This window comes from Condylostylus longicornis, unplaced genomic scaffold, assembly GCF_029603195.1.
Source record: "Condylostylus longicornis isolate FDR11 unplaced genomic scaffold, ASM2960319v2 ptg000013l, whole genome shotgun sequence".
Taxonomy (NCBI): Eukaryota; Metazoa; Arthropoda; class Insecta; order Diptera; family Dolichopodidae; genus Condylostylus; species Condylostylus longicornis.
Window position 1 is genome coordinate 7,210,952 of NW_026577982.1, and position 118,809 is coordinate 7,329,760.

Sequence of the window (118,809 nt, forward strand, 5' to 3'; positions counted from 1 at the left end):
TTTTGGAAAATATGCAAATGTACAGGAAAATGTACATTTAAATATGAAAAAAATTTCTACAATCAATAATATTTGGTTTTAGGGATAAAAATATAGATTATTAAAATAATAGCGATAAAATAGGAAACACTGAAATTGTTTTGTAATTACACAACAGAATACATTTTTCAGAGGCGCTATTGAGTATTAAGTTTTTTAATTTTTAAACAGTGCCACTCAAAAACCATAATTTTATTGTGTAATTACAATAATTGTCTTCTATAAACTATTATACACAATACTAAAAGTAAATGTAAAGTAAATAGTTGAGCTTTTTACTATAGGCTTGGGAGTTACACAATAAAATTTTTATTAAACTTATTTAGGTATTATAAAAGAAGAGCTATTTTAAGTATACACATTCATATTGCTATTTAATTACAAGAGACTTTCATTATGTATTTCAAAAATATAGGTAAACTAGTATTTTGAAGAAAAAAAAAGAATAGTATGTGACATTTAAATTAGTTTATATTATAGAAATAATAAAAACAAAAAAAAAAATTAAATAATTTATTTATTAAAACCATGATGGACTCACCATTTCCGTTCGTGTGACGTGAAAAGTTTATGCAACGAACTTTGAACAAATAAAACGAAGTTCATTACAAATAATTTTGACGCATTTTATATAATAATATTAATATTGTTATAATATTAAATTTATATATTTATTCAAAACAAGATATTAAAGATTATTCAAAATAAAAATCCATATTATGTCAGTGTTATTTTGCTGATATCAATGTGCAAATTGAATTATAAAAATTATTTCATACAAAAATTTATAAATTTAAATTTTCTTAATATTTTCTTCTATTTTAAATTTTTTCACTTAAATTTTTCAATTGATAAGCTGCAAAATTAAATGAAGATGTTTGAAATTAATATTAAATAAAGCTTGTGTAAGATTAATAGTATAACAGTTTAGGTTATTCTAATTATAAGTATTAAATGAAAGAAGTAGTTACGCACATTTCAGTTTTCAATTTTTTTTTCTTATGGAATCCCATAATTTTGCCTCAAATTTTCAACATACTTAAAATTATAGAAAATAGCATTCGTTTTAAAAACAACTCCCGATTATCTCTATATTATACAATATTTTTGCACTCATTCAAATTTGAGAAAAAATTTGCAATAGAGCCTAGTTGTGCATTATATTAATTTTATAAGATTACCCTAAAATTGTCTTTGTTTTTCATTAAATAAATATGTATTTGTATTCTCACCTTGCATTCTTAATAATTATTCTTAATTATTAATAATCGTAATCTCAAATTATGATTATTTTTATTATTTTCAATAATATATAAAATCACAATTCATCTCAGAATATTTTTTCATTTGTTTCACTCTTTTTTTTGTATTATAAATTACGTAATGGTGCGTAAAAAAATATTGTGTTGTGCCTACTGCCTATTATCAAATTATAAAAGAGAGAGCATTGTTTGAGCATAAAACGTGATAAAAAATTCTCTTTTTATCTTTTTGTTTTCTTTTATTAAAAATTTAATTAATATTCAGTAGAACTGTAGAAGTAAATCATTATTTAGAGACAATTGAATTTTTATTATTAATTAAAGATGATTTTGGTGAATTGGATTAAATTAATTACAACATTTAGCCTAATTATTAATTAATTAATTCATATTTAGTTAAAAGGTTATTAGGTTAATTTTTTTTTATATTAATATCAATTTCGTATAAGAATTTATTAATTAATTTATTTTGTGGTAATTATTTAAGAATATTCAATTGTTCTATTATTCATTTATTTGTGAGTAAACTGGGGTATTTAAAATTTAAAAAAAAAATTTTTAAAACTATTTAAATAGTTTAATATTTTTATATTTTCCTTTTTGATATTAAATTTTGAAAAGATTTATTAATTTAAAAATATAAAAAAAACGTCTTTCTTTTCAGACTATCGCAATATGTCGCCGTTTAAATGTAAGGAATGTAGGAGATTATCAAATAAATTTATAAGATGTTTAGGAATGTTTGCATTTTTCACTAAAATATTTCATCGATAATATTTTCATCAACATCAAATTATATAAAATTTCTGTACATATTTTGAAATGAAAAAAAATCCAAAAAGGGGACCCAATAATTGAGCGAGCTATGAGAAAAAAAAATATTTGCAGGAAAGAATTGTTTTAGCGTTAATTTTTCCAAAACTGAGACTGAAATTTCTTTGTTTTTTAGGTACAATCAAATTTTTTTTCAATAAAAGTTGGAAGATTAATCTATTTTAAATTGGTATATCAACAGAACTTACACTTAATATTTACATTTAAAATGAAATCTAAAAATTCGCCTGAATTACTGTACACTCTGTATTATTATAAGAATTTATTTTTTATTATGGTACTTTAGAGACTTCAACAGTGAATAACAATATGATTTTAAAATATTACTTTAAGAATACAAAAGCTAGCCAAAAATATATTTTTTAGTGGTTTGTTTTTTTTTTTTTTTTTGATATTTTATTCATGTAGCATATTTATAATTTATGTGAAATAAACATATCCTTGCAAATATAAAAAAAGAAACGAATTGTTTTGCTATATAAATGTATTATAAAAATGTTATAATTCAATTTTCATTGCTATGAATTTTTCAATATGTCGACTGTGATAAAATTACAATATAGAATACTATTATATGGTATTATGAATAAATAGATATATTTATAAGTGTTATTCAATAACCTTAATCAACTTTGCTATGTTTAAAGTATTTAAGATTTATAAATTTTAAGATTTTACTAAAATAAGTAAATTTACTAAATATATAATAATATTGCTATTGTTGCAAAGAATTGATTATGAAGCCGATTTATTGATCGGAACTTAGTATGTTGTTTAATCCAGTTGTTCAATTAAGAATTTCAAATGTGTAGTTTTGTAGACAACTAAAATACCGCTTACACGGCATTTACATTATGTAAATTACTAATTTTTACAAAGTTCTGTACATTAATGGCATTTAATTTCATGAGTAAAATTTTTTTTTTATGAAACCAACATGCGCTAAATATACTTGAGTTAGTAGGTGAATGAATTTTTCACTTCTTTCTAGTTTAAAAGCGGAAGTTTTGTTCCCAAGGGTGTAAATGAAAAATTTTATGTTTTTAATAAAAAAAAACAAATAATCTAATATTCATTGATTTTTATATAAAAATAGGAAAACAAAAAATTACTTTTTTTTTGAATTTTTAACACCTAAAATTCTATAATATTTGCCATATCAAATTGAATAATCAAATACGAGTAGTTTTGCCCTATATTATTTAAATTGAATAACAAAATATTTAAATTTAGTATTATAAACCAAAGCCTATATATATAAATTAAATTTACAAATATTTAAAGTTTATTGTTTGCACAATATTAATGAATTAAATAAAATAGTATGAATTAAAATATTTACAAGAACAGTATATAGATTTTCTCATTTTATATAATAAATTATTAGTTAAAAATATTAAATTTAGAAGTAAATTATAAAAATATTTAAAGTTATTAGAATGAATTTGAAAATTTTGAATTGATTTTATTAGAAATTGTAATCTATAGGAAAGTTATATTATATTTGATATTAGATTATTAGACTGATTTGCAAAAACTTAAAAAATGTAAAAGAAAATTGTTTCATGTCATGAGGTTCACATAAATAGGGAATATAAATTAATAAAATTGTATTAAATTTCAGTAGATGATTTAAAATATTTTAATTATCCAAAATATTCAATTAAAACAATATACAATAAGGATTTTTAATTGTTTTTTTTAAGAATTAAATTATTTTATATACGTCATAGTAAATAAATTTTCATATTATTTTTACATAAAGTTACTTACTTAAAAATTGAATGAAATAAATGAAATAAAAAAAAATGATTTTTTATAATAAAAAATAAACCAATCCCATATTGAACTACTGTAAGTGGAAAATAAATATTAAAGCAAAAAAAAATAATTTTATTTTTGTTTATGCAAAATTTTGTTTTGAATAAAGTATAAATTATTAAGAGAATATGGATTAGAAAGCATATACATATGTACATAAATAATGTGATTTAAATCGTATGTAGATTGTTACATAAAAATCATTGTATAACAAAATAGAACATTATAGTGTTATAATTGCAATTCAGTTTTATATAGTGGAAAACATTCGTAAATCACGTGTATAAAAGTAGATGGAAGAGTATTTTTAATTTTAGAAAATGTTTTATTTAATTTTATCTAACTACTATATAGAACCATATTTAAACTAATGTGAATTTGCAATAGAATTTTGAAGTCTATAATTAGTATATTTTTTATGAAACACTTTGATAACCTATAAATGTATTTGTTTAATTATGAAAAACAAGGAGGAAATCCTTTAAAAGTTTAAACATAATTCATTTGATAAAAAAAAAGTATCTATTAGACTTTTTTTTAAAAACATTAAAAATATTGTTCATGTACACCCGATATCGAATAATCAAGAAATTCAATAACGTCTAGCGATAATTAAAAATTCAAATAATGAAAAAAAATGTATTACTCGCCGAATATTTAAACAACGGCACCTTTTCTAAATACTCTCGTCACCCGTAGGTTCAGAAACGTAACGTAAAAATATCAGGTTATTTATTACATAAACTAAAATTAATAATATAACAATATTTTCATAACCGAAAACAGAAAAATTCAAAAAAAAAAAAAACAGCTGTTTTATAATTTTGTTTGAAGACATTGAAAAATTATTTATATAATTAATGTAAATAAATATTTATAATTTTTTTCGATTTAAATTTTTTCCGTTATTATAATGGATTATATAATATGTAATAGTTCTTGACTTCAAAATTGCAGTAATACGGCATTAAAAGGCAATCCACCTCATGAATTCTAACTACTGAGTAGTGAGGTAACACAGTTTTGCTGTAATTTTGATAATTTGACATCGTCATAAATTAATTAAATTGATGATTAAATTTTATGTATTGCAATTATATAACGTTATAAAAGTTAAATTATGTTATAATAATAGTTTTTTTGTTTAAAAGTGAATTATAAAAAATTTATTCGAAAAATTTAAATCATAAATTTTTTAAATTCTTTAATAAAATATTTTATAAATGAACATGCCTTATCAATAAATTTTTTTTTAGCACCTATTTCGTGACATTACATAAAATTTACGTGAGAAGTGAATTTCATTTTATAGTGTTATATAGAAAAACATACATTCATATATTATTTTTTTTTTTCGTATTAAAGATGTCACATTAGGTCAATTATATTGTATTCTACTTCTGCTTTAATTTTTTATTGCAAATATAAAATTCTAATATAATTATTATAGTAGATACTTAACCAAGTGTTAGTATGCTTATTTACGGAAGCTAAAAGTTAAAAATTAAATTAATCAAACATTATCAAAAATTATTTATAATTAAGCTATTTGTTAAACGTGACGGTATTCTTATTACATATTTTAAATGTTTACCTAAATTTTAAATTTATGTAAAAAGTCATTTTTGTAAAATAAATTATAATTAAGTTCTCTGTATTTTTAAATTTCTGTATAAATTAAAATGAAACAAAAGACGCACTTTTGCTATAATAAACTATAAGAAAAACTTACTTTATATTTAAAATTCGTTTACGTGCAATTCTAGAACCTAGATTACGTACCGCAATTGCATTAATATTAATAAGATTTAAAAAAAACTTAAATTTTTGTTTTTATTTGGAGTTTAGTTTTTAATGTAATAAGTTGGATTAATGAGTATATATATTTGAAAACAATGTTTATGTCGAGTTTCGGATTTCGGTTTCATTTAGTAGAGCAAATTAGAATTTTTCAAATTAGAATTTATAGACGTATTCATTATTACAAATTTGATTAATTACATATATGTTAGTTATGAAATTATTTTAATTAAATTTCTTTGGGAATAACTTACTTAACTGTTCACATTTTGTTATTAATTTGCTATTATTTAAAATTATTATAATAAATAAATTCATTGAAATATTTAGGCGAAATTAAAGTCTTTTATTATTTTCATATTTTCCTTTTTTTTTTATATACTTAAAATCTAGAATTTTTATAAATTTTTAAATTTTATTGTAAATTTTATTTATATATAATGTATTTGAATTTTTAATGAAATAAATAAATATTGGCTGTAACAATATGATAAATTAAATGTGTATATTTTGTGTTTAATTATAATTTTTGTTTATTTTTGCTTTTCTTATTTCTTTAATTATTAAATATTTTAAAACTACATTAAAATAAATAATATTAAAAATATTTTATTTAAGAATTTATCGAAAATAAGACTTATAAATGTAAAAAAATTAAAATAACAATGTAATTGGAGAATTTCGACTTCGATTTTAACATTAATTTAAAACTGTTTTATATAAATTATAAGTTTATTATAATTTCAATTATGTAATGAAAATTTTTACACAAGTTTTGAACACAAAAGCATTTTAATTTTTATTAATTAAATTCTAATGATACTTTTTTTTTTATATAATTAAATATTAAATTTATTAATGAAGGCATTTTTTTTGTTGTGTTTTGATTGCAAAAACAAAAAAAAAAACAAAACTTCTTTTGCTATAATTTTAAATTTAGGTGCAATTATAAATTTTTTTGAATAATTTTTATATATAAAAAAATTTAAAAGAAATTTTATGATTTAAGTGTTGAATTTATTTTATATTTTATGTTTAATTCAACATTATCTTTAATCTAATAATTAAATATTTAAAATTGTACGAAATGTTTAAAATTCGAAATTGGCAACAACGTTGTAATGTAGACTCAATTTGAAGACATTTTGATAACTCATTTAATATTGTAGTTAAGTAAATTAGTAAATAAGTTAGGTTAATAATAATCTACATTATTTGAAAGAAAAGCATTTAAGAAAATTATAAGAACGGTCATGTAAAAGTTATTCTTGAATCAAATTTTTAATGCTAGCATATTTCAATTCATGATAGTTTTATAATAGCAATCAAACGCATCTCCATGTATTAGTTGAAAACAATTTGATTCTTAAATTCCGAAATATGTTTTAGCGAATTTTAGAAATAGTTTTAGCAAATCTTACTTTGTACACTTTTTTGAAAAATTAATTTTTAATTATTGCAGTATAATTACAATATTGAATTAATTATATGAAATTATCATTAATTGCCGGCCTAAGTAATCATTTGCAAAAATTGCTAAAAGTTTGCAATTGTTATTTTAAATGAATTGTGATTGTTTTTTTGGATTAACAAAATTTAGAAATCTTTTTAATTGTAATATATAACAAAAATTTAGTTTAATTAAAATAATATTTCTAATATTATTAATATTTATATTTTAGTTTAATATTATAATATTAGAAATATTATTTTAATTAAACTAAAATATTTAAATGTAAGTTATTTTAAAAAACTCTTCAATCATAAATTAAAATTTTTAATTAAATTTTTTTTTTAATTCTTAAACTAAATATTAAATTATCAATTATAATTATTTAAGAAATTATTAATAATAATTAATTAATTAAATATACAAATGCATAACCATAAATATATTATAAACTATTACAAACTTAACAAATTTTCTTAATTTTAAAAAAAAATAGAACTAAATTTTAATATTTATGTATAAATTGAAAAAAATTTCTAAACTGAAGACTCGTAAATTACAATTTGAACGACTTTTGGTGGTTTTTGTTGTTGAGCTTCTTTAACCTCCTGTAAAATGGCATTAGTAATGGCTTGTAAAGCTGCAATTTCATGTTCTTTATTTTTTGAATTTTTATCTGATGATGACATATTCCATTTCGGCATTGAAACCTATTTTTAAATTTGAAAAAAGAAATGTAAATTTGCATGTTTTTTTAATTTTCATAAAATTATTTGTATTGTATTTGTCATAAGTTTCGAAATTAATTTAAATTTGAGAGTTTTGAAACGAAGGTGCGTTTGCGTATTTTTAATAGATACTTTATGAAATAAATGGCCATTTGATGTATAAAAAATAAATAAATTAATTTAATTTGTAAAATAGGTACATAACCATAAGTACATAAAACAAAGCGTGTAAATTATTTTGGCATGAACGCAAGAAAAATCCAATATTAAAATAAGCATATTCGAAGTTGAGGGTTATATTAAATGTCAAGTATTTTATTGTTTGTTTTCAATTTTAATAGTTATATTTAACTATGTATTTTTATAAAATTATGCGTTTACTAAATTATTACTAATATTATTACATGAATCAATGTGATCATCATAACATTACGTATTTATGCGAATTTCTTGATTTAATTATTAATTTGATAGAATTTACAATATTTGAATATTTTTGTTCATAAAGTAAATTGCATTTAGAGTTTGAAATTCGAAAAACTTGGTATTTCGACTTAAAATACTTATTATTTAAAAAAAATATTAGCAAGTTGTCATCATTAACAAGTTTTTATTAATCTTAAGGTGACTTATAAAGTACATTTTAATCATAGTCATAGTAAATTAACTCTCGTGAATTGAATATGAATAAATATTATAATGCATAGCAATATCCCAGACGATTTTAAAAATCTTAAATTTTTTAAATTATATTGATTCAATTTTTAATAAGAGAACGTTAAAGAAACAAAATGTTGACCGAATTTCTTCTGTTAATTACCTACTTATGAATTGTAACAACTAAAATGTATGGAATAGAACTGCAATAAAGAAGAAACTGGACATACAAAATACATAAAATGAGTATATACATATATTTATTTCTTATTCAAATGTTATTTATGTTTTAGTCTAATAATTGTTTTGTGAATTTAAGTACCTAATATTTTTGGGTTCAGGTAATGAACTCTTATATGTATGAATTTTAATAAATATATGTAACTCATAAATAGAATAAGTTTTAGATCGCCATATAATGCTTTGACAAAAATAAAGTTGTATTACTAGTTAATCAAGTAATGCGAGTATGTAATGTATGTATGTAAATTATTTAAAAAAAAAAATCTGGGAAAAACTGGTATTAAAATTTTAAGCAATAATCAATTCTTGTTAAATTTAAAAAAAAATTATTGAAATAAATACTATATAAAGTGAAATACCAATGTACTTGTAATATTTCTGATATTGAAATAAAATTAGTCGCATTAATATTAAAAATGCAAAATAAAAATTAAGGCACACTAATTAGAAACTTAACTTTATAATAATTTACATGCACGAATATTCTTCGTTTGATGACGTAAGTTAAGGTTCTTCTACCTTCGAGGCATTAAGAAGTCGAAAATATTTATTTTATTAATGGTAAAATGCACGTAAATCTAATAGGAAATTTTTGACTACTCCGGTTAATTTTATTATATATTTTAAAAAATCAAGCCCGCAGGTAACAAAGTATACGTACATTTTATAATTGAAATATTCTGTTACGTATTTCAAATCAAATGCATTGAATAATGGAATTTTGCAAATAATTCATAAATAAAATAATTTTTTTTTAGTTGTTTGTTTGCTTCGAAATCACACTAGTAAACAAGTAAATAAAAAAATGAAATTAATAAACAAGTTTTATTTTTCGGAACTAAAATATTTTAAGGGCTTTGATAAGCAATAGGTCAGTTTAACAAATAAAAAATGACGTTTAGTAAATAATACTAAAATAGATTTTGTTGCACTGTTGCAAAAAATTGGTATTTTGCAAAATTTTAATAATTATATGCACAAAAAAAAACAACTTTAGTGGAAAATTACACGGTTTAAACTACTTTGTAGGAAACATAAACCCTAATTAAATAAATCGGATATAAATAGTTTTGGTACAAATATTTTTAAGGAAAATTGTTAATTTGTTTTTTGTTATTTCAGCTAATTAGTTACCGTTAGAACTTTTTGTAATGCTGTGTAATCTAATCCGGTTCCAGCTGTTTCACCTAATCTTCTTAATGTTTCTGCCATTGGTCCCGAAAGAGCCTAAAAAACAAAAAATTTATATTATTGTTAGTTTATATATCAAAAATTTTTAAAAAATTTCTTAAAATCTAACCTGTAATTTCTGCCAACTTTGTGCATATTGTCTTCTAACTAATTCTATGATAGTGGTTGTTAATGCCAATCCTATTAATATGTATAATGTGCATAAAAGCATATAATTTGGTTTTTCTAAAATAAAAGAAAATATATAAAAATTAATTTAGAATTAAAATAAATTTTAAATTTTCTTTTTTCAGAAATAAAATTACTGGGAACAAGATCACCAAATCCTATTGTTGTCATTGTAATAAAACAAAAATAATAGCCATCAAAAAATGACCAATCATCTTCCCAAAGAAGAAGTAGACCAGCACCAATTGCCAAATAAAATCCAAGGAAGCATACAGCTGATAGAACTATAAACCATGTTTTACCAGCAATATTTGTTAAAGTTGCAGACTCTAAAATTATACAATCAAATGCAATTGAAAATATTAATTAAAATTGTATTTCCATTTAAATATAAATTATAAATCAAATATTATTTGAAAATTTACTTGGAAAACGTTTTATAATTGTTGAAACGGCAGTAGCAAATAATCGTCCAAAATCAGCAATAACAGTTAATGTTAATGGTATTCCAATTAATGCAAAACACATACAAAAAACTCGACCGTATGTTGTTACAGGTACGATATTACCATAACCTAAAATATTAAAATAATTATTTCAATATGATTTTAATTAAAATTATTTTTATTATAAACTATACCTATTGTAGTTAAAACAGTGGAAGAGAAGAACACAGCCTGCATAATGCTCCACTTTTCGAATTTATGTGGAAAATCTTTATCAGCAGCTATTAAAATACCACCTTCAGCAGCTTCTTGAACAGCCTATATAATGTATGAATTAAAAATATTTTATTTTGACATCGTAACAATGTTATAGTTTAAATATTAAATATTTTTTTTTATACCTTTTCATATTTTCCTAATTCAAAAGAAACTAAATAATCTAAATTACTCATATCAGTATTATTTAAGATTGCCCATACAAAGGCTTGTCGATGTGTTTTAACTTCTTCTTTTAAACGTTGTAGCCTTTGAATTTCAGCTGGTCTTTCTAATTCTCTAAATATCTGCAAAGAAAATAAAATAGAAGAACATTTTTAGACATTATGGTCGTTTAAGAATTTATGGAAAAAACTAGTATGTAATTACAATCATGTTAAATATGAGACCTGTTTAATCAATTTATTGAAATAAAATTTATAAAAGTTCTGCCAGATTATACTGTAGGAACCTTTTCTTAAAATGCATTTAACTTGTTAAAAAAATATATTTTAAATATTTTTGAATTTAAGTTGTATTTTCAATCAAATTTTGTGATCTTGTAAATTGAAGTTCCCCAAATTGATTTCATATGTGCATATATTCGATTAACGTATAAAAATTTTTATATGTATACAATTAAAATATATATTTAATTTATTAATTGAATAATAAATTTTAATAAAATGTACATATTCGAAATATATTTGTAGATTCTGCTACAATTACAGTATAAAATTTTTAAATTCAAAACTAGCAAAACAAGAAAAGAATACAACGAAAGTATTTTAAATTTTTATAAATTTTTCGTTAAATCAACTTCTCCTAAATTTATGCAATTTATTTGTGTTAACAGTTCGTATTGCAGCACTGTTGCAGTCGTTTGCTCTCTTATTTTACTTGTTTTTCTTAAATTTTTTTGAAAATAAAATTGAAAAACTTCTGTTTCTTTTGAATTTCTCCAGTAAATTTGAAAACAAATCTTATTTGTTTTACATATTTTTTCAATATTTATAAACTTTTCTTGTAACATAAATCACTTACTACATATTTCAGGATTGTTTTCGTTATACGAGTATAAAATTTTGAATAAACTTTGATAAACGAATCCATAAATTATTTTTAAAACTTTGAATATCATTTTCATATAATTGCTTTAGTAAGTTTTTGTATGGGATATGAATTTCCTATTGCTTTACAAATATTTTTACATGTCAGGTAACTTGATAAAAATTTTAAAATTATACAAAAAGTTTTTTGAAATATGAACTTTAAAATAAACTTAAAAATCTTAAATAAATGGATTAATTTTTTTTCAATATTTCAATAACAATTTTCGTTCTAAAGAATATGTAAAGTTCACATAGCTAGTTGTGTGTTTTTTTATTTTATCAAAAAAAAAAAAGAGATTTGCAACATAATATGGAAATGAGAATAACATAATGAAGAAAATAATTTGAAGCTAATAAAGTAGAACTGAAATTTTTAAAAATTCTGCAATATAAACGAGGTTTAACACATATTGTGCAAATAAATGAGCTCCGTCTTAGTTGTTTTTGTAGCCACTTTCCTACTTATTTGCTGCAAAGTATAGAAAGTATTCATTATTGTTGCAATAAAATTATTTATTGTCCACAAAAGCATATCTGTACAAATTATATTCAATATTTTTATAAATTTACCATTGCATTTATACATAAATATAAATTTCCGTTTAATTTCCGATTTCAAGTCGATTTAGCGGCAATATTTCTACCATGCTAACTCGACAAATTTAAAACTAATTGAGTTAAACTGATATTTAATCAAATTCTTGCAAATATATATTTAATAATTAGAAAATCTGAACCCTAATTTAATTTAATAGTAAATTGATTAACTTTCGAACTATTTCAAACGTTACTTCTCAATATCGGGAAAGAAGTAGTCTTTAAACTTTGCATAAATCAATATAATAAACAACACGTTCATTATTTCCTTGAAATATAGCCGAAATCGCTTAAATCATTATAATGGTAATTGCTATACAATATCAAAAATAATTCACTACAGAAAATATTAAAGCAACAATTCCAAGTTTATTTTAAGATAGATTTGTACATATTTTAATGGCACCATCACCATTATAAAAAAGAGTTGACATGACCAACTATATCCATTACCTACAAAACCCATATAATCTTTACGACTATAAATTTTTGCTGAGATATCATTATAAATTCATGAAGAACTTATTTAAATTACTTGAAATTAAGGAGTAATTTATTCATTTAATTTTCTAATTATGTAAGGATATATAGTTTTTACTCGAATAAATAATCCATTTAGATAACAATTAAAGTAATTTCAAAAAATTAACTTGCTTTTTAAGAGAAAAATAATATGTAATATTACAAATATTTGCAATTCATGCACAAAATGCATTGAAACTGTTAAAATAATTATGTGATTAAATTTGATATTATTTCAAGTCGTTTGAAAATTTTTATTTAATTTTAAAAAAGTTTTAAACACATAATATAATAAAAATATATAATATGAATAATATTTTATACTTGCATTTAAATGCAAATTATATGTAAATTAGTTTTTATATTTTAAAACATTTCCAGATTTTATTCGACTTTAATTTAAAAGTAATCTTGACAATCTACAATTTTCATTCAGTATTATAAACCTGACTATATTGACCTTTAATTCTATTATTTCTATTCTATTATTTTAGAATATTTTTAAATTAAAAATAACTGAATTTGATATTCATGATAAAATAATATAAGATGACATGGTTACTATTTTACACTATTGCGGGAAATTATTTTTTATGTTAATTTGCCAATGTTCACAGTTTTGTACAACTACACAAAATGGTTATTTTTGTATTATGAAAATGAAGAATTTTCAATATAGAAAGTTGTAGAAATGTTATGCTGCAAATCTCAAAAAAAAATTTAAGTAGTGCTTTAGAAATTTTACTAGTATTTTTAGACTTAATGATTTTATATTAGAAATCAATTTATTTGTATATGTCTCCTACTATAGAGAGGGACTACTTTGCACTTTGAACGGGGTTAACAGTGGAATACGATAATGTGAATGTGTTTCTTTCATCATATACTAAAGAAAGTTCCGCTCGGAGCTATTGTAATTTCATGCTATCGCCAAATGAATATCAAAATGTAAACTGCACAAGTTGGATAAAATTTCATTTCGGTGACGAGTTTGTTATGTATAGTAAATTTTTTTCACAACTGGATTGGCTGCAATCATTACACTGAGTCAATCTGCCAATTTCTCGGTATTGAGGTATTTTTCATTATTTCTGTTAATTGAGAACTGGCATCCAATTTCTTGAAGAATTTCTTCGGGTATAATATTGAAATTGTGATAATATAAGTGAAGAATACGAAAGCTCCAATTTCGACCATATAGCGTTAATACGGTCGAGCTGTTAAATTTTATTATACTGCATTCTTCAGTTAAATTTTCTTGGGCAGTATGTTGATGTTAGAGTATCTTCTTTAAATCCAATAAAGAATAAAATTATACATACGATTTTCATTACATTCTGTATAGTTATTTACAGTTATATTATTTCATTTCTACCAATAAATCAATTCTTAAATGATGATTTTGTACATGTACTTACATACATATATGTATGAAAGTATATTGCTTGAAAATTTTTCTATATAAATCTATAAAAATCATAGAACATTTTATAATTTTATTGCAGTTGAATTTTTTCAATTCTTTGATAAAGTTGGTGGTTGGTGACTTTCGTAAAAGGTGAAAATTTCCATAAATTTTTTTTTTTGTGTGACAAAATAAAAGTGAACATCATGAAAAATTACTTTTATGTTATCATTTTGGTAATTCTATCGTTATTCTTTTTTATTGAATTGGTTCAATCTGTATTCATTTATTCAGGTGAATATTTTTTTTTTCCTTTTTGATTTTATCCACAATTTTTCATCTCCTCTTTGGCTATGTAGTTTAATTTTGTGGAAATTTCTGCAATTTAAAAATTGTTTATATTCTTACAAACTTGTTAAAATAAAGTTATATACATATATATTGTAACCATTTCATTTTTTTATATTTTAGATTGTGCAAATTGCTGTGGTATACCTGGAACTAATTTCACAAATTGTCGAATCACTGATATAAATAAGAATACTTTAGAAGTTAGTTGTACATGCTGGTAATAATTACGATGATAATTTGAATTCAAAATGAATATTCTACATATACGTTATACTCTTGGAGCTATTTATATTGGAATATTGAAGATTAAATTGTGGAAATAATTATAGAAACATTAAGAAAAAAAATTATTTATAGAATTAAAATAAAATTTTGTATTAAATCTTTATATAAATGATCTGATATTACGTGAATTATCTCAAAATTGTATAGAATTTAGGGTAGTTTAAATGAAAACTATAATTTATTTGGAATTTTTGAAAAAAATTGAAAGATTTAGATTTGATTTGAAATTGGTATTTAAATTATACGAAAAATCATTTTGTTAAATTTTAATAATTACCTTTTTTATTGGATTTTTGAAATTGATCTTCTTGCCTAAATTTAATTTTTAATTATATTCTATTTACAAAGTGAGTAAAGCCTAAGACATTAAGAAGAAAGAAAATGTTTTTATTTTGAATGTATTGAATAAAAGTAAAAAAAAATATTGAATAGTAAGCACAATGGTAAATAGAACTATTGAAAAAACTGAAATATTAAATATAATTAAAAAAATTTAAATATTAGGCGGTAAAATTGGATTAAACTACTTCTAATCTAGGACGTTGTTTTTAATTTTTTACATTGTGATGGCCTTCTTTAAAAATTCAAATGCATTCATTTATCATTACTCAGACTTTATTAATATTATCAGACTTAAAATTGCCTATGATTACATAACAATACATTGGTTAAGTAATCCTCAAAGAGGAACATTGAATTATTTTTAATTTTTCATGTATGTTCCACAGTATGTATGTATGTTAAAGTGTATTCTTTCTCAATTTAAATTTAATTTTTTGCTTCCATCCATAATAATTGAATTAATTGAAAAGAAAAAAGTGTTGACAATTCAACGAAACGATTCATTTCATCTTCTGAATTCTCTTCATAATTACCACAGATTAAGTGGCAATGTTTACGTTTTGCTGTATATTAAAATTATGTTGTCAAATTTTCTGTCAGTACTTAATTTAAATTAAAATTTATGAAATGTCACCACTTGAAAATTGTTATTTTTAATTGTGTTTCTTAAATATTTTTTCTTACAATATTCAATAATAAAAATTCATTTATATAAAATGCTTATCTTTTAAGACTACCACCTAACAAGTGTTTTTAATTTTCCAATTTTCCACAACTTTACATCAATAATATTGAAAAAAGAAAAATGTTAATCTATCGTTGTACTTAATTGAAATTTATTAAAAAATTCACTTTGAAATTCACTTTGAATTTTGTTTTTTTTTTTGTTTTTCGAGTGCTTGTATAATAATAATTTTTAATTTTCAAAATATTTACAAAATAAAATTTAATTTATTGAAACTCTTTGAAGAATTTTTGAGTTAAGTGATTTTCCATTTCAAATAAATTGACTTATCTATAAATTTAGATTTTTTAATTAAATCGATTGAATAAAAGTAGGGGATAATTGAAGAAGTATATTGCCATATAATATACAAAATGCATACTTATAGTGATAAAGTTTCTTGTACGATATTATTTTATTTTTTAATAAATATGTACATTTTTGATACTTACATTTAATTGCAATTATATTCAAATTTAGTATACATAAATATATTCATATTTTAGTATACATAAACATAATCTTAATTAATTATATTTTTTGTATTTTAGAGTTGTAAACTTATACAATAATTGAAAGTGAAGTGATAATAAAACTTGGCACTGTAGTAAAATGTAAAAGGCTCTGGAACAATATATTTGGAAATTTCTGATAATTTTTTTAAAAAATTGAAATTTATAATCATATGAAAGATATTTTGAAATCAAGTCACTGAGTTTGTCAGATTTCTGTAAACAATCAGACTTATTTTATAACAATTAGTACTGTTATTAATTTTCTTTTAACAAATTAGATTTAGATGAACTTTCAACATGAATGAATTTTGCAGAAAATTTATCTTACATAATAATTGCTTCAAATGGTTGGAATTAATCATAATGTTCTCATTGCAGTCTTGAACAAATTTGTATTGAAGCCAAACTAAAAATTTATTAAGTTCAGGAAATGTAAAGCATTTTATATACATAATATTTTAAATTAGTGTAAATTCTGAATTAATTTTTTTTTTTGTAAAAAGTTCAACAATTTAAGATTTTAAACTAAACAATTTTGTATTTCAATTTACACGTTTTTTTATATAAGATCCTTCTTTCATCTCGTTTTGAATTTATATAGAAACTATGGTGTGAAATGAATTATAAATGTTACGACACTTAAACTGATATAGACGCATTAATTAAAACGGAATTAATATTTTAAATCTATTTTTAATGCAGTATGAGAATTTTAAATTTATTTGAATATGTTAAATAATTTTCCCGCACTTAAATTTATAAAATTAATCCTACAATATACATAATTATATTATAAATCACATGAATTTATTTTGTTAAATAACTTTTAAGCTCTTATGATCTATCGTTTCCAAATGTTGATTTTGCAATCAATTATGTTAATTTTTATCCTTATTATATCCTACAATGTATTCTTGACCTCTATAAGAATATGAAAAAAAAAACAACTTAATATCCTTGAACCTATACACAATATTTATTATCATAGTATAGAATATGAAATGTAAGGATAAATTTTTTTGATTTAGTTGTATTATAACTTTATTTTACATTAGACATGCATACATACAACAATTAGATATATAAATATATTTGTTATAATATATGAATACGCAAACATTTTGTAGTTTGACGTCAAAATATTCAAATCCTATTATTGAGTACATTTTTAAAAGGATATGTAAAGATTTGCTTTTTTTTTTATTGTAAATTATCTTGTAAAATTAAGACTTATTGACTTTTATTATTGTAATACACAATATTCAAACACTTGTAATTTTGTTATTTTTCCAAATATTTGTTTATATACCTATATTTATAACTTTATATTATGTAAATGTGTGTTTTTTATAAACTTATTTGAAAAATGTATGATTCATGAATGGCAATAAAAATCAACTTATAGGATATTGTTTGAGGATAGTTTTAAGTATATTTAAGTATGTGTAGAAGAAATGAAATTGGAAACTTGTTTTTTTATTAAAAATCATGAAAGGATTTTAAAATGAGAAGTTAACAATGAAATTGATTATTCTTATTAGTTTGGTAAATATTTTAAAGAAGTATTTCGAATGATAAAAGGAAGTGGGGGCAGGAAGCTCAATATTAAATCTGTTTAAATTATAATGCTACGTCTGAATGTTTACTGCCTATAATAGAATAAATCCAATATTCGTATAATTATGAAAGTCTACAAGGCTGATTTAAATCAGTCAATTTTTGTTTAATAATGACATTAGTTTTTTACCAGTTTAATGTATATTTGTACTAACTAGCAGTGTATAACTAATTAATCGCATCAATAACAATGTTTGGAAAAGATTTTCGAATAAAGACAAAGCATTTTTCTTTATAAGTTTTTGGGGTTTGAAAACAAATTTTTAAATATACTTGATTTAATTTTAAATTTAGGTATAAAACCCTAAAATATGAAGTAAAGTTTTAAAGTAGTGTTATGAATAATTTGTGATTCAAAAATTTTTTTGATATTATCCAATACCCTGTAGAATTATTACAGATTTTCATAAATGCTATACTGTAAAACAATAATTGCGAAACGCAATAATGCAGAAACACAATGTAATGAATATTCAATATATTTTTAATGATTATGTAGAATCAAAACCGTTCATATAATTTAACTTTGCTACTTTAACTAATTTTGTTATATTGCGAAAAACTGGCTATATTTATGAACAAAGTAGCTTAACAAAATTCGTTCATTAGCACAAATATAGCCCAGTTTTCGTTACATTTCATGATACGAGTATATATAACGTTTATGAAAAAGCCTAATATTTAAATATTAAAATAATTTCTAGACGCAATAATATGAGTTTGAAAAATAAGATCAAAAATATCAAAATAATCATTAAACTAGATATTTGATATAAAAAATTTAAAAATAAAATTCAAAACATTTTATAAGAAAATGTGTGCAAAATTAAAAATTTGGAAAATATCAAAAAAAAAAATTTAAAGATTATAAATAAAATGATGTAATTATGATTCTAATATAAATTTTGTTTAAAATTTCATTTTTAAAATACGGAAACGAAAAATTTTTATAAATAATTGCTGATCCTGAACATTGACCTTTAAAATATATATATATATGTCGGTATATACATATGTATTATGTATACGCTGAAACTTTAATGCTTAATGTGTAAAAAAAATAGCCAATAAAATTATTATTAATCTTCCATTTATGCTTTTATTAACGTCATTAATTGTTCAACACATAAAACAACTCTGGATAACCAATAAATTTTATTTTAATTTTACGTAAAAAGCAATAATTTTAATTTTAGAAAATATGAATAGATTTTAAAGCAAGTCAATAATGTGGAAATCAAATTTTTTAAGATCATTTTAAGATTGAAGAGAATATATTATAAGCTAAAATGAACAATTATTAAAAATTTCAATAATGCTTTAAAATTCAACAAATACAAGAATATTTCATGGGGATTATTAAAAATTTAGTGCATTCCAAAATTGTACGTTACATAACCTTTGTAGAATTGTACCGCATTCATAAAATCAGTACTGCAAATAAGTCTAAAACTCAATTTGCAATTTGATTTTCAACTTCCGATTAGTATGCCTCACATTTTTTTTTTTAAATAAAAATTTTAATATTTTATTCAAAAATGTAGGTACTATAAACTTTTACATCAGACAGTCAATTAATTTTTATTCAATAAAATTTTAATTTCAATTTTTAATTTTATATTTTCCTTCCCGAAAATTAGATTTTAAAAAAGAGTAGAAAATGTGTGGTTTCTATTATTTGAAATATGATGAAGTTTTTATTGATTTTTATTGTCCATATTTTCTAATTTTTCATTATAAAAATGTGTTTTAATTTTTTTTCTGCTCTGGTAAGATTTTCAATTTAAAAGCTTTTTTAATTAAAAACTGTGGTGATTGTATTTCTTTTGAATTATGTTTTTTTTCTAATTTTTTATTTGAAACTAAATAGATTCATAATAAGATTTTCATATTAAAATTTTCAATACGTAATTTCTTTAATAATTATTCTTAAAAATTCATTTTTATTGAACTATAAATTGATTTTGAGGGTCTGTACTATGTTTAAATTTTTAATTTGATTTTTCGTCACTTTTATTAGGGAACACATTTTATTTGTTTTCCTTGAAAATTGGGAAATTGAAGAGGAAATTTTTTGTTTTTTTTTTTTATAATTGAAAAATTAGGGAAAGGAATATTTTTATTGAGTAAAGAGTTTACATATAAAATATTTATTTTTGAATAATTTCAGGGTAAAATGAATGGAAGAGATACTCCGGAAAAACAAAAAATTTATTTATTTATTTTCTAAATTTTCTTCATTAAATTTAATAATTATTAGGTAAAAATGTTTGGTTTTTCAACATAATTTAAAATAGAATCTCTTAATGCAACAATTTTCAACTAATTTGCTTTAAATACTGAAAATTATAATGCAATTGGTATGTGTAAATTGTCCATATTTTGGAACAATCCCATCATATATTGACAAAAATTAATTTGTAAAACTGTTTTAGAACACAAGATTAGAAATTCTTCCTGGTCTGGCAACTAAAGGTGTTAATTTCAAATTACTTTGTTGTTTCTTCCATGTTAATTTCATCTTCAATGTTAATTTCGTTTTAATAATTCAGATAATTTTCTATACATTTATAGTTTTATTTTTTTAGTGAAAGGAAGAGCAATTCAAATTAGTGAGCTAGATTTTTGTAACTTGTTCTTAGAATATATTTCAAACATCAGAAATAAATTTAAGTTAAGAGTTGCTTTCAAAAATCAATACGAATGAAATATAAAATATTTTATTTAAAAATCAATTAAATTTTAAATCTAAATCATTATTTTAATATTACAATTAATAACAAAAAATTGTTGTTTTCCATATTATTCTTGTTAAGTTATAAACAAAAACCCAATAGTAAAATTTATCACAATTGTACATTTTTTATTAAAAATTTTTATTGAGAAAAAAAAAATTAACAATAAGCAGAATAATTTATTCGCTTTTATCTATGATCAAAACATTTAACAAAAAATTAATATGTACGTCAAGTTAAAGTGTCATTAAATTTAACATGACACGCTAAATATAAAATTTCGTGTCAATTATATTAAAAAGAGAAATATAATGAGTACTCACTAGTCACTACTTTAATTGACTACTGAAAACTGAGGAGTTCATTTTAAAAGAATATTTTTTAGTTGAAAAAATAAAAAATAAAATGTTAATTTAATGTGAGGCAATTAATTTAAAAAAAACAAAAACGCTCTTTAATGAATAACAGGTGATAATAGAGAGTCTAGCACTTATTAAGAATATTGTGAATTATATTTAAAATATAAGTCACAATATTAAAAATGATTTTTTTTTTCACTAAATGGTTTTAAATTTAAGGAGGTCTTTATGTAACTACATAATCAAGATGTAATTAAATGGATAGAGTTTTATTTAAATTTTTAGTTTTGAAAAATTTAATCATATTATTTTTAAATTCGATAAATCTTAGGGGAATTTATTTGATTTTTTTGTTTTTTGATAAAATGAAAATATTAAATGTAAAAACATTGTATAAATCTAGGGAAATCACATTTTTTTTATAATTAAAATATATGTAATAAAATCAGTATTGCCAAAGGGAAGAAATTTTTTGAGGTTCGGACAAGAGTAACATTATAACAAAGAGTATTTTGTAATTGTAGATTCATCTCGTTTTATATGGCTCATTTTATTTGTAACGTGTATAAGTGTTAATTCTAGAAATGTATTTTCGAAAATGTTTGAAATTTTGCAAATTCTTACTATAGGAAATTATTTTCTCTTCAATGAAATATAAAAATTAAGCGATCAGTTCTCTTCAAATTAAAGCGAAATTTTGATCAAACATTTTGTAAATAAACAAATTTTATGATTATAATTTTAATTAAAATTTTTTGGCCAAAAAATTTTGGATAACCGCACTTTCGAAATTTTGTTTACAATATTTTCTTATTTTGTTTGATGGCATGTATGTTCATCGTTGCATTTTTCGGTTACCTTGTGTCTAGTTCATTTTAAAATTTATATTATTTAATTTTTTTGTATTCTTTTGGAAAATTTATTTTGTTTTGTTTAAATAATTTTTATTTGTTTTCCAAAAATAAAAATGGTTTTTTTTTTTAACATTTTCGAAAATTTCATATTTCAATTGTTCCACTTTTTGCTTCACTGCGTCAATTTAAGACGTTTAAAATGAGATGATGACGACTAACATAATTATTTTTGTTTCTTTTTTTTTCTCGATGACGTGATCGTTATGGTGTATGCCGTAGTGCGTGTTGCTACACCTTTGTTTATTTATTTTAAATTTATAAATTTATTTTTATATCTTATTTCTGATATTATTGTTGTTATATTTTTAAAATTTTTATTTTTTCATTTTATTGTTATTTTGAAGGTAATAAAAAATCCTTTTGGAAGATTTAATAGAATTTTTAAAATTGTTTCTTTAAGACACAAGAAAAAAATACAAGATAAGAAAAAAGAAAAGAATTAACAAGACACGTGGGTGGAAAATGTTAAAATTTTATATAAAAAAATTTACACATTTTGATTTAATATTAAAACAAAAAATTTTATTTTTAAAATGTTTAAAAATTTTTTTGATTATGTGCATATGATAATGAAGGCTTTCAGATAATCAAAAATTTTTTTTTACGTACGGGTTATAAGAATGTATATCGTGGGTGACCATAATCAGCAGATTTAAAATTTAGCATAAAACTAGATAATTTTAAGTAAATTTTTATTTAATTCGATTAAGCATGCTTATTCATAGATACACAGGTCTATGTAAATGAATAATCGTAATACCATTGTGAATATTGTCGTATAAATTAAAGAATTCGAAATTTTGACATTTTACTATTTGAATCTCTTTAACGTTCGTTATAGCGTTACGTTAGTAACGTAAACGTCCTTTAGTCAATTTAAATTCTCAAAAATTATCATATTTTTTTCTCTCCTTTAGTATTGTACATACTATAACAATATTGTTTTGTTGTAATTGAGAAAAACTTGGGCACTGTCAAGAGAAAATTTTTTTTTTATTAAATAAGAAATTAAAAAAAGGCATTCATTATATTACATAATAAGTAGTAAAATAGCGAATTTCATATTTGGCTAAAATTATATTTTAATCACCAGGTTCTTATTACAGACACACTCAATATTTTCATATACATTATTATAATGAAATGGTCACTTAATCAACGGCACATTAAAAATTTATAAATCTTCAATTCTAATGATTATGATTAAATGAAATGAAATTTTTTAGTATTAAAATGAAAAATTTACTTCATAAAAACTGGAATAATTGTAAGTATTTTGTTACGACGAGTAGAATTTCCACATTTGTCTACAAAAGCTTCTTATGATGGTCTTATTATATGTGTAAGTTAAGGATACACGAAAAAAAACTCATATCATGTGAATTTTTTAATAAATCAAAATCACATTAAAGTAGAATTAGATTTATGATTTAAAATTATTATTAAAAAAATTTTAAAAGAAAATAAAAAACTTTAAAAAATTTTCCTTTTTTAAATTGGATTAAAAATTATAAACTTTGTCATATGTATGTGTTTTTAGTTAAAAAGAAAAGTCATTAAAGTCATAATAAAAAAATTTCAAAGAAATAAAAATTAAAGAAAAATGACTGAGAAAAAAAAAATAAATTTTATTAATTATTAAAATTTCTTTAGACTGACGCTAAATAAGCCTGATAATAAATTTCAGTTTATGCCCCAAAAATTAATTGAACAAACAATTTTGTTCAAACATCTTTCCATACATATTTAAATTTAGTTGAGTTCGCGTAGCTTAAGCTAGATTCAGTAACACTAGGGGACGACTAATAATGTTATGTTACTCAAATTAAATATTAAAATCTTAATTAATCATTTTCTCATAAAATCTTACGTAATAATTTATTTATGCCCCTTCAATTATTTGTTTTAAAAACTATATCCTACAGTTTCCTGGCATAACCTTATCTAACAACTAAATGTTATTTTTATTTTTCATGTTTTTTAAATTTGTTTTCATATACCATAAATTTAGTTTTTTTATCATGTTACAATATTTTTAATAGCCTTATTATTATAAAAAAAAAACAAATTTTTCTTGATTTATATTCCAGAAGAAAATTATTATATAATAATGATCAATGACAGTATTCAATTTACAATGAAAAAATAGAAGGGAATCTTATATGCCGAATACATGTATAAAAAATATAAATATTCTTAGTAATAACAAATTAGAAATTTTTATGATCAACTAAAAAGAACGGTGTGTTATGATGACATTGGATTTTAAGAAATTTTCTTAAATATCTTGTTGCAAATCAATTAGAACTTTATTTCGAATTTGCAAACAACGCTGAATTAATGTGAGTAAATCAAACGTAAAAAAAAAAATTCATAAAAACAAAACTATTTACTCTACTTGTGACAGTTTTACTTGGACAGTGGAAACAAATTTCAGTTATGAGAAAGAAAATTTGTAAATAATTAAACGAATCAGAAAATAATTTTTCTTAATAATAGGCATCTATGTTGTCTAGATTCTACTGTGTATTAAATTTGCCAACTATAATAGCCACATATATATGTACAATCAAATTAATACTAAAAAACATTTTGCTCACAAACTGTCATAAACTGCCAAAAGAATCTCATAGAAATATCATTAACCATTCACAATAGTTTGATATTTGATTACAAAATATTGTTACGATCCCATTAAAATTTCATAAGTATGGCAATAAAATTTGAATATAAATTTGGAAACAATTGAATTTTTATTAAGAAATTTTTATTGTTTTATCATAAAAGCAATATTAAATTTAATCGAAATTTGATAAAGCATTTTTGAATATTTCATTTCAAGAGAAAATTTCAATCAATTAAATTTTTAATTACACCTGATAAAAAAATCATTTTTATGAGTTTCTCTCAATTGAAAATATCTTAAGAAACATAAAATAAATTCAAATTTATTAAATCGTATAAAAAAACATATAACATAAAATATTAGTATTTATTTTTAAATGATTTATTTTTGATTTTATTGTACAAGAAAAATTGCTTTTTAGTTTTGGTAAATAAATACTTTATGACGTACATATAATAGTTCTAAGAGTGGAAACTAATGTCAGAAATCTTAAAAATATTTGATTTTTAAATTTATAATTTTTTGCTCTAGATAAATTGATTGATCCGAAATTAATTATTGTTTTGTTAAATTTGACGATGTTCATATTTTATAACTAAATGTCTAATTCTAATCATACATTTCTAATTTAAACGGTATGACATAACCAATCAAACAAACGGTATGAGATAGAACATATACATAAATATACGAAAACAAATAAATATTATGTTAAAATAGTAGATAACGTATGTATGTAAATACAAAAATTTCAGGTAAATTATTTTTTATAATTATATTTTATATTTTAAAACCTAATTTCAAAAATGTCATAATAGCCTAAATATCATATCAACATATTACACTCATACTGTAAGTCCGCATGTGTACGTATGTAAAATTAAACATTTAAAACAATATTTTAAAAATATTCCAACAAAAAAATAATATATTATATTTAATATTGTTTTTAAATCTGATTTTAAAGAATAATATTTTACACTTGATTACCAATTTATTGCTATGCTATAATAATATAATTTTCATTATATATCATTTTTATTTTCGAATAAAATAATTAATGATGGCGCTAAAATCATTATTAAACTTTTTGAAAAAACACACTTTTCCCCATACAATTTCTTTGCTATTTGCCTACTTCAATTTTAAATTTCATAAAAGATCAAAGTTTATTTCTGTCATAATTATTTTTTTTTTTTTCATATTTTGAAAGCTATTAAGACAAAAGCTATTTTTCTTTAAATCAAAAGAAAAATGGCTATATTATTGAAAAATTATGATTTTTAATATTCTCACATAAAATTATTAAATATAGTTTATATTATATATTATGTATGTATGTATGTATGTATTATTGTATAAATATTTATTTAAATGTACATATGTATAATTTAAATTTTGTTTTTGATGTGACCGTATTTGAACTACTGAATCAATTTTCAGTTAGAAATGTCAACAATGTAATGACAGAATATTAATAAGTTAATATTTACAGGCGTAAACACTTAAATATTTTTGGTTGTTTTTTTAAAAGAAAAATGATGGCGTTTAAAAAAAAGTTTCATTTTTTTTTTTTAAGAAATTTGAAAAGATTTACTGACATGTTGAAAGATTTTTTTAAGAAAAAGATTTTTTTTTTTAGTTTTTAATATTTTCGTTTTGGTGATTTTTTCTTTGGAATGTGGTGAAATTTAAATTTATTCTTATGACCTTCAAATAATTTAGAAATTTTTAATTTTTTATTATTGTTAAAGTTTTCATTTTAGAGACCAATGAAATGACATTTTAATTTATAATAATGTTGAGACTCTGGTTGACATTTAGACAAATTTCTTTTTTTAAAAATAATTTTTAATTTAATTTGTAATAAAATTTTTGGTTTTTCTTTTCGACAAAAATATCCACCAGACATTTATAATTTATATACTTAAAAAAAATATAATAAAGCATTAAATAAGTTATTAAAATTTTTTATTCTATCTATAGGATATTTGAATTAATTTGTAGTATGTATATGTATGTATATAGTTAAAATTCGAAATTCATATATAAAATTAATTTAATGCAATGTGATTTCACTGAAATCTTAACAGATTTAACCGGAAAACTTAAACTTAATTTTTTAACCCTACAATCAAATTAATAGCTTTCGGAATCCATATTACATCATATATCTTGAAATTCCTTGAAAAATTTGTTTATATGGAACAAGAAATTCAAATAATTAGGTATTGTTAGTACAAAATGTCTCTTATTATATTTTGCCATAAAAAATTGACAAAAATACAAGACTCTTCCGCAGCAACGGTATAAGAGATTTAACACTTTTATATTAAAACTTATTTTGAAATTAATTTCGAAATTTCCCCGCATTTACAAATTTCTTTTATAAATATTTTCATTTCGATAAAAATATTTCATTTAATTTAATTGTGTAATAACAATTCACAAAAATAAAGAAAATTAATATTAAAAAATTTTCGTAAGAAACTTTATTATGTATAAGATATTTTTTACCTCAAGGTTATTATTGTGGGTCTGGTCATTAGACGATGTTGCAAATGTTGACATTAATTTATTGTACAATAAAATAGTATATATACTTTAATATTTAATTATATTAATGATATAAAGAAAGTATTTTTAAGTAATGTCGTTGACGTATCAATGACGTTAAGGCGTAAGTTGAGTAATGAGGGCAAGGAAAACACTGTACAAATAAAATAATATATATTGTTTTCTTTAATATTCAAGATTTATAAACTCTATAAATATATCTGAAATTTTTAAAAGATTTTAGTTTATTAAGTATTTATGTATTTAGTTACTATATTGTAAGATGATCAATTTCACACATAACATTTTTCTGTCATTAATAACAATATTGAAATTTCACTTATTATTTCTTGCACGCATTTATACAGTTCTTGAGAAACAATTCAAATACCTAGTCAAATTGATTTTAATTCGTAAGCAATTTTTTTAAAATAACTTGCGTCCAACGAAAATTGATTATTTTTTGAAAATGCAAAAATTGTAGGAGATAAAATATCGTTTTTTTTTTCAAAATATCCTTTCGAACAGAGAATAAAGTATTTATTCCCTTCTTATCTACGTTGTCAAAATAAAAATGAAATCTCTATACGGATTTTCAAGAGATGACACAAAAATTTACCAATAATTTTAAAATCAAAACGATTCATTAAAAATTTATTGCTTGTTAAATTTCTGCTAATCAAAACCAAAAATCTCATTGTTTCCAGGCTATAATTTTGTTATAAAATGAAATTGGTAAATTTTTTTCTGTATTTTTCAAAATGATAATATTGCGAGCTCTTTTATACTGTACAGGAATAAAATTTTTCGCATTTATGTATGTAAACATCCTTGCTCTTAAATTATAACACTATGAGTATTTAAAACGAAACCCCAATAATTAAAAAATTGTACTATTTAACGAACCGGAAAAAAAATCAAAAATTTTAAATATCAGAAAACCGCCAAATTTTAATAGCATAATCGTGCTGTAGTATTACAAAAGCTTATCGTATTATGTCGCATGTCAATACTTGCACATGTTATAAGAAAAAATATTATTGTTTCGTGCCGTTTAAAATGTTTATATACATACAATTATTTATACTCGTAACTATATCAGCGAAAATATTCACCATAATATCCATACTCTTTTTGGCAGGAGTGAACAAAAGCAAGATTTTTTGTTTCTAAGGCTAAACAGGGATGTACCCGAATATTTCTAATTTTGAAAGAGGAACACAATCATGCCTGTATCATGTTTTGATAACCTTAATACAAAATTATTTTATTAAAAATATAGACTGCTGTGAAGCCTGCTCTGTGTTTTATTTTTGTTATCCGTTTGCATACCAATTCTAGTTTGAAATTTTTCAAAATATGATATGAAACAATTAAGTTGTGGCCATTGAAATTTTTGGTGGATATTAGAATAACGATTCTGTATCAAACAGTTTATTTACGGAAAGATTGAAAGTTTCAATACAAATCACATAATTTTACTACAATTAAAAATTATGTGTGTAATACATAAAGAATTAATAATTTGGACTATTACAGTTACTAAATTTTATATGAAGTGAAAATTTGGAAAATGAACTTTATTTTTTTCTTTTCTATCAATATCCACTCCTTCTACTCATTTAGAATCATAACTCTACTCAAAAAATGAAGCTCAAATATTTAGTAGCTCTAGGAAGTTTTAAACAAAAACTTACTCTGCTTTTTAAAACCCTCATATTTTAATTCGTTATATAAATAGAAATTTCCTTTTAAAATTTTTCTAATTTACACTTCCCTTAGTACTTTTTAACGCAATTTCGCTACATGATTTTCCATTAAAATTTTCATTAATTTAGTTATTAAAAGAAAATTATATTTACACATGTACATGCATAGTATCCATATAGGTACACCATGTAACGTATAATAATGTCGTGCTTAATGTAAAATTATAGGATTAAAGGGATTATTATTAAAATGTCAAAATCAAACCTTAAGTGGTATTTAAAAAAATACAGAAAAAAAAAACAAAAAATAAAAGTAAAAAACAAATAACATAATAAAAAAAAGTGTATTAAAAACTTAAGGGAAAATAAAATTCTGCGTGTCTAGGTCGTAAGGAAATAAAAATTAAAATAATTCGGAAGCTATTCGAAATTCTTGTTGTTTTTCTCTTATAACGTCTTTCCTCTCAGCCATTCCCAGTAAGAAATCAATTAAATAATAAAAAAAAACAAAAGATAATAAAAAAATGGGAGACAGGAAAATAAGAAAGCAAATTGCTATTTGACATGATATACTGGTGGAAATTTCACATAAAAGTTAATTTTCTTATTTGCTTTGGAAAAATCTAGTAGAACCTACCATTTTGCAACACAAGGTCGGATGTGAAAATTTGTATAATTTAAAGGAGCAAAAATAAAATGCTTTAAAATTTGAATTTATTTTCATTTTTTTATTTTTTCCATAATTTCATTTAAACTTGTAAAATTAAGGCTTTTTAGTCGTATAGCATGAATTAATAAAATTTTTATATTTGATTTTTTATAAAGAAAATTCAAAAAAGTTGTTAAATTTTAAGCGCATTAAGAATAAAATTTATTTTATGTTAAATTTACTTATTTATAAATTTCTAGTAAAATTTGGTTTAACTTCGCAAATGATAAATTTTACAATACATAGATTGTATGGTAGAAAAAAGGATGTATCGTAGAAAAAACGTTGTATCGTAGATTGTAAAAGTAGAATTTGGCGTTAAAGAATTTTAATAAATTTCAATTATATATGCTATAAACTTAAATGACTTATAAATTTTTTAAATATGTATATAAATATTTTGTTAAATAATACTAAGAGCGACACCCTTGTGTTGAATCCGTGCGGAACTCCATTGAATACCACAAACTATCCTTTGAGAAAACTCTCCTTCGCAAACTTGAATACGCTTTGCGCTTTGGTAAAAAGCAATGGAACCGATAAGAGCTAAGAAGTGAGATAGAAAGGTTAAAACTTTGAAAAGCCGTTCGGGACATTGACAGTCGTAGGAGATTCTTAAAAATTATAACCAAGAGTGATTTGAACCATAAAAAACTGTGAGAACCATTTAAGATTTTTAATAAGGCGAGGCATTTGGCATTTTTATGATGCGAGAGGAAAGAACGATGGATTTTCTTAAAAAAAGAGAAATACTTCAATCGTTATCATTATTATTCATTTTAAATGGGTACTTTTAAAGTCAAAAATTATTATTTTCGATTTTTTGTAACCTAAACCTGATTAATTTTAAAATAATCTCGTAAAAGTTTTAGTTAAACTTGTTTATTAAATAAACTTTCATTTGACATAGAAAAAATTATTTAAATTTTAAAATTATGTTACGTATAATAAGGGTACAAAATGAAATTTAAAAAAGAATATGTGCAGTTGTGTTAGATTTTCATACTTTCGTTTAATGATCGTTTACAAACTTGTAGAAGTTTATATTGAGTTTATTCAAATTGAAATTTTCTTAATTTATAAAAATGTGTTTTTTCTTTTAATAATAAAATAAAATTTTATCAAGATTATTAATAATAAATATTGTTAATAAAAATAAAAAGTTTTTAAATTAAATTTTAAGATAATCGTGTTTTTTGCTTCTGTGTCTTTTTTCTATTTTGTGTCAAAATTTAAAATTAGAGTTTATAAATTTTTATTATTGATAACCATCATACGAAAAAAGGAAAATTTAAAATCTAATATTTATGTATGTTCATTCTTCTTTACGATTAGAGTTTAATCAAACAGCGATAGCTTAATAAAAGTCAGTAGTATAATAGAATAGATTTGTAATGGCAATTAGGAACAGATCAGCACGGTATAACAGTGGAAATTTAAATAAAAATGAATTTTACAGTAGGTTTGTTAATTGCTTACATCGCATATTTTTACAATAACAAATTGTTTTCAAATGGTTGGTTTAATCTTCATTATACTGTGCAATTCCTTCTCAATTTCAAGTTTTACTGCATAGTTTGGATTAACATTAACTCTTATGTATGAACCTTAGTAATGGTTAAAAACTGGTCGAGATGGTTTTCTGCATATTCTACGTATTCTCTAGCAGAGTATTATACAGCTTTCACTTATAATTTAAATAATTTTTATATTATTATATAAAATAATTTATATTATTATATTTATATTTTTATATACAACATTCTTTGTTTTTATAGTACAGGCTTTTATAAAAAAATAACGTGGATACTTTATCTGTGTATCCCTGCATAGGGTTAAAGAACGACTGACTATAAGTTTGTTTTCCTTTATTTGAAAATGTTGCTGCTGCCAAAAAATCTTTTAAAAATAGGAAAACAAAAACCGGATATCAGTGTAGAAGACACACAGCATTTCAATTTTAAATAGACATTAAGGACATTCAAAAATGGAACTTTTTTTCTTTAGTCACAAACAGAGAAATAAGTACTTTTGATTGGATTTGGAATTTTAAATGACAACATGATTTCTTAATAGTGATTATCCTTTTACTCTGACATTTTAAATACAAATAATTTCCGATGGAAAACTCCTTTTTTTCAATTTCGAATTTTATTTTTTTAAATTCTTTTGTAAACTATTATCAGAATTAGAGTAAATAAGTTTTTTTTTTGTTTTCTTGATTGAAATAAGCTGACAGAATTTCTAAATTTTTTAAATATTTATTTTATCCTTTTTCTAAGGATATTATTGATTTTTGTCTTCCGATTTTTAAAGATTTGAAATTTAAGATGGAAAAAAATCTTTTTCAAGGTCAAGTATTTAAGTATTTTAAGTAACTTAAATAGCACTTAGAAATATCTAAATTTATAAATTTGTATTTGTATGAATAAATATCAGAGACGGCTGAAGGGGTATTTATAGTTTATAATCAAATATTTTGAAAAAAAGGAACTCATTTAGGAAGGCCCTTTTCCTAATACTGGCATGTTTTCAAGTACTTGTCTGTAAAATACAATTTTGCACAGGTGTCGAAAAAAGAAGGAATTGTGAAGAATTTTAATTCCAAAAAAATCGTAAAAACTTAGACAGATTAAGTAACTTCTAGATAACGATAACCAGGAACAATTAAAGAAAATATTTTCAATAGACAAAGAAGGGAAACTAAATAAGTGCTTTTTAAAAATTTTTTTTATTGAGTGTACAGCGACAGTAGGATTCTACGTTTTCTTCCTCTGTTAAGGTCTATTCATGTAAAATACCAGAATTTTCTAACGGCTTAACAATAAAAAGTAAGAAGTGCCTTGACCAGAGATCATACTTGAATAAGAGTGTAAGTATAATTCCTTTTTAGATCGGTGTCGTATCACCAAGATTCTCCGATTTATTTTATACCATCGTGTAAGCATGCATAATTTAAATTTAAGAAATGCATTTTTGGTAAACTGCACTACGATAATATTGATAATTCCTATTAAATTTAATATCAATATTTTTCCGAAGTTTTTTTTTTTAGGTCGAATTAAAAATTTCAAAAGAAAAAGAGGAAGTTTTTAACGTGCTTTTAATTTAAAAAACAAAAACAGATGTTTGAATCAGAAAAGTTTTATTGAATTTGGTGTAACTGAAAGTTTTCCTCAAACACTACTCTTTTTTTTTTACACATTTTCAGTAGTTTAATATTAAATGATGCACAAAAAGGTCTTACTAATTTCAATATCATAAGAATTTATTTCAATATCATGAGAAAATCCCAAGAGTTTCAATATTTGTATATAAAAGAACTATGAAATTTTCGAAAGAAGAACTACACATAATAACAAAATCTAATTTCATCATGTGTTCATGCATGTTCAAAATATGGTGAGGGTAAAAATTTAATAAAAATTGACTTAAATTGTAGGTCATTCATGATATTAATTACATACATATTGTATACATGTTGTATTATACAACAAATTTTTATTATTAACATGCCATGTTCTACATATTGTGTACATCAGAATGAAATCTAAATTTAAGAAATTTAATATTATAATTATTTTGTGTACAACATGATTCCTAGAGAAGACTGCACGTTAATTAAGTTGACATGCTTGGGTAGCAATTTTAGAAGTATATTTAGGTTTTACTTTATATAAATGAGAATATACCATGAAAATTGATGACAACGAAGATTATAATATTGGAAGTTAAATTAATTTTTTCCAACAGTGTTTAACTTCTTATTATGTCTTAAAATTTTTAATATGTTTAATTACAAATCCAATTCTTTAGTTTGATTTTATGTTCATAAAATATAATGCCAATAATCTCCTTAATTAAAATACAATTTAAAATCAATATTGGAACGCAATGCTGTACAATAATTTGATACCATCTGCAGGAGTGTATAAATAACCTTTGTGTGCATACTTGTTTTAGTGAACAAATTAAGGATATTGAATCTTTTTCTTTTTTTGTTAAAGATGTACAACGTCATTCTAATTAAATTAATGCATTATTTATATGAAACAGATGAAAATTACGAAAGAAAAAGTATAGGGGAATATTAAAGTATACAGGAATTTGTGACTCACCCATATATAGAAAATAAAGAAAAGAATAATCTTGATAAGTTCAATTGGATTTTAGAAATTAAAATTTTAATTCTATTTTGCAGTATGCATGCATTTTTATCCAAATATAACACGACCGGGATAGGTAAAAGAAAAAAAATAGTGTAAACAAAATCTCATGTCCTGTTCTAATCCATTTTTCGTGGAAAAGCCCTATAATTTAACAAATCTTAGAATTTTACCCTATTTTTCAAAATAAATTAAAAATATTCAACATTTTTTTGTTCCATTTTTTAAAGTAAAGGGTAAATGGTGGTGGTAAATCCTCTATAGTATGTTCTTTTTATTAATTAAAAACTAATCTGATCTATAAATTGGATTGGCTATATTTTTTAATTATCACAACTCTTTAATTAGGCTGCATACATTTTTCCCCTATTTTATTGAAAAGGAAACTACTGTCTACCACGGAAATTACAAATTGATAACTAATTATCATTAACATTTAATAAAGTAATTCTGAATTTTCTATAGTAAAAAATAAATTAAAGTTGAAAACAGATTAGAATCAATTTCTTATGAAAACAAAATGGTTGATAATGTAGGCTTTAAATCGTTTTTCTATTGAGTTCAATTTCTTTGTGGAAAAATTTGCTATTGCCGTTTTTAATTTATTTTTTTTTCTTTAGCAATAAATTGATTTTTATCGGGAAAGTTTATTACTTTAAAAAAAAAAGCAATGTATAGCTGTTTTTAGTGTTATTGGTAGATAAGTTTTTTTTCCATAAAAAATAAAACTTTCGCGGTCTATTTTTGATTTTTCGTTAGAAGATTAAATGTAATGCTTGTATGAAAATGCGTTAGTTTGAAAAATGTTTGAAGGGGGGAAAAACTTTTAATATATTAATTTATTAAACCAGAAACTCTCTAACTTTTGTTAAAGAAAACTGTTTTCAAACATTCAACATTATGATTTTATATAAGTTAGATTTTCAAAACACTCTTTTCGAAACATTCTTTTCAAACATTCTTTTATCTGAGGATTGATTCAGAATAATACAGATACTAAATTTTAAAACATTGGATTGTCCATACAGATATTATGAACCTCTATCGTCGAAAGCTGTTCGAAATTATTATTTTCATTAGTGCCATCAATCAGAAACGTGAAATTTACCGTAATAATTATAAAGAGAAATAGAATCTCTTTCATCCTTGTAATTATAGCTACGTTGGTAGAATCAAATGCTTAAGCCGTTTATAAATGCTTAATTAGATTAATTCTCTTCCCGCAATATAACTTAATTTCCAATAAACCACGAAGATTTCCACAATTTTGTTTTCACAAAATGCTTCCAGATCTAAAGTGTATCTAAAATATGCTTCCAGATCAACTATCAAAATATTGAAGTAAATACAAGTATTACAATTATGATTAAGCAAACTTCAAAAATTTGCTGGTTGAAAGAACAAATTAATTTTAGGTACAACATACATAATAATGTGATATAAAGATATGTACATTATACCGTTATTTTTCGAAATAAGGTTTTGTATGCTGAAAAAACTTTTAATAAATTCATTTATTAAACCAGAAATTCCTTACCAAAAGAAACTGTTTTACTTGGTCCAAAAGAATTGAGTTTCCATTTCGTTTTCCGTTCAATTATAGTTTATATTTTGCTTTGTGATAAAAATTCTTCTTTCTTATACAAATATTCGTTTTGACCCACATAATATTGCCATTTTGTCTATTATTAAAAAAGAAAATAGTCCAAATAAGAGAACAAAACAAGAATATTATTAAGATATCTAGGATTTATATGCATGTAGTTGATGTGACCTCCTCTTTCTAACACATCGGAAGAAACTTGATAATATCGAAAGAATTTTTTTATATCTTAATTGAAGTTTGCCTAATTTTTTTTGCCACCATATTCCGTTATGTATTTGCAAATAAAAGGTGCTGGAAAGAAGAAAAGAATTCTCTTGCTGATATTGAAATTTTTTGAAAAAAATCTGTTATATTTTATGGAAATCACCAGTAGGCATGAGATATATAAAGAAAAGTTAGAAAACTGTGATAAAATCAGGATATCGGATATCCTACTTTTGTTTTGTGTTGTCTCTTACAATATAAAGACTATTTTTATATCCTTTTGTAAAAATCCGTTAATAATGTGTTGTGTAGCCTTTTGTTATCATTAATATTAGTTTTTTTTGTCTTGGAATATTTTAATAAAATTTAGATGAAATTTCATATCTTATTCTTCTTCTTTTTTCTTGTTTTTCTTACTAATCGAATTCCAAAAGTTTTGCTGATGATAATTTTAAGCGTCTTTTTGATTTCGTACGAATGTTACGCTATTAAATTTTATTGGTTTCCGTGTTTGGACAATTTCTTTTCTTTATGTAGTTTTGTTATTAACATTTCATATTGACAATGAATTTAATGTGTTAACGTGATGATCAACTTTCTTTGATAGTAGAATTTGCTACATTTTTTACTTACTATGAAATCAATATAAAATTTTTTAGGAAAATTTCGGTCTCTTAAAGAATTTTAAAAACGAAATTGTCAAATAATCTTAAATATTGAATTGCTATAATGCTGGCTGAAGCTAGGTCCACCAATTTTTTTAGTCCCATTTAAGGCTGCATATAACCATCTGAATATATCAACTTCACCAGCCTTATGTATATAAAGAAGCATTTCCGCATATGTATTTACCCCGGTAGGGGTTTTATATTTTTATATAAAAAATATAATACAATAACAGCATAAAACAAACAAAATTCTCCCAACAATTGTCTTGTCATTTTTAAGTGTTAAACTTGATACTCGTATTACATAAAATCAACCGTGGTGTTAAATAATTCTTAAATTAGAAGCTCTGATTCAAAGTTTGGACTCAAACCAGATTTATACAAATTGCTAACGCAACATTCAAAATTATTTTTGAATTGAATTATTTGAACTTTTTGAATTAAAGGATTATTGCTAACGCAATATTCAAAATTCTATTCATATTTGATATCATATACATAGTAAATTCATAATAATGTAGTTATTTTACTGCAAATAAATTTATAACCAAAAATTATATTTGATGACATTTAATAACAATGATATGACGATAAAATCTGAAATTTATTTTTGTTGACATTTTCGTCTATCATGGTAAATTAAATATTCAGTTTAGATTTATAATATATATGTATGTAAGCATAAAATCTCAAAATTTATGATTATTCCCCTATTTAAAATAATCATAAGAAACCTATTTTGATTATATTTGATTACAAATTTCCTTACACGTTGCATGTTCTATATATAAAAACAAAATAATGTCCTTTCTTTTTTAAAAAAATAATTCAAATGGATGAGATCTAAAAAGTCATAGAATTACTAATTTAATATTCTTTTCAAATATTATTATATCATTTGTATTAAGTGTGAGCAGTTTCATTTCCATCGGGTCTACTTTATTTGTTTGTTTTTAGAAATTTTATGAAATTTTATAGTTAACATTATTATGTGAAGCACTTATTACTTTAATATTTATTATTTATATCATACAATGCTGTAGAATAATTGATGGGGAGCAGTATATGATTTCTGATTCAAATGAATTGAAACTCACCACTAACTAATTGATGAATATGCTTTTTGACAGATGCTTGATTGATTTTGTATATAGAATGACATTATCAAGATAAAGGTTTCAAGTTTCCTGAAAAATATTGATTATTCTTTGATGGAATTGTAATAGATTATTTTACTATAAAGAAGAATCATAATAGAACGCAATTAATCGAGTTAGTTGTCAGAAACTTCAATTTTAACAATTTTCAGATTTTCCTTGTACTGTTCCAAATTATATCGCTTTTTTGCAGTGAAATGTTTATTCTTTCAAGAAAAGACGTTTTTTCATGGCAAGATACTTATAATTTCTTTATCTGGCAACTGTTATTTGGAAATATATTGTAAAAGCAACTTATTTTTTGTAAAATTTTCATAAAATTTCCTGTTTCCTTTTACAAAACTCATTAATTCTTAAAATGAATTCAATGTTCTTGTGACCTTATTATTTCACAGTCATATCTTAACAAAATTTTAATTGGCTTCATTTTTTGAGGAAAAAGCTAAAGGAATTCCAAAATTGAATGATTGAGAAGTTTGAAAGAAATTTTCCAAATTTTGAAAATCTGAATCATTTCACATGTAATTTTATATACAGATAATGGTCCGAATATAATATGTTCTCTATTTGTTCATTTTACATTTAGTTTTTATATTCAATTTTAATTGGAATTCATTTTTTTTTTAAATTTAAATTAGTGAGGATAAACAAAAATGAAAATTTTGTAAATAATTTATTTTTTAAATTTCAAATAAAATGTCAACAATATTGAGATTTTAAAATTTAATTTGGAAAAAAATATACCTTAACTTTTTTTGTTTTATTTTTTCTCAAGAATTTATAAAGACGAGAAATAAATAAAATTGTGAAAAAGGAAGAAGATTTTCCTTTAAATTTATTTAAAATTTCACTTTACGTCAAAATAGAATCTTTTAAATTAAAGATAAATTCCATTAAAAATCAAAATAAAAAAAATGTTTTCACTCTTATTCTGCGAATTAATTTTTATCAGCCATAGCTAAAAATTATGCTGATGGGATCTTTGGAGCATTTAATAGGCTCACAAATTAAAAATTTTTATGACAGCTTTTCATTATGTTTAATTTTTTTTCCATTTTTTTCATTATATAAATAACAACACTTTTATATGAAGATTTTAAAAATAAATATTAGTAAATAAATTCTTATAGCAAATGAATACAGTAGAGAAATAGTGTTTTTGATAAAACAGCTTTATACGAACTGCGGGCACACGTGTAAACAGGCCCAATAATTTACATCAAACATAGTATGTAGAATTTCTTGTTCACTTGGCGTACTACGGCAATATTGATTGCAATTAAATTACAGTTAAATATTTCGGCATTTAATTTTAATCAAATGTTTAAATATTTTTGAAAGAAGAAACTATAAAGATATGAAATGAATAGGAGAAAATAAATCGATATTAAAAAAAGTTTTAGATCAGAAAAATTTTAAAAGATTGTAATAGCTTACAAATTAAAAATTATTCAATTCAAAGAAGGCTTTTGCTAAATTTTTTTAATAAAATGGAAATGGAACAAAATGTTTTTTATATAATTTATATAATATATAACTTGAGGAGCGTAAAAACGAAAGATTTGTTGAAGCTAAAATAATTAACTAATATTGGACGTATACCGATAATACAAATAAAGTTTTCATCAACAATTACTTGAATTTACAAAAGAACTTGTGATGTAAAACAATATTTTTCAGAACAACAATTGTATGTAAGTATGAGTTTTTTCATTTAATACGCTCAATAAAAAGCGCATTTTAAGAAAATTTTCACTTAAGATGTGAACGATAATTTCCATAAATACAAACTATTTCTTATTTTATATTTATGCGAAGCAAAGAGGCAGGGGACAAACAGATTTTAAAAATAAAAATTAAATTTATATGGAGCATAATTCAGATGAACGATGCAATTTGATGCGATTCGAAAAAAAAAAGTATTAATTTTGTAGTTGGGCGGAAAATTTATTTTTACATAAAGAAAAAAAAAAATATTTTTGCTTTTTTTTGATATCTGGCCAATTTTTTAATTCTTTGATTTTTAAGAGTTTTGCGGATAATGGATCTTTTTTCATTTTTTAAAATATGCCCCCATGTGATTTTTGTTTTCTAGAGAAAATCCAAAAAGATGACGTATGAAACATTCCTTCTTTGCTGCGAACATTTTAATTGAATTGTGGCTATATTGTGATGCATGAATAAAGAATTTTTAAATGGCTTTAATTAGACTAAGGATTAATTTGATTTTTTTATGCGGAATTAAAGAATGCAAATAATTAAAATATTTCAAATTTTGTGTTTTTAGCTAAATAATGATTTCTTTTTTTGACGAAGTTAGATTAAAAATTAACTTAATATCTTATTTTGCAGATAATTTCAATCTTTGCATGCTATTGACTTTTATATAAATTATACACGTTGAATTTCAACAAATTTGCTTAAATATTTCAATCCTTTACAGCAAACTGAATTTTTCAGCAAATTAAATGTTCATATTATAAAAAATTTGAATTTAAAACAAAATATAGTGAAAAATGTTATTTCAACTTTATTAAATACATACTATAGAAACAAAAATAATTAGAAATTAAATAATTATAATGTATTTTGTTTTCTTACTGCTGACTGTTGAGAACAAGAAAATATTGTGTACATTATTAAATTAACATTATTTTTTTTACATATAAGCATAAACTTCATACATAATCCATTCATATATGTAATGAAATATCCTTGAAGATAAACAAAAATATAAAACATTTTCTATTATTATTCTAGATTATTTTTTTATATGCTTTTTACACATAAATATTGACAAACATATTGGGTATTTATCTACATACTTATATAATATTACACTTATTATTAATTTAGTTATTAAATATGATATATAGGTAGAATTTAGTTCAATATTCATATTATATTATAAAATAAAACAAATAATATGAAAAATCTTATACGCGATCTTTTGTAATTTTAGAATTTTAAATATATTTGTTTAATGTGTATGAATAATAATATGGGGCTATGGATAACTGTGTATACTCAAATGATAAATATATTATTATACTCGTATACATTTGTGTCTACATCCTAAAAATTGACGCCTTGTAGTCGTTGGAGGCTGGAAAATTTATTTTTTCGAATCATAATAAATATTGCTTTATATATGTATGTACATATATGTCATAAAGATAAACAAATAAATATACAATATTTTTTTAATCAAAGTTATTAAGGTTAAAGTATTTTAAACAGAATCAAAATTCTATATATTGAAATAGTTAAAGCTAATACTATAAAAATTAATTAAGCTAACAACTTTGATACGCTCAATTTATTTAATTTCAAGGTGTTATATGATGAACTTATATAAACGATGACTTCATATAAAAGATGACTTCAATTTTTAAAGCTAAAACCATGACATTAAAATAGCAACCAATAATGAGATAATGTTCATATATGCAATAAAATTCATATATGAAATAAGGTTTACTGCAATTTTAAAATCGAGTTTTATCATTTAGGACGTTTGGTTAGTGAAACACACTAAGAAATATATGTATTTAGAATAGGCCAAAAGGTTTTTTTTAATATTACCCTTTTAATAAAATCGCTATATCATAATGTAATTCACATATGTGTATTCAAATGTATTCATTTAAATTAAATCCAGTACTACGTACTACGTACTACATCCAATACTACGTGCGTACATAATATTATTTTGGCATAAATAAGAAAAAGGTTCCATTTATCTTCTTCCTTTTGATTGTTTTTTTTTCGGAAATTATAAGTTTTCATTCTATTTTGGTTATTTTTTTCGTATTGTTGCTTCGAGCTGAAAATATGGAGTTGTTAGTTAATAAAAAATTATTTTAGAATGCAATTTGGAGAAAAATTTAAAAAGAAATTTTATCTTTAAGAAAATTTTTCATTTTATGAAAATTATTTCCATTTTCCATTTTTATTTTAAAGGAAAATATTATTTTATATTGATATTTTGGATTTGTTTTTTACTAATAAAATTTGATTAAAAATTTTCAAAAAAATTTTATGGTCGAAAAATTTTTTGATCGCAGGATTTTTTTGAACAATTTTTTACAACCGAAATACTATAAATACGAACACAAATTTTTTTACATTAATTGAAGAAAATATTTTGAAAGAAGCGGACGTGCGGTAAATATTTTCTTTTTTTGCTTAAAAAAAATTTAAAAAATATTTTTACGATTTATTAACGAATAAATCGTGAAAATAAACATTTTTATTAAAAAAATTTGTAAATTCAAGGGATTTAATCCGCGCTTTTTAGAATTCCTTGAATTTATTAATTTTTGGGCTAAAATTTTTTCTCTTTTTCTTAATTTTCTTTGTTTTTTTAAAAAAACATTGAAAATTAGTGTGTGAAATTGTGCAAAAAAAAGAAATATAAAAATAAAAAAAAAATCTACATTTTTTATTGTTATATTTCTTTTTTTTTTCGAAATAAAATTTTCTGATTTCTGTACGACGTCCAACACAATTTTTTTTTTCTTAATGTAATGACATTTCTTTACTTACTGCGATTTTAATTTTGAACTTACTAAAACTTTATTTTTTTGACTAAACTAAAATAAATTTTTCTTCTTTTTTTTTTTTTGACAGACAAAAATGGACACATTCTTGGTAAGTGTTTTGATTTTATTTATCTTTACATTTTTCTATTATCTTTATAAAATTTTACGTCAATGCGCGTTTGAGTATCGTACTGGTGAATATTGTGTTTTTTTATATTTTTTTTATAAAGTTGTGTGTCGTTTTGTGTTTTTATGTTGTGAAAATGTGCTTAGTTTATATAGACGTGCGCGTATATTCGATCCGTTAGCTGAGATTGAAAATGGAGATCCAGAGAAGGAATATGTAACAATGGATGACGACTCTCAAGCAACCCGATTGAATATAAGGAACATAATTTTGGAAGAATACGAGCCAATTGTTCCCTGTATCGTACTCTATAAGAACACGTCATTCTATTCGGTCTCCAGCGAGGATTCGAATAGGACTTTTATCTGTACGCCTCGCAGCGATAGTTCGGTATTTTTAACGGCCTGTAGCGACACTGGAAGTAGTGATAGTTCTTCATACTACACGGCATGTGGCAGTGAGTCAAGTCTTTTGGCAACCACATTTCAAAGGTCGACAGCATATTTGGAGAGGTCGAGAAGCTACTCTAGCTTCTTTTCAATACCAAAAACCACGGCGGACATTTACGAATGGGGAAAGGAGTTTTTTGAAACGGATCGCGCATTTAGCTGGCCAAAACTAAGGGCCTGTAAATCGAGCACGTTCAGCGGATAAACGGATGTTTTTTTTAATATTTTGTATTCGCTTTGTAAATTACTGCTTTAGTTTTTGTTGCTTTGCTTATTTTATTTATATTTAAAAAAAATTAAAAAAAAAATATAAAAAAAAATTAAAAAAATTATAAAAAAAATTATTTATAGTAATAATAATAATAATAAAACAATATTTTGTGGCCTACCTCGCGGACGGTTTGGGGAGGGGTGGTTGGCCGTGGGAACTTATTATTATTATTATTACTGTTTTTTTAGTTATTGCTTTAATTATTGTTCCTTTGCTTTAAAAAAAAATAAAAAAAAAATAAATAAAAAAAATAAATAAAAAAAAAATTATTAATAGTAGTAATAATAATAATAATAAAACAATATTTTGTTGCCTCCCTCGCGTGCGGTTTGGGGAGGGGTGGTTGGCCGTGGGAACTTATTATTATTATTATCACTGTTTTTTTTAAGTTATTGCTTTAGTTATTGTTCCTTTGCTTTAAAAAAAAATTAAAAAAAAAAATTAATAAAAAAAATAAAAAAAAAAAAAATAAATAAAAAAAATAAATAAAAAAAAAATTATTAATAGTAGTAATAATAATAATAATAAAACAATATTTTGTGGCCTCCCTCGCTTGCGGTTTGGGGAGGGGTGGTTGGCCGTGGGAACTTATTATTATTATTATTACTGTTTTTTTAGTTATTGCTTTAATTATTGTTCCTTTGCTTTAAAAAAAAATTAAAAAAAAAAATTAATAAAAAAAATAAAAAAAAAAAAATAAATAAAAAAAATAAATAAAAAAAAAATTATTAATAGTAGTAATAATAATAATAAAACAATATTTTGTGGCCTCCCTCGCGTGCGGTTTGGGGAGGGGTGGTTGGCCGTGGGAACTTATTATTATTATTATTACTGTTTTTTTAGTTATTGCTTTAATTATTGTTCCTTTGCTTTAAAAAAAAATAAAAAAAAAATAAATAAAAAAAATAAATAAAAAAAAAATTATTAATAGTAGTAATAATAATAATAATAAAACAATATTTTGTTGCCTCCCTCGCGTGCGGTTTGGGGAGGGGTGGTTGGCCGTGGGAACTTATTATTATTATTATCACTGTTTTTTTTAAGTTATTGCTTTAGTTATTGTTCCTTTGCTTTAAAAAAAAATTAAAAAAAAAAATTAATAAAAAAAATAAAAAAAAAAAAAATAAATAAAAAAAATAAATAAAAAAAAAATTATTAATAGTAGTAATAATAATAATAATAAAACAATATTTTGTGGCCTCCCTCGCTTGCGGTTTGGGGAGGGGTGGTTGGCCGTGGGAACTTATTATTATTATTATTACTGTTTTTTTAGTTATTGCTTTAATTATTGTTCCTTTGCTTTAAAAAAAAATTAAAAAAAAAAATTAATAAAAAAAATAAAAAAAAAAAAATAAATAAAAAAAATAAATAAAAAAAAAATTATTAATAGTAGTAATAATAATAATAATAATAAAACAATATTTTGTGGCCTCCCTCGCGTGCGGTTTGGGGAGGGGTGGTTGGCCGTGGGAACTTATTATTATTATTATTACTGTTTTTTTAGTTATTGCTTTAATTATTGTTCCTTTGCTTTAAAAAAAAATAAAAAAAAAAATAAATAAAAAAAATAAATAAAAAAAAAATTATTAATAGTAGTAATAATAATAATAATAAAACAATATTTTGTTGCCTCCCTCGCGTGCGGTTTGGGGAGGGGTGGTTGGCCGTGGGAACTTATTATTATTATTATTATCACTGTTTTTTTTAAGTTATTGCTTTAGTTATTGTTCCTTTGCTTTAAAAAAAAATTAAAAAAAAAAATTAATAAAAAAAATAAAAAAAAAAAAATAAATAAAAAAAATAAATAAAAAAAAAATTATTAATAGTAGTAATAATAATAATAATAAAACAATATTTTGTGGCCTCCCTCGCGTGCGGTTTGGGGAGGGGTGGTTGGCCGTGGGAACTTATTATTATTATTATTACTGTTTTTTTAGTTATTGCTTTAATTATTGTTCCTTTGCTTTAAAAAAAAATTAAAAAAAAAAATTAATAAAAAAAATAAAAAAAAAAAAATAAATAAAAAAAATAAATAAAAAAAAAATTATTAATAGTAGTAATAATAATAATAATAAAACAATATTTTGTGGCCTCCCTCGCGTGCGGTTTGGGGAGGGGTATTTGGCCGTGGGAACTTATTATTATTATTATTACTGTTTTTTTTAGTTATTGCTTTAATTATTGTTCCTTTGCTTTAAAAAAAAATTAAAAAAAAAAATTAATAAAAAAAATAAAAAAAAAAAAATAAATAAAAAAAATAAATAAAAAAAAAATTATTAATAGTAGTAATAATAATAATAATAAAACAATATTTTGTGGCCTCCCTCGCGTGCGGTTTGGGGAGGGGTGGTTGGCCGTGGGAACTTATTATTATTATTATTACTGTTTTTTTAGTTATTGCTTTAATTATTGTTCCTTTGCTTTAAAAAAAAATAAAAAAAAAAATAAATAAAAAAAATAAATAAAAAAAAAATTATTAATAGTAGTAATAATAATAATAATAATAAAACAATATTTTGTGGCCTCCCTCGCGTGCGGTTTGGGGAGGGGTGGTTGGCCGTGGGAACTTATTATTATTATTATTACTGTTTTTTTAGTTATTGCTTTAATTATTGTTCCTTTGCTTTAAAAAAAAATAAAAAAAAAAATAAATAAAAAAAATAAATAAAAAAAAAATTATTAATAGTAGTAATAATAATAATAATAAAACAATATTTTGTGGCCTCCCTCGCGTGCGGTTTGGGGAGGGGTGGTTGGCCGTGGGAACTTATTATTATTATTATTACTGTTTTTTTAGTTATTGCTTTAATTATTGTTCCTTTGCTTTAAAAAAAAATTAAAAAAAAAAATTAATAAAAAAAATAAAAAAAAAAAAATAAATAAAAAAAATAAATAAAAAAAAAATTATTAATAGTAGTAATAATAATAATAATAAAACAATATTTTGTGGCCTCCCTCGCGTGCGGTTTGGGGAGGGGTGGTTGGCCGTGGGAACTTATTATTATTATTATTACTGTTTTTTTAGTTATTGCTTTAATTATTGTTCCTTTGCTTTAAAAAAAAATTAAAAAAAAAAATTAATAAAAAAAATAAAAAAAAAAAAATAAATAAAAAAAATAAATAAAAAAAAAAATTATTAATAGTAGTAATAATAATAATAATAAAACAATATTTTGTGGCCTCCCTCGCGAGCGGTTTGGGGAGGGGTGGTTGGCCGTGGGAACTTATTATTATTATTATCACTGTTTTTTTTAAGTTATCGCTTTAGTTATTGTTAATTTGCTTTAAAAAAGATAAAAAAAAATAAAAAAAAAAAAAATAAAAAATTATTAATAGTAATATTAATATTAATAATAATGAAAAAGTATTTAAGGGAAATTTTTATTATTATTACTGCTTTTTTGAATTACTTTTATTTGTGTTGCTTTTGTTATAAAAAAAGTATAAAAGTATAATAATGCTTTTATTGCAATCATAAAATGAAGATAATGAACTACTGGGGTATGTATACAATATAACTATTATGTACCTCAGCGTTTGGAAATTGAACTTTGCTCTGACCGGCTATCATTCTTTATATACTTATAATAGGTCCTTTCATAAGCACTATATATCGCGGTATAAGTAATAGTGAAAACTGCGTTCACAAATTGTGGTTTGTTTACAAATATTGGTTAATTATCATCAATGTAGTTAAATTGTTATATCTATCACGTTATGTTTTGGCAGTATTGTATTTATGAAAATCTGAAGTGAAACTTTTTAAAATGCTAATTATAATTAAATTATCAGCCGGTTATCGGATTAAATTTCGGGCGGCAGATCTAAAGTATAGGCGAAATGAGGGTCCAAAATAACTGGTCCTATAACAACTAGTGGAAACAGCAGTAGAAAAGAAGTTTTATTAGTTAAATTGTGTTAGCATCATGGATAATCAGTACACTGCAACATAAGTCTATTGACCTCAGGTATCTATTGAAAATAAATACAGGATTTCTAAAAGAGTTGTAATTTGATGTATTAAACAAAAATCGGGACGAGAATTCGCTAAAAAAGGAAATGTCTAAAAAAATTCAGTTAGGAAAGTATGTAAAAAATAGAGAACAAATAGAGAAAAGGTGTAGATGAATAATCGCAGATTAGAATTTTCGGTAATTAATACAAATATCAACATTAGATCAAAAGTTTTAAGAAATATATTTCAAGTGGATTTCAAAGACAAGAACCTTTTTTTCAGACCAGGTGTTACGTGTATCTAGGCAAGATGGAAAATTTGAACAACCTTAGAGTTCAGTAACATCTCGAGTCAGAGAATTCTTTTTCAGAATGAAATGTAAGAGTATCAAAAGTTTTCCACTAAAATTTTAAATTAATTTGTCACTATTAAATTAATTCATTGTAAATACACTCCAGCCCCATCTATCGACTTCTCTCAGAGGAGTATTTTGGCACAAATACAAAAAATATTCAAGAGATATATTTTTTCTTTAATTTTAAACAGTCCTTTTGGGAGTCTTTAAATATATTGCTTTGGTATATAACATGCTAATCAGCTATTTTATTTATGGTCTAGTACATATAATGATAATAATTTTATATACATACGGACATACTTATATTAATTTTGTTAATTTATAAGGTTTTTATTTTGAAATTTTCCATGAGTTACAAAAAAAATAAAAATTAAAAAGAATATTGTACTCAAAATATTAAAGAATCTACAGAAAAAAAGAAAACATCCTTTTTTTCCGAAACATTTAAATTATTATAAAAGCATATTCACCGATAGATATATACGAGTATGAAAATAGATTCAACTCGAAAGAATTTACCAAACATCAAGGATATCTTTTGCATATTCTGTTTTGTATGTATAGGGGAATTATCATTTTAAAAGCGGATGTGAAAAAAATATTTTTTCAAATTGAACTCTTTGAACTCAGCTCCCTAGATCTTTTTTTTATAGACTTATTTTCTGTCCATAAGGAGGGTGCGTGCATATTATATGGATATTAAATTAAAGCTTTAAATAGCCATGTTTTTTTTTTTTGCATAAGCGTGTTGAGAAATTTTCTTGTTAAATTAAAATTTTTGTTTTCTTTAAAATATTCTTTAGGAATTGAAAGCCAAACAAAACATTTAAAAAAAAAACAGATTTGAACAACCCAATTTTACGAGTCATAAATTAGAAAAAAGAATTTAATTGAATGAAAATTAAATTCCAAATATACATAGAATTCATGGATCCATAAAGGAGTTGGGCTTATATTGTCATATTGTTATTTTTATTAATCCTTTAAGAGTATTTGTAATTTAGCAAAAAATCAGAAAAGAATGTTGTAGATTTAATATAGATTAAATTAAGCAAAAAATTTTAAACCATAATTAAGTGAATTTAAATTATATATGTGAATGTTATTATAGATCGAAATTATATGGGTATTTATCATGCCATTATTTTTATAATCATGCGAAATCTTAATGGGAGTTACTATTAAAAATTCCACAAATTTTTAGATAGTGTTTAAATTAATAACTTATTTGTCAAACTTATAAAATAATACTTCATATATCAGATTAACTGTAACTTAGATTTGAGAATATCGTCCAATATATTGTAAAATAGTCAAAGATAACAAAAACATCAACCCTTTCAGGGTATATACGAAACTAAACGAAATTTCATGAAAAGAGGCATTTGTGAACGATGTTTTGTTACTATAGCTATAATTTCTTTTTTATATTGGTAAAGGGCTCAATTTCTATGAATTTTCTATGAATTTATGTATACATTTATATGAAAAGTAATTAAAATATGGAAATTGTTCATCAGACATTATAATTTTCTGTATTTGATATTAAAAGACTTTGTATATTCGAAATTCACATTTAAGAGGTTAAAGAGTAAAATCAATTAATTTTTGTTTTTAATTAGGATTTCAATTTGTTTCGTTTCATGTTCACTTAATCCTTAATTGTTCTTTAAAGTAATGGAAAATAATAACAAAAGAAAATTTTCGTTTGTCGGAGAACTTAATGTTTTAATTACTAAAGTTAAATAACAAATTAGTGAATTTATATTGTACAATAGGAATAGAATACTAAGTATATACATAGATATTTGAAATAAAAATATAAAACAGTAAAAGTAAGAACAGGAGCAGTTTTTTCTTGAAATAAAATTCTTAATTTTCTTTTCATATTTTTAAAAATTAATAATTTACAAGCATAAATATTGCTTTAAAACATGAAATTTCTTAATTGGTCCGAAAATATATAATCAAGATACTGTATTACCTTTTTACACGCCCTTGCATATTATATTAAATAATTTGTGATTGTTATTAAACGTCAAACTTATTTCTTAATTATAATATAATATTCATTTATTATTGTAATTGCAAGTAATAGGAGTTTGAATCAAATCAGATTATTAATAATTTTAATATAAATTTGAATTATGACAAACACTTCAAAAAATTTTCATGTTGAATTACTGCAATAATTGAAATTTATTGCATTTAAAAATTTAATAATAAGATTAAAAAATATATGTTTAAAAGATAGTAATTAAAAATTTTTATTGCAAATTTTTTCTACTTTTTAGGAGCAATATTGTTTCATGCTTGATCAGTAACACAAGGTAAATTTCATTCACATGCCAAGTGATTTTATGTTTGATGAATTAATAAAAATTGGGAAAATTTAATAAAAGTAATAAAAATAGTCTCTAAGTTTGTATCCTGATGGAAATCGGATTATCTTACGACTATCCATTCCAAAGGTATGAATTTTAAATTTAAAAATCTAAAATATTTTATTTAAATTAAGTTTATATTTCAAATTTAATTTATGTCTTAAAATCCAATTTAATAATAATTTATGTACTTAAATTAAATGCATGCTAGGAGATTTCAAAACAACTTGAATTGTTTTGTTAAAAATGAATATTGAAATTGAGATCTTGACACAGTAAAGTGCTGATAATTATACTCCATTAGGTTTTTTCATAGTGGTATAAAATATGATAAAAATGTAACATAGTTGCAAAATGGTCCTAACGTGGATTCAGTTTTGCTCAAAAAATCGATAATTTATGAAATTCGCCTAAACAACAATACAACAACAAACGTCAACCCCATGGCCTAAATAATTTATTAGGGGAATATATTTAAAGCATTTAAGAGTAAAAAGTAATTAAAATATAATTTTTTTGTAATAATATTTTATAACACTTCTCTTCTATTTCAATAAATCAAAGGAATTGTTTAAAATTTAATTTAGAATTTATAAAATTTTTCCCATCCCAGATTTTCAAGTACATGGAATCGACGTTGTATTAAAAACGCTTTTCTTATAAAATATTTTTTTACATTTTGAATTTAGATTTTAGTACAATATTTAAGAAATTTTCTAAAATCAGAATTTTAAGTAAAAAAGTTTTATAAGATCTTTATTATAACGATTATTTAAGAGTTTTATTATTATTAAAGTGTAATAAATTTTTAAAAAGCAAAAAAATTCTATTGAGAAATTTAAAATCCATAACGCATCAATGCATTTTAGTTGAAGTTAAAAAATTTTAAAAAATTCAATAGTCATAGAATATTCTAGTCGCATACAAAATGAATATGTGTGTGCATTAAATTTCAAGTTGTTACCATTTAAAAAGTTTATATATAAAACATCTATAACGAATACATAAGGGTATGAGAACATCATGGTTTTTATTGTTTGATATAAGTACTTTGAGAAAATAAAATTAAAAATTAATTTTATTTTTTACTTTTTCATTTAAAATAGGCAAAAAAAAAACAAGACGTAAAAGAAAAAACTTTTATGCCAAAGTCATTTTTATTCTCGATTGATAAAATTTCCTGTTATTTAAAATGAAATTCTGCATCACTATACCATATTCACATAATGTGCATACATACGAAATGAAATGAGAATATTTTAAGCACAGGAGGGAAAAGAAAAAAAAATGCTAGATCAATTTCAAACTTTGTATGATTTTACAATACACAATAATCAGGCAACATATATATCATTCTGCTCCCATATATAATCACATTAAAAATAGAAAAGAAATTTTTTTCAAATAGAATATGACTAGTCAATGGATGTATGACTCAAAAAGGAGAACTCTGAATAAGAAAGGATATTGATCTATATAAGAATAACAAAAAATGGAAACAAAAATAAAAATAAAATTAAAATTCTAGAAATAAAAACCTAAGGAGACATTAAAGGGGAATTGAACTTGTATTTTATACTGATATGTTTTCAAACACATATTTACATAAACATATGTGTGAACGTGTATATTTGAGTGTGTCTTTATTTTATTGAACAATTCCCTAGAAAAATAAATATTCTTCATAATATTATATGTTGTAAGGGTCACGGCTCACGATTTTTATATGAAAGAGTATAAGAAAATTTATACTTCTTTTTTTTTTTGTTGTATAGAAAATGTTAAGTAATTTTAATGAAATGATCAATAAAGAGTTACGAGTATAATAGTAAAATAAAAATAAGAGTAAATGGTCAAACACTATATGTATAAGGATATCGATATCGAATTCAAATTTCAAAAGAAACGAACGTCAGGTCGAAGGGTAGTTTAAAACTATTGTATTAGGGCACACCAGATTGCAATATGGAGAATAAACACGATTAATTATAATAGCTTTGTTCGTTTACAAAAAATTTACGTAAATTCATTCAAGACAAAAAATAATTCTTTTATTCGGAGAAATTGTGTCTGACTTAAATATGGGTACTCAAGAGAAAATAGAGAGAAATTAGTCACCACAACTTACAAATATTGTAGGTGGCTCTCCATTTTTGAAATTTGTACAAATAAATTTTTTATTTCTGAAATTATTTGGCAAAAATTTGTTGATGTTTATTTTCCGTTGCTCATTTGCCTAAATTTTTGAATTATTCTTTGCAAATATAAAAAAATGTTCGCCTCTCTTGCGATTAGAAATTTAAATTATTTCTCCTCTAATAATTCTCTTGAATTTTGAACTGTTTAATTAAATGATTTTCGTAGAACAATTCAATTTCAAGTTGCTGTAAAGAGAATATTGTATTAAGCTATTTTGGCAAAGTGTGATAAAAATAAAGGAAAATGGTGTACATACATAATGTGAAGACTATGTTAATTGCTATTTATTATAACTTGGTAAATAGATTGAAATTAAAATACAATTTGGAATCACATTGAAATGGCTGTCTGTGATACCCTTACATAATGTGGGTACAAAAAAATATCACTCATTATTGTGAATTATTTGTAAAAAATTCTTGTATAATATCAGAACGTGATGACTGATATAAATCGTTTTACTTATTTAAAATCGATATTTTACTATTATTTATGATTGCAGTAAACATAAACAAAACAACTAAAAATACATACATATATAATTTTTTATTATTTCTTTCTTATTTAAATTTAAAAGGATTTTGAAATTTTCGAGTTGATTACAATTTGTATGCATGTTATTTGTATACATAATATTTTATTAAATTATTTCATTTCGTTTTAGCATTCATTTCGATTTATTTCTCATAAATTTTGTAACACTTATACTTACTATATGCTTTAAATTGGATAAAATATATTTTGAATCAAAATAAATGAGTGTTCATTTATAAAAATACAAAAAGAAACAGGATAGTTTGCAATTTTATTTCATTCATGCATTATTGTATTAAGTAATTTTTATAATTTATTAAGGTATACGGTTAGGTAATAGGTGAATAGCCACGAGGATGTGTGTATCAAATTTCTTATTATAATTAAAATGAATTGGAAAATTTCATGAGTTTCTTCTTGTGTTTCTTGTATACCTAGTATTTTTTTTTTGTGTAATTTAAAGGATAATGAAACTAGCACATAATAATTAATCTATTGTGATTTAATTTGATTATAACAAAAGAGTAAGGAGAAAAATGAAAATATGGTAGTGAATAATATAAATAATTAAAATAAATGATATTTGCGGTAACACTTATATAAGGCAACATAATAGAGTCAATCTAATAAAATATTGTGACATGTAAAAATTTTGAGCTATAAGTAATGGTTTTCCAATATTTTTTATTTTAAAATATTTATAGTATTATGGAGCTAAGAAAATATGTAAACAAACTCTGCAATAGGTTTGTGCGTAACAGTGCAATAGGTTTTTCATCTTACAAAGTTGTCCATAATTATGCACTTTATTATATATGAAAATAGTAACCAATGTGCACAACAGTTGCCAATATTTTTATATATGATGCACCGGTGTAAAATTTTTGCACTGATCTACAACTAAAATGCACGAACTGTTAAATACGGTAATAGTAAATTATTTACAAATATTTTGTAGTGTTTGTAAAAGATATGAAAATTTGAAATTGGCGAAACTTGCATATATATATAAATTTCGCTCTTATTAAATTTTTGAACTCATTTGTTCTCGACTGTTATCTATTATAAATGATACCTTTGTTTTGTCATAATTTTTGGTCGTTTATAACGATATATTCATAATTTTATTGTAATATCTTTTATTGTAATATAAATGATACCTTTGTTTTGTCATAATTTTTGGTCGTTTATAACGATATATTCATAATTTTATTGTAATATCTTCAGTAATACAAATAAGCACTTTATTTTGAATAAATATTATGATTATATCCCATATTTAAAGTCCAAATTCTCCAAGTGTTCTTAAATCAAATATCGTTCAGCTTTCAATTCATTAGAAAATCAGTTCTATATTAGCGTATCACACATAACCTAAAAATATATCATTAATTTTGTATAATTAAATAGTTAGATTATTTTACTACATAACCAAATTAAATCAGTTAAACAATATGATTGTGTTATTACAATCAATTGCAGTTTCTATGACTTAATTATCAAATTTCAATTCAAAATATAAAAAAAAAAATTTAAATTTATCAAATTAAATATTATTATATAATAATTGAGTTTGAAGCTCTACATCATATGATAAAGGGCAAATCACATATCTGCAACTATAACTATATAAACACAAATGCATATGAATATTTTAATCAAACTGGATTTCTAGTACTATACTGTATTTTTAAAGTCAAAAAGAAATCATTGTCCTTATCAATTTAAATTTATAAGCGTGTAAATGGTAATCTATTTAGAGTATTTAGAGTATTTTTATGCATGATAAATTTTTCCTTATTTTCTTGCTGTTCTCTTGTTCTTGCTGTTTTTTCTTATTTTTTTTTATAATTTAGCAGTAATACAAATTCTAAGATGCTGAATTACATTATGTACATAGATATTGTATATATGTATATAAATGAGCGTTGACTTCATTTTATTTCGATAAGAAAAAATTACAGAAAATGAAATGGTCCGAAAATTATTTATGACTATATGTACATAGAAATTTTAAAGTATAAATTCAAATCAGATGAATTTTATTCATACGTAAGTGAGTGCAATCATTATGAAAGTCAAATGTGTTATATTAGAAGTGGATATTATTATTCTAGTACATAGATTACTCTTTATACAAGTTAATTTAGATTTTAAAATTTTCTGTTTACATAGAACATTTCTTGTCTTCTTTGAATGCAAAATGGTTAAAAATGTTCATCGTTTTATTAACTAGATTTTATTATCCCTCTGAAAATTAGCAAAAATGTAAATTCGGCTCCACCTGCTGACACCTGAGTTTTACCAACTGCTGACACCTGATTTCTTCAAAAATTTAGGTGACTTGCTAAAATTTTGGGAAAATTCAAAATTAACAAATACATAGTATCGGTTCGTAGCAACGATTCGGGAGACTGACGGCGCAGAAAAATGCAATTATATCGAATGCTTGACTAGCGAAATTTGGAGACTTTACATAATTTTCCTTGTAAAAATATAATGCATTAAATAAGAAGCCCAATTTCTTTTTTCAATTTGATAGGAATCGACCGAGTATAGCTCTCATATTATGTTTTAATTTCCTTCCTGTATATTGTGCTGATAGCTGAATTGAAATTATCATGAATATTTGAAATTGTAGAATTATATACTTGTACAACAATATTTTTCATGTTTCGCTGAATTTCGTAAAAATTTGATTTTCCAAATTATCGTATTTTTGTTTAAGGCATCGTGTTTGAATTCGTTCTGAACACCAATCGAATTCAATTCGGCAACTATTATGGTCCAATTTTTTATTTGAATTGCACTGTAAATAAATTTCATTGAACTGAAAACTTTATTTAAATGTGAAATATTTTAAATGAGTAATCTAAGTTTCAAGCTGTACTTTTCGTTCTTAATATTATGTTATTATTTTTTGTGTTTCAAAGAATTATGCGAATAAAAAAATGTTGAAAATATTATTATAATTATTTTTCGTTTGTAACGTAAACCATTTATTATAAGTTTTGAAGAAAATTTTTTTAAAAGGGTTCTTTCCAAAAACTGATGATATTTTCATTGTAGTATTCTTCTAACACATACATAGAACAAAAAATTAATTGAAGGTAAGAATACAACTTTAAACAGCAAATTTTTAAGTTAAATTCGGAAATGATTCTGAAATCTTAAAAATTTGCGTTATAATTAATTTAATTTGCAGAATTAATTTTGTTAATCGTAAAATTTGCAGGTAAAGGAAATCAAATAATCAATGATGGACAATGATGGAATTGGTAAAAAAATGTATAAAAATGAAGAGAACTTTCAAATTTCCGAATTCCAAAAATTGCAACATTGCTATCCGATAGCTCTATTTCTTCACAAAACAATATCAAAACATTATTCTAGTATCAATGTAAAATAGAAGAAAAAAATTAGTTGAATGCACTGCTGTAAACTAAATAGTAAAAAATTTTTGATAATTTTTAAGTATAAAATTTTTATATTTTAATTTCTTTCTATCAGTTAGTTTATAAAATTTGTTAGAATAAGTACAACTGCGCGGTGTAGTACATAAACAAGGAAAAAAATATTTTATAAAAACCTTTTAGAATGGCAAAATTATTAATTTTTCAATTAATTTTAATTAATTTAACAATAGTTCATATAAATCAAATGATTTTAGCTACAGAAATTTCAGTAAATGAAGATATCGATTTAAAATCTCATAGCGTACCAACACTTATAATTTCGGAAGATGCAGTTAATATTACTGAACAGCCGGTTGTTACTCAGACCACTCAAACTAAAAAACCAGTAACGAGTAGAAAACCTCCATTTCAACCTGTTCAGAGTAAGTTTTGTTTTTTTGAATTTATTTTTGTGTATATTGGAATTTTAGTAAATTTTATTTTAACCAATGTAATAATATATTTCAGATATTTCTCGGGAAGAGAAAATTATTGTAAGAAAATTATCTACAAAAAGAATGATAAAACCTACTGCTCCTGGTATGTAAAATTTTAAATTGTTATTATTACTAATTATGTAATATCAATTAATTTTAAAATTGTGTATAACAATAATAAATTACTTTTTTGCTTGGCTTTCATATTGGGCATCTATCAAAATGCAGATCTAATATCAATTATATGTTGTCTAATATCAATTTGATTTATTCAGCAATACAATTTCAATCGCTGAATAAATCAAATCGACTTTAGATCTGCATTTTCATAGACACCCATTGAGAGCTTGTTTAAAGCGATCTTAGCATATTGCCAATAATATTAAACATATTGCAGTTCTAAGCTTTCATATTAATATAAAATTAAAAAATATTTTTCAGCTAAAATTACATGTCATTCAGGAATGCATGATTGGTGCGATAAAGGATGTAAATTGAATGGTCGAAGTTCAGGAAAATGTACTCATGAGAGGAAACCATATTTTTGCTTGTGCTCCTAAAATTTTTTATTTATATGAAGTATCTACATATTATGTGGAAGTTATAAAAATTTAAAATCTGTTGAAAATTCTAACTTGTTATTTAAGTTAATAAACTATCGCACAAGATAAGTATATTAAGAACTTAATATAATCGTTATTGTAATTTTTTGAATACATAGTAAAATATTAGTATTTTTAAATAAATTGTAAAAATATTTTTTCATAATGAGTTATGCACTGCAATAAACATAAATATTTTTATATGTACTTTTACATATGGTGTAAGCGTTTTTTATGAGTTTTATAATTATTTATCGTGAAAACAAATAGTAGGGTAATTCACAGTGACATACCGATTCAGTAAAAAAATTAACATTGCAAAGTATGTGTTCTTATTGTGCTTCCGAGAAAATATTTTGTAATCTGAGTGTTTGAGAAAAATTATTTTTGTTTCGATTATTGCTTATCTCTTTATTTTCATGAAGTTCGAAAAGTTATAGACAATGTAAAGGTAGGCAAATTCTTATATCTGAAAACAATTTGTATATGGTAATGTACCTAGAATTCGAAACCTCTGAATTCTTTGGCGGTATTCAAAACTTGAAAATCCCATATAAAAATCTGTTATAAATCAATTAATTTATATATTCTGTGTACACTTTCCGCAAAATATGATCAAATTAATTTTATTTGCATTCCAATAAATTAGTTTTCTTTCAAAATTACCTCACTTTAAATTTATGCGTGTGCGAATGTGTATAAATACTATTATTTATGTAAGATTTTTAAAATATAAACTTGAAAATATTTTGCAAATAATTGTATTTCGTTTATTTTACAAAAAATATTTTGTAAAAAGAAAAATTTTAATAAACAAAATTTTCTAATAAAAATTTATAAAATAAACATTTAAACTGAAATAAAATTTTTGAGTAATTTCTCAACTAAAAATTTAAAAATAATCATAAATAAGTATAAGAAGATTAATAAATTTTTGAGGAACAATTTTAACACTTCAAATGTAAAATAACAGTAGTGGTTCTTAGCCGGTACGAATACTAAAAAATCCTGTAAAATTCTCGTTTTGATATTGTCTTAAAAAACTATTTCCTCTTGAAAACATTAATATTGCCAAAATTTTAGATACGCAAAGAAAAGAAGTAAAAGGTGAAATTTATTACGTTAGAAGTGTAAGAATCGAAAAATTCTATTTCCTTGCGACTTTTCATTGATATTTCATATTTTTAACAATGACAAGACGGAGAAAATTTTTTTTTAAATTGGAAAAGAAACAAAAGTAGCAAATAAAAAAGAAAACGTCATCGATTTCAAAGCAAAATACCGAAATGCTTTATTTTTTTCTTTTTGAAATTGTGGTAATTCTTTTACAAAATTTAAGGTGCTATGCATGAATTTTATAATTAATGTTGTGTATATAAATTGAAAAATGTTTTTTGGGATAAAAAATATGAATAAATTTTCTATTTTTAAATTTCCCAGGGAGTTTCCAGTATTTTTCATTTCATTAATAATATTTTCAAATAACAAAACTATATCGTGCCCATGAACAAATATTGTGTGTTTCTGTATATGTAGCCTCATCATTTATGATGGTATTTAAAAATGAAAACTCATTGGTGATTAATATTATCTATTTTATGGTATAGTATAAAAGTGTCTGGACTTTTCAAAATAAACAATAATTGTGGTAATTTGTCTAATTTGTTATTGTAAATGTTTTGATATCTGTCAAAATGTTGATAGATATAAAGTGTAACAGTTTGAACTGAAAAAAAAAAGAATAAAATATTGAAAAAATATGAGAAAAAAAAATTGTATTAATTGAAATTTTGTTAAAATTCTATTGCAATGTTGATTTTTTAACAATAATGAGTTGACTGTGAATACGAGTTGCGTTGAATTTAGTGTTAATTTTCAATATGAGTGATATTATGGTATACAGAACATTTTTACGTATAAAGCTAAAACTAAGTATTATAACTTTAATATGCTTAACAGTAGAAACGGTAAAATTGTAGTCTTAAGTATAGGCAGTGTAATTAAGAAATTCTTTTCTTAGAGTAGCTGAGTTGCTCAGATAAGTATTCCTCAATTGGAAATGCATTAAGGATTATCTGCTTTTTCGAAATAGGTTTAATAATTCACTATAGATTAAGCAATTGGGTTTAGATTTTACTTCTAATTTGATTGCATTGGTTAAAGTTGACTTCTATCATGCTTCGATTTCTTTTTCATATATTGATGGTCAACCTATGTATGGAGGCTGCCCTTTCTTATCGGTTTGATTTTGAAAGGACTAATTTAAAATTGTTGAATGATTTCTGACCTTCTACGGCTTTCTAAAGATTGGAAAAGTTGGGTAATTTAAAAAAAAAAAACAAATTTTCAAACAAATTTTTTGGCACAAATATCCTACTTTTAAAGGCACTAGTGATTACAGCAACTTTCATCTTGCGTGTAATAATTTTAAGTTAGCATAAAAAGAACACTATAATATTTCTATTTTCAGAATTACAGACAACGTTATTCATATTCCTACAAGTTTTTTCAAATTTATTTGTCATAACAGGAAATGTTACGGCTATATTACGCCACTTTTTGGCAGAATCGTTCTCTTCTATTTTATTTTAATTTTAAATCTTTTATTTTAATTCTACTAGGTGGATGAGTTTTTCATTTATCTGTTATATTTTTATTATAATTTGAAACAAGTTGAAAACGAATCGTGGGAAACATTATTATCTCAAAAATTTTAAAAGTTACTTAATTTGACAAACTTTTTATCTTAAAAATTTAAGAATATTTGTTTTTACAATTTCCATGCTTTTAAATCCAACATTATTTTTATCTATTCATCAACAAGTTTAACAAAAATTTTTTTTGTGTTCATAAGTTTTATTTTATACGAATTTTTTTCTCCACGAGATCTCAAATATCCTCAGTTTAAGAAAATTTCCATTTTAACTTAATTACAAAGTAGCGGAAAAAAAGTATTATTGAAAAAACGCATAAAAAAATTCATTGCGATTTACAAATTTAACAAAGTGTAGGTTATTTTATCAGCGAAATTTTTTTTATTAAAATTTTGCCACACTTACAAACAAAAACGTCTATACTTTAAAGAAAAACTCTTTGTAATTTTATATTATGCCTATTATTTCAGATTTTCTTTTAAATTTTTGGATATATTTTAGCTTTAAAATACAAACTTTGAATAAATCCTAATTTTTTTTTATTTTTTCTTGCTTTTTCTTTGAAAATTGAGGCGCCAAAGTTAACAAAACTTTTCTGTATGTATATTTGTATTTAAGTACATACTTTTTAAAAATATACAATTTGTACTCCAATATAAAATGAATAAGCCAAGATATAGACAATATTTATGAAAAAAAGCGCCTTGAAATATGTAAATCCATTGGGTATTATTAAGAACTCACCACAAAAGTGAAAAAAAGCAATAACGCTCTCTTTTTCCGTATATTTTAACATTTTTCTGTTATATTTTTTAATGTCGATAATAAAAAAGTTAACAACCACATTGAATTCCCACAAAAAGGTTTAACAAAACTCTTCTGTATATAATAAGTTGAAGAAATTTTTAATGAAAATTAAATAATACAAAGGTTCCCATTTCAACTTTTATAAGAAGAATTTTAAAGCCTATAAAAAGTATACGATTTCTTCTTTGTTTTTAGATAGAGTAGAGGAGAGAGAAAGAGATGGAGTTGGCCAAAATTTCTTGCTTATTTTCGCGGCAAAATAAATTCATCAAAGAATATTCTTATAAAATATTTTGTAGCTAATATAAATAAATATTATAATAATTTTATATTTTTATATTTTTTATGTAAATATTAAATATTATACAAAATGATGTTATAATAACTTTTATTACTTTGAAAATAAATAACACAAAATTAAATTGATATTATAAAATTACTGTAATAAATATTTATGTCTTTACTTTTATGTACGTTTGCTTGTTTGTTGAATAGATTTTGGGTTTTATTAATTATTCAAATCAAAGAGGTTTCTCATCATATACTTATTACTATAGGTGCAACTTCGAAGGATTCTCATTGACGTTAAATAATGTCTATATAGTACTTTTAGCGGTATATTTGGAACATTTCTGGTTTATTGTTTTTCTCCTGATATAAATTTTTCGTTTATTGAACCATATGTAAGGGCAGAAATATCATAGCCTCGCGGTATGTTGTTATATATAAACAGTGTTTATTCGAATACGATCCAATTCACTGCCTTTGTCACATTTTGATGATGAATATAAGCAGCCCAAAGAACTATTAGGACTGTCTGAGTTCAACTTTTAGTCTGTTTTAGTTAAGGCACCTAGCGTAGTGTTGTCTTTAGTAAAATTTTAATAGATGATGTAATGGTAATCTGACAGTGTCTTTTAAACTAAAGTACATAAATGTATGTTTTTCGGAATCACTGAAAATTTAAAATCTATAAAAACATTCACTTTAAACAAAACATTTTCTTGACATTTTCAAATTTCCATTTCCGATGATATTTTAAGATTTTCTCATTATAAATCAAGGTTCAATATACTCCGAACTATAAATGTTTCGGATCTATTTTAGAAATCATGGCAGATTTTACATTTATACAGAATTTGCATCTGTTAATAAATTTAACTTCAAGGCCGTTTAATTTTATTTTTAATCAAATTTTATTTTACACGAATTAAATTAAATAAAATTGATTTGAAATTTTTTTAAACAGTTTTATGTAAACATTTTATTCAACAGAAAATACAAGGAAAAAAAATCTAAGTTTAAAAAATAAATTTAGAATAAAAAATGAAAATTAATCTTTTTTATAACAGAAAAAGAAAACAAAAAAAAAAACTCCATATAAAAAGCAGAAAACATCCTAACATGTGATTTCCATTTTTCAGTTTTTTCTTAAGAGTTCCTAAATTGAGTGCTACCGTGTTCTTAAATTTGTATTGCAGTATATAAATGGAACAAATTCGCATATCATATTCATATCAAAATTATGAATTTTATTTGACATACATAGGTAGGTGAACCAAGTGAACGAATGCAAAAGTAAAAAAGAAATTGCAAATTTTTTCCCTTTCTAACTAGACTTAAAGAAGTAACCTTCTGTTCTTCTGCAACGAACTTAAAAAAAAGTTTTGGAAATTCTCTAGTTTTTTTATCTTGTCATCAGTAAGCTAAATTATTTTTGCTCATCTCAGGATTCTTTTTAGATCCCAGTTTAAGATTGCTTTTTAATAAAATCATTACGGACAGCAACGTCATATTTTACTCTACGTTAAAGAATTTAACCAATTGAATCTCATATTATGGGTGCATGGTGTTGTAGTATTCAAATACTAGAAAATTAACGTTAAACCATAAAAGTGTGACTATAAATCCCCTGTAAAATGAAATGTTTTTAAATATTCATAACGGCAACACTTTTTTTTGGTACATTATGAATATTTCTTTTCATTTCGGATATTTTTGTAGTGTTTTCATGATCGTGACCATATAAAAAAATTTATTGGTGTTTTTTTCTCATATGTCTTTTTTCATATTGTGTTATACACACATATGTGTACCTTGAGATGTGCGATCTAAACTCGTAGTTGTATATAGTGTGTGTTTGCACGTAAAAAATTGAAAACAATTTTCATTTACTTCTAAATATTTAGAAATTTTTGAATAATTTTCAATTTACAAAAAAAATATTTTTATGTTTTTCCTCATTTTTGTTTTTATTTTAATATACAAAAATTTGTGAAAATTAACACAGAAAATATTAAATAAAAAAAAAAGGGAAAAATTAGAGAAAAAAAAAAACAAAATTTTAAAGATTTTGTAGTAAAAGAAAATTTTTATCCAAACACTAATTAATTTTTTTGACACTTTTTTTCTATTTAAATTTTTTTTTTCTTAATTTCCATGTATAATGACGTCACAAACGAAAATGATATAGTGAATGTAAAATGAAATTATGCTTATAATAAAGTAGAGTTTTTTATTATTTCGAAAAAATTATGCAACCCATTGAGCGTATCCATATACAGATGGATAAACGACACTAGAGAAATTTATGAGTCACAAATGCACAATTCGAAATCTGAAGAGGATTTGATTTTGAAAGCGAAAAATTAAATTTAATTCATAAATATTATGAATTAAAAAATGAAAATTATGCCATAGTATTTTTGTTAATAAATAAAAACTACAATATTTTATTACGTAAATAAATGCATTCTAAATGTCAAAAAAATTTAATGACGTCATAATTTTTGAAATTATTTCCAGATATTTTAATTTTATAAATAGAAAACATAAAGAAACTGCTTTTGATATTCTGATTTTGAATACGCTTAGTGCCCTGCCTGCAAAAAAATTGTAAATTCTGCATTTGTCATTTGTGACAATTTATGTCAGTTTTTGATTTCAATGATTTTTAGACAGGCGTGAACGAATTACTACTAAAATATGTGCATTTTATATAATTTTGTTAAAAAATGTCCTATTAAAAAATTTGAAGTTCAATTGTAAAAAACGAACTTAAATTACTGGTAATAAAATAATGTTAACTAAAAAGTTTCTTCATTATAAATTTCAATATATGAAAATGTCAAATTTATGTCAAAGTAGTTTTATATATGCATACCGACATCAATAAAAACATAAAGAAAAATGATTATATTTAAATAAATTTTTCTATGTGAGTTATAAAAAACAAGACAAGGCGGGGGTTGTGCCGCACCTACTCAAAGAAAAATTAGAAAGCAAATAAAAAAAAATACAATTTACAGTTAATAAAATTTTCAGAGATTTTTCAAAACAAAATTAAACAATTTTTTAATAATTCCTCATTTTTATACCATCTACTTTTTACAATCTTATAAAAATAAGCAATTTAATATGATAATATGTGATAAAAATTTAAAATGTAGATGTGTGTATTAATTTATTATTTCTGTTAAATGTATACCATTCCCGACTATAACATTTTTTGTTATTTAGAAGTTGTTTAACATGAAGGAAGTTTTTTATATAAATCTAAGTGAAATCTAGTGAAACTGAACGAAAAGGAGGATTATTAAGTGACAATATTATTAAATGTTTTCAAGACTTTCATAAATTAACGGGAAAACTGCAGCGAAAAGGGAAAATAAAATAAACCGATTCAAATTAAGAGCTTGATCGTCTATCTCGTCATTTTACTCCGTAAGTAAGAGTAACTATTGTATGTTTGATAATGTATTTTTCGATTGAAAAGAATTATTTAGTATTGCGTATCTCGTTTTTTTCTAAAATGTATACAAAATTTATTCACTTTGCTTTTGAAAGTGAGAAATTCAGACGATAATTTGAGAAAAAATGTAAAAATCGAATTGAAAAAATGGTTAATCTTATTTGAATAATTAAATATCCATTAGAAAAACCGAGAATTCTGATTTGAAAGTGAATAAAAAGTGAGACGAAAAAGCGAGATACACGATAAGGCTGCGTAAATATTAAGGATTCGACGTTTATTTTCGATAAGAAAATTTGAATTTATCTACTGGAAAAATTTTTCTTAGTACTCTTGTTACCTATACTAATAGTCTGTTGTACTTGGGTATAAGAAAGGCATTGTTCTGAACAATAAAACAAATGCTTAAACTATACAAATGGTATGAATCAGGTTTATATGGCTGCCGTTCTTAGTTTGCTTAAATTCTTCGATTATTTTTTAATTAAAATTAAGAAAGAGTTCCTAATTTGTTTGGCAATTTCTTTTAATTCTCAAAAATAACACTTTAATGATTATTTTGCCTTATTATATACAAGTTTATTTTATCCTTAGTCTGTGACGGCGAAAACAAAATGAAATTTAATACAAATACTCTCAGTTAATTAATAAGCGTAAATTGAATTTTAAGGGAAGGGTGACGAACAGCTTTGTTATACACATTGCGTAAACTATTAAATTGTCGTATGATTTTAAATTTTTAACGATTTGTATGACTAATAGGTAAATAAAGCGATAAAAAAAACTTTTTTTAATAGTTTTTTTTTTTTAATATTAAAATATAACTAAGGAAAATTTATATTTAATTTACCAGATTGCTTTTTTTTTGTTTAAAAAATTAAGTAAATTATAAAAGAAACACAAACTACGTATATACAAGGCAATAAATTAAAAAAATTGCCTATTAAATCAAGGTGATATTCTTAATTACCATCCAGCTAGTTGTAAATTTCCTCCTTTATTTTATTCGCATAATATTAAAAAGCAAATTAAATAAAAATGTTGTATTTTTTTATTTTATTTTAGAATAAAATATAGAAGTGTAATAGAAAAATTATTATACAATTTTATGATATTGAAGGTTTTTGATTGCGAGAGACGAAAAACGAAACCTGAGGTAAAAAAAAAATATTTTTTTTTGCAATTTTTTTTTGGGGGGAAAATTAATAAAGTTTTATTTTATATAACAATAAAATAAAAAAAAAAGATACGTTTTTATGATATGATTATGGAGGCTATAAAAAGTAAAAATGGGCAATAATTTGGTTTTAATATTACAATTTTTATTTAAATATAAATGCTTTGTTTTTTATTAAAGTGCTTTTTAAACAAAATCACACCATAACAATAGAATTTTGAATTTAGGTATTATAGAATTTCGAAATTAGGTCTATATTGTTTTAAGAATTTTTGGATAAATATCTACAGTACAATTAAATGTAAAATAATAATTATTATTTTTTAAAGAATTTGGTTAGATTAGATTAGGTTAGATTTAGTACTAGTCAATGCTTCACAAAAGCAAAAAATCTACACAAATCGTCTACCTAGATCGTCCCAATTTGTGGAAATGGTACTGTAATCCTGTTTCTATTCATGCCCACAAACATGCCTTCATATGACAACTCGACAGTTTATAGAAAGCCATAATCGCTCCCGACTTTGCAAGAGCATTCGCCTTTTCGTTGCCATAAATACCCTCAAGTGCCGAAATCCGGGATAGAACAGGATCGCTTTCCTATCATGGGTTCCGGCTATTCGAAAATATATGTACAGCAATCCCTCCTATAACGTAATTTTTGGGACCGAAAAATTTTTATGTTAAGTGAAATTACATTATAGGAGGTATAGTTATAAAACTAATATGACTAATATGTATGTACATACATATGTATGTAGGTACTTGATATTTGCCTAAACTAGTAAGTTGTCTGTTGGTAAAGAAAGAAATTTAAATGAAAAAAAAAATAGATTATTGCATATTAAATTATTTTAAAATTACGTAAAACGAGGTAAAAATTACATTAAGTGAAAATAGGTAGGAAAAATAAAATTTACATATATCGAAATTATATAGTAAGAGGTTACGTTATAGGAGGGATTGCTGTATATGGTTAAAATTAAAGTGAACAAATGAAAGTAAAACCGAATTTTTTCATAGATCTTATACTGACTCAGATTGAGAGCTATACTGCTTCGAACATGGTTCAATTTTATAATCAAATTTTTAAAATATTAAGAATTATAAATATGCTATGAAAATTAACTTTCATATGACCGTGTTGACGGCTTACTGGAAAAACTGGTGATATGGTCGACAATGCGACCCTAAAATTGTATAATATTAATAATTGAGTTTGCATGACGACTTTTGCACCAGTGGTTGTCATATACTTCGTTCCCCTCAACATGTATTTCAGCCGTTGATGCCAAAATTGTCGTGTATATAAACAATGGTAATGATTGTGGATTGCTAAATATTCGAGTTTTTCAAAAATAATTTGGCAAAGGAGAAATATTGGAGAAATATGCGATTTTGTTTAATTAACTAACACATTTCATATATATTAAAATTGTATAATAAAATTGATTTATTTTCTGATAATCATTGACATTCTGTACACTCATTTTCCAAAAAACAATTTCTAAGTACGTACACTTAAAACAACACATATTTGATTTATGTGTGTATTCTTGAGAAATCCTATTGTTTTTTCTATTCCGAGAAAGTTGTTCAAAATATTTACAAATTAGAACTGAAAATTAAGTTCATATATATGTGCATGTATAGAATTGGACAGGTTCTAAATCAAAATTTAACATCCTATCACACTTGAGTCTCACCTTTAAGAAACATTTTTCTTATTAACATTTTATACCTGCCCTTTTGTATACTTCTACTTCTATACATAACCTTACCACTTCATAAAAGGAAAAAACGTTCCTTTTTTTACTGCTAAAAAGAAATATTCATATAATTTATTGCCAAAATTAATCAAATTGACAAGACCTAATTTTCTTGTAGACTTATATAATAAAAATTTGTGTTTTACATTTTCTAATAAATTATTTATTTTTTTGTGTTTGGTTTTATTTCTTGTATTTCCAATTTAACATATATAAAAAACGTGGAAAACAAACAAAAGTTATCACAGTTAGATATGTAAAATAGTAAAATAATCGCTTGAAATAGAAAAGTTATTATTTTATTTTTAGTATATTTTATGCCCGACAGTGTATGTTGATTGGAAAAGGTAAATTGGAAACTCAAACTAGAATAGTAAGTAATTCAAGCAAAACTAGTTGCTGTATTTTTAAAAAATGGCAGATATTTTCTTCACTTGGCACATTCTGGGTCTTCTGTAATTGGAATCCCAATACCACAAAGAAGATCAAAGTGAAGGTTGTTAGAATATATAAGAAATATAAAATATATAAGAACGTTAAGTCAAAGAATATAAGTTTGGTTCAAGGGGAAGTATAAGCAATACGGAGCAAAGTGATTTTTATTGTGTTTATTTTGTATAGAAATAGCATGTCTTTTAAAGAAGAAGCATATACATAGTTCCCTATGTATATACACTATTTCTAAGACTAAACATAAGGAATGAAGTTTAAAAGCTTCTTTTGAATAAAACTTCCATACTTAGCGAGGAAAGTGTAACATGCGATAGTGTATAAATAATTTTGTATGTCAATACTTGAATAACTTTATGAATGATTATCTGGGTATATTCAGAGGGGTAATTAAAAATTTTTGTTTATTAATTTTTAGTGAAGAAATTAAGTAACTGTTCAATGAAACATATAATACGTTTAGAGAAACATGTGAATATTGAGGCCTCCCAACTTATAAAGCAGAAAGACTGAAACGAACAAGATCTCTCGATTTAACCTAAAGTGGTGACATAGGTTTTTCGTGCCGTCGTTCACGGAAAATGCACACAAAACCACGACAGAGCAAAACTAATTAGATAATTTTAGGAAAATTAAAGTTACCCTCTATTAATATGTCTAACATGGGAAATAATTAGTTCCTATAAAGTAAATTAAAGCATTAAAATAACACAGAAATGTTAAACTAGCGGGAAATTAACACATTATCAGCTTCGATTAACATAACATGAAGAAATATTTTTAGTTTAAAAAATACGAAAAAAAACGCAAGAATATTTTTTTTGCTAAATGCACAAATACGATACATACCTAATACAGAGAACAGTTACATACGTACTAACACATTTCAATAACCCTGACCTCGCTTACTTTCTTAAAATTATGGTCACGAGTAAAGGTCACAAAACCAAAAATACAATATTAAATCATTCGAAAGAAGTAAAAAGGAAAATTAGAACAAGAAAAAAAAGAATAATAAAAGAAAAAGAAAATTGTAAAATAAGTAAACGATTTTAGTCCTTGTTTATGTGTACATAAAAGTTTTCTAAAGAAAGTGTGTAAGGAAAATACAAAAATAGTTGATCCGGATAATTTTAAGTTTGTAAATTTCTGTTTGTTAAGGTTATTTCTTTGAATTGAATTACCGTTACGTTAAATTCTTTATGGCATTTGAAATGGACTTTTTGCTTAAATGTGTTTTTCGAGAATACTTTATTTTAACACCATCTTTTTACGGTAATAATATTGTGAATACGTAATACAGAATTTTCCGTATTGTAGACGTATTTGTACTTCGAAACAAATACGATTTAGTTAATTTCATATAACTACAAACTTCATATGGAACTTCATATGTATTTTTGTTTAATTGTAGTTCTTCGAAAAATGTTTTATCCACAATTTCTATTTCATACGTCCTAATTTAAAATGATCAATATTTGAAGTGGAAAGACAATTATTTTATACTGAAAAATAATACCAAAAAAAAAATAAATATGTAAGTGAGAGTTTAACAATCTTAAAATAAAAGTTTCTGAATTCGAGAACGAGATATTAAATAAAAATGTTTAGAAAAAGAAATTGCGAAATCTTTTTGATTTCATTATACATTACGCTTTTAAAGCGCAAAATTTTGTTATCTGAAAATTGTTTGACTAAAATGCAATTATAAAACTTTGTGGAAAAATTAAATAATTTTTCTAAATGTAAAATGGTGTTACTTGTTAAGTTGTCGAATTTTACTAACTGAACCAATTAATAATTTCTTGAAATTATTTTTTGTAAGCACTTTCTATTGAGTTGGGATTTCGTTTGCGCCGACGTCATCCATACCTTTAAGACAAATCAAATTACTGATAATGATGAGGCAATGATTGGTATATTCATAACTTGAATTTCAGTTCCTTTTTTTAAGGGACAACGATATCGCAATTACATTTGCATGTCAGCTGGTCTAAACGGTACATTTTCCGCAAAAACAGAACACTAAAGCTAATTAATATAATCAGATAATTGATTTAATTTTCACAAGTCCCTGAGGGCATGAATGAGGTTAAAAAACTTGTTAAAAATATAAATTTTTGAGAACAAATTACATCAATCGGTATTTCAAACACAAATTTCAAAAACTAACCAATGTATGATAACTCATTAGACAACTAATCTTACAAAAGTTTTGTAAATCTAAAAGATTCTATGAAATTAAATTTACTTTAAATTTAAATTCAATTTCCAGAAAGCCAATAATAGCGAAAGTGAGCTCGATTATTTTTAAATCATCTCAGTTTTTTCCATTTTGCTTTGAAATACTGCCATTAAAGTACATAAACTAAAACGAGGAAAATTCAAAAAACAAAGAAAGAGAAATAGAAAATTTGTTTAGTGTCTACAAAAAGTCGACGACAGCGACTCTGTGTTGTTTTTATTTTTATTATTATTGTTATTCTTGAATGATAAAATTGTGTCAGGACATAAATGCTACCCAAAACTCAGTGTATGTACATATTCCTATATATTTTAAAAAATTTGTTATACCTACAAGTGTAATTTGTGTGACGGTATACAAATACGCATACCAACAATTATATTTTTATTGTTATGTAAAATATTTTTAGGGATTTTGATTTTTTCTTATTTTGTTATTGAATGGCGCCAGGAGTCTAGTATTTATAAATGAATGAGAATTAAATTTTCTTCAATAATCTACCAAAAAAAAAAAAACTAAGAGTGAATCCTGTAGTAATAGTATAATTTTTCCTTATATATGTATGCCATATTATTGATTAATCCTACAAGGCTGGTTACTAAAACTTGAGAAGGAAGTTGTAAAAAAAAAGATAACATTATATATGTATAAAAGTATCATTTTGATGATCCTGCAAAGCGGAACAGAGGAGAAATAAAATGTTAAAATGAATGATATGTGAAACAAAAGACATGTTTGACTTTAATTTTCTCGAGCTGGATTTCAAAAAATGCATTGGAATTTAATAGGAATTCCTATGTTTACACAACCATTGATGTTAAAAGATTTTAAATTGTTATTTAGATAGTTTTGATTATAGTACAAAAAAAAGGTCTAAACATATTTTAAATGCACAATCGTAAAATTCTCTTGTGACAATCGTTTCGTATTCGGTAATTCCAAGGATCTGTGTGATTAAAAACAATTTTCATTGTTTTTGATAACAAAAAATAACGTAAAGAGGATATCGAAGCCTGGTCCAGCGTGCTGTTATTGCAATACAGAGATATCGAAAGTGACACATTTCGTAGAACTAATGAAATTTTAAAAGTAGTATAAATCCTGAAACAAATGAAGTTGAAGTGAAAAAGTCATTAAGTTGAAACAAATCTACTATCGAAAAATTTATTTATTTTGGACACAAACCTTTAAAATAACATAGACGTCATAGACGATTTCTATGTATAACTTTTCCAATTTTTGAGCGCAAATATTTTTATACTTTTTCTAATATACCGAGAAAAAATACGAAAAGTAGTGTTTTGCCTCTTTTGGGCTTCCTCTAAAGCCCTATTTAAAATCGATGATATGTAGATTCATAAAAAAAAAGAAAAATAATTTCATGCTGAGTTAACAAACATGACAATGACAGTATTAAATATTAATTCCTTTTTTATGTATAAGGACATCCATACGTCCTGAAAGATTGTTTTTTATCCATTTTTTAAATTCAGTACATTTTTTTTGTCTTTGTCGTCTTGTTTTTTTGGGAATTTAAAAGGACTTTTTTTCTTTTTTTCTTGTATTGTAAAACGATGATCTGTTTAATGTTTTTGGTGATAATTTTTAATGATAGCAATATAATTGTGATTATAATATGAATTTGATTTATTAATAATCAAAATATGCAAATTTGAAAAGGCTGTTGAAGCTATTGCTAGCGGGCTTTAATGGTGAGGCAAAATGATTAACAGCACTTAAGGGAAATTAAATTTTATGAGTTTCAAATTATTGTGAATATACTTTATTTTTTTTGGAAGTGAAGTGTTTTTGCATAAGAGAGCAGTGATGCAAATTCGGAGGAAGGGGAACGAATGGTTTGAGGCAATAAAATTTGAATAAGTCTTTTATTTGTAATTCGTGAAATTGAAGTGTTTTTAATTTAAAATGAAGGTATGAAATTGGTTCATAAATATTATTGTTATGAGTTGAAATTATTAAACTTAAGAGAGAAGGAATTTCATATAGTACATGCAATGGTGAAAATTGAGTGCATGTTTACGTTTTATGAGTTTTGCTAGTTTCACTCTGTCCGTTCGTCTGGCCATGTGTCTGTTTAGAAAATTTCTACACCCTTTAACATATAGAAAGCTGAAATTTTATATATAAATAAATCTTTATTAAAAACTTATTTCCGTTTAGGGAAATGTTTACCCATCTCCATACATATACATTAAAGTTATATACCTCCCAAAAATTCTAAAACTGCCCGTTTTTGACGTTATTAACCGTTTTCGGAAACCATGTCAATTCAAAGAACAACCATTCAAAGAAATGCCATAGCACAAAGAAATATTATTTATCTTAACTCACGCAGCTAACCGTTGAATTCCATAATATGTCATGGTCTCTATAATTTTTTTTTGTCTCACCCTAACTGTATGCAATTACTTGAAATATTTTGATATATACATGAAAGTAATTTTAATAATGTAATAGATCTTTTTTTAAAACCCGTAGCTCAACTTGTTGAAGGGAAAAGTGCTACTTTACAAGCCAGCTTTGAATCAAATTTTATTCTTTTTCAAAATCTTCAACTTCACTACAAACATTCATTGATTATTAATTCGTCTGCCTATTTGGCTGCTAAATTTTTCAATTAACTCATAACATGACTATTTTAACATCGTTTATGACATTTGAATTTTTTTTTTTTAAATAAAATATAATAATTTTGATTAATTATTATAATAGTTACAAAAAACAGGAAAAATATACGGCATAAATATTCTTGTATATTATTTATTTTTTGTAAATTTTTATTACTGCGGGTTGGTTACTGCAGTTGAACAACATGGTACTTATAAATAATGATATAGTAGAATTATAGACGCCACCTGGTATCAAAATATTTCATGTTATATATTTTTATACAGTAGAATGAGTACAATATGTTTGTTGTTTTTATAAATAATATGTTGAAATTATAACAGGTTGTGTATTTTGTGTATTGAATTTTAGAGTGTATAAAGAAGACATAAGTGGATATTACATATATTTATGTATACGATATTATGTACGATATACGTAAGCTCTGAAAACACAATAAGTAAATTAAATCAATATTTTACACGCATATCGCCTTTTTGGCTAAAAAGGTTTATTTAAAATGAAAAAAAAAAACCGAAAAACTTTTAATTTAAACGATTTAAATTTGAAGATTTATGGGATTCTAAAAATAAAAATTTTACGAATTGAAATTTATTATTCCTATTTTTTTTTTTATTATTTTTTCCTCTTATTTTTGTGACCTTATAATTTAATAAAAAAAAACTTTTGTTTTAATAGTTTCTAAATTTTGAAACGAACCATAAAAGAAAAAATTAAAGGAAGAACAAAATATGTTTTTTATTTCTAAAAGGAAAAAACAATTAAATTTAAGAAATTTGACCTTGCTATTTTGGTAAAATGGAAAAATTGAAAATGTTCCTTAAATTTAAAGTGTAAAAGTAAAGTACGTGTAATATTGTAAGTAGCAGTTTTCTTTTCTTTTGAGAATGTTATTATTAAAAGTGGAATATTTCATTACCTTGCGTAAAACGAAAATTATGCTCTCTGTATTGCATATCTGGGAAAACAAAATTATGGATTTTGTTTGGAAGCATGGGTTGTCGTAGTAAAATGCATATGGATTTAAAGGACTGTATAAGAGTTTAAATGAGTTAGAATAATTGGAATCTTCATACAGAAGAGATATCTTAATTTAAAATGTTTGAGAAATATGGTAGCTTTTTGGCAATGATTGGAATGTATAATTTCAGACACATTTGTTTTAAGTAGATAATTAATATGTTTACTCCTTATTAAATTAAATTCATTAGGGACAGTCCTCATTAAGTTAAATTTAATAATGCAAAAGAAAAATATTTGAAAAATTTTTGAATATATTCGTTTTTATAGTAGAATGGCAACCATAAGTTAAAAAAAAATCCAGTCAGTATAACGCAAAAATCCATTTTTACTTAAATTTTTCTCTTTGATTTTAATTCAATTACTGTTATTAATTCAGAAAAAAACATGCAAAAAAAGATATTAAATTTGTCAAAAAAACCGAAAAAAATAATCATTTAAGATATTTTTTCATAGTCACAATAACAATTCCATTATTTCAGGATTCTATTATAACATTTTCACACCAATATGGCCCCCGTAGTTTTTTTTAATAATAATAGAGGGAATAAATTAAATTGATTATAAAAATTAGGCTAACTATAGGATAGGATTACAATGTTAAAGTAGATTAATTGAATTTCAGTTTTTTCTTTCTATATTGTTGTAATTTTTAATATAGAAAAAAATTTCCCTATAAGAAAAAATTTAATATTTTTAGAATGAGAATTCAACGCTGTGCTTTTAACTAAAGGACAATAATTGCGATGTACATACATAATAATAGAATATTTAAGGAAGGTATTATTGTTATACGTACAATATTGATCAATTAAGGTATTATTGTTATACGTACAATATTGAGTCAAAAATTGGCATTAAACAACAATGTTACCTCTAGTATTTTGTAACCTTGTAAACAAGAAAATTTCAATTTAATGACTATTCAAAGAATGTGTTAACACTTTGTTTTTCCAGTGTAACAACCTCGATAGGAATTAGAAAATAATCTTAGAATATAGTTTTAGCTGATTACTACATATACTATAAAGAATTCGAATTAATAGAATAAAATTAAGAGCAATATCAAAAACGTTATAGAATTTTTTTGTTTTCAATCTCAAAATAATACCGAAGAAATAAAAACATAATGAATATTTTTGGAATTTCAGAACTATTATGGCAGTAAAAATTCTGTCATACATATAAAACGACAAGAATTTTAAAATATTTCGGAAGCAAAGCCGACACAGAAGAAAATAAGACTGCCGTTTGGATTAAAGCTAACAAACTGCAAGGTATAGTACTAAATTAGAGCAAAATTTTTAATCTACCATATAATTTTTGTAAGCAAATAAGAAATTACACCTGTCACCAACAAAAAAGAAATATGTACATGTGTGTATAAGCTAAAGAAAATTGTAATCAAATTCTTGATATTAACTTTGCGTGTAACTTTTGATTACTACTTTTATTCGCATGTTATTTTTTTGCTTTATATATTACAATTTATTTTTGAGAAAGCCCCCCCCCGACTCTCCTCTAAAAAAAAAGGTGTACAAGTGTTGAGTAATCATAAAATCATAAATAACAAACATGAATATTGTTATACTATACTTTGACCATGAATAAAAATATTAATACGTGCATGTGTCGTCATCTATGAATTATATTTGTAACTTAAACTATACTAAAAATATGTCAATTAGACATAAAGAAAACGTAAGAAATTATTATAAACCGAAATTTTTTCAGCTTTGTAATGGTTGGGGTTGTTATACGACAGCTTTAGTGCTGAAAGTCAACAAAAGAATAACAAGAAATCATGACAATTTATTAAAATTCATGTCTAAACGAATACGAGTTCATCGTACGGGGATATGTTGAAGCTTTTTTTTTTATTCAAAAAGTTATTTTTAGCAATAAATTAATGATATTTATTGTACTTTTTAACTCTATACTGTTATATATATACTTTCTAGAACGTTTTTTTTATCTATGTATTATTCGCGTATAAACACACGTGTATTGTACACAAATTACAATAATAATAAATAAATTAAGTTGAATTTTATTATTATTTTTTTTGTAAGCGCTTACCTTAGCGTTTTTATTTAATTTAGCATATATAGGTAATTTATTTGATTTTTATTAATTTAAATTATGTGGTAGATTGTGTGAACGCAAAAAAAAAATTTTAATAAATAATTACAAAAAAATTGTGTTCTATAGTTGTTTCCAAAATAGTAATCTTAAATCTTTGGAAAATTTCAACGAGCTGGTGGTAAAATGATGGCGTGGTGGTGGTAATTAATATGGTGATAATTAATTTCCTTTTATTTAAATTTAGGAAAATAGTTAATTTTTAATAAAAAATATAATTCTCTAGTTCTTATCAAACACGTGGAGTAAAAACAAAACAGGAAAATTTAAAATATAGTAAATGAAAATCTGGGAAATTAAATGGAATACAAGGGCATTTGTAGACATTTGTAGAGTTGACTGTAAGTGGTGAATTTATTTTCATACAAATGAAAAAATTAGTCACATAGCATAGGATGCAAATGGTATTGTTTAAAAAGATGCTGTTGATTTCGTTTGATCTCAAAAAACGCATTTATTGTGTAATAGTTTTTTTTCCAAATAAAAAACGCTTAAAATAATAATAAAATGAGGCCAAAGGTCCTGATTTTAATGGAGAATAAATGCCACACCATATAATAAGTTACTTAAACTGTAGTTTTTGTTGCAGTTGCATATTGGAATCAATCTATCTTTCAAATCAAAATATTTAACAAAAAACAATTAATTGCAATAATATCAAATTTACGGCAATTTCAACAACCTATTCATTGTATCATGATGTAATAACGTGGCATCACTGTATAGATGACAATTTAAACGATTTGGTGTATTGTGAGTGTTTGCTTGCTTGAATAGGTATTCATGTAAGTGTGGAACATAAGTATGGCAGATATCGAGGCTCTGTTCGAGTTATTTGAACATTTAATAACAAAATATGAAAATCTCAATTTATTAGAAAATATTTAGAGAAAATTTCGTTACAAATTGTTCTATAGAAACTAAAATTACTACATAAATGAATGCAAGTATATAAAACTTTTATATCCAACTATTATACTGCATAAATATATCTCTATATGTCTATTACATTATACTTTTATAGAAATACCCTTTCGAAATTAGTGGGATGGAAAAATTTATAATAGCAATAAATTGAATTTCTAAATATTGAAAAGTATTGAAAGCAAAATTTTATAGCGAAATCAAAATTTATACATAAAAGTGTTAGTTAATTCAGAGTTGGTCAACCTTTATTCGTGTATGATCATTTTCCACCTGATGGTTAAATATGTAGATATAATAAAAAGCTTATCAAAAAGCATATACTGTAACACAATATTGGAATAACAATCGAATACGAAAATATTTGGCTTCATAAATCTTAGAATTTGTAATTCTTATCAGATAAAATAAAAATTCAAGGTTAATTCTAGATTTGCCAAATAATTTCTTCGAAAAAGTTGAAAAATCCTGCCATAAACAAAATATGCCTTTTAATTTCTCTTCTTCTATATATTTTATTCAAACCAAAATAAGTAATTAGGATTTTCATCGTAAACAAAATGTTTTTATTTTTTAAGGAACATTAAATATTTATAGACATGTAAGATATATGTATATAAGCAATCCCGTATTCAATATATTTGTATGTTTGCGTCTGTATATGATTGTGATTTCGTGCGTATAGAGAGAGATCTTATGATGATAGACGTTTTAGCACGTAATAGTTTTTGGGATTGGCAATTTCAAATTACTAAAAATATTTCCAAAATAATAAATTTTTTTTTTGTATGGTTTATAAATTTTCGTCCCGTTCATTTTTACCACATATTTTTCAGTCACAAGAATTAAATTGAGGTTGTTTTAAACACGAAATTTAACATGGTAAAAAAAAAAAAACAATTTTTCCAAAATTTCCAATCATAATTTAGAATTTTTTTTCCCTACAGTGATTTTTAAGGAGTTTCCAAAAGGCTTTTAAAGAAAAACTATTAAAGAACAAGAAAAAAATATAAGAAAGTAAAAAGATAATCAAACAAGTAAACAGTAAATTTTTCTTGAAATTTTCAATAATTTCCAAATATTTTTGGGGTTTTTTAAGGTTTCTCTTATAAATAGACAAAATAATGAGGGAGGAAAAATGAAATCGTTTTATTTTTTGTTATATAAAGAAAAGTTATTGATTCAAATATTAGGTGGGATTTCAACTTGCTTAATTGTTTAATAATGTTGTTAAATATTGGAAATTTAAAGGTAGATTTCGTGTTAAAATTATTCTTAAATATAAAATAAAGTAAATTTCTTAAATATTTGTAAAGGGTTGCTGATTATCTGAGTTTAATAACAAATTGGGGGGGGGGGGGGGCGAAAACAGATTGGACTTCAAGTAATTGGCGATTTCAGAATGGAAAGATTTTTAAATTTCATATTAAATTTTGTAATTAATTTAAAAAACCTTTTTTTTTGTAATTTCCGTAGTTATATTTTTTAAAGACAAAAGGATCTTCTGTTCAAAATAGAAACAAAAATTTGAAGGTTTTTTCTTAAAACATTGGACGATTCAAATTAAAAATTTCAACAACGAAACAAACAAAAAAGGATATTTTTCGTTTTGCCGAATTTTTATCTACGGTTTATTCATCTCTCACGTCACGTGTACATGAGACAATTAAAGTTAAAATAAAATTATTAGAAAAGTTTTATTTTAAGATTTTATAGTATATTTTTGGCCGGAGGGGCATTTTATTTTGTGTGGCTTTTATAAAAATGGATGTTTTGGTTTGTTTTTTTTTTCAAAATATGAAATAGGTATAGGTCTAATCAAATATGCACGTTTAATAAAATCCAATTACAAAATACAACAATAAATTGTGTAAGAAAATTTTTCCTTGCTTCTGGCACTTATTAATTTATTTTAATAGTCTTTTTTTATTTTTTAATCCCATAAAAGATGTCATTTTTTAAATAGGATTATGGTTAGGTTTTTTTTTTGAATATCACAAAATTTTATTGACTATGGTATGAACTAGATGTACCTACATATATATATGAGAGAGTGCCTCTATTAAATAATAAAATTAAAGATTAAAATATTTTACAGGATTTTTTTTTCTAATTAGAGAAATCAGAGTGAATGCCAATACATGGTTGAAGTGATTATGGCAAAAATTTTTTTTAAAAATATGAAAAATTTAACTAAATTTTCTCTTACCAAAAAATGTTAAATTAGATTTCATGTTTAGAAAATTGTAATTTGAAACATGTTCCATTTGCACATGATAATAAAATTTGAATTTATTGGGAAAGTTTGAGGTTGCGCTAACATTCCTTACAAACCATTTGTAAATGATGATGGTTACATTTGCTATTATTTTTAAAGCTAAAAATACTTCTTTCCGGGACACCTTTTAGGTATTTCGTTACAGTTGTTTCAAGACCAATACGAGTACTAAAAAGAAATGATCCCAAATTCAATTTTAAATTCGATTTGTAATTACCTCATATATATATGATCACCAATTTTCTTTTGTAAAGAAGTTTTGAATCATTGTAGATTTGAAAGCTGATCCAAAGCAATCGCTGCTGTTCGTTCATTTTCAATTCAATTTTATTGTGATATGTACATACATACATATGTATGTATTAACATAATTATTTAAACTGGTGAGTTTATCCAAATTTATCCCCACAGCATTTGGAATCCATGAATGTTTGTTACTTGATCGAGTTTCAATCAAAGATTAAAGTAATATGGAATTTTAAATTTTTATCCATAAATTCTATAATTATAAAGTTTTATTCTAATTTTTATATAAAAAAATTTTTCAATAGAATTTAAAAGAAATCTGAGTATACGCCTGCTTTATAGTAAAAATTTTTATTTTATATTGCTGGAACTTTCGTTTTAACTGTAAAATTTTTTTTTTCAAAATAAATTCACATGTTTTCGCATTTCTTTTTTTGGACTCACAATAAAAAATATTTTTTTTTTTTCAACGGTGAAAGGGCATATGAAGTATTTTAAAATTTTTATTTACTTTAAACATAATTAAATTTTAATTTATTTTTTAAAAATTTATTTTAAAATTTATTACTATATTTACTATATTAGTAATTGCCGCAAATACTATGGAATTTTTGCCGCGGAATTGTGGTAGAAAAAAAACATACCGTAATAAATTATAATTATAGCCAAACTGATGTCGTATTGAAAATATTGCCGAATTTTTTTTTTTAATTAATTACACAAACATACAATAAGAATGTTAACTTTCATTTTAAATATTAGGTATTGCTAGGGAATTGTTTCAAACGGATGCCTGAAAAATTTTTGCTTAAATTAAAAATTTTTCAAAATAAAGCATTGCCATAGCACACAGTGTTATCTTCGCAACTGCAAACAGCTTTTGCGGTTAAAAGTATCGAGTACATCTTAAGTTTTGAAATTTAACATTATAAAAATCTGTACATTATATTACTTGCGCGTGTTAGTTGCCTACCAATATGTTATCATTTTAAAAACTTTCTTTAGAATTTTAAAATTCTTGTAACTTTTAGTATTTTTGACATAAAAATTTATAACGATTGTACTTTAAGATTGAAGTTATACATTAAAACTGAATTACAAGTTGTTCGTGACAGTTCGTTGTTCATGAGTTTTAAGCGACAAAAGAGATATCTAACTGATTGAACTAACTTTAAACATTTTATGTGTTCAAAAATAATAATTCTAAAACAAAATTTTCAATAAAATCAAAAACTCAAAAGAAATAAATAAATTTTTAATTTTGATGACCTTATAATTAAAACGTAATTCACATCCCTGAACTTTTGAACGTAGACATACGGGTATACGTACATTATACGAATGTACATGTGTACACGTCATAATTTTTTATTTAGACATGTGTATTTGTATTTACATAAAATCAATATGTCGGAAATAAAAATTTTATTATATTATAAACTATGAATTTTCTTTTTTTCCCCCAAAAATTATTTTAAGTAAATTATAATGATTTCATTGTTATAAATAAAAAAAATTTTGCATATACAAATTTATTATTTTAAAAATAAATAATTTTAATTTTTTTTTCCATAATACTTTCAATTTTAATTTATTGTAATTTTTATTTAAATAATTTAAATCGAAAATGTGTACGTAAATTTTCTTTTAAAAAAAAATTGCTGCTTTTTTAACAAAAAAGAAGATGTCAAATTTATTAACACATACGTAAACAATTTTGTAATCTTATAGTTGTTGTTTTTTAATTTAAGGGATCTACCTGAATAAGAGCGTAGCGCGAAGTACGTGTAAGATACGTAAGTACACGTATACACATAAGGTAACCGAATTGATCACATCGCGTTGTTTAACATTTGTTGTCATAAATTTGATATTGATTGTTATACGCAACGTATTTTATGACATTTATTGTCATGAAATACGTTGCGTACGTACGTAACTCTTTAAGGTCACTTGATTTAAAATGTAGGGGTATGAGAATATTTTGGCATAAGTAATACACCCCAAGCGTGAACTTAGGTATATCCCTTAGATCCAATAATGTTATGTTGATAATCGAAGAAGTTGTTAGATTTGTTAGAATGTCCTGTGAAATAATTCTTAATTATTCAGTAATTAAATTTTCTATTTACTCAATATGGATTTTGAGTTTCTATGGATTATTCATCTTATTAATTAAAAATTAATTTTAGTAAAATAACTACATATTTATAATTATGATACGGGAAGTATATGTTTCGAATTTTTAAATACCAATTTCCCACAAATAGCATAATTGCGGCCCATATATTTCAAAATTCATAGAATATTTTGAGTTAAACTGCTTATACAATATTTTTAATCTACAATACTAGAAAATACGAGTACACTAGAAATAATATTCAATTACATTTGAAATTAACCTGAAAATAAAAATACCATTTATGCACTACATACACAACACCATATTACTCGTAATACCAAAATAGTAATAATAATAAATGAATTTTTAATTTTTGTTTGCATGTTTTCAGGCGCCAACAATATACCTTTATAATGTGTATGTAATGTGAAAGAAAATGAAAAAGATTTTCTGGAAAAATCAAATTTTTCAAATTATAACATGGAAAATATTTTTTTTTAAAAGGAAAATACCATTAAGTACATTTCCTAAAATATTTTTTTTTTTAATTTAATTCAGCTTTTTATCATAAAATACTTCTTAAAAATTTTTTTGAATACCTTTAATAGGTATACACACATTCTTACTTGCACTTCTTGCATATAAAAGTTTTAGTAAATAACAATTTGCTGTAGATAGTATTAAAGGGAAAAGATATTAAAATTTTGATAAATCCAAAGAAAATTTCAACTTTTAATCGTTCACGTTATAAATTTTGTTGGTTTTATTTAAAAAAAAGAAAAATATTTTCATTTTAATAAATTAGGTCAAGGATTTAAAGTTAAAATAAATTAAAAATATTTTGATATAAGAACTGACATGCAATATTAATAACAGGTATTCATAGAGCTTTTTAACCTGTTATTGGCTCTAAAAATTACCTTATGGTTGCTTATATATTTAGGCAATATTACAAAGAAAATTTAAAAATTATTTAAATTACATGGGATACAAATTTTTTTTATGTATGCAAGTAGATAATAATTTATAATTTGTTTCTCGATTTGGCCTACAATTTGTAAATTACCCTATATAATTTGCAATTCAAATATTGTAAAATTTTCCTTCCAGCTTTTTTTTTTAATTTTAATTCTATTAAATTAATTTAATTCTATTAAACTAAGACAGCTTTTCAAAAAGTTCTTCATGAAATGCAATAGTACACTAATTAAATGAAAATTCTGAAATTCACATACTTCAATTAAATTGAATTCAGTCATTCATATATTTAAGCTGAATAGAATTTTAAAAATGAATTATTTTATTTTATGGCCTAAAATATTTTTATTTTAAATTGATATGGAAAAATAAATGGTAGTTGAAGAAATGGAATAGAATGGAAATTGTAAAAAATGCTGAAAGAAAATTAATTTTATTCAGCAATTAAAAGTATATTGCTGAATAACTGAATTTGGCGATAAATTCATATTTCATGTGCACATAGATTTAAGGGCTTTTTTTTCCAAAGAATGCATTTTTTATTTAAAAAATTCTTAAAATTTAATTTTATTTCATTTCCTTTTTTCAATTATTTTAATTTAATTTCATTGAAGGTTTTCTATTTCGACAAATTGGACTGACCTTGACGAATAATAAATCATTACCAGATTTGTGTAATGTTGTTCCTTCCGCTTTATTTTCCGTTTAAGATGATGATTTTTTTTTGTTGTTTCAAATAAATTGAAAAATTGCAAAATTGTTTTACTTGCAAATTTATTCATTTAAAAAAGAAAATAACCTGAAATGTGTTGTTCCAAACATCAAGTAAAATTTGAATAAAATTTTGGTATTCTTGACAAAATATTGAATTGAAATTTTCAAGAAAATAATTTCATGATCCTAAAATTCTCTTCGTCCTAATCAGCTTAAAACTTATTTTGTGTATTTTTGAATAATTTTTTGTTTTTAAATGAAATTTGATTTAATATGAAATTTTGTGTTTGTTCTCAAACAAGAAAAATAATTTGATTTGTTTACATTTGAATATCAAGTAGTTTTATAGGGCATATCATAGGCATAGGCTTGAATAATATTTTCGTCTTATAATAAATATGATAAGGTTCAGAAATTCTAAGAAATAAATGAATTTTTCATATAAATTAATTCAATCATTTTGAAATTTTATTTGTTTATTGAAGATATATTAAAATATTTGAAAATTTTTGCTATTACGATACAATAACCATTTTATTTTTTGTAGCAAAATGTTGGTGAAGCAATCTGATTTCATAGAATAACAGTTTACCGGAGTTATGTTCGACATATTAAATTGCAGTTTCCAATTAACTTTCTATAACTTAAAATTTTCAGGAGGAAATAGATTCATATCTATGAGCTGATAAGTGGAAGACTCATATTTCGCTTTGTAATAAGGTTTCAGTTTACAATATACGAGTAAATTAAATGCCAGCAGCGAGGTCACACACAATATACTGATGGGCAAAAGTTTAACTGAAGTTTATTCATATACCATTAATATATACAATATAATATTATACAATATAAAATATTAATTAAAACTAAATCATAATTATATACTTACATAACCACCAACACCACAATAAATTGATAATGATACTAATAATCCAACATGTGATAGTGCATCTTTCCATTTCCATTTCCAACATTTTAATGAATTATTCCGTGGTATTAAACTATCACTACGTATATCAATAGTTTTTAATTTTTGTAATAATTCGGCATTAACATCATCAATATCATCAAGATCGGCCATAATTTTTTTTTTATAATTAATTAATTAATCACTAATATATTATTTATATTAAATTTAATTTTTATAATTTCTTATTCTAATAATTTAAATAATTATTTTTTTTAAATTAAATAATTTTTATACACTGTTATTTGAAAATTTAATTTCTTTCTTACATTTTTAATATTTTTAATTTTAATTATAAATTTTCTTATATATGTAGTAGCTTTATAACACCTGATCAAATCATAATCAACAATACACTCTCACATTAATAAAATAAATAAGAATTTGTATACGAAATGGGGGTGTGTAAATTTAAGTAAGTTGGTATTAAATGTATATTTGATAATATGTTAAGTATTATACACATTTTATTCTCTTTATATCCTTTTTAATATATAAGGATATTATTATTAATGTTTTTATTTAATAATTTTCATATGAGATACACATAATATATAGGCCAACATTTTCAGTATTTTCTATGGAAAAAAAAATATTCAAGTCCTTATAAGTACATGCATTTTGATTAATATGATTTTTAATATTTAATAAAGATTTTTTTAATAATAAATATTTAATACTTATGTATGTAATAAATACCATTAATTTTTTATAAATACTGAAAATAATGTGTGTAAGCACATGTAATAGGCACCTACATACATAATTATACAGCTACGTATAGTTAGAAGACAACACTGGAAGGGAACCTATCCATCATATTTATGAAACCGCACATAAATTTATTAGAAGAAAGAAAAAGAATAAAAACAATTACAAAATAAAAAGAAATATTTTAAATGGAAAACAATGTCCTTGAAAAAGGATAATAATCTTATGACAAACAAGAAAACGAAATGAAAAATTTAATTTTGAAAATCGATTTTTATAAATTTTTATTTTCTTCTTCTTTTTTTTTTATTGATTTTTTGTAAAACATTTTAAATGAAAACGCACTTTCTATTTTTTCGTGGTAAACAACCCTTAGGCTAAAACACCTTTCAAGTATAACCTTGGAGTGAACAAAATTTTAGATCTTATTATGCACTGTCTTCAGTTTTATTCAATTGGTAATCAAAAAATAATATTCGCACGAATTTTGTGTGTTACCCCTAAAAAAACTAATTTTTGTGGTTCTATATAAAAATTGCTTTAATACAAAAATTACTTTAATAAATTAAAAATATTGTCATATTTCGTGGAAATAAAAAAATCATACAGAATTGCTTAAAGCACTTTTATCTTAAAGGAATGAATTGGCCAGAAGTTTAAGAATCAAAATGTTTTAAGTTAATTTATTTTAATTTTTTAGAAAAAGTTTATATATTAATACTATAAAATAACTAAATCACAATCCTAAAGCAGATCCCAAATTATCAGGCAATACAGTTTTAAGAGAAATACCGCTTTAGTAATTATTTTAAAATGACAGGGATTAAGATGAATTTTGCAAGATTTCATTGCAAACAACAGTTTTTTCTGGAGCTAGTTGACCGCTGTTAATCAAAAAGCTCTACTGATTTTAAATTTTTCGATATTTCTCTTAAACAGAGCATCAAATAAAACCGTTGAAATATGATCAGTAAATTTTATATCAGCCACTTCCCATTGCGAATGTTTTCAACGTAAGATAAATTCATAATTATAGCCTATATTTACAACTACTGTTCCGTTTAACTCTCCTATATTTATAGATTATACTGGTTATATTCTTGGCAATAATGTACTAAATCATAATATATTTTATAAATCATAAACAGTTTTGAAACAACAAGCTTCATATTTAATTTCTTCTAAATTTGATTTCTGCATTTAGCACGTTCTACTTTCTAGGATTACATTCATATTATCATATGTTAAAATAATAAATGTAATATTCCACTTTATGCACAAAAAAAAAATACCTTAAGGATTTGTTCATTAAGTAAATATGAATGTAAAATATTTTAGTCTTAATTAAAAATTTCGTCTAAATCCTGAAACTTATTCCAAAGATAATAATACTTAATGGCTAATTTCATAATGGAAGTCACTTTTAATTATCTTTTTTAGAAATAAAATGTTTTAAGACAAGAATTTTATGGAACAAATTTCAAAAATTTTACAAGTCTTACACTACTTTCAAAATGTTTAAGTTTAAGAACTTTAGTAATTATATTTTTGCTTTGAAAATGAAAGTACTCTTTAATAATGTGGTGTAAAAATTATTTATCATTTCTTTTTCGGGTTCAATTTTCACAATCCATTAAATTGAGTACATTGTGCCTAAAGTACTATTATACATGTTCACTGTGTAGTGTTATTGCCCTCGGGAAATTTTCTTATTGTCATCTTCAAATGTGTATAATAATAAAGTTGGGTCAAACCAATGGTTTGTATTGTAGCACTTTTCCTTTCAACAAATGAAAATTTTGCTTTTAAATACAGTCTATGTAGTCTATGTACCTATCACACTATTAAAATTATTTTCATTCATATACAAAACTATTTCTAGGGTTGCATATATTTAGGATGAATGATTTATGCAGTCTTTGAAATAAAGCAAAAATTAATATAAAGTGGGGTTAACATAATGCTCGATTTTAAGGTTTAATTTTGTGAGTTAAGAAAAATAATTATATTTTTTAATTTCATGGAATTTACCGTTAACTTTTTGCGTTAATAGAAATTTGAAAAAGCTTGCGGTTTCGGAAATATAAGGTGTCAAAAATTCAAATTTTACAAATTTCAAGAGGCGATAACTTGAGAGGGGGTGGAGATGGAAAAAAATTTTCTTCTAGCGAAATGAACTATTTGATAATGTCTAGAAGCTCCTAAAATTTCAAGCTTCTACAGGCTGTAGTTTGGAAAAAAAACGACATCAAAAATTTGCAAAAAAAGGATTTTAGATAACGGTAAATTTGAACGGCCATTTTGTTTTTCTAAAGTTCAAATATAGTATGCCGCGCTAGGGGAAGCAAGCCGCTGCTTTTCTGCGTTTGCAAAATTTCAAAAATGCTTATGGTTTCATTGCAACAAATAGTTAAAAAAGGCCATTTTTAGGGTTTTGGGGGGGTATAACTTCTAGAGGGGAGGAGATAGGTAAAAATTTTGTTCTACAGAAATAAGTTTCTAGTAAAGATCTATGTACATATAAAATTTCAGCTTTCTATCTTCAAGGGTGTAGAAGTTTTGTAAACAGACACACTGACAGACGGACGGACGGACGGACGGACGGACAGACGGACGGACGGACGGACGGACGGACGGACGGACGGACGGACGGACGGACGGACGGACGGACGGACAGAGTGAAACTAATAAGCACTTTTTTTCAAAAAATTTTTGGAAAAATGCTAAAAATTAGAATAATAGTAAAGGAGTAGAAAATTAAAACATCCGTTTCTAACCCCATATTTTACAGTTACAGACGATTGTATATGCAATGAACATAAATAAAATTACTAAAAAAAATCTTCTGTTATATTTGGGAACACTATAAAAAATTTTTCGTTTTCAATTTTTTATTTATTACTTCACAATGATTTATGAGATTTTTACGTTTTCACAATTTTACCTTATATACGATTTTCTGGTCATTTATTTATTTTGTACATTTTATACAACTATAACGAAAGAACCTACCTAAACTTAAATAATATAAAAAGTCTTAAAGAAATTATAATAATTATTTTAAGTCACTTAATATTTTTATTCTATAAATTGGTAAAAATTTTCGTATGCTTTTTTATAAGCGCCTCTATATTAAGTGAAATATTTTTGGAACGTGCTCTGAATTTTCAAGAAGTTTTTTCTTAGAATTTTTATTTTTTCTAAATGGTTTCAAGGTTAACAAAGATTTTCTATTATTATTATTGTATTGTATATTTTGTAAATTTAAGTCCGAATAGGGATTAGTGTTGTGTTCGAACCAATTGTTACTTTGAATCGAGTTCATAATTTTATGTTGATTGTAATTTATTAATAACGGAGAAGCAGGAATAGTCTGTAGTGTCAAGATTTAAGCTTGTATAATGCATACAAACATTCTTTTTTAATATAAATGTGGCATGTGGTGCAATATTTTACAATAATTTTGAGATAAGGGCATTTTAATATAATTGAGATTTTTCTTCAGAAAATTATTAAATTTTTTCAAATATTCAAATTTTTGTCTGGACTCAAACACATAAGTACATATACTTATAATATAAATAAAATATTTGAATTTAAAAATTAAATTAATATTTTTTTTTCTTTACAGAATTTATACGAAATGTAGAATTCAATTTGTAAAATTGCTTTTTTAAGGATTAACGAGAAATTATATTATAGAAAATTAAGAAAAGAAAGGTTTTTTTTAATCCTAGACGAGTTCATGTTGTGAGAATAGAATGTATGTGCGACCTATCATAGTTTGTTATTATAACATTGACTAAGACTTCACAACACCGGATTTGGGTTAAAAATTTTTCGCAATTTTAATATCCAATAAAATAATATTTTTTTACGATATTATTATTAAATAATTTTAAATTTAATTGTAAATTCCCTAATATCTTTCCATTTTTACTTATAAAAATATGAGACTTTTATTAGTAATTAATATCGAAAATCGATTTATTATATTAATTATTAATTATATATCGAAAATTTCAAATCATTCACTATAATATTTGCAAAATTGCTAAATTTTACGCAATCAAATAAAAAAAATTTTTTACACCTTGTCAATAAAGATTAGCAATGAATAAATTAATTTTAAAATAAATTTGAAAATAAAAATTAAAATTCTGTTCACCTCTGAAGACTTTTTATTAACGAATTTTTATTGATCACTATACGATAATCACTATTAAAAATAAAATAATATTAAATTTCTTAAAATTTTTCTTTTTTAAAAATTAATTGACTAATTATTTAAAAATTCAAATCATATTGCAAATTTTAAAAGTTTCTATTCTATACAAAATTTGAAATGCAATAATTAAAAACAATAGCACTTAAGTCAATAACTAACACATAATTTCTCTTAAAATCTCTACTACGTTATTTCTAAAAAATCGCAGAGAAATTTTACGTCTCTTTAAAATTATTTAAACGATACGCATCTTGTTTGACGGAACGATACATTTATAATAGAACCTACCGGCACGAAGTCAACGTTATGACTGAATTTTTTAAACGGGAATATTGTTGTAAAAGAAAATGTTTTGTTTATAATTTTTCCAGGAAAATCTCTACACAAAAAAATATATGTATATATAAATATATATATTTTAATTTTCTTATTTTCTTTTGCTTGAAGCAAAACAGCTGATTTTGTTGTGGTAGAAAGGTTTTGTGTTTTTATTTTGATATTTTATAATTTTCTTCATTCTGTATTCTGCATACATATTTATAGAAGAATTAAAAAACACGTGTCATTTTGGAGATTTGAGTATTTTTTTTTATTGGTTTTTGGATTCTTTCATTGGTCTCCAAAGGGAATGAGGTATGTGGGAATTTCTTATTACATACATACAGTCAGTACATGTTTTTTGAAAACTGTTTTATTTTAACTGTTCCTATATTTACACCAAAGGTGATCCAAATTTTCTGTGTTAGAAAATTTCCCTGCGTGTGAAATTAAGAGCTTATTATTTAAGAAAGTTTATTGAAATAATTTGAATTTAAAAACAAGTAAATTATATTAATCTTAGAATCTTAGAATTTATAATAAAATAATTATATTTTTTCAAATAAAAATCATAGGTCTATAATTTTAGAATTTAATACAAATATACATATGTACATATGTTATGTTTAACAATTAAAACAATAGAAATTTTACGCTCTGGAACAATTTAACACAAATTTAACCAAATGTACTAACTAAAATGTTGAATTCATTAAAATTTCAAAAATATAAATATACACCACATCGTGGCCTATGGATGTCATCAAAAGAATTACCAAAAATTCGTAAAGAAATCAAAAATAAAATTGAAAAAATTGGATATCGAGATGTACGTCGAGCAAGAATACCATTTCATGAAGCTTTAATAAAAGAATTATATGAAGATAATTGTATTGAATTTGCTAATTATTTCGAAATATTATTGGATAAAGAAAAATATTTATATTCAAATGGAAAGATATCGAAGAAATTTAGTGAAAATAATGATTTGTTAAATATTTTGGCAAAAAACTTTCATGATGCCAATGATGAGTTGCATGTTAATCGTGATTTAATTAACTGTTTAAACATAATTTATCAATTGTCAGATTTAATTGAATCCAATTTTACCGATAATAAATGGTTATCGAAAGAATGCTTTCAAATCGCTCTTGAATTACAAACAAAACATAAAGAATTATCAAATGATGAACAAGAAACAAAATTGAGATTACGTTACGGGAGATTTTGTTTAGAAAGGTGTAAGAATAATAAATATGAAATTTATATTTAAATAAAAAAAGTAATAAAATTATTTTATCAATATTTTTAAGTATTTTCATTCGAAGATGCTATAGAGCAATTAGAAATTGCCAAAAAGATGTCAAAAGAAATAACATTCCTTACCACAGGAAAATTATTTGATTATTTGCATAAGGATAGCTGTTACTGTTTGGCTCAATCATATTTGGCCGAAGCAAATAAAAATTACCACAAAAATTTGGCAATAGCTTTAAATTTAACACAGGCGGCAATACTTTGTTTAATTGATTTTTTAGGTTAGCTATAAGAAAATATTATTTGTAAAATACATTTTTAACTATTTTAATATTGTGGTATTTTAGATAATGAAAGCCGTGAGCAAACTTTATACATTAAAATTAATTTGCGACATTGTCAATTCTTAATTAAAAAATTAGAATATTCAGAAGCTTTAGAAATTCTTACAAATATCGAAAAAGTTATCTTTGCTACAGGAGATGCTCTTTATGAATGTGAATTATTTTTACTACAAGGCATATGTTATTTTGGGTAAGTTTAATTTTTAATTTAATTTAGCTTAATTTAATTATATGTACATACTTTTAAGGTTAAACAATTTATCTCGAGCATTAAGTAGATTGAATCATGTTATACAATTAGCGCAAGCAAATAATTTATTGAATCAGAAGGGTTTAGCTCTAGTTGAAATTACAAAAATATATGCTAAAAATAATGATACTTTTGAGTTGGCTGAGGAATCATTAAATCAAGCAATGACAATTTTTAAAGAATTAAAAGATGTAAAAAATAGTGAGAAAGCAAATTATTTTTCTGCTATTTTAAAATCACAAAAAATTTTTCCAAACTACATAAAATTAATCAAAAATGATAATTCTCCTTGTGACATGCTAAAATTAACTGGATGGAAAGATTTCTTGAAACCATTTTGGATTGAAGAAGAAAATAATAATGAAAAATGGCATTTTAAGTGCATTTTAAAAGAAATGGTAAGTTTCTGCTTTACCACTTTGACTTAGATCTTATGAAATATTTTATTTTTTTTTCATTTAAGGAATATATTAAAAATAAGAAATTTTGAATACGAAAAATTTGAAACAATTTGAAATTTTTTGCATATGGTTTTGCTGCTTGCTGTTTAAGTAAACAAACACGGCTTCATGTAATTTTTACCGAAAATTCGAAAGAAATTTTTATAATTAAAATTTAAAGAATTGTTTTAAATATTCAGATTTTACTCATCAAATAGAATATATTAATTGCATTATATTACGTAATTAAAAATTTATTTTCTAATTAATAGTTAATTTATAGGTCCTTTTAAAATTTTATATACACAAAACTTTTTGGGTTTTTCCAAAACTTCAATCATTATTTTATTGCGAGCATACAATGTTATATATGAAAAATAATTAATTATACTAAGGCCACACACAATACAAAACAAAATCAGGTAAAGAAAAAATTTTATACAAATGTAGAAAATTTTTCGAATTTATTAATCATTTCTAAAGAAATTTGCCAATTCTTTTCATTGAAACAAAATTTTTAACAAACATATTTTCACTTTATTGACATTTGCACGCTCGTATTATACTTTATTACGTTTTTTCTATTTAGCCTTATTTTGAAATAATCTGTAAAATTTAATAAAAAATATTAAGTCAATAAAATTAATTGTTATACAAAACTACACCATATTTGTGACAAGATTCACCCAATTAATTTAAACTTTTATTTAAATACAAAAAATAATTTTTTAATTTTAGAAATCACGCAAATTGTAAAGACCATAATAAACAAAACTTTATAAACTTTTTATTTGCCAAATAATAAATCACTCTATTCAAATTCTGAAAATATAAAGTCTTATGACACGCGTATTTACGATACACAACGCATTGCAATATTTATAACAATTATTATAGTAATTACATGCATACTAACATATTGAAGGCAAGTATAATACATATAAGTTTGTTATTGGGAAGTTATGTTTATAGCTGGGACAGAAACTGGTCCGTTTTGATAAATTTTACGTTAAAGCATTTGTAAAGTATTGTGCAAATTATAAAAGTGTATAGTTGCTGTGGTACTGAAAACTGCAATCTGTTTAAATTATGTCCTTTTACATCATAGTGACTAGTCTTTGAAGAGCAATATCTAAGAAATGAATAAAAGGTTAAACAAGAACTTACGATTTTGTAAATTTTTAATAATAAATTAACAAGTTATATGAGGATAAAATTCAAAATTCAGACTTAAAAATTTTTAATGCTGTATATAAATTTAATAAAAACCTCAAAAAATATATATTATATATGTATATATATGCAACCATTTATGCCTGATTTTTAATTGTTGACTATTTTTTAGACACATTTGCAAGACCAGCTGTCTGGAGAAACTTCAACACATCTGCCACCCCGTTGTCCAGCCATCAAACAACCTTTGTAACAGTGCATGTGCCGCCTAGGGTGGCATTGATCTGCTCTTACTTAAATATAACACATATAATTTTTAAAAGAGAGAAATATTAATATTTATGTAGAAAAAATTAATATATTCACCAGTATATCTTACCTTCAGCTGTGATAAATGCAACAAGCATTAAAACAAAAATGAAAATTAATTTTGTTAAATGCATTTTTTTGGTATTTGAAATTAAATATGTTTTCTCGAACATAACTAAGTTAATGAATCTTTTTCAACTATTTTTCAGGTTTTATATTAATTTCTGAGCAATGCGGATATACATATGTATAGGAGTATTGTTGCGATAAAATTACTTTTATGCTAACAAACATAAATATAATAATTATCAAAATTATTACAATACATTGGCACATAAGAAAAATAGAGTGACTCGGAAAATACGATATGTCACAAAACTTACGTATAGTAAGTGTTAATGTAAATTTGTAGATTTGTAAATTTTAAGGAACCCCAGTGGGGTAGAAGAATCCCTCGAGCCACCGCAGGCATTCCTGATTTATTGTAGCCTTCCCACGCTCCCATCTATAATATCCCCGTCCCAAGTATAAGCTGGAGATATTCCGAAATGAGTTGGACAACAGTTCCTGAATGTTAAGAAAACCCTGTCCAAAACAATTATGAAGCCGGACAGCAAGTGCCAGGCAGGGATGTGCACGGTGGTTTTGTCACCGTTCTCACAAAATCTACACAGGGAAGTGTTAATGTAAAAATATTTTATTACCACCGATGTAACACGACATACAACTACTTTTGCTTTAATATAAGAGTTTTTTTGTTTTAAATAATTAATAATGTAAATAGTCATATTAGATTCAAAGCAGTCAGCGATAAATGTACAATGTGTCAATAATCAACAAAACATATAGTATTTTAAGACGAAAAGTTTTTGCAACGAAGTTTTTGTGGGAAAACAAAGTTAATGAAAATTGAAAAAAATTTAAATTTCGATTGTTATAATAATAGTGACATACATACATATGTACACATTTGATAAATTTCTAAAAAAACTATGTAAATTTCATTATTTTGTTTGTATATTGAAAAACAATTCTTACTGTTAATTAGGAAGCTTCTGAGTAATAAAGGTAGTTAAGCTCTTAGTTAAATAAAGCAATTGCAATATTCCTGTTGACGCCAACATTGTTATGCAAATTCAAATTATAATCAAAATTTTATGAAGTTTTAATCTCATTTTAGTATTTAATGATATTTTAGTGGTAAGCTGTAACAGCAAAAATATTAATTTACGATATATTATGTCTACATGTAATGAATATTTATAGTAAGTAAACTGATTCTGAAAGCCATAAAAATTTTAATTCGTTAAAAAATGTCGTTGGCATTCTTCAGTTGCGGTTCTGACCGTATCTAGGAGAGTAAATCTAAATTTATTTACCTAACTGTTATTTTCCTTGGTCAAGAATATATAAAGTCAAGAAAGAATTTATAAACAAGGCACGTTATCAAATGGAAAATGATTGTAAAAAAATCTGTTAACTAAATTTTCTATTCGTATTTACATATAAATAACAGGAAGCAGTAAAATAAAATTAAATCTTCATTATACGAAAATATTCCTATAAAGCTTACCATTATCAGATCCGTGCGAAGGAGTCTTGAAATGATTAGGTATGAAATAATTGTAATTACAAGCATATTGCAGTGAGTTTCAAAATTAATATTTTTAAACTTATGAAGCTTAAACGAATTATAAAAATTAAATACATATTCTGATTATTTAAACGTATCTGACATTGTATTTTATTTAGTAATTTTATATGCACAAAATATCATACAATATCATATAATATCATACAATTAAAATTCGATTTTTACGTTTCCATTCCCAATATTTTACCCATTTATTTTTATTATGTATATTGACTGATTTTATACACATTTACAGGACCAGCTATTTGGAGGAACTTCAACACAATAGCCACCTCGTTGTCCAGCCATTAAACAACCTTGGTTACAACTGATATGCCGTCCAGGGTGGCATTGTTCTGCTTTTACTATAATATTAAAATTTTTATATTGAAAACAGGAATATAAAATAGTCAATAAAGTGGAAAAATCATACCTTCAGCAGTGACAAATGCAGCGAAGATTAAAGCAAAAATGAAAAATAATTTTGTTAATTGCATTTTTATTGTAGGTAATTTTTTTTTTTTGGATTTGAAATAGAATTCGTTTTTCTCGAACTGAATAAAATGAATGATTTTTTTAAAAAAAATTTTCAGCTTTTATATTATTATTGAACAAAATATGGAAGATATCGCAATACTTTAAGATAATGAATTTTCATAGAAAAACATATTTTCTATTTTAACAGCTTTTCTTTAGAAATTTATTTGCTTATAGATAATAATTATACATACGTAAATTGTAATATTGAAAATGTTTATGTTAATTTCTCAAAACAATGTTGTATACCTTTAAACAATTAAGATCAAAAAAATAACTATCTTTTATAAGGTTTTCAAGCTAAATGAAAAAGATGGCATTTTTTCGTTCTTTATACTATTAGAAAATAAAAATATAAGTTTAAACTCTTTGGGGTTGAATTTTAAAATTGGTTAGTTCTAACAACATTTATATAAGTGAGCACTTAAAAAAAAGAGCTATAATGAATTAAGTGACTGATATATATTATAAACTCACCTTATGCCTTAGATTTTTAACGTAATAAATCTCATTTTTATGACAATTTACAAAAAAATTAATTTATTTTATAAAGCTATGAATCTAGAGTTCCAATAAAAGCTACAATTATAGTCCAGCAGAAAGTTTTCTTAAACTTTGAAAAATTTTAAGCAATTTTGTTAAAAGGGAACTAGAAGAAATTTTAAAAATTTACCCCATAATTTTCTATTGAATTTGTTAACATGTCAGAGTAGGTATAAATAAATAAGTAGTGCTCTTTCTAAAATTAAGTCTCAGCCGAAACCATTGAAAGATAATAACAAAATATTATTTTTCTCTTATTTATTAATTAATATTAGAAAAGCTGATTAGTACAATATTCTTCGAATTGTGGTAGATAAAGTACGATAACACTGAATAAATTTATTATTTTTGAGAAGATAAGGAGCAGAACGCGTGTTTGTTATCAAAATTTTTCAGAACATTAACATAAATCGCAACTTCCTACATATACGAGTATGCATACACACATGTGTACATGAACCCATATAAAAACGAAATTCCGTATGAGTCATATTATGTTATGGTTATAAAATCAAAATTAAATTTTCTTAGGTATAGTATCTTATTAGATATTCTAGCACTATTATAAATGTATGTATGATATATGTATGTATGTAAATGTTTCACTCTTAAGTCGTTCTGTAAAATTTGCTCAAAATTCTTATGAATTGTTGGGTATATAATTTACTGTGTTGTATTCTCGAGATTCGATACTATTGGTTGATTTACTATCACAGAACTTTGTTTCATCATCTGAAAAGATTGGCAGAGCAGAATTAAAATAAAATATATTCAAATAATATATTAAAATAAACAATTGGCCAACATGCATGTAATTTGTACAAAAATTAGCAAACAGGAAAAAGCAAATAAAAAATAGGAAAGCCAAAGAGGCACCAATGTATTAATTTTTATTTTTGGTTTGTGGCTTTAATAATACTTATTTACAGTTACTTAGTACAGTTATTTTCATATCAAAGTTTTTGGAAGATAAAAAATCTTACAAACCCTATTGTACTGAAATCTTAAGCAATGTTTTAGCTTTTTATCACCACACCACATGCATAATTATTGTTCGTTCCACAAAAGCTGAGCGAAAAATATTTAAAGCTTTTTTTGGATTGTAAATTTAAAGCTTAGTTAATTTTAAAAAAATATGATAATTTTCCAAAATAGTTTTCATAATACAATGAAAATATTGTAGATGTCTCTGTGTTTTTATGTTAGCCAAATTCGCTTAAATTTTTCTTTGTATATTGTAAAATTATGTGCACATATAACATAGTTAGTTTGGATGAAGAAAGTTGGAAAGCTTCTTTTTAAAATGAAATCTGAAAGCTGTCAAAATAATACAGCAATTATAAAATTCAAATTTTTAAGGAAATATAAATTTTTACACTACGAAAATGGTGCAAAATTTTTTTAAAAGATTGAGGATCATTCCCAGCCTATCAAAGTGAATAAAAACTGAAACTTGAAAATTTTGATTCTAGCTTTATTTCCAAAAATTTTAAAACTCGAAAATAGAATACAAAAAAAAAAATAAGGTGAATCAATCAAAGGTCAAGAACTACGTACTTTTAACTTCTAAAGAAAATTGTAAATGCGCTCCTGAATTACATACATATATAGATAACGGGACTGAAAGTAATTATTAAAAGATTTTTATTTTTATATTAAAAGGTTGGGTTTGCTACAAAGGAAAAATAACAACTTAACTAAAAAAAAGAAGAGTTCAGGTCGATATTTTTGCTATGTCAAGGATTTTGTGCACAAATTTCGACCTAGTAATATGGAATACAATCAACTTTATCAGCTAAGATGAAAATAATAAGGTAAGATTTGAATTTAATATACACAAATCAAAGTCTTTTTTTGCGGTTTTTTCCGTTAATTTTAATTATTTGATAACCAAAAATGTTATACGTAAAATACATACATACGTAAATAGACGGAGCACATATGCATTGTGTGTTGCTCTTTAAGACATACAAATTACCAAGAAAACATTTGTGATTTTGCATCGTCATTTTGAAAATTATCATGGAGTACAATAACAAGTATTTATTACAATTGTATTCCTACTCATACTCCTCTTTAAGTAAGGTCAAACTTTTTAATACTACTTGTGAAATTCGTTTTATGCAATTCAGGGTTATATAGTATTCGTAGATATGTATACATGTATGTAGATAGTTAATATACAATTAAAATCATAATTTCAAATTTTGAATTGTGTAAAGCAGTCGAAATTCAATATATACCATAATACTTATTGTTGAGTTCTATAAACTCTTACTAAGATTGTTTTTTACAAGTTAAAATTAAGATTAGCTTTAACTTAAGTACGTCAGTATAGGTGCTAATTTTTAATTATAAAAGTTAATTGTCTATGAATTATAATTTTGTTATCTTATCTTATTTTATTTTGTTTTCTTTCTGAGTCTTTTGAAAACCAGTATAAATACCTTGGGTATTTTGTAAATCGTCTCCTATTGTAACTAAGAGTTATACCCAAAATTAAGAATTACAACTTTTTTATAAAGCTTAAAAAATGTTTTCTTTCAAAGTTCTATTCGGTTATTTAACTGTAGCTTTAACTATTTTAATTGCTTTTTCAGTAGTTGAAATTCAAGCTGCATCAATTTATGGAGCAAATGGTAAATAAAATATATACATTTTTCAATTATAAAAGCAAAAATCCAAATATTTTAAATAAATTTGAATTTTTCTAAAATAGAGTTTAATATGATAGCTGGTTCTGCTACTTATCGACCTGAACCACGGAGTTGTGTTGAGCCACAATGCACATATGACTGCCATATAAAAGGTTATGATTATGGTTTATGTTTTGAAACCAGTTGTGTTTGTGTATAAAAACAAGTAATTTATTTTTACAATATGGTTTCTGAAAGAAAAATGTAAAATTTTCAATAATTTATTTTATAAGTTTTGAAAATACCCAGCAAAATAATAAAGTTGTAATTCAAAATAATACAAATTTTTAGTGTTTCAATGTTTTTTAATGTTTTTCAAACACACGGTGAAATTGTTTGGTAAAAATAAAATTGTTTTTTTAAATTAAGATAAGGCTGTTCTAGAAAATGATGGCTGAGCTTTAATTTTGTAGATTTTAAAATACATACACATACATGTGTTACTGTAGCTTCCGCTTTGAAATGTAACATTTGTAGCGTTTGTATTGAAATGTAACAGAAGTTATGTTTTCATGAAGAATTCAAAATCAAAAAACCGCGCAGTTACCTACTCCGTGTTGATTTCTTAGTTTGAAGATTAAATTAAGCAATTTATAGTGTCTGGATTTCAGTTGTTTAAAATCAAGTTTTTGAAAATTTATTTATATGCATATATATATATTTAAATAGTTTCACTAATTTAATTGATAAGCAAGCTGACAGTTCTGTCGATTACTTACTACGCTTAATTATTGTATTTAAGTAAACTTAGAAAGATATTTACTATTTAAAATTTTTATTAACGCCTGAATCAGAAATTATTATTTTTTTTTAGGTAAAACAGATAATGTTGTGATAAGAGTTCTATGAACTAAAGTGAAACCTAAATTTTACAAAGAATAAAATTGGGTCTTTTAAAAAAAATCTACTTACTAGCAGCATTACTTAAAATACTTTCATTCATTTACCAAAATATTTTAAAGATTGCATACATGTAGAATGAGACAAAAACAAAAAAAGTTGAGAGAGCCGTTAACATAATGCTCGAATTTAATAAATAAGGTAAATAATTTCATTTTTGGTTAGCATGGCTTTTCCGGGGGGAGTCTAGATAAGTAAACATTTTCTATGGAAGAAAGTTCTTAACACAGATTTATGTACATATGAAATTTCAGCATTCGATCTTCAAGGCTGTAAAAATTTTGCGGACATATTCATGGAATGACGAACGGGCGGACGGGTAGAGTGAAACTAGTAAGCAAATTTTTTTAAAATTTTTTTGAAAAAGTGCTAAAAGCGAACAAGTTGTTGAATTTCTTATCATGAAATTTCAATATATCCTTGAAAAACGCAGAAATTTACGAGTGGAAACGCACAATTATTTTGAATTTTTACGTTCTATGTGGTTAGAACCTCTCTTACTAAAATATTTTGATAATCTTAAAGTATTTCATTATATTTCAATGGTTTTGTATCTATCTTTAAAGAGGGTTCTTTATATGTATGATTACCTAATTAAATTCTAATCAAAAAAATTCTGATTTTAAATCAATATTTTGCAGCAAAAATGTGTAAATCTGTGAAAAATGTAGGCCTAATGTCAAGGTTGAATTTTGCCCGAGAACTCAATTATTGTTAAAACAATTCTATTAGATCTACATCAAAAAGCAGATTTTTTTAAGAGCCATTATTCGCAAGATTAATTAATAAAATTAAATATTTCAATCAAGTGCTTACATAATATTATTCAATATAATTACTCGTAATAGAGGTCTCGAAAACTGAAATTCAATTTATAGTTCCCCGGTTTTAAATTGGCTTCCATTTCAACATCTTTTAATAATTGCAACGTTAAGAAAATGTAGACAAAAATTAAATGAATTGTGTGTAGGTTAGCAATATAGCTGCTTTTTTAATGAAAAATCATTCAAAAAACCATAATATTATTATTTGCTAAGATTTTACGTCAATAAGAAATTAAATAAATGACCTTATTTGACAAATGAACTTTTATTTTCAATTCTTTATTTAAGATTTTTTATTCCTACAATAAACCATGCTCCTTAAAAAGGTCAACACAAGTCTTAATTCCAGCACTTCTACAGGGCTAGTTACATCTGATATTCATAGAAGAAGGTGTCCAAAAAATTTTTGCTGTTACTGTATGATCTACTACTAATCGCAATTACTTTTTATTTTACAAATTATTTTTAATAGATTATTTAATCGCAATTTTTTTTTGTAAAATTAATTACTGGCTAACCCTTCCCGGATTTTTATAGCCGCAGGCCATTAAAAATGTTTAACTATTGTTAATATTTTCTCTTAAACAAAAGCAATAAATAATAAAACAGTTACTCATAAAAAACAGTATACATAATTATAATAAGTTTTCCTCTCTAACCCCCACGCGAGGGAGACTTCAAATATTTTATTATTAATATTATTACTACTATAAATAATTATACCCGTAAGAACGTATGTTCGAAGGATATACTAAATTTGCTTTATCGTTTGTAACGTTAAAAGACTAATTGAGTTAAGTTCACAATTTCACCAATAAGTGCCAGAACCCCATTTAAATTGTACTGGTTCGGGTAGCTGCCATACAACTTTAAAATTTATTTGACTATATCTTGGAAACTATGGAAGTTGTGGAATTTAAATTTCGTACAATTATATGTAATAGTAGGGTCAATGTGTTTGATAAAAGTCGTTGAAATTGCTTGGCTCCTTCTGGAATACAACTTCAAAAGTTATTTGGCTATATCTCAGAAACTGTAAAAGTTGTGATATTGAAATTTTATACTAGCAAATATATTATAGTAGGGCCAATGTTTGATAAATGTTGAAATTGCTTAGTTCTTTCTGGTAGTAGCCATACAATTGCAAAACTTATTTGGCATTATCTCAAAAATTATTGGAATTATAGCATAGAAATTTCGTCAAAACTGTATTATTAGGGCTGTTTTGTGTGACAAAAATCATTGAAATTTCTTGACTCGTTGTGGTAGCAGCCATAAAACTTCAATAGCAGTTTGGCCATATCTTAGAAAATTTGAAAACACAGTACTGAAATTTTGCATAAATTACGAGTAATATGGTAATACGGCAACTTAAAGTCATAGTCTCCCATAGTCGGCTATGGCATATTTACTCGCACATAGGATAACAAATTCGTACGGGTATCACAGAGTTGACACGGTCAACTTTTTCTTATTTTTCTCGTTTTTTTTAAACTTTTTTTAATTTTTTTTTTTAATTTTTTTCAATTTTTTTTTGAAGCAAAAAGAAAAAATAATTAAAGCAATAAGGCAAAAAAAAAACAGTAATAATAATAATAAGTTCCCACGGCCAACCACCCCTCCCCAACCCGCACGCGAGGGAGGCTTCAAAAATTTTTTATTATTATTATTACTATAAATAATTTTTTTTAATAATTTTTTTACAATTTTTTTTTAATTATTTTTATAATTTTTTTTTAAATTTTTTTTTAAATTTTTTTTGAAGCAAAAGGAACATAAGTAAAGCAATAACGCAGAAAAAAAACAGTAATAATAATAATAAGTTCCCACGGCCAACCACCCCTCCCCAACCCGCACGCGAGGGAGGCTTCAAAAATTTTTTATTATTATTATTACTATAAATAATTTTTTTAAATAATTTTTTTACAATTTTTTTTTAATTATTTTTATAATTTTTTTTTAAATTTTTTAAAATTTTTTTTGAAGCAAAAGCAACCATAAGTAAAGCAATAACGCAGCAAAAAAACAGTAATAATAATAATAAGTTCCCACGGCCAACCACCCCTCCCCAACCCGCACGCGGGGGAGGCTTCAAAAATTTTTTATTATTATTATTACTATAAATAATTTTTTTTAATAATTTTTTTACAATTTTTTTTTAATTATTTTTATAATTTTTTTTTAAATTTTTTTTTAAATTTTTTTTGAAGCAAAAGGAACATAAGTAAAGCAATAACGCAGAAAAAAAACAGTAATAATAATAATAAGTTCCCACGGCCAACCACCCCTCCCCAACCCGCACGCGAGGGAGGCTTCAAAAATTTTTTATTATTATTATTACTATAAATAATTTTTTTAAATAATTTTTTTACAATTTTTTTTTAATTATTTTTATAATTTTTTTTTAAATTTTTTAAAATTTTTTTTGAAGCAAAAGCAACCATAAGTAAAGCAATAACGCAGCAAAAAAACAGTAATAATAATAATAAGTTCCCACGGCCAACCACCCCTCCCCAACCCGCACGCGAGGGAGGCTTCAAAAATTTTTTATTATTATTATTACTATAAATAATTTTTTTAAATAATTTTTTTACAATTTTTTTTTAATTATTTTTATAATTTTTTTTTAAATTTTTTAAAATTTTTTTTGAAGCAAAAGCAACCATAAGTAAAGCAATAACGCAGCAAAAAAAAACAGTAATAATAATAATAAGTTCCCACGGCCAACCACCCCTCCCCGACCCGCACGCGAGGGAGTTTTCAAAAATTTTTTATTATTATTATTACTATCAATTTTTTTTTATCTTTTTTTAAATTTTTTTTTTATTTTTTTTTAATTTTTTTTAAATTTTTTTTTTGAAATTTTTTTTATAACAAAGCAACAAAAACTAAAGCCGTAATTTAAAAAACGAATAGAAAATATTAAAAAAAAAACATCCGTTTATCCGCTGAAAGTGCTCGATTTATAGGCCATTAATTTTGGCCAGCTAAATGCGCGATCCGTGTCAAAAAACTCCCTTCCCCATTCATTATTTTCCGTCGTGGTGTTTGGTTTTGAAAAGAAGCTGGAGTAGCTTCTTGACCTCTCCAAATATCCTGTCGACCTTTGAAATGTGGTTGCCAAAAGACTTGACTCACTGCCACATGCCGTGTAGTATGAAGAACTATCCCTACTTCCAGTGTCGCTACAGGCCGTTAAAAATACCGAACTATCGCTGCGAGGCGTACAGATAAAAGTCCTATTCGAATCCTCGCTGGAGACCGAATAGAATGACGTGTTCTTATAAAGTACGATACAGGGAACGATTGGCTCGTATTCTTCCAAAATTATGTTCCTTATATTCAATCGGGTTGCTTGAGAGTCGTCATCCATTGTTACATATTCCTTCTTTGGATCTCCATTTTCAATCTCAGCTAACGGATCGAATATACGCGCACGTCTATATAAACTAAGCACACTTTCACAACATAAAAACACAAAACGACACACAACTTTATAAAAAAAATATAAAAAAACACAATATTCACCAGAACGATACTTAAACGCGCATTGACGCAAAATTTTATAAAAATAATAGAAAAAAGTAAAGATAAATAAAATCAAAGCACTTACCAAAAGCACTGGGTCCATTTTCTGTCAAAAAAAAAAACAGAAAAAATAAATTTCAGTTTAGTCAAAAAAATAAAATTTTAGTAAGTTAAAAAAAAAATCACAGTAAGTAAAGAAATGTCATTACATTAAGAAAAAAAAAATTTGTGTTGGACGTCGTATAGAAATTAGAAAATTTTATTTTTTAGAAAAAAAGAAATATAACAATAAAAAATGTAGATTTTTTTTTTATTTTTATATTTCTTTTTTTTGCACAATTTCACACACTAATTTTCAATGTTTTTTTAAAAAAACAAAGAAAATTAAGAAAAAAGAAAAAAAAATTTAGCCCAAAAATTAATAAATTCAAAGAATTCTAAAAAGCGCGGATTAAATCCCTTGAATTTACAAATTTTTTTAATAAAAATGTTTATTTTCACGATTTATTCGTTAATAAATCGTAAAAATAATTTTTAAATTTTTTTTAAGCAAAAAAAAGAAAATATTTACCGCACGTCCGCTTCTTTCAAAATTTTTTCTTCAATTAATGTAAAAAAATTTGTGTTCGTATTTATAGTATTTTTGTTGTTAAAAAATTTAAAAAAAAATCCTGCGATCAAAAAATTTTTCTACATAAAAATTTCATTGAAAATTTTTTATTCAAATTTTGTTTGTAAAAAGAAATTCAATATGTTCAAAACGTATTTTTTCTTAAAATTAAAAAAATTTTCATAAAATGGAAAATATCTTAAGCGTAATTTTTTGTTAATTTTTTCTAGAAATTGCTCTCTAAAATAATTTTTATTATATTGACTATTTTCAGCTCAAAATAACAATGTCGAAGAAGTAAGGAAAAAAGAAGAACGAAGAAATTCATAATTTCAAAAAACAATCAACAGGCAGAAAAAAATGGGATCTGTTTCTTATTTATACTCATACATTGGTTGTAATTTTAACCACTTTGGGTCAAATATAAGTTTTACTCTGATTGTTACGTGTGAACAAGCTTATGAAGTTCCTCTTCTCATGGTATATCCATGCAAATGGAATATATTAAAAGGAAGTTTTTTCAATTGAATTTCTTCATTGTTATCGCAAATATTATCGATTAATTTTGTCTTCAAAAAACTTGAAAAATTCCTGATTTGGTTTTTAGCAACAGGATATGGAAACGTAACACTGAATGTGCTTAAATAATAATAAATATTTAAAATCTTCAACTAAATAATTTTTCAACTAATTAATTCAGGTTAGTAGAATTTCGGAACAAGATTGGATTTTGCTACTTTATCATGAAAACCTATGTATATACGAGTACATACATTTATGGATAACTAAATTCATTATAAGATAAGAAATTTATGTATATTAAATTATGTTTTTTTGTAGGTTTTATTAAAAGGAATGGTTTACAAGAGAGTATTTAATTACACTGGAAAGACCATTGCAATTTCGAGATGAAACATCATGATTTTCTGAAAATACATATAAACTTTAAAAGTTTCTTTTAAGACCTGCATCAATTTTTGGAATCAATGTTGACTAATTTACGTATTACAGTCAAGGAATGTAAGCCTTTGCGATTAAATTTCACATAATCAATTTATACATTTATGGCTCGACGAAATTAAACGATTTTCAAATATAAGAAAATTTTTATTTCAAATGTTACTCAGTTATTATTACGCAAAATAAACTTTAAGAACTCTTTATTCTTCGGGAGTTTAAAACACATGATTTCAGATATTTGAATAATTACAATTATCAAAAGTTTCTATTATTTCTTCTTAATTTTTATTGAAGTTTTAAAATCATAATATTCTCTTGATGCTTAAACTTTTTATTTAAAATTTATTTATCATTGAAAATTTCAAAGGAAAACATAGAAAATTTTTCATAGAATAAAAATAAATGCATGTATTGAAAATTTATTTTTTTTTTTTGTATTTATGGACAACAGAAGTTTTTGTCCTGGTGGATGTTGTAAATCTCAATTAAAAGATTTCACAAAGGAATTCTATTGTTGTGTAAAAGAAGAAATATTGTTATGTTCAAAAAACATAAAGCAAACATATTACCTTCAATATCTTTTTCTTGAAATGTAGAAATTTCCATGGGCTAATATATAATTTCTAGAATAGTTTTTAGGAAGATAAAATTTTTAACGTAGAAAATAATGTAATGAAATTTAAGTCAACTTACGGATGAGTACTAGTCTAATAAGAATTTTTGATTAAACTTTTCTTAATAAGATAATCAATTATACTTTCAGATCAATGTTTCCAGGCCACAGTTTTATGGAAATAATTTAAAATCAATTGGTTTTATTTTAATTTTATTTGGTTTGGTCTTAAAGATTTTATTTCTCTTTGAGTTTTTAAATGATTGTTTCTTTCACTGACAGAACTTACATATGTTAAATGCGCTTTAAAATAAATTTCATTGAAATTTGAACCTCTGCTTTGCATAAAAATTTGAAAAAAAAAGCAGTTTTTAAAAAAGTTTTTTATTATGAACTTTTTTTTTATCATTTCTTGTAGAAAATCTTTTAATATCACATAATAGGATTAAGTGTGCATGAAAAAAGTTTTTAAAAATAATTACTAATAATAAAATTAAATTTAAATGAAGATAAAAAATTAGAATATTTTTGCAAGTTTTCCACTTAAAAAGAAAAAATAAATTTTATGTAAAAGTTTCAGGGAATCTTTTGAGAATTTTATACGAGAATTAAAAATGAAAAAATTCATTAAATTTTATTTGATGTTAAAGTATGAAATTCTCTGCAATTTTCTTAAACACTTGAAGTATAGTTTTTTGATTTATAATAATTGAACATTTAAGTGGTGTGGTGAATAAAAGACTAAAAGTTTTCAAGTGCTTTTTGGTTTCTTTTTTTTTTTTTTTTAATTAGTACATTATGAAACTAGTAATTTATTAATAAATTTTTGTATTTTATTGCAAATTTTTAATTGAAAAGGTCTTTATGACAATCAAGCGCTAGAATAAGCTCTATAATTAAAATTTAAAATCTGAAATTTACGAAAAATATTTTTAAATAATTTTTGATATTGCATTAATTTGCTTAATTTTAGAAAGTAATAGTGCAGAATATTAAATGCGATTCATAATATTACATAGAAATTAGGAGCACAATATTAATATTTGTAATAATCTCCCAATCTTTGTATGCAATTTCTCTTATATTTTTTAATAATATTTTTAATTATTTTAGATTTTTTCAAAACACAATTAAACAAAGATGAATTTTTCTCATGCTGCCTGCTCTCAACTTTCTTATAATGAAAGAAAAAGATATTTTGTAATTATACATTCCGTCTTTGTTAACAGATGTGAGATGCCAGAGTAGGCATACTCACCACGGAATCTCAAATTGATTCGATCAAATGTAATCAACTGTTTTTGATGGACACTATGCAGTATTTCATGAAAAATTTTGAATTTACGAAAGATATTCTGTAGAAAAGGTATTAAATAGGAAATTACATTGAAATGGAATTTTTAAAGAAATTATTAATGGACTATGGAACACGCAATGAAATTGAACTGTTCTGCTAGAAGAAACAATTACAAATGCGAAAACCTTACAAATCAAGAAAAGAGCACAATCTTTGATATATTTTGAATGTTTGCCAATGATACTAATTTGGATTGCAGTTTCACCATTTGAATTTCGAGATAGATGGTATTCAAAAATGGAAAATTTAACTACAATATTTACTATAATAGTATTTCATTAATTTTATATTGCTTATGCCACATTTGTTATCGAATACGGAAGAAGTATTCGAGGCACAAGAATCATTTTAATATTTTCATATTTATGTAGGTTCTTTTAAAGAATTTCATACATTTTCACTTTAACACGATTTGTTTAATTTGAAATTTAATAGAAATTTTGGTTTTTTTTGGAAATTATATTGAAGAGTAAAAATAGCAAAAAATAACTTTAAATTTCATATTTTATTTCTCAAAATTTTCATTTCTTCCATATTCTAAAATTAATATTTTATTTCAAAAAGAATTCATTGGAGAAAAAATTGATTTGAATTTTTTACTTTATTATCCTTGAAATATTTGAAATAAATTCTTTTAAAAAGGAAATTATTTTTATCCTTATCTTAAATGTAATAAATCAAAGCGGAGAGAATATATTTGTGGTAAAGAAATTTCTATTTATTGTATTTCTACCCAATACACGTATATGTGTTTGTTTATAGTATATTTGTATAGGCATAATTCCGCTTTTATAAATTTTGAAAAAGATAAAGGGATTGTCTCGTAACAATTCCCAAATGATTTTAAATAAAAAATAAAAGTATTAATATTATCAGTCTATTCTATAATAAAAAGCATGTAAATATAAAATTTATAATATGTGGTTGATAATGTTGCGGAAAATTTTTATCATAAATACTTACACCTCACCAAATATCAATTGTATATCAAGTGCTCTTACAAATTTCTAAAGAGCATATTAAGAGTTGAAATCAAAATACCAATTTATTCAAAAATACAATTTATTTTATGAAAATAATTTTTTCAAAGTAAATGAATTTTTATAAGACCGGAATTGAAGCAAATTTTTCTGAACAAAGCAGCTCTGAGCATATTATTATTCAGAAAAATTTTCTAACAATACGCCGCATAACAAATTTCTTTAATTTTTTTTTTAAATTCTTTTTTTAAATAGAATTACTTTTGTAGACCGACAATTTTGCACTGACCGATCTTCAAAAAATTACCTAAACAATTATCGTAGAGTGTTCCGACACATTTTGCTTAATACTTGCTTAATTTAGGGTCTTTATCAAGACTTTTTTAATATTATTATTTTCAATACCGGCTGATTAAGAGGTGCCCTGTAACAAATTTTAATAATATCGAAATTAGCTTTTTAACAACAATTGAAAACGCAGACAGAACTCTGCATCGAAACTCTGTATATTTAATCAATAACTTTTTGGATTTAGTTTCTCTATTGTTTAAATCTTTATCTTCTTTAATAAAAAAAAAATTCTTAAAGTAATATTAAATTTTATTGAGATTTGTATTTATTCGGAAGATTTAATAAAAAAAAAATAGGCTCAACAAAAAAAATGGTTAAAATTATGAGAAAGGAAAATTTTAAATTCATTTTTCTAAGAAATATTTCATAGGTATATACTTGGATAAGAAAAGGTAATGGGTTCTTTATCAAATATTTTGAAACAAATTTTAAATTTTTTATTTTTATTATGATTTTTAAGGGTTGGATTGTGTTAGAGATGTACAGCTATTCAAATTAATCGTTGCAGATTATCCTTTCGACTTGATACAACAAACAATATAAAATATGGTATAAATAAGAAACAAGGGGTTATCCTACAAAAATGTAAGTACCTAAAAGATTTTAAAGTTAAAGAATTTTTTGGTTTAATTTAAATATAATTTAGATAAGTTTCACAGGGATAATTAAAATTTATAAATAATTTGGGTTTAATAACTTCATGATAGTTTCTGTCTCAATATTGACAATTAAAGGGACAAAGGTGTGAAAATTGCTTTCATACCATAGCATAAAGTTTGTCGAAACTAATTATTATTCAAAAATAACACTTTTTAAAATTAAATTATATTAATACTCTGGAAAATTAAATTGCACCATTAAACTGTGGGTAGAAAATTCGAATTTGAGTTAATCAGGGGCAATGAGATTTGGTTTAGGTGTAAACTATTAGAAATCTAATTAAAATGGTAGTGATACTGGTGGGGATTTTCGATAATTCAAATATGTACTGAAAGTTGTAAATACTAAAAGTATTTTCACAAATACTTATAAATCTGCAGAAGCTGAACATTTCACTTTTGCAGATTTGTAATATACTTGAGTAATTCTTTAATGTCCAACATTTTTTTATTATGCTCTTCTTCTAGTTTATAATATTTCTGCAGTAGTTGTAAAACAACTTTCGAAATCCTTTTCGAAATTTATGCACAACTAAGTATGTAGTTTTCGAATAGATATGCTATTTTGTTGTTTTAAATATTTTTTTTTGGTTCATTACTGTAGTTCTTAAATTTTAGATATTTAGAATTCTATTATATAATTTTAAAATCATCTTAAATTAGTTACTATAATTATAAAATGTTGGTTTTTAAATGTATTTTAAAAAATAAAAAAAATTTACTAATTTACCCTTCAATTTAAATTTCCTAAAAACTAATCTGCTTAAAAACAAACCTGAAATGAAAATTAAAGAGAAAAAAAATATTTAAATTACATAGAGGAAATGAAATTCATCGTCGTCATCTGCACTTGAATTTCTTTTGGAATTTGAAAATTATTCGTAATCTATGTGAGATTTTACGTAATTTCAAATATTCAAATTAACTTAAATTAAATATATATTTTACATATAGCACACAATTCATATATGAAGGTACGAACTAAAGCACAAATGTAGAGAAACAAATTCTTACAGCCAGTCTCTTATTTTGGTTTTACTATTTAGATATTTTTAAATTTGTGTTCAAGAAGGTGTGTTGAAAATTAATTTTGATACTATAATAGAAAATATTCTATAGGCATTTATATACATACATACATACCTACCATACCTGTACCGGTATACCATCAAATATCCTTTTCTTGTGAATTTTGTGTTTTTTATTATAGAATATTAAAAATTTTCAAGGTTAATGTCATGATTTTCTCTTTTGTCATTCAAATTGTTGTGTGTTTTTTTTTTTTTAAATATGTATGTGCTTGTACATGGTTAAGAGTCCTTAATAGAAAAATTATTTTCATCTAAAATTTTTTTTTTCTGTGTATACTTAATATCAAAAATATTTTTGTTTTTCTTAAATGTTATATTATGGCAGTTATTTTGACGACAAAATTGTTGATTGTTTAAAGTTTCCTCTTTTTTTTTAGGGAAAAAGGGCGGAAATCGGGAGGAAAATATTTTCGAGATAAAATTTCATTTTGTCTTTTAATTTTCATTCGAATATTATGTATGAAATATTTCGACGAATTGGTAAAATTTTTTTCTTAGAAAAAAAAAAATAAAATTTCGTGTATGAAAATAATAAAAAACTTGTAATTTGAAATTAAATTGAATGTCACACTTTATATACGGTTGTAGGAGAAGCCATAAGAAAACGTAGGTTAGATATAGTCTTGTTTTCAATCTTAAAATGATATTTTAGTTATGAAATGCGTCTTAAATATTTGGATAATATTGAAAAAAGTTGAGAGATAAAAATTGGGAAAGGAAATAGGCGGTGAGTTTGAGAGTTGTAATAAAAGTAATTTTAGGCATTCTCTAAGAATATTCGCAATATTAAGAGAAATTTTGAAAAAGAATGATTTTTAACTATAAAGTGTTGTATGAATTTAAAATAGTAGTTTTAATTGAGAAGTTTTATTTAAAATTTTAATAGTTAAAGAGTAAGGTAACATCTAAAATTTTATTTCTTTTTGGTAGTAAAGCACGCAATCCAATGTTATGCTCATTTGATAGTTATTTTTTTGGTTGTATTGTACAAAACCTTTTGGATTTTGCGCTATATCATCCCAATATATATGTATATTGGTTCCAAAAGGTTTTATCCATTTATAATATTTAATGGCGTATTATAGTCTCATCAGTTTTGATTTCATGTCGAAGTTGACGCAGGTTTAGAAATATTTAAACTACTCTAAACTACATTCTGTATATGATTAATATTGATTTTGCCATAATAATATACGAAATTTGCATAATTATTTATAAAATAATATGGCCGAGTTAAATTTATAGTCTGACTCATCGTTCAATATGTTATTGCTTTACATTCGAGGCATATGCTTCATAACTTTCATCTGGAAATAAATATTTTAATAATTCTTAATAAGCTCACACTACAATATTATTTTTTTTTTTAAATTTATTATGAAAAATATGTAAATAAATAAGTTTTTAAACAAGTTTTTGAATTGCTCTGATACACTGAGATTATATTTAAAATAGATTTATTGAACTTCTTACTTTATATATAGAAAATAGTATGATGTAAACCAAAAATCGAATAAGGAGTGAAAAGTTATATGGAAACCACCTAAAGATCTATTTAAAATATTTCAATGTTTTAATTTATTGCGCATATCAAAAATCTATAGAAAAATAAGAAAATTCTAAAAAAATTCTAAAAAATTTATTGAATAAAATTTCAATCTATGAGAATTGAAATATAATGAGAATTTTACGAGTAAAAAAAAAATTATAGGCGCAAAATTATAAAAGAAAAAACGAGAAAAAATAGAGTTGATCGTGCCAACTCTGTGATACCCGTACGAATTTGCTATCCTATGTGCGAACCGATGTCACAGCTGACTTAGGGACAGACTATAACTTTAAGTTACTATATTAATTTTTGCAAAAATTCAGTACTGTAAATCTTCATATACTGTAAATCTTTTTAATATTTTCTAAGATATAGCCAAAAAACTTTTGAAGTTGTATAGCAGCTATCAAAAAGAGCCAAGTAATTTCAACAAATTTTGTCAAGCACATTGGCCCAATAAATTTATTCGCTTGTGTAAAATTTCAATACTAACAGCTTTTATTGCTTCTGAAATATAGTCAAATAAATTTTGAAGTTGTATGGCAACTACCTGAACCAATATCCCGATCATATCCAATTTAAATAGGGTTCTGGCATTTACTATAATAAATCATTTGTGAAAAATTGGTGAACTTGGCTCAATTAGTTATTGAGTTATCGTTGAGACGGACGAACGGATAGACAAAGCTTAATCAGAATTCGACACTGATCAAAAATATATACTTGAGTCTATGTCTTAGACCATTATTTCTTAGCGTTACAAATGGTAAAGTAAAAACGTTCGTACGGGTATAAAAAAGGAATGATTGCATATTTCTTTGGAAAAGAAATTATACCCTTAATATTTAAAAATTTTTGATTAAATCACAAGGTGCTTTTGTATTTTGTCTTCGTTAATATTTTCAAGAATATTCAAATTAGTCATCTGTTCCATATTTTTTTTTTTATTTTCTTAATAAGAGGCAATAAAATATGTAATAACAATGTAACAGAAGATTGCGGTCATTTTATAAATTTGATAAAGTTTTTTTTTTTTCTCTCCCTGTAAGGAAATTTTTTGTATTTTTTTTTTTGGCTTTTTGTTGTTTGACCTTCAATGTAATTTCAATTTTGTTCTCATTTCTTCTTTTTAAAATTTTCTTCTGTTCTACGGCCAGGTTTTACATACAATTGAGAAATTAATTTCTTTTTTTGGAAATTTTGAGGCTATACCCTTTTTTTTCTCAAATATTATTTTTGAGATAATGCTGATAAAGTTTTCAACGATTTTAACAGATTTCTTATATTTTAGGGTACGGTGGGCAGTCGGTGCGCGTGAATATTTCATCATTGAATTTTCATAATTTTTTTTTTTTGAGCATACCACAGAGAAATTTCATAAATAAAAATAAACTTTTCTCACTAACTTTATCAGATTTAAGAAATTCTTTTGAAATTTTCTTAACTTTTTTTTTTTAAGTTGGAAAAACAAAGAAAATATAAGAAAAGTGGTAAGAATTTTTTTTTTTTTTTTGAAAAAGTTTTGTGTATAGCAGCACATTTTTTATTTGTTTGAAAAATAATTGAAACTTAAAAAAAAAAAAATTATCAAAATGAAATTATTTTGGCTTTTTAACAAAGAATTTTCATATTTTTTGGAATATTAAAAATTTTGTATTAAAAAATTTTTTCCTTTGTTGTTCTTTTATTGTTCTTTTTTTTGTAGTTTTTAGAAAATAAATTTGGTACAAAGACCTCATTTTTTTTTAGTCATTCTTTAAAGGTTTACTTCTAGGAAAATAGGTTATTCTAGCAGAATATTAGAAAAAAAAAGTAGATATTTTGTGAAATCAGAAACAAAGCTATTTTCAAGCAAATATCCAAGAATCAATTTATTAAATTTTTTTTTTTTTGTATTAGATTATTATTTTCTTATTAATTTTCGAGCAGACGCCCACATATTATTATGTTTATTAGAAATTCAATAACCGGTAGGTACTTGAAATAGAATTTGATAAAAATTTTGAAAAATTGCTTTACGAAATATAGAAAATATTAATACAAAAAATTTTATTGGAAATTTGCCATCTACTGAGTTGTTGTATAACTCCAAACACTAGCTTTAATAATCTATGTAATTTTTAGTCATCTTTGAAAGAGTCTAACTGATATGAAGGAAATTTACTTTTGGTTGTATTTTCAATGGTTCAACATTGGGGTTTCTGCTTTTCTTATATAGTATAAGGTGCTTGTTAGTACGTTTTTGATACAATAAGTTAATAATCATTGATTTTTTTAAAGATATGCTCAAAATTCATATAACTAGCCTCTATTTAGGGAAAGATTAAAATTACAGGCAATGATTTTCTTCGAAAAATTATGTGTTTCATACTATATAATTAGATATGGAGATCGTATGTATAAAATTCCAATATAATCTAATTACTGTTTATTATGTATTTTATTTTTGATCATAGATGCTTAATAGTTGTGCTTCTTGCTTTGCCGAAATTTCTACATATCCTGAAAATTAACTGCTGAATATAAAAATTTTTAAAAATTAATTTATCTGAACCTGCGATACACGAGTACACAGACCTATATAGATTAATAAAATCAACATAAGGAATTCGTTAAAATTAATTTTTATTTGCACTTTTCTAACAAAGAAGACTTACATTTTCGTTGAAATCTCGATATGTCAAATTTATTGTATATATGTATAGTAAAATGTAAGAATGTTAACGTGTTACCTGTTACATTAGTTAATAAAGTCACATTTAATAATTATTACTTTTAGCTCTTTTAGTTATTAGTCAACTTGTTTAGTGCCAGCGTCAGTGTTTTCATATGCGCGAAATTAGAAACATCCTATTTCGTACTGAAATGCCTGCTGTAAGAGAATTTTGTGTATAAGTTTTGGCAATAATTAGGTACGTATAACGTGTATCTGTAAATAATTTGAGTTAAAGAAATTAGTAAGTTTTCGCTGAATTATTAAAGTTTTTCAGTAGAATTTTTTTTCCAAATTTTTTCCAAAAATTTATTCTTTATTTTTTATTTTAAATTAATTTTGAGGACGATATTCTTTTTCTTTCAGCTTGACATACATAATTCAAATCTAGACAAGAATTTATTAAATAAAATTTAGAGAACAACAAACTTCCTTGAAAATTTTAAATCGCAGTTTTCTTTTTTTGTAAAAAAAAAGAAAAGTTTTCAACTTTATTAAAAATTTATTTGATATTAAGTGTCTTTTTCCAATAAAATGAAGGAGAAACATTGGAAGGAAAGTAAAAGACAAAAAAGGATAAAATGACAAAATTATAAGCGAAAAAAAATTTCTGAATAAAATGATCCTTTATATAAAAAAAAAAATTTGGATTGAAAATGGAAAGTTAGCTGGATTTTGTTTCGGAAAACACAAAATAAAAAAGTTTTCTACTTATACAAAATTTTTTACCCTCTATTATTACTTTACAAAGGGACTGATTTACAACTGTTCAAACTAGCTATAAGTTATTTCAAAAGCATCCTGCAACAATAAATTTTTAGATATTGCATGTTATCTTCAAAACGGCTTTAAATAATCAGAATGTATGATTGAAGATTGAAGAGGATTAATTGTTCGAGAACAGAAATGCCAGTGTTGTGCGACCTTTAACGAAAGTTTTCAAAAAGAACAAGAAAATTGCTATCATATTTGACACATTTATATTTTAAATGGTTAGAAATTAATGCAAATTTGTTTGGTTTTCAAATTCCAGTTATTTTCACAAATAAAGGTAGCTTGATTTTTAATTTGGAACAGAGAGAAATTAGTTTAATATTATGTATGTAGCTGTAATTACATTTTTCAAAATAATTGATAGTTCTTTGAACTAAAAATTTTAAAATTCATGTTATGTAATATAAATATTATGAACTGTTTATTCTTCCAGGTTCCAGGATATCGTAGAATAGGAGCTGATATTACTTAGCACATTTCTATCTGTCTTTGATTGATTTAAAATCAAAATATTAGCGTTAAAAATAAGCTAGAATTGTACGTATTATAAATGGAAAAATTGATTCATCACGCATATTCTAAAAATGTGTTTTTCTATCTGAATAAAAGTTCCTTTTAAATGGTGATGTAACAAAAGGGTATTGATCATTTTCAAGCTTGTAATGTAAATTTTGTTCATTCATTACTTTTCTAATGACAATTTTTTTTTTCTATTTTAGTACAAGCAGCTTTAAGTTCTTTTAGTAAAATATCATGCATTAGCTGAAGGCATGAAAGCAAACATAACTTTTGATGAAGAGAACATAGAAGAGCATTCAAAGTTTCAACATTAAAAACACAAATGATTCGTTTGTAGAATAAATTTACATGAGATGATTGCGATTACCTTGCAGCCAAATGTGCGGTTGCAAAACTATCGGGGTAATTCCAATTATTGATGCGTTGTTATAAGGATGTTGTACAAATGTTTGTGAATAGGCAGAATTTTCTTAAGAAGCTGACATTCATAAATGAACAACCTTCATTTTGAATGAATATTTTGAACATTCAGAAAAAATTTATTTCTGTGTAAGGAAAAGCATGTTTAAATTTTAAGTGCTTTGAGATACTAGATCAAAAAGTTTTCTCATGAATAATATTTTTAAATTTCGGAATTACATGGCTTGAAATTTATATAAAAAAATATTTCTGAATTATTTCTGAGTACATGTGCGTTGTTTTGCACAAAATTCCCAAAAGAAGAATTTTCGAATCATGACTAAAAGTCGAAAAATATTTCTTCAGTTCATGCCATACAAATGTAGAATTATATTTCTTTTTCAAATAATAATAAACAAATGCGTTTTCATTAAAATATTTTTAAAAGAATTCTTTAATTTCATTTGAGAAGAAATTCAATTTAAAAAATTTATTTGATTTTAATATTGAAAAATTTTCTGTCTTGAATCTCATTGAAATTTAATTTTAATTTTTTCATTCTTTGTTTTGTATTTTGCTATTAAATTAAGAAAAATTCTTAAAGCTTCATATTAAAATAGTGATGCGAGCAATTTTTTAATAAGACTTTCGGGAAAAACGATACTTTCTGTTCTATACAATTTTATTAACTCTTATATTAACTCTTGCATAGTCTCCTATAGTATATTTAATTAAAATAATACAAAACTGGTGTAAAAATTATTTTGCATTTCAAATAATGCAAATAATTTTTACACAAATTTTGTTTTTTTGAAAATTCGAAAATATTTTGCATTCAGATGTGCCTTATAGAGGGTGGTTGCTCTGATTATATTGGTTAACTATTTTTTGTATTTATTTTTTCCAAAATTGAAGGGATACTATTGTAGCTTTTTGCGTGTATATTTTGTTAAATTGAAAATCTTGCATAATTTTTATTAAGGAGAAGGAGCAGTACAGAAATATGAAGATTCTTTCATAGTTTGTATTTTTTTTTTTGAAGAAGTGCAAAACTTTGTCCATAATTTTGTTATTAGTGTTTCAGTTTAATAGCGGATAAAATTTTATATTCTTATATGTATAAAGTAAAAATCATGCTATCAAAGATCTTCTTTTTTTTTTCCTTTTGCTTTATAAATTGAAAATTTATGAACATTTAAGATATTAAAGAGAAAAAAAAGAGAAATAATGTAATTTATAAAGTAGCGGATTTCATTATTTTTTAATTTAAAATTTTTTTTCTCATTTTAGTTAAGTAAAACAATTCAATGATTTGATTTTGAGTGAAAAAATAACGTGAATTAAAATAGATGAGCTTTTGTTTTTATAATAACAATTATTGTGTGAGAAAAGGAGAACATCGGACAATATGCAACTACAATCTTTTAAAAATTTTACAATGAAAATTCTTGGTTTATTTCAAAATATTAACCAAGTAATGATTATCCAGTTAAAATAATATTCCAATGAAGAAAACCGTCGTTTGCTGCCTCCGGTTTTGAACTAAACTTCATGGCCATAGTAGTCATAGCTAGATCATAATGTACAATTTACAGTGCGTGTAAAAAAACTAGACAATTAATATGGGATAGATAAAAGCTCGAAAACAATTAATTATGTATTGCCGTTTCTTCTACGTTCAAATTGCATACATTTAGGAGGCCATAAAAAATCGAAAGAAGCATAAAACATACATACATTATTTGTGTATTACGACGATTAATATTGGATCAGTTAAAATATAATTATGTTTTCTGATAATAAGAGATTTCCAGTTACTTATCCAATTTTACGGAAGTTTGACGAAGCATATACATAGTGTAAATGAAATGAGTTATTCAGGAATGATGAAGCAATTTATTATTTTTGTTATAGCATCAGTAAGTTGACAAATTGACTTTTGTGTTTAAAATCATAATTTCCTATTGTACAGTACTCAAAATTATCAGTAATAAAGAAATCTTCTTCGAATTTTCTTGGATTATCTTCAAAATAAAATAAAATTTTTAATAATAACATTAAAATTTTAACCCTGGATTGCCAACCCATTTCAGTACTATAATTTTGCAAACCGTTAGTGAATTTTAATCACATGTCATAAAATTGCCAAAGAAATTTTTTAATTTTTAAAGTATAATTTTATTAAATAATTCTGGCACTCACTTTTTGTTTAAGTTTTTACGTGAATATCAACTATGAGTAAATTTTACTCACATAATGTTAGAAATCGCTCTTTTTTAAGGTTTTTTTTTTGCTAGAAACGAATTTAATATATTAATACCTTAGGCTTAGAATAGTAATTTACAGAACCATAGCAATATTTTTGTTTATATTATTATAGCTCTTATTATATATTAAAGAATGTAGTTAAGATCAGACAATAAAATTAAAAATTACATATTAAATATATTCGGTTTAAGTGAATGAAATTCGAAGTGAGTAAATTTTTCTCATGGTTGGTAATCCAGGGTGATGTTTTAATAAAATTATGTTCAATTTTTTTATAAAAATTAAAATATATCA

At 23.7% G+C, this 118,809-nt stretch overlaps 2 protein-coding genes and 2 long non-coding RNA genes across 4 annotated transcripts; 2 read left to right on the top strand and 2 right to left on the bottom strand.

Moving 5' to 3' along the window:
- Positions 1-7,649: 7,649 nt before the first annotated feature.
- LOC129605688 (TWiK family of potassium channels protein 7) lies at positions 7,650-84,086 on the bottom strand (the record flags this gene model as incomplete). Its single annotated transcript, XM_055515592.1, has 8 exons — positions 7,650-7,916; positions 9,969-10,061; positions 10,135-10,250; positions 10,331-10,522; positions 10,619-10,768; positions 10,834-10,957; positions 11,041-11,202; positions 83,904-84,086. Coding segments are annotated over 8 exons (1,194 nt in total), but the record flags the coding sequence as incomplete, so codon positions are not given.
- LOC129605451 (uncharacterized) lies at positions 56,203-57,138 on the top strand. Its single transcript, XM_055515227.1, has 3 exons — positions 56,203-56,432; positions 56,518-56,589; positions 56,928-57,138. The coding sequence occupies exons 1-3, from the start codon at positions 56,255-56,257 to the stop codon at positions 57,044-57,046; spliced, it is 369 nt and encodes a 122-aa protein (XP_055371202.1). The 5' UTR covers positions 56,203-56,254; the 3' UTR covers positions 57,047-57,138.
- Positions 84,087-94,722: 10,636 nt separating the features above from the next.
- Positions 94,723-95,209, bottom strand: LOC129605596 (uncharacterized). The gene is made up of 2 exons (XR_008696723.1): positions 95,078-95,209; positions 94,723-95,009 (listed from the first exon to the last, which is right to left on the bottom strand). It is a non-coding gene; the product is annotated as an uncharacterized LOC129605596 (long non-coding RNA).
- A 9,367-nt stretch (positions 95,210-104,576) lies between these two features.
- On the top strand, positions 104,577-107,540 carry LOC129605601 (uncharacterized). The gene is made up of 3 exons (XR_008696725.1): positions 104,577-104,982; positions 105,123-105,302; positions 106,969-107,540. It is a non-coding gene; the product is annotated as an uncharacterized LOC129605601 (long non-coding RNA).
- Positions 107,541-118,809: the final 11,269 nt, after the last annotated feature.

Coding starts and splice junctions, on each gene's coding strand:
- LOC129605451 (XM_055515227.1), top strand. CDS start 56,255: ATGATTTTAGCTACAGAAATTTCAGTAAATGAAGATATCGATTTAAAA. Junction 56,433..56,517: donor TCCATTTCAACCTGTTCAGA/GTAAGTTTTGTT, acceptor AATATATTTCAG/ATATTTCTCGGGAAGAGAAA. Junction 56,590..56,927: donor GATAAAACCTACTGCTCCTG/GTATGTAAAATT, acceptor AATATTTTTCAG/CTAAAATTACATGTCATTCA.